This window comes from Uloborus diversus, chromosome 6, assembly GCF_026930045.1.
Source record: "Uloborus diversus isolate 005 chromosome 6, Udiv.v.3.1, whole genome shotgun sequence".
Classification (NCBI taxonomy): Eukaryota; Metazoa; Arthropoda; class Arachnida; order Araneae; family Uloboridae; genus Uloborus; species Uloborus diversus.
The window spans coordinates 89,925,623-90,069,801 of record NC_072736.1 but is presented as its reverse complement, the minus strand read 5'-3'; the positions used below and the strand labels follow the sequence as shown (position 1 = coordinate 90,069,801).

Below are 144,179 nucleotides of genomic sequence, written 5' to 3'. Positions count from 1 at the left end.
AGGGTTGCCAGGCTTGGCTGACATTGGCCAGTTTGGCTAATTTCAAACACACTTGGCTGAAAACAAATTCAAAAGCATTATTTAAGTCGACGTAAGGGTTTTTCTTTTTTAAGTGAAACTATTGCTTGACCGTCCTATTTTATTTTATTTTTTATTCTTTTTACACTTCAAATAGTTTAACATGTTTCTTAAATCACGCATCTAAATTTTATTTCGAAGAAACATATGTCTTGTGACTGTGTATGTTTTGTTAAGACAGTTATCATTTGTTGGAATGGTTTATGGATCATCGATTTTGATGGATAATATGCTGTATGTAGCATTTTCTGGCATAAAGTGACCAACTACACTAAAAGTACTTATTCAAAAAGAAAATCTCGATTGGGATAAAATCGTGAAACGCATCATAGTATGAAAGAAAGTATTCGGTTAAAAACCGATTTCACCACAGCAAAACTGGCTTCAAGGTCAAAATATTTTAATTACTGACAAGAAAATTGTATAGTGGAAACAAATGTAACAGATAGTTTAAAGCAAAATGTTGATTAATTACATTCAGAATCTTCTGTGTCTGGTACTTTAGTGTTATAAGAAGGTCGAGTGCTTTGTATTTCGTTAACATGAAGCTTTTCAAGTATATTTGGAAAAGTATTGAACCTTAAAAAACACGAGTTGAAAAAAAATAAATCTTTTAATGCCGAGCGAGACTCGGTCGTCCAGGTACTTAAATTTTAAATGAACATGAAACACCAGATGACCTCGTGGTGGCTGTTCCTAACCTTCCACCGCTGCCTTGTAAATATCAACTGGCTCATAAAATTCACTCTGATAAACACTAGATGGTTGCACCCTATTCATGAGACGCAGCAACATCAGTTTCACCTGCCGAAAATTCTTATTATTTAAATCCAAACTTATAACTGTCTGTTACTGGACCCTTGTCTGTTACTGGTGCCGTTACCTTAATGTGTCCCCCGTTTTTGAAGAAAAATAAATCTACAACTGCAGCTGATAACTTTATGATATTATGACACACTAGCATTCCCGTACCCGGCATTGCTCGGGTAGTGGAATTAGCTGGGGTTAACAGTGCTTGGTGCACCTAGTTTCGAAAATCCCCTGTAATAATAATTACTTATTTTAATATATAAAAATCTTCTGTGCGGACGTTTGTCACCATAAGGCTTTTAAACGGCTGGATCAATTTTGATCAAATTTTTTGTGTGCAAGCATGGTTTCGAAGCGCGATGGATCGAATCGGAAACGTTTTTGTTAATTAATTAATTAATTTGAACATTGGATGGTTATACCTCCCAAATGATTAATATTTATTTTAACCTATTGTTGAGCGAGAACTGAAATAAATATTTAACCTGTTGCCAAAGGACAATAAGAAAGCCAGTTCTGCTTTTTGGAATGAAATTTCCTACTGTGATATGTCAATTGCGAATAGATAAAACGTAGAGAGAGAATGAAGCCTTCCATTTCTTAAAAGCAACGATTTTAGGTCCCGTGATATATTTTAAAGTAAAGTACTGGATGGTTCACGCAAAACGTGTGTTCTGTCGTCGTAGTTGAACCATGTGACCGGATCGGTGCTTTAGGTTTTCTTAACCAAATGATCAGAAAGTACCGTACCTAGCAACATTTGTTTCTCGGCTCAAATCCATCTGAGTTTTGGCACCAATGTCATAAATACTTTAAGGATTATCTAATTAATCAGTGCATTATTAAAGGATAAAATGATGGAATTTAAAGCCGAAACAAATTTTATTTTCGTCCAGATAAATTACAACAGGGTAGTTCAGTACACAAAAGATCAGTGCAGTGGACGATCTTTATCTTTGGTGGAAAGAACAAATTAGGCAATATATGAAGTTTAAAAAGTTTTCGTTCAAAAGATCGGAGCGCTAATCGATCGGAGTTGGCTTCGCTCACTTATCGGCTGGATTACAGTAACGTGGTGGCTTGGCGACTTTGACTGTAAACAATAGAGTTGTGTGATCATTTGTTTACAATTTAAAGCTACTGTTAATGTAATTTATTGTATATTTTGTTTATTTGGCGAATTATTTCCAATTGCAAAGAGTTGCTTTTCGTTTTTAAAGAGTTTTTAGTCATTTTAGTTGAAGAAAGCGTTTATTTTACATCGTTAGGGGTGGGGGAGGGATGAGTGATTTTCGCTTATTCAGAGAACTGTTTTTACCTTTATCATTTTTAATACGATATCTTTTTCATTGTTTTCTTCTTTTTCATATGGGGGATGTTGCAACGGGATTTCCCGTTTGTTTTAGATGGGTAGTTAGTTTTTTACACTTAATATCTGAGGACGCTTTTTATCCTTTGAGTATGGCTGAAAGAACAAACCATCAAGTACGGGAGAAAAAATAGTTAATAAAACAACTTCTCAGTGGGCATTAGATAAATCAAGTTGTAATAAATATACGCATTCTGACACCAAGCAGCTTAAAACCTTTTCTTTTTACTTATTTTTTTCAACAAAACTACTTCAAACACTTGATAATTTATTGAAATTTTTTTACTTTTCAATTTACAAAGTTTGAACAGAACAACGTCTGTCGGGTCCTCTAGTTACCTATAATTTTTCCTAATTTTGGGAGGATCCCGGGGTCCCTGGACTCCTTATATATATGCCCTTGTCCGTAACCGATCTTTAACTGTTATTAACAATCCTTTTAAAGTATTGATTATCTTTGCAAACACAGACCATCCACATTTTATTGTTATATCTATGTTTAAGCAAGAACTTCTTTGTATATAACATTTTTAGTTTTTTTTCCTGGTGCTATAACATTGGCCGTGTGAAAAAAGTCTTCTCTTAAATCGATCCCTGCTACTTTTAATGTATGTCCTTGTGACTTATTAATGGTTATTGCAAAGCAAACTTTAACAGGAAACTGCACTCTTATAACTTCAAAAGGATAATCCGCCTGTGATGATGTTCTTAAAAACTACGTTTCTAGTTTTGAAAAAATAAAAGCAAAAGACAGAAATATTATGATTTGACTTGAGAAAAGCCTCGAAGAATCACGTGAGAAACAAAAACAATATCAAATTTATAGTTTGCTATCGACCAAAAGTTGAGATGAAGTACTGAATAATGATTTGAATGGAGGAAAGCCTTCGAAAATAAGGAAATTGAATTTCAATGATAGGTTTTAATTTCGCAGAAATTAAGAGGTTTTAATTAATTTCTCCTGAACTAATTGAGATTTCAGAAAATCCTTTCTTAGTGGTTACTTTCGTAATCATGCGGACATGCCTGCCAAATTTCAAGTCTGAAGCTTCAGCGGTTTCGGCTGTGCGTTGATATATATATATATATATATATATATATATATATATATATATATATATATATATATATATATATATATATATATATATATATATATATATATATATATATATATGTATATATATATGCATATATGTTATCTCAGGACATTGATTTTTATATATTAAGATTTGGTAAAACAGCTAGAGAGCAGATTTGAAGATAAGTTTTATGAATCGTTCGTCACTAAAACTTTAAAACATCTAGATGGCAGAAAAATACAATGTCTGACTGAGGGATACCAGACATTTTTTGAAACAGCTGTGAATTTGCACGAGAAAGTGGTTTGATTTCACAGATAAAAATCCCCTTTTTGTTTTAAGAACGATTGCACCGTTTAACTTATAGCGAAGGCAAGTAAAAAACTAATTAGCACCTGTTCCTATCAACGTTGATCTGTTTACTGAACTTCGTTCTATTGCTTACTTTATTCTTTGAGTTAGAGTTCCTCCAAAAATGTGCTCACCCATAAACATGTTATTGAGAGAAATCTTCCGAAAGTTATCAAAACATAGTTGTTTATCATCCTTTAAAAATACATAACCAGTAATTGCACTCAACCTCAAAAATACTCCCCCCCCCCTTTTCACTTCTCGAAGCCTGTCCCGTATTCACTGTTCTTAAATCTGGCAACCCTGGGTCTACGAGTCATTACAGAAGAACCAGTGTGGATTGCTCACGCGACTTAAAGCGGTACATCAAAGGCGAAGAAGCTCGGACATGAAAGTGGCGCATTGGCATATGTTTGAAATCTTGTAGCAAATACTTGTAATAACACTTCAAAGTTTGCCCTTTTTTAAAGGAAAACGATGGGGATTTTCACAATAAAAATAGCTTTCGAAGGATGAAATGGATGAAGTGAAAAAGAGGGACGCAATATTTTGGTTTTCAATGTCGAGACTGCTTGACATTTTATGTGATATAAAATAACGAAATCATTCAAATGTTATATTTTTGAAACTTCAATTGCATTCACTATAATGAAAAAAAAAGAAAAGAAAGAAGGAAGAAAAAAAAAAAAAAAAAAAACGTGAACATAAGCTTGAATAAATGTTTGAATCGGATTTATGTTTTTTAAAACGTGAAATAAGCTTGTAAAAGAGATAAAAATACGTTTGGTGTGTATCGTATCTAATTTTTTTATAAGCAACATCAATTTAGTTCAACCCTGAACACAGAATTTCAGTTTATGTGTACAATAAATAAACTGCACTAATAATCGCAGGGGTTTAGCTAAAAGGGGATTTGAGCGAAGATTCGTGCGAATAATTCATTCAAAGTTAAAAAAAAAAATCAAATTTTCAAATTTGTTGTTCTATGTAGTAAAGAAAAACTCTTCGTTCTCATAACTGCTAAATTCAATTTCGTCTATAGTTGGGGAAAACCTAACCTGGCAGAATTGTGCTGCCCTGTGCGCTAGGTGCTAATCACAGTATTACGACGCTGCTGGGTTAGGTTTGTCCCAACCATAGTAAATCATCTTGAATCAAATAATAATAATTATTGAAAAAGCAAACAAAAGTTATGACTAATGAAACTAAACTTAAATGTTAAATGAACTATTCATTTTTTAACTAATTAAAATGTATTCTAAATAAATTCAAGACGAAATATTAAGCCTGGAATTTTGCTTTTAAATAATCTTCCCCATTAATAAATAAATAATAATAATAATAAAATATATTGACACGAATCCATCTATAGGCGGGCAGTAAACGCAATCAGAAATAACCATCAGGGTGGGGCTGTTGGTCATAACTGACTTTATCTTAATATATAAAAATCTTCTGTGCGAACGTTTGTCACCATAAAGCTTTTAAACGGCTGTGCCGATTTTTAACAATTTTTTTGTGTGTAATTAAGCTGTGGCAAGCATGGTTTCGAAGCGCGATGGATCGAATCGGAAACGTTTTTGTTAATTAATTAATTAATTTAAACATTGGATGGTTATATTCAAACAAGGCGTAGTCTTGATGAAGTCACAAATGATGCACTTTGGCGCATCTGTCTAACGCGTTTTCATGTAATGATAATCAAGAAGCAAATTAAATGTTTCGCTCTACGCTTGCTCTCAACCATATCGTTGCCAGTACATGTGACTAATGAAGCAAATTGAATTTTGTGCTTTGTGAAGTGCATTTCATCATTTGTGATGTCATAGGCAGAAGCGTAAACAAGTAATGCCCCTATATATATGAGTCAGCGCTTCAGCTGAAGTTTAGCCATTTTGGATTGGAGGGTGTAAATAAGTGTCTTTTCTGGAGATTTATCGTATTTGATGATTGTTTACTGCTTAGCGTCACATGAATTTTTTGTTAAATAAATTATTATTGTTAGCCAATTGGGCAAAATACGAAACTTTGCTTTGGTAACCCTAGCTCCACAACATTGAAAAATCCGATCCAAAAAGGCTAAACTTAAGCTGATGCGTCGGCCTGACCTATATAGCGACTTTGTAAACAATGAAAGCGCTCCGATTAAAATATATTCTTTTAAATATTAAACTTAATCAAATTATTTAAAATTGGACAGATCCTATGGTTTTAAGCATGCTCTTTCAGGAAAAAATACTTTTAAAATTTCGGAAACGACCCCATGCTTTCTTGTGGTGATCTCAAAGAAATTTTAGAAATTTGCTGACATATGATAACCAACGCTGAGTTCAAATGAGAAATTGCCGTTTAAAGTCGAGTGCCTCCATGCATTTAATACGGATGTAACTTTTCAGAATTTTTAAAAATATTTTCTTTTCACAAATGATCATAAAATAATATATTTAGGCAAGGGTGTATCCTCCCCCCCCCCCAAGAGTAGGGGCGCAGCCCCTAAATATCGCGGAGCAACCCAATAAAAGTGAAAAATATCCCTTAAAACACTCCCACTAAAGATTCTAGAAGGAAGTGGAAGCCTTAATTAGCTGCTAAAGATACCAGCGTCTTGTTCAAAATTTTAATCAAGTTATCAATTAAAATCATACTATTATTTCACAACGATTTTTGGAAGACCCATCTACTGTGTTCTTTTTCAAAATTTATTTTCATAAAACCAGCTCGCAAATCTCAGAACTATATTATATCTTATGAACTAAGAACATTTTCTCTCTCTGCTGCCATTATTATTCCTGATTATGTTGGGGGGGGGAGGAATCGCGGGGCTTTCTCTTGGAAAGTTTTCGAAATTGAAACTTTAAAAACGCAGTTTTAGACGTTATTTGGTTGTTCTAAGGGGAGGAGAAAGTGCTGTCTGCACCATGACAACCTCCCTCCTGCGCGAGCATCCCTGATTTAGCTAAAATATGTGACAAAGAACAAAGAATTACTTGGTGAACGTAACTCAACTCTGATAAAAAATACAGATATGACTTCAGTGCTCAACACGGCAGAATGGCGATGACACAAATTCACTCCGCCGCACCTGTTGCAGTGACAAACGAGTGAGGTGTTCTTTTTCATCCATTTTCACCAAAAAGGAAACACTTTACATTTTTGACTAATTGGATTCCTTGGAAGCAGAATCCATTAAAAAAGTAAACATGAATCATGAGCGAGGTAAGTGCAGGAGGCACTCCACAGCTGCGGAAACTGACAAGCGTTTTCGTACTCTTTCTTGAAAAACGCAAGTAGATGTTTGTCACGTAACCTGAATTGAGTAATGGATGATATACTTGTTATTAAGATTTCATGAACAGTTTGTCACAAGAATATACATAGTTAGCTTTACACCAATGCTGCATTTAGAGAGGGGATTCATTTATAGGGGAGTGGTTACAACCCCATGCAAGAAAAAACAAAATTTATATTAATACCGCGTCAAGCAAAAAAAAAAAAAAAAAAAAAAAATTCTTTTCAAAAAAAGTATGCTTTCTATATGCGTTTGCCGCTCTACCAACACATCTACTTATCTACTATTTATCTATATATTTATATCTATATATCATCTACCTATCGATCCGTCAATTTTTTTTTCCATCGGTGAATTTTTTTCTATAATTGAAGATCGCTCAAAATTTCGTTTTGGTACTTCAATTTAGAAAAACTCTACCCCAAAAAAAGACACTAAAGAGTGTCTAAAATTTCTTTTTTGGAGCTTTAATTTAAAAAAAAAAAATCGGGGGAGATCCCCTGAACCACCTGATAATATCATCGTAGAGCATCTACGAAGGGCCCCGAATTTCTCCTCCCCTTAGCACAACCAAATATCGACTAAAACTGCGTTTTTAAAGTTTCAATTTCGGAAACTTTCCAAAGGAAAACCCCCGCGAACCCTACTCCTCCCCCCCCCCCGAACATAATCAGGAATAATAATGCCAGCAGAGGGAGAAAATGTTCTTAGAGTTCATAAGAAATAATATAGTTCTGAGATTCGCGAGCTGGTTTTATGAAAATAAATTTTGAAAAAGAATACAGCAGCTGGGACTTCCAAAAATCGTTGTGAAATAATTGTATGATTTTAATTTATAATTTGATTAAAGCTTTGAACAAGAAGCTGGTATCTCTAGCAGCTAATAAATGCTTCCACTTCCTTCTAGAATCTGGCTCTTTTCCTGTCTATCTGATCAGTGATCAACTATCGTGATCAGATGTCGTCTCATAATTAGCCTATGGTTTTTAATTCTTATGTGAAGACCATGTATTTAAGCATACAAACCAAATGTCAGCAACGAAAAAAATTATAAACACAGAGGAACCTCATTAGTCCGGACTAAAATGGCATTCAGGTCATCTGAATTAATTAAAGTATAAATTCGGCAAATTAACCTAAAATTCAGCCAAAGTGCATAAACGAACTACTGTACACAGCAAAAATTGTATGTTAAACCCAAGAAAATGAAATAAACAAGAAGTTCCGTCTAGAACTAAGCGAGCCTACTTTCCCGTATACCCATACTACTTTCTAGTACCTGATCAATATTCTCAAAAATAACTAAAATCGCAAATTGTTTCAAACACATTTTTTAATATCTTAACCTTATTTCTAAGAATAAACTATTCCTCACTCATATGTAAAAAAAAATAAATAAAAAAAATTTCTTAAACAGCTTTCAAAACGAAAAAAATAATAATTAAAATTAATAATCTCATTGAAATAAATACATCATATCAAAAAAAAAAAAAAAAAAAAAAAAAAAAAAAAAAAAAAAAACGTTTCTTTTTCCCCTGCTGCCAAAAATAATTTTTTTAATGAATTAATGCACTTCCCAAAATAAATAAAAACAATGAAATGTCAACTTAAAGAACTAATTTTCATAGTCAAAAAAAAAAAAAAAAAAAAAAAAATCGTCTGCGCATATCTTGATGTAGAAACATAAATGACTTCGAGTTTATCCGCCGAAAATTGAATACCTAAATTAAAACTTTAGAGTGAAAATAAAACAAGTCATATCAACAATTCGGAACTCCAGCGCTCGAATACGCTACCTTGCGGTGATTTACAAAACTGCAAATGAAACTAAAACATTGGCACGTTGCGTTCCACGTTTGTCTGTTGACGTAAACACAGGCAGTTTGTTCTGAGTATTTATTAACGCAATCGATGTGTCTTAGTTTGCTTTCAGCTACAGAAATTAATTCGTCCCTTAGTAGTATTCTCGAGCTTCTCAAAATAATGTTAGTTTTCATTATTTCCTTAATAATTGGTGAAAGCGAAAATTCTGGATTAACAAACTTGGATAACGTTATACAAGGTAAAAAATTTTATTGTTTTGTATGAATTTGTAAGAATATGGGAGGTTTTTTAATCTTAAATTAATTAAACTTACCATATTTTACAGCAGCATTTAGTTGGAATGGGCAGTATGCAAAATATTTTCCTGAATATATTATCGTAGAACAAAATGAATAACCGAGAAAGAATTTACTTTATTCCTTTTATTCTCAGCTGAAAGGTTTCGCCAAATTTGTTTAGGGTTATAGTTTTCGTATAGTGCGAGCAAAGTAGCCTTGGCGAGATTTCGCGGTTTTAGTTAAACCATTTTTAATTTTTATCATGAGTGGAATAAAATGGTAGTAAGATTACAGAATTCGATAAGTGAAAAGAAATAATGGTCAATCAACTGAAAAGAAAACTACCACCATATATCCGTGAGAATTTTGTTGATGATTTGCATAACATGACACAATTAAATCGTAACTCAGAAATTAGAAAAATCGAAACAGAAAATTTTTAAATTAACCGATTCGGGAATTCGAGAGAAATAACTCAGCTACAAATGCAAGACAAATAAGCGCTAGCCAAGCAAGGCAAAGAAGTATCATCTTCTTTCGATAACAATTTGTAATGTCATATTGAATTTTCTAGCATTAATTGTTAATCTTGTCAGGCCACAATTATTATTTAGTTTTATCAAGAATTGATAAATATCGAATTCAACATCGTGGAAATAGCTGCTTAGAACTACGAACTACGTAGTTTGCATTAATCTTTGACGTTTAGTAATGCTTCTTGAATTCTCATTTCTTTCTACGTGGGCCAGAATATCCACAAGACTTTGAAAATTAATTTAAAAAGAATAAAGCGAAAAAATCATACGTACGAACAAAAATCACAACACTTTTAGCATTTTCTTCGTTACCATGTGCGTTTATTTTAGTTTTTAATTCCGCCATTAGGCAGTGACTTCAGTGCCCCCTATAGTTCGTTGGAGTTGCGAATAAGTATTTAACAGTTAAAACCATAGCTGCGGAGTCGGAGTCGAAGTCAATCTCATTTTAGGATAAAGGAGTCGGAGTCGAATATCCAAGAATCGGAGTCAGTTATTTTCCCTCCGTGTATAAATTTTTGCCAAAGCTACGAAGTCAGAGTCGGAGTCCGATTAATTGTCGGGCACAGGAGTCGGAGTCAGGTGCCCCTAAATTCTCGGAGTCGGAGTCTGGAGGTTGGCGTCAAGAGCTATTTCCAACAAAATTTGTTTGAAGTAAATCCACCTTAAAGCACGGAATCTACATTGACTTTCAGTTTCCCCGTAGGCGCTAATGTTAAGGGATTTTAACTGTTCAAAATTGAACAGAAAATTGTTCAAATCAAAAAATATTTTATATACAAGTTTTCCATCAAAAGCTTTTTCCTACAAATTTTGTTTGAAGCAAATTCGCCTCACAGTTCGGAATTGCCTTGAATTTCCCCGAAGGCGCTAATGTTAAGTTTTTTTGAACTGTTCAAAATTGAACAAAAAACAGTTAAAATCAAAAAGTGAATTATGGGAATGAGGTGTCCCCGCCGAGATCTTTCGAACAAAAAAAAGTTTGTTCGAATTGGACTATTCATTCAAAAGTTAGTCGGGGGTGAGACAGACAGACCGACGACAAACCGACAGACATTTTCCCCCAATCTCAATACCCTACTTTCCAATTTCTAATTTTTCGGCATTTATTTAATTATTTTATTTATTTTTGACTTTTTTTTTGTTTTTCGCGATATTTTTAATATGCATTAAGCCTTCTTTTATGCTTTTTTCTTCTTTTTCTGACTTTTACTGGGAAAGTAGGCGAAAAACTGCATGAGAGAAAATTAAAAAATACAAAATACAACCTACAGAAATACAGTATTGCGCTAAATGTCCTATCATTCATACCATAGATGTAGTTAACTAGATGCACAACTGCATAGTTGGAAGCATTTACCGCGCATGCGATTTTTGGACTTCTGCCCGTCTAATAGTTCGTCTCGATTGCCCATGGAACCGGTTTCTAATTGCGGATCTAGTTAATATTACATACATGATTCATACAAAATTTACATGCATTTCCGATCCAAAAGTAATGCGCCTTCATTCATAAAGACAGACTTATTGAGCTGATCGGTATAACTGATTAATAGTTTTAAAAATAGGCACCTCCTGCAACAATGTACTTTTCTCCGCACGCACCCCACCTCTTAGCCGTAGGCCTTAGGTTCCACTGCCCGGGGGGTCCGCGTAGCGTGCCCCCCGCACGGCTGGGCGCGGCGGTCGATTGTCGTATCATGCTACGGACGCGCTTGGTGCTTATTGCGCCGGGGAAGGTTCCCGTGCTGGGCGTCAGCCCAGCTGGGAGTTTACCCCTTAATGTGTGGGTCTTGCTCACCGTGAGATACGGTATATCTCCCCGTACCTCGTTAGGCAACAATGTACTGCTGTAGGCGGCTTTTCCATGACTCAAAGGCATCCCTGAAGTCCTGTTCCGGGATATCTGCAAGGGTTGCCTTAACATGTGCTTGGATGTCCTCGATGGAGTTGAAACGTTTCCTTTTCAGCGCTGATTTTAATAGTGAAAACAAGAAGAAATCAGGAGGCCACCAGCACGGAATGTAGAAAGGCTAGGGTACCATGGTAGCGTAGACTCGGACCTTCTTCAGTAAGAGCTCTCGGCAGAAGTTTCGCGCAGACTTTCCATAAGTGCAACTTCTCCGTAACATTGCGTTGCACTGTTGCCTCCGATAAGTCCAGGGCTTTTGCTACTTGGTAGAGACTCAAACACCAGTCCGTGTTCAAAAATTCTCACACTCGTTGCAAATTCACATCAGTACGGGCCGAGGACGAGCGTCCAGTCTGGGGTTCGTCAGTCACCACTTCCCGGCCTTACGAAAGGCCTCTTGCCACTTTTCTACTTGCGAATGGGACAGACACTCAGTCCCAAACGCCCGTTGAAGCAATGCGAATGTTTGGATAGGAAACCGAAAGCAAAATTTGATCTCTTTTTCGTTGCTCTGACGAACTTTCCGTATCGCCGTGTCACGCACCATCGTACAGGGGTTACTGTTAAAGTTGATGGTGCCGCTCCGGAAGCTAAGAGACAACTACCCACACCATTGAGCTGCAGGGTGTGAATGCGTATGTATAACGTGAGGCTCATTACTTTTGGATCGGACCATGTAAAAATGTTTTTTCAGATTTTAACTTCATGGGAAAAATTAATTACTGTTCCCTCATTTCATAAGCGGCTCCTCTGGGGGGGGTGGTGAGAGGTGAGGGGGCCTTGCACCTCACTTTTCAGAGTTAAATTAGTGATTGATTGAAAAAAATGATTTTTTATAGGGTGGCTTGATAAATTTCACGAAAGTAAAAACAAAAAATTCCAAATAAATGAACTCTTCTAATCTTATTTCATAAGAATGGAACTTCTTTCCTTTAGAAGAGAGTCCGCGGTGACATCCGCCTCAATTTTTGATAACATAGTCTACATTTTTAGAGGTTATTAAATCAGTAATATTAAAAGCCATTATTGTAGTCAAATTTTACAAAAAAAAAAAAAGTTTAGGGATCACTCCCCTAATTCCTACTCTTCTTTTGATCCCCCACTTTTTTTGGCGCACCAGCCACCTATGAGCAGCGTAAATACTTCACAAACTCAGGAAGATGTTTTTTTAATTATTTTTACCCGACTGCGCGTGCGCGACGCAAAGGAGGGTAATGTGTTTATAAGTCTGTTCCTATGTGGCGTTCTGCAGGCTGAACGCCTTAGCCAATTCTGGTAATTCTTACGTCAGTCGATTTGTCTTAACCTTGGGAGTGTCACTAAACACATCACAGTAATAAAAATTCACCATATCAACAACCAGTTGCCATATTTTAACAGTTTGGGATCGGCGCACATTGGGTGTTGCACACTGTGTCGCACGCTACCTGCGTGCAACAAATGCAGGTAGTTTTCGCTGCCTAAATTTTTTTGTTTATTGGGGTCTCATTGGCCTAGTGGTCTATGCGATTGCTTCTCCCACTTGAGGCGGTGGGTCAAGACACCCTCGCTCCGGATGTACTTTCCCCTCTTTCTTATGTAAATTCTTTCATGTGTTCTTTATATGTATTCTGTACTGTAAAAAAAATATATATATATTGTTTAACGAAGGCAAGACACTTAGATTGTTGTCCTCATCAAAATAAATCTGCGGTATTAGCACCAAAAGAAAGTAAGTCTACTAATTCGATTTTCATCTCTAACATGTTGCATTTGTTTTTGTCTTGATTCAAGGGACTGAGTTTCACGACGTGTACTTTCTTGAGAGGCTTTTTTAATTTTGCAAGAAAGATTTGACTGACAACGTTTCCGATTTCGCGTCATCATGAGTTATACAGGCTGTTTATATAGCTGTGCTCTGGTTGACTTAAGTTCGCGCATTTTTGCCGAAGGTCAAGCACATGTAGCTTTAAGCCGAGTTAGGTCCCTAGAGGGACTAATTATGAGTAGTTTAGACCACCTCAAGTTACTTAATAAATCTCACGATAGAAACAAACTACCCCAATGAAATGACAAGGTTGCGAAATGTACCGTCTTATAATCATAATAACTAAGTCAATGAAAATTAACTAAAAAGTGTAAAATCAAAGATTATTAAATAAAAACAAAAATCCCGACTGCGTAAAAAACCAAAAAAAAAAAAAAAAAAAAACTGAAAAGAAAAATGTATAAGCCCAGTAGTTTAGAATGTTATTAAGTGCTACTGAATAATTACACCGTTGAAATAGTTTTATAACCGTACACGGATAAGACAAATCATAAATTCAAAAGCAGAATAGAAGGATCAACAGTCGAGGCCCATTCTTTTCTGGTTCGAAAAACTCTGTAAAATTTGAATGGGCGCCAACTGTTGATCCTTCTATTCTGTTTTTGAATTTATGATTTGTCTTATCTGTGTACGGATATAAAACTATTTCAACGGTGTAATTATTCAGTAGTACTTAATAACATTCTAAACTACTGGGTTTATACATTTTTCTTTTTAGTTTTTTGGTTTTTACGCAATCGGGTTTTTTGTTTTTATTTAATAATTCTTTATTTAAGTAACTAAAAGGGAAAAGGTAAACAAAATTTCACTTAAACATTTTAAGTAACTTCATTTTAAGTAATCTATACTAATATTATAAAGAGAGAGAGAGAGAGATCGGATTTTTGTGTATTTATATGCTCGAGGTAATCTCCGGAACCACGGTACCTATTAAAAAAAATTCCTTCACAATGTGAAAGGTGCATTTTTAACACGCTTTTATTAGCTTCACCTGTATGTATGTATGTATGTATGTATGTATCTTGTAACGGAATCTTGCAACTCAAATTTCGCTCACTTCCTGCGATGGGATTCTTTTGAAATTTGGCACGCGGACCTCAGACACGATGACAATGCAATATTCTATAATCAAATTAATTAATTAACTCTTTTAATTTTTAGTTTCCTCCAATTTTAATCAATATTTTGGCATAAATCTAGCAATGTGAAAAAGGAAAAATTTAAAAAAATGCATTAAAAAATGCTCGCAAAAATTATTTAAAAATATTAACAAAAACCTTTAATTTTTCGGCATCATGCAAAATTTGTTCCAATGTTCCAAGGTAATTAGAACATGAAATATAATTGTTTTTAACTAAGTTCATGCCAAAATTTAGGTGAGCCTTCAATTGGAAATTCATTGCTGATCAGACCATTGTTGAACAAAACTTTTATTCAAATTTTCAAAGTAATATTAAATATGATTTCCGCAAACATACATCGATGACTCACAGTAGCTTCCCATCGGGGTGCCCTTGTCTTAACTTTTAGATATTACCTCGCACTCGTTTTATAAATAATTTCGATAATTCTCCAATATAAGACTAAAAAACAGAAAAATAAATTAATAGTTTAAAAAACTAAAAAAGCACGCTTTCGTAGCGAAATGAACTAAAAAGTGAAAAATAATCTTTGGATGATAGTAGTTAACCAATCACTTAATTTTAATGTAATACAAAAAGCGTGGTGGGCTTCTTATCAGTTGTCTTGAATTTCTTCCATTTGTTCAAGCAAAAATGTAAATAGACAGCACCCCACGCTTTTTTGTATTACATTAAAATTAAGTGATTGGTCAACTACTATCATCCAAAGATTATTTTTCACTTTTCAGTTCATTTTGCTACGAAAGCGTGTTTTTTTAGTTTTTTAAACTATTATTTTATTACTGAGTGACATAGGCTATAAATTATGCATGTATGTATTTATACTATTTTTAAAAACTAATAAGTTCTCTTCGTTACCAGTTTATGTTTCGTACTGTTTTGTTCTTATATACGTAAAAAAGAACCTCGATTGCTTTGCATCCGTAATAACAAAATGGTTGAAGGTTCTCCTTTAAATTGAAGGTTGATGGATGGATATATGTGAAAGATAAAAATATCACGATGCCAGCAAAATAGAACCACCAAAACATTTTCCTGTATTTGGGGCTCCAGAAGATAGGGTTTGGCACATTCTATTAGCCTAGGACAATGAAAACCGTTTAGCGTCACATAATGTTTACGCTTCAAGATTTAATTAAATGAAATATACACGTGATTCGCTTCGAGAAAATAAGTTTTTGAATTCAAGTTTTGTAGATAGATGATAATAATGCGTGTTTTCCCGAAAGTTGTAATTTTGCATGCAGTTAAGTACATTTAGTTTAGAAAATTATTATACAAATACAACAATACAAATACAAATGTGCGACCAGCAACAGGTTCTTGGCCCAGCTAGGCTGGTTAAGTTTTAATTTATTAGTCCCCAGTGAAGATCAATGGCCCTCTTAAAGCTGTCCACCCTTTGCTCATTACCACCTCTTCCGGTAAGCTGTTCCAAGTGCCTACAATCCTACTAAAGTAGTAGTTTTTCCTTACTTCCAGGGTAATTATAACTGATAATATTAACTGAAAGAGTAATTGCGCCCAGTTACCGTACTTTCAAAGTTGAGAGTTAAAACAACAACGAACAAAAAACAGTGGATAGGAAAGAATTTAACAAAGAGGGGGGGGGAAAATAAAAATTATTTGCGGAACTCGATTCTTCATGATGACCGTATTTACGCATTTAAAACGATATAATAAACTAATATAGCTCACGAATATCCTATCAGAAGAAAATTGCAAAAAAAAAAAGTTGCATATGAAAAAAAAAGCAAGTTTACTGATGTTAACGAGTACAACATTTCAAAAGGTATCCCGAGCATGAAAAAGACTCACCTCTTAGTAGAATATACAATATTCATTCTAATAGCTAATCTGAATTCGGTCACATAAGAATTCATTTGAAATATTTTCGTGGTCCTGCATATTTAAAAAATCCGGCCAACCTATCAAGCAGCATATAAAGAACTCGGTCTTATAGACCGCGACGTATCTTGGAAAATAACCTTAGTTTATAGAAGTAACTTTCTAACTCCGCTCCTAAACTCAGATAATTGTCTACAACTATTTTAACTTTTATGTCAACTTTTAAACCCTATCGCTTTATGGCAAACATTAAAAAAAGATTTCTTCGACGACATATTGCAAGGAGATCGTCAACAGAAATACTTTGATTGTCGTTCAATGTCAAGCGATATAAAAATTAAAGGCACAATTTGTGAATGAAACGGACACTCAACAGGGACTTTTGTTTGCCACCGCCGCAGAGAATCAATGAAAAAATTCTATTGAAACATAATTGGTATATGAAAACCAGGAACGTAAATTAATGTTGATTAGCAAACCCGGTGGAACTGGAAAAAATTAATAAATTCAACACTATCAAAAATCAACCAACAGGCTTTTTCGATGTTTTTTTTTACGGAACTGCAGGGATTTTAATTAGATGTATAAAAACTGAGCATTTCAGGTTTAAACTACTTCGAATATCTCCTACAGAAAGACTTCATATTTTTAAAAAGAAAAAACGAGGAATTGGGAGAATTTCTTTAATAGGGTACTCTTCTGGAATTCTCTTCATGCTTCTAAAATTAAAGGCGATATCCTAATAATTTTATTGCCCAACTTTAATTTGTCTAATCTCTTCAATGTAGTTCAACCTCAATGCAATTCACTACGAAATAATATGATTTCGCGTATTCTTCTTACTACTAGCAGCAGATCATTTGGCTCACATTCCTTGCATCCCCATGGTCCCTGTATGTTTTCTTTTCCAATTTAAGCGATTACAATATCCAACGAAAATTTCTTATGCCATTACTATCATCAAACGTAAAACTATACGATACGTAGTGCAACGTTACAGACGGGAAGATTGTATTGTTCAGTGGGAATTATATGTTGGTCTCTCTTGATCTGGAAATGAGGTAAATCAGTTTGTTTCAAACTTTATAAAAGTAAAAGAAAAAAAAATTGTTTACGATAAATTTTCAAATTAAATATTACCTTTATAATATTTACAGTCTCTACCCGCACGGCTTTGCCCGTAGTGGAAAATTAAAAGGTCATTTGATTTGCCTGTATGTATACCATTAATGGATGATGAATTTCTCGCCAATTTGCTATGTTAAATGGCTCGCCCATGTTACGGTTCCACATTATGATAATTCCGTAATTTACGGAATTGCGTATTTCCACGTTGAGATAATTTGCTCGGTAAAATGTTCTTAAAATTGGAGTAGAAAAAGAACAAAATCGAATTTTCGAAAATTCGCTTCGAGGTGCACACCCCCATGCTACAAACTAACTTTGTGCCAAATTGCATGAAAATCGGCCGAACGGTCTAGGTGCTATGCGCGTCACAGAGATCCAGACATCCAGACAGACAGACAGAGATCCAGGTAGACTTTCAGCTTTATTATTAGTAAAGATTTACGATAGATAGGTTTTATTAATCCGAACTTGGTCGGGACGGGCCTCTAGTGTTTAATAAAGCTGTAATAATATGTTTTCAACAAAGATTTTGTCTAGAATTGTGAAGAAATATTTAGACTTTCTCAAGAATTTTAAGTATTGTATTTTGTGCATAATAAACGGCAGTGGCGGATACAAGGGGAGGGCCATGGGGGACATGGCTCCCCCAAAACCGTCAAAAACAGTATCCGTCACCATTGTGTTCAATCACTTCATGCATAAAATGTAAACGATTACAGTTTCTTATCAATTCATTAATTATTTTTGAAAGTAAATATTTGAACTACTTCGTTTCGTTCCTCATGAAATTGATTTGCAACGTTTATCCCCATTTAGGTGTCTTTTTCCTGGCCGATTTTGTGCTTTTTATTTACCGGCAAGCAGTTTCAGTAATTTTTCGTACCTAAAACTGTATTTTCATTCATGGGGTCTGGGGGAGGGAACATTCTTTAGCATGACCCTTCCTCGTAAAATCGTTTTCTGTATCCGCCCCTGAATAGCAGGGGAAAGAAGAGGATATTATCACGTGCGTATGAAAATCGAGTGTGAACGAAAATACTTAACATTCAACTAACTCCAGCTAATGGAAATCGCTTGCAATATCTGTATACATAGCTGCGCAATATGAAGTGACTAAACTAAGTTACAAAAAAAAGTATTGACATACCTGTTGACATGCACGATTTTCCCCGGTATGTATTGAAGAAAATCGGTTTGTGAAATCAATCAGTTGGTGATCAACGCAAATGAAGCCTTATGGGTTGGTCTATTGAATTTACGCTAGACAATGGAACAATGGAAGAAGCAGAAGGGATATTCTCCCTGAGTTTGAAAAAAGTTTCGAGTCCTAAAGTTAGTCAAAACATAAAAGTTTATTAATTTGAAAAAAAGGTTTTAGTAAAGCTCAGAGACAAGGAGCCTTATACAGGGCCGTCGCCAGGTACATTCGTTTGGGGGGGTGTTGAAAGTGATTAGGGGGTTCGGGGGCCCTCCCCGAAGGTTTTTCGAAATTAAAGTTTTAAAAACACAGTTTTAGGCTATTTAAGGATACTTTTGGGGAAAGGGTAGGCAGTGACGGATCTACATTTTTTTCCCGAGGCGGGGCAAATATCGAAACTGCCGCCTTTATCCATCTCTCAAGTTTTAAAATTGAGTTTCAACGAAAAAAACATAAAAATAGTGTGATTTTGCCGCCTCCTAAAAGTCGCCGCCCTTGGCAACCTAAGTCTCCTCCTCCCCTTAAATCCGGCACTGAGGGTAGGTATTTACAGATGTCCAGTGGACAGTGGCAGATTAGCTAGAGAAAACGGCAGTGAGGAATTACAAGGAATTTTGGAGGAGACATTCTGGGGAAATTCGAAAAAAAGAAAAAGAAAACGGACTTTATCCATATAAAATTTAACACATAAGAACATTTTCTGCTCAAAAAGTTTTGTAATATAATGGTGAATTAATTATGCTGTACATAATTTTTTTGGGGGGCGGAGGGGGGACCCTCATGGTAATCATTCGTTTTGATATCTCTGAGTACATTGATTCTGATTGAACATTTCCATGGCGCACAAATAGGGATTTTAAGTATACAAATCAGAGAAATTGCTTTGTGTGGGAGAAAGAGTTTGCAAAATGAGTTATATCATGCTAGTAATGTTAAGCTAGAAAAAGTGGTGTTCGGAGATTTCTGCCCCTGAAGATTCTAAAAATGAAACTTTAGACAGTCTTTGACGATGTTTAGGGGAGTTTAGGCTCAGGAAATTTTTCGAAACTGAAGACTTAAACAGGTGAAAGTAAGTCATGTTTGGTTCCGCAGGGGATCAGGGTCACTCCCTAGGCGATTTCGTGAAATTAAAGTTCCAGAAAGGCAATCATAGACCACTATTGGTGATATTAAGGAAAGGAGAGGGGAATGACATTTTTTAGTGTTGTGGGAAAAAAGTGGATTTCATAGACTCTCCCCGGAAATTTTCTGCGAATGATGTTCGAAAAATGTATTTTTACGCGATCTGCAATGATGTTTGGGGGCTGCCCCCCGGAAAAATTTTAAGGACTTAAGTCTTGAAAAAAAAAAATTCTCTAGACAACTTTGATGGATTTGGGTAGCTGCGTAGCCAGGGGAGGGGCCCAGCGCCCAGGGAGAAGGACCGAGGGCATAACGCTTCTAAGAGAGCCTATAACCTTGTTTTTCGGCTGTTAATTTCGAAAGATTTTCGGGGGCGAGCCCCCGATTCCCAAGCAGTTCCGTAATGTTTTCAAAAATGGTTTTCGGGTCTTAAGTTTTAAACATTTTTAGGTATGACCTTCCACTCCTCCCCCTCATCCAACTTAGCAAACCATAGCGTTTACAATGTTCTTAGCAGGTCAGCTCCCAAACACCATATTCAGAAATACTGAAGGAGAAAACATGTCAGCATTTCTATCCTCTAGTTAAGAATATAACTCATGCATGTTTTGAGGTTATTTATCACTATTTAAAATACCCAAACTTAACAAATAGGAGTGTATTGGTGTTTTAAACAACTATTAATTAATAATTAGCAGATATAAATAATTAGCATTATCTATAATGAGATCAATTTAGCAATTCAATGAAAAATAATTAATGTGATAATCTCCTTGAGGTAAGAACCTAAGAACCTGGGCCTCTTCCGAAATAGATTCTTTGCTACACCATACGATTTAAGAAAGGAGTATCGGCTAGTGTTTCCCCAAGCGTTATTTGAATTGTAGTTCTAAACATATAGTTTTAAACGTTAAACGACTATTGGTAATGTTAGGAGAAGGTGATACGAAGTGATTTCGATCGAAATTTTTTTGAAAATTCAGATCTTTAAAGTGCCATTGTAGGCCATTTGTGGTAAACGAGGTTCAGAAGCTCTCTCTTTCGACAACTTTCTGAAATTGAATGCCAAAGAACGAAGTTTCAGACGATCTTCGTTGATTTCATAGGACCCTCCTGCAGTAAGTTTCTAAAAACGCAACTTAGATTACATTTCATTACCATAAGATAAAAGGAAATGGTTAGGTTCTGCGATTCCTCCGTCCTCCCTCCTAAGCTACTTCCCTAAATCATTTTATTTATTAAAAGAAAAAAAGGTAGGAGATCCTCCTCCAGATTTTCTTTTTAAAAAACATTTTAGCTGTTTTAGTTTTTCACGACGAAATTTTCAATTTTCACTCTAATGTTTTTAATTGTTTAAAGTACAAAATTATGCAACCTTAAAAAATCTGTTAACATTTTGAACTTACAGACTAAGATAATTTAAAGCTTTTATATTTTAACTTGAGGAAGGGTTAAACGTTTAACATTTTGAATACAGGTGGAATTTTTTAGAGATACCTAATAAGATACCTTTTTTTTACTTTTTTTAAATATCAGAAATCCTGAATCTCTTGATAACTTTCATTTTACTTTAATTTTTTATAACTCATTTTTTAAACACTCATTAGAGTTACTGGTGTGAGTTTTCTAGACAAGATTTTGAATCTTTTCCTCTATTTGAAACATATTTACCTTATTTTTGCACGGGTGTGCCCTAGGAAGCTATCATGTTTAATTACCTATCGGTTTTTTTTAAACTTGAAACTTGTTATGCAATTCTATAACGCTCTGGCTATTCTTTTTCTCTATTGGTTGAAAAAATGTTTGAAACGTATTTCAGCTGTCTTTGGTTTGGTAAATGGTAACTTTAATGATGTTGTACATGTTTGAATGTTCCTAAATAATATTTTCAAATTGCATTTTCTTCTGAAATTTTAGAGCTAAAAAAAAAAAAAATCATTTGCCCCCCCCCCCCTTCTTTTTCTTTTCTTTTTTGAAACTTTTCACAAAAAATTTTTCATTCCAGCAACTTACTTAGAACTCTTATTTTTCAATATTTAACGGAAGATATATATTTATTTATGTAAATGGGGAAAGATTAAAATAATGCTTTGAAAATATTAGTTAAAATAGTCATACCTTTTCTGCTGCATTTCAATAAGCTTTTTTTTTTTCTCTCAAATTCAAGTAAAATGCTTTTTCAGATTTTTCCTTACTTGCCACAATGAGAATTATTGTTCATTCATCATGAGAATAAAGTTCAAAAACTTTAACTAGTCTTTTTTTTTCTTTTGAAATTCATAATGAATAAAATAGCTATGCAGGATAGTCACTCAAATCTTCTGCCAAACTCGGGAGCCGGACAAACTCAATGCACTTTTATCTCTTCAAGGCTCCAACGCCAATAACCTTCCTTTTCCTTCTTCAGGCAGAAAGTTCACACAGCAGGGGCCAGACAGACCGTCCTAAGCACACAACAACAGTTGATCCAACTCTTCTCTAATTTTCCCTCGAGCTCCTAGTTCCAGATTCCAGAGAAAGGTTTTTAACAGAAAAGACCCCTGAAGGTCTGACGTTTCTAATGTCACCCCTACACGCGATTACGCCACGCCGTCTCCACGACGGCATTTCTGAGTGTTACAATTGGCGGACAAATGTCTTGCTTTAGTTACACAATAAACTTGTGTGGTCGACAAATAGGCTAGGCATAACCCCTGCGAGTAGAATACTATTTCGGTTTTTACCCGTAAGCCTAGAAAAAGGGGAAACGGTGCTGAATGTGTATTCAGAAGTTCGTTTAAAAATCAAACACTTAAAAATACATACCAATGGGACTTTGTGTTGTAATAAAATCCTTCTCACTATTTTAATTTTTTTTTTAATCATTTCGGCACCCTATGCATTTCTCACTTTGCTGTGAATTTTTTTATTGATGATTCAATTTTATAAATGTGTCCACTGTGCACTATCCAAAGCTATCATGTTTCTTAATGTAGTTGTGTTTTTAAACTGAGACTTTCCGTGGGTTTCTATACAGTTTATTGAATAACTATTTTTGAAAAAAATATTTGAATCTTACATCTCGGCTGCTGACAGGTAATCTTAATGTGTGATACAGCTTCGCAGATATTTCTAAATAATATTTTAAGATTGAATTATCTTTTTAAAATTTACAATATAAACACTCATTAGAACTCATGATTTGCATTGTAAATTTGTTAAAATGAGAAAATGTAAAAGTGCACTTCCATTTATCCAAATGCACTTCCATTTAACTTTTATCAAAGATATAGTGAACTTTGAATTCACTCTAAGTAAAAATTGCTGATTGTAGCTGAAATTGCCGACTGAGTACAGGAAGGCGGCGCCCATGGGGAGGTCCCAGTGGCCTCCATAAAAGTCCTTATTCGGCCAAATTTGTCTGATTATTCGGCAAGTTTTAAGACATTATTGCATTTTTTAAAATTCCTGAATGTCCCTTCTCATGTGTGCATTGCATATCCGTATTTTATCATTCGGAAAATTGAGGATTTTCCCCAAGAATTTAAGTTTGGGGTGTACCTGGATATAGTGTCGGCAAAATAATACTTTGTTCAAGTAAATGTCGGTAAATTGAGAATACTGTACAATTAGCAGTCGGCGAATTGATTATGTCTTTCAGGTGGGCTTTGAGATGAATAGTCGTCAGTACGCAAAATATACATGTTTTTTGGTTTTTCCTTTTTCAATAAAAGGTGAAAACGTGCACATGGTCAAGCTACATACTACTTCACTCAAAGATTTAGAATACAGAATCAACTGAAAAAGAAAAAATGCCGACTCTAGCTGAATTTTCTGAGTGGACGCTTATTGTCTCGGCAAAATGAGCAGTCGCAAACTAAGCAATCGGCATAGTGTGAGCAATGTAAAACTGAATGAAAACGGAGACACCATTCATTATTTTCTCTTGCGCAAAGTATGAAAAGGTTAGATGTATAACTTTGTATGAATATGATAACTTTTTTTTTTTTTTTTAATTTCTGTCAATTAAAACTTTGAAATTCCGAAACATTGAAAATGCCGACTTATGAACTGATTTTGCCGACTGGATGAAATCACTGGGAGGGTGAGATACCCCCCTCACCCTCCCTATGGCGACGGTCCTGGCCTTATATTGCTAGAATGTATAGAAAGCAATAAACTCAAATTATTTTACTATCATGTATGCGAAAGTTTGTCTGTGTGGATGTATGGACGTTTGTTACTCATTCACGCAAAAACTACTGAATGGATTTTGATGAAACTTTACAATAATATAGCTTATGCATCAGAATAACACATAGGGTAGTTTTCGTCCCGTTATGGGGGGCAAAACCCCCTTAGGGGGGCAATAAAACACAATTTTCGTATAAATTCTCTACTATGGGGATGAAAAAATACTTGCACATATTTACATTATATGTCCATCGAAAGCTCTGATTTTTCTGATGAACATGGCACCTGTTCGAAATTTCTAAGTAGAGTAAAAAACGAGTTATAAGCTTTTTAGTTCCATGTTCGAAGGCTTTCCTCAACTCAATACAATATTTAGTGTATCATCTCAACTCCTTGTCGATAGCGAATATTGTTGTATTGTTGATTATCTTTGCTTTTCGTGACTGTTCAAGGGTTTTCTCAAGTCAAATCTTGAAGTAAGATTTTTACACAAGATTGGCAAATATTACATGGATTTGGCTGACTATTTTCCATTTTAATGCAACTTTGAAGCAATTAATGTTTTTTTTTATTTATTTGTGTTGACTGGGTATTTAATGGATCAGCAGGAATCTAGCTTAACGTTTTTTGTGGAATCATTTCAATAGCTAGGGCATAAGGCATTTTTTTCAACTGTCGCTGTTTTTGAAGCTAAAGACTATGCAATACTGTTTCTCAGTTTTCCCCATGTAACCAAATATCGCCATTTCCTTAATATTTCTTTCTTTAAATTTGTTAACACGTAAAATAATTCGCCAACTAAATTAAGCAAATCCATAAACAGCACAAAAACTTCCATTAATTTGTCTTTGCACACAATTTCAAACAATTGCCAAATTTGGCAATTTCAAACAATTGCCAAATTGTCAGTCATTTATTGGAAACATTTCGGGTGGCATCATTTTATAATCACCAGAAGTTTCTCTGTATTTGGCGACTATCTCTTCGATGAAAAATGGTAACACACAGTTTTACAAAGTAGGGAGGAGGAGCCTCATTTAAGGTATCCGAAAACGATTAATGCAAATTTAATAACATTTTAAATCGCAGTAAGGGATTACGGGCAGCTACACTTTTTGAAAGTTTGTACTTCAATAGCAATATAGAAAAGGTTTTAGACTATGTTTAAAAAAAAAAAAAAAAAAAAAAAAAAAAAAAAAAAAAAGATAAATCTTTTTAACCAAGTGAAGTTTAATTTTTTATTTTGGAAATTCCTCAAATTTGTATATTTTTAAATATCGTTTTTTCATTTCTAAAAGTACTATTTCGTTCTTCATACTTATTGCCATTTTACTTTTATGGGTAAGGAAGAAGCTCTATTTTTAATCACGTCAAAGCGGTGTGTTTTGAGTTATTTCTGTTACAGCAGAGAACGAATAAAAGTAGCGATTGTTTCTCATAATTATTACAGACCCAGGAAACGCCGGGAATTTTGGCTACGTACAATTATCTGGTGACTAAATAAAGTTATGAAATAGAGTCTGCCCCCTATCCCCAGTTACCGTCGAAGAAATATTTATTTTTCGACAGAAACGGCCGAATACATGCAAAACATTTTCTTAATAGCATCTTCTGTTCGGAATTAAAAATCATATCTTATGAATATAGATTAACCAAACATTTTACGCAGTTTCAATAAACTTGGCAAGTCTCTGCCAAATGTACGGTATTGTAGTCCTTTGGCGATAATTAATGGATTAGGATTTATTATTTTACATTTTAACGTTGCTTTTAATTGCAAGAAATATAAAATGAAACTAAACAAAATGACATTTTAAAATCTTATTTAATAGACAGAGTTATGATAACGTGTTCGGGACGAGTGTTCAAAAATTTTGGCGCTACAGCCATTACAGTAGTTGCATTGTTTTTTATCCTAAGAGACCTGTACTGATGAAGATTTTTGAAAATAATCATAACTGAGATCATCAGAGGGAAATGTTATTTGAAAACGCTGATAGAGACCATTCTAATAGATACTTTTGGGGATTTTCTCTTTGCGAGATGAGTAGTTTTTTGTACTGTTATCCTCATTTAAATGGGAACTTTAAAAAAAACTGATTTCAATGGTATTTTTACTCTGAGATTTTTCGTATTGTAATCTGGACCGTTTACGTTATTTAAAAACAGTTGATTTCCTTCTGGTGGGGATTTTAAAGGTTTGATGTTCTGACTCTAAAGGGACATTATTAGAATCAGGATTTGTAGTGATTGTTGACCCCATTTTGGGACGATTTCTACGGTAAGAAATCATACATTATACAATAATTTAGATTGCCAGTGTAGCTCTGGACATTATGTATTTGACGGAGATCGGAATTATTAGGGAACTGTTTCACTTTATTTAAGAATAGTTGTCCTCACTCGAATTGGATTTTTTGAGAATTACCCAAACTAACTTCTTTACAACTACTGAACGCTTTCGTGATTTATTTTTTGTGATTTTGGGGTGTCTTCCCAGTTTTCCCGACATTTCATTTACTCCCCTTCCCCCTGATTTTCAGTTTTAATCATACCTTTTGATACATTTAAGGGGGCAGGTAATTTGAAATGTCGGCGAAACTAGAGACAAAATTTTTTTTGGTAACTATTTGACCTCTGCCTGTAATAACCATTAACTTGAATCAATTGAAAAAAAAAAAAAACTACATCAATGTGAGCGAAGCCGTGTTTAAAAGCTAGTCTCTATATATTTTTTAAAATAGCACCTGCAGCCTTGAAATTTGGTACAAAATTACTTCGGATCCTAAAAGTTAGCACCATTTAGTTTTTTTTTTTTTTGAAATAATTATTTTAAATAAAATTTCACATAAACTGTCTTTTAAAGGGACTTCACACCCTTTCGCCCACCTTCTGTGTCATTCAAAAGATCTTTTTCTTTCTGCATATCAAATTAAGCTGGTTATATTTTTTTTTTCAATTAGAACAACTGATATAAGGGTTTCCTTAGCAAGCAATCTTGGCTAAATTCATATCAAGCCCAGTGCTGAAGCGCAAAAGAACTGGAAACCACGAATTTTAAAACGATTTTTGAGACGTAAAAAAAGACTGCTTTGCTATGACCAAGAACCCCTCAGCACCTATAGCTGTGAAATTAATGATAAGTTAGTACGGACACTGAAAAGAGAATGCTCTTCGAAGCGTTTTTGAGCAATCACATTGCTTATTGCTCTCACTTGACTGTCCTTGGTGTTACGCTGATTTTATTTTCCCCCGCCTCCCTCTGCAGCACCCAGCGTCGACCGGCTCCTCCCGATGCTGCTCCTCTAGAGAAAACCGTCTCCAAGTTGCGTCCATATCCTACACAAACACACGCATGCAAACATACACCTACAAACACACATACACACACATACACACACATACCCACACAAACACACACGCCTACATATACACACATACACACACCCACACTCATGCCTGTACACAGACACAAACACACGCCTACACACATACACACCCACACAAGCACACACGCCTACATATACACACTCGTGATTGCGAAAAACATAATTTGAATTCAAAATGTCAAAATTAAAATTATTGTTATTATTATTATTTGATATTTTTAATAATTTTGTTAAGGGTATTTTAATTTTCGTTCAGTTTGTTCTTCGGATGGATGCGGGATTTTCATTTTGCTCCATCATAATCAACTCAGCAGAATTTTCATTCTGTTCAAATTTTATCGAATATTTTAATCTGATTTTTCCTAGTAGCCGATTTAAGTTCTCGTGAACCAAATAAGATTGCGAAACAGTCTTCGGTGGTTAGTGAGCGCTAGAGTGCAGAGGCGGAGCCTCTAAGTCTTAAAATTAAAAATAAATTTAAAATGTTTCAATAGCTTAGCTCCGATAACATGCATTCCGATGGGGAAAGCTATACATGTTTATATAGTTAACACCAATGCTGCCCATTTAGCGGTTAATGGGGTTGTTTGTTTGGAATACGACCGTAGAAATCACTTCCTTTTCAAAAACAATTAGAACATTCTAAACTATCGCACGCTTTTGAGTCATCTTTTCATTTTCCGACATGGCGAACTAAAAAAAAAAAAAAACTATCCTCATCCTCATATATATAATAGCGAATGATCGAGTAACGCTCCTGGCGTTACCAACAATGAAACTCGCGCCAAAGCATAATAATTTGGTAATATTCTTTGTTAATGTTTGACATGCAGGCAAATGCGTTATTTATTAATTCTGATTCGATTAGGATTTCTTAAAACGTAATCGGCTCAGACATTTCAGAAGTTTTTCTGAAATTACACGGAGAAAAAAAATCCAAGTAGCTCTTTTTTTTAGATTCAATTATCATTATGTTTCAGTCTTTTGCATTTCAAAATAGTTCAAAAAGCATATTTCAACCTAAACTTCATTTACTTCCTAATTTGCTTGATTACTTAAAATTTATTTAGGTAGATTATGATTGAAACAAAGCATATTGTATATAAATCTTAACGCTTTAATATATAAACGACAAGAGAAAAAAAATAACTAAAGAAGTCCAAGAACACTTAGAGTAGGCATAAAATTTCGCTTATACCTGCACTTTTTTTGCATCAGCGCTAGACGATGCAGTCAAAGCCAGAAAAGAAAAAAGGTAAAATTATGAAAACAGAAAATATTCATGCAACTCAGTGCTTTTATTTAAAAAAAATTAATGCCAAATTTTTATCTTTCGAAGAACTCTTTTGATCCCAGTATAATAAAAAAAGTCTCATGTATGAATGGTGGAAGAATCAATAAACATTAATTTTTATAACAGTCTTCATTATTAAAATATGTTAAAAGAGAATTTTCATACCGAGGCTTTTATTTTTTTCTTTGATAAAAAAAAAAACTTGTATTTCTAAATGCATTAAATCAGGAGAAATAATGTCTACAATGGAAAACATATTGATTTTCTTAAAACTTAATCGTCCTGTTTCTATAGTTGTCACTGATACATTAGGTAAATAAATTACATAATTTATCACTTTTTTTCTAAATCTTTAAGCACAATATGCGTTGATCTTTTGATTTTTAAAGTTATGTAATGTACATCAGACTTATGATTCGTTTGTAGATACTGCAAAATATCTTCCATGTTTAAGAATGCGTAATTTTAATTTTATTTTTTTTATTTATCGCAGATAGCTATGATTATGAGGAAATTAATTTACAAGAATTTATTCTTGGTTATTTGTAATTAATAACGTCTGAACGATCACAGTAAATTATTTCTTTGATTATTTATACCAAGGTCCATTAATGTATTGTATTTTTTAAAAGCTTTTCAAACAATATTCTCCTATAAAAATTTCTACATGTGAGGAAATGAAATTTCAAGGTTTTAATCTTAATTATTCAATTAATTACGGCGAAATTAGGTACAAATATGAATATTAAACATTCATTAACTATTAATTCATAAAATCTTCATGATTTTCCTAAAATAAAATTGTTTTTCTTACAAATGGTGTTTAAACCAAATACACCCGGTTTAAACAAAAAAAATCTGGATAAGAAAAATTTTTTTTTTTTTTAATACTCGTGGAATTATTTTGTGGTAAAAACTAAAAGTGAAAGTTGATATTTTCTGCCAAATATTTTTCGCAAAAAAAAAAAAAAAAAAAAAAAAAAAAAAAAAAAAACATAGTTTCTTTGAATTTATATTTTCAAAATGGTCCCTTGTTCTGACTTCCTACCCCTGTCCCACTCTCCTTTGAACTCAGTTTTTGAGCACCGCCACTGATTTTCAAAACGCGGCGCCACTGACCAGTCATAATATGACGTGAGCCAAGTTTTTTGGCCATTTCCGTTCCATTCCATTCGTAGAAACAAAAAAAAACCAAAGAGTAGGTTTCTAGCGCAATTCGCGATCATGAAAAACATATTTTGAATTCAAGAAGTCGAAATTCAAAAGGATGCTGGATATTTCTTCTCTATTTCTCTTTTCTGTTTCTTTTTTGGTATTCTGATAAATTTGTACATTTATTTATGATTGTATATAACTACTCAATTCAAATAACACAAGTCGGAAGTTAAACAACGAAAGTGGATCAATATTTGATGTTAAAAATGTTACCGATCCTTGCTCTACGCTGAAAAGAAAAAGGTGGTTTTCACTACATTAACACTGCGCAGGCAGAAAAAAGACTTTTACAGAATTGCTAAGTTAGGGAGAATTTTCTGACATACACGGAAATTAACAACTAAATTGGGTACGAAGTCTGAGAACAGAAGCTAAACATTACGTGTATAGGAGAGAAGATAACACTAGCCTGCAAATTTAAGCTTTTTGAATATTGCCTAAAGTAAAAATAGCGCTTTTATGTTAGATCATTAAGCTGAATCAGAATTTCCAATCTTCTAACTTTTATTGTGTCAGAGTTTCTTGCAAAATCATTTTTCATGTGTTGAATAACTACGCGAATTTTATTACAAACGTATTTATAACCTGTCTTTTCACAGATAAAACGACATTTGATGCCCAAAACTTGCTGAATTTAGTTATTTGAGGAGTTGACTTTCAAAACGGATTATATCCAGTTTTATATTTTTTTGGCAAACGAAAAAAAGTTTTACGCACAAACAAACTGTTAGAATTTCAAATTTTTCACAATGTTTTGGTAGAATAACAAGTGACTATTGGCATAAGTCTAGGAATCTCTCCTCAATTTTATCAAACCTAAATTGCCACTTTTATTTTGGACATATTCCTTTTTAGTATAAAACAGTGGATATCATCACTTGTGAAAAAAAAACACGCATTTTCTTCAGAAACAAACTTTAAAATTGAAACAAAATGTTCAACATTTTTAAATGTTTTTTTTTACTCTACTTTATTCCTTCTTACTTACTTTATTCTTTCTATTGAACATTTTAAAAAAGGACTTTCAATCCAATTAAGTATGAAAGATGAAACCACCCAAGCCGATTTAAATAACAGCGTTGTATAGGTATTAATAGATCCTAATTTTTATCACAATTAATCACAATTTTTCAATTGATCACAATTTAATCATTAATTAATCACAATTTAATAGTTTTATCAATTATTTAATATTAATTTAATAATCACAGTTTAAGGTCGCGTTTGCTTAACTGATAACAGATTTTCACAAGGCGCAAGGTGCTGAGATCGCTTAATACGGACGGATATGATGCTTGATTGGAAATGCTCAGCCAGTGCCTCGCTCCGCTATTTTATTCGTGAACTACTTTTGAATTAGAAGGGCAAATTCAAATTTGGACACGTACCCTTTTGGTATGAAAGTGAATGAGTGAATACCGGCAAATAAGGGATAAGTTCCATCTTGCTGTAAAAGACCTGGCGAGAAATAAGGGGATGGATATACACCGTTTAGGTGGTAAAACCAATGTTTACGCATTTTTTAAAAGTAGATATAAACCACTTCGAGAGGAAAGAAATTCATGGGTCGATAGGGCTTACACTAGAGATTCTGGAGGGGGGGGGGACGTTTTTTTTCCAAAAGTGGATATAATCCATTTTGAAAGTAAACTCCTCATTTGTTCTCTTTGGACATACGGTAATTGATCTGCGGGGGATAGAAAATTAATTTAAGAGGAAGTTAATTTGATATAAAAAGAAAAAAGAAGAAAGAAAAAGAAAAATATTTTAGATAGTTTATTTTAACGACACAGTTAAGAGATATTAATGTCTAGAATTACTTAATGGCAAAGTAACATTTGAAGAATAATTTGTGACACTTACATTAATCTTTAAGAAGAAATGAGTCATTGACAGCGACTCTCCGGGAACATTTAAGACAAAATGAAAGTACCATTGTAGTGCTTCTAATAATTAATCACTGGATCAGGCAACAAAACAAAAAACAAAATGTTTTTCTTAGTTTAAAAGTTTCTGCGGGTAACAACGTTGCGTATAATATGTTTTTCAATTTTAACGTTAATTTCAAATAACAAAATTATCAATTTTTTTAAGATGAAAAGCCGGTATTTTGATTTCTAAGCGCTGTGAAAAATTAAAAAATCAATTGAAGAAAATAAACTTGACGATGTTACCTGAAGAAACTTCTAAAAAAATAAAATCAGTTTTTGTTTTTTGATTTTAGATGATCAAGTGATGAGTTATAAGAGGAACCGCAATAAAACATTTTTTTCCCTTTGGGACATCCACAGAGAGTGACTGTTAATGACTCATTTCTTCATAAAAGTTAACGAAAACTTCACAGAATAACTTTTTAATGTTATTTCTGTACCTCCGAGCCAGACTGACGTAAGTCTCATGCTCGCTATTTTACAGGAGAGAGAAAAAACGTTTGTCTGGTGGATGCAAAAGATGGGAAGCGTGCTCTTTTAACACTGGTAAGTAATTACAATGGCTTTTTATTTTCAGAATTACATCTATATGGGTTAATGCGGAATAGAGTTCTACATACAATGCACAAATAAACGGAAAATCGAAATTTTTAAACACTTACGTTTTTCTGGCTCTGAGGTACAGATTTTGCAATGTAGTAGTTGTAGAAATATATATATATATATATATATATATATATATATATATATATATATATATATATATATATATATATATATATATATATATATATATATATATACTGTATTGACACAACAAATACCGAAATTATTCTTTTCTGTATCGAATTCACTCTCCTCTCCCCATTTATAAAAGAAACGGTACGTGATAGGAACTTTGTGTCTACAAATTTGATTTAAGCACGCCAAAAATACCCCAAAAATATTTAAAATTCACGGGCAACAATTTCATCTCAGGATAAGGGATAGGAAATAAGCTTTTGATATATTTGAAAGTAAAGTATTGGTATTGGAAGAAATCAGGCTTCAACATGTTTCACGTAAAACGTGTCTTCCATTCGTCAAAGTTGAACCATGTGACTTGAGGCCTTTGCATCAGCCTTTAGTAAGTCAATGGTTGGACTTGCTCTCTCCAGTAACTAATTCCTGCTCTAAGGACACACGAAGTATTTTTTCCTGAGATGGCTTCACTAATCCAGTTACTCACTATATTTCATATCTCCCGCAGCGGTTGGAGGGGTTAAAATGGGGTAGGGTTTTAAAAGTGAACATTTTCGGTGAAAAAAAAAAAAAATTACAATTGATAAAAGTTCCTTAGAATGCCGTTTCTATTATTTTATTTATTTATTTTTGTACAAAAGAAGGGAGGGATGGGGGGGGGGGGGGCTGTTTCTTAAAAAATGTTTTCGTTCAATTTTGAAGGGTTTAAAGAAGCTTTACATTAGAATCTAGTAGAAATTTAAAGAGGTGTCAAATGCAGCCTCATCGTTCTGAATTTCATTGCAGATTCCCCCCCCCCCCCCCCCCCGCCAAAGTTAAGAAACAATCATTAAGTGTGTTAAAAAAAATTTTCCTCCAAAAAGCTTAGGACCTTCTTATGAGGAGCTTGTAACTAGTACTTTTCTTCGTCATACTAAAGAGACAGCAAATTTTGTCTTATCGTTATGAATTTCATTGCAGATTCCCCCCCCCCCCCCAAAAAAAAAAAAAAAATTAGAAACAAGAATATGAGTATGTTTCAATTTTGTTTCGCCTAAGTATTTAGGATCTTCCGATTTAAGCTAGTAACTAGAAGTTCCTTTTCTATTACCATTCTAAGCCATAAAGGGGCGCCAAATTCAGCCTTATCGTCCTGAATTTCATTGCAGATTGTTTATTCAAAGTTCAAAAACAAGCATTTAAGTGCGTTAAACATTTTTTTCGCCAAAAGCTTGGGATGTTCCTGTTTGAGCCCGTAACTGATACTTCCTTTTCCTTTGCCACGTCAAAGGAGCCCCCGTTTGTTTTCCTGATTAAAATAGAAAAAAGAAATAAGAAAGAAATATGGATATAGCCTTGAAAAGGGGAAGGGAGGAGGCAGTCAGAAACTAATGCTTTCTCACTTCTACGTCACCAATATGCCCTACAATTGCGTATTTAGAACCGCAGTTTCTTCTAAAATTTCAGGGAAGAGCCCCCCCCCCCTCCCAATATTATCTAAGATCGTCTGCAATTTTGCTTTCGGAATTTCTATTACTTAAAACTTCCAGAGGAGAAAACTGATCATCATCCATTTCACTAACGTCATCAAAGGTGGCCTACAACTGCATTTTTTAACAGTCAATTTCAAAAATATTCTGGAAGAAAGTCCTGACCCTGAACCCACACAAACATTTTCAAAGTTATTCTACAACTGCGTTTTTAAGATTTGCGTTACAAAAATGTTCTGGGTGAGAATTACCTAAAACGCCTAACTTTTCTTCTCCTAACATCTGGAAGATTGTCTAGAGTTGCATTTTGGCAACTTCAATTATCTAGAAACTGTCCGGGGGGGGGGGGGAGGGCCCTTAGACACCATCATTTCTTTGTTCCTAGTTTTAGCATACAATTGCGTTTTTAAGACTCCAATTTCAAAAATTTTCCGTGGAAAGTCTCCGAACCTTCTCTTTCCAAAGATTGTCTTTAGATTACCTTTTCAGAACTTAAATTTTGAAACTTTCCAGACGAGACTTTTGGATCTCATTCTTTCCCTGATGTCAGCAATGGCCTAAATTGCATTTTATGGACCTCAATTTTTAAAAACATTCTGGCAGATCCCCTGAGCCTCCTTTTTCTAACATTGTTAAAGGTCGTCTTTTTTTTTTTTTTTCGGAACTTCAGTTTCAAAGAAAAGAAGATTGTTTGCAAATTATTTTTTAAGACTTTGATTTTGTAAAATTTCTATGTCCTTCGCACCTACTTTCTTCCTAATTTAACTAAATCTTTTCTACCTGTATAACTAGGTTTTTAGAACTGTAATTCCGAAAAAAAAAAAAAAAAATGTCCTGAACGATTCTCCCGATTTCTGAACGAATATTACACTTGGACTAGGTTCATATTAACAATTCCCTTTCTCTCCATATATTTTGCAAACTTAATGATTTCTGCGATCATATTCTGATAAGGACTTTTCCCTAAAAACAAAAAGCTGGATTCGCTATACTACGTCGTGGAAAAAAAAAATGTAGGTCTTCAAAATCATACCCCCTAAAATCATACCCATTAAAAAAAAATCTTAAGAAATGCCCTGCTATGCAAGCCAAGAGCTCTACCTTTATCAATGTCTAGCTACGCCCCCCTTTTTTATTGCATCAGCCGCTTATGCGGAAGGAGCGACATATTCTGTTTTGCACGCGGGCGCTCTGATACCTAGTGGCGGGCCTGCAAAACAAAAAGGGATCTCTCTCTATAGCCACTGCATTCCTTCAAATAAAAAAAAAAAGACCTACAAATCTCTTGCCTGCAATTTTTGCCTGGGAAGAACAAAGAAAATGATAGTGTGGCAATTTCGAAGAAGATTTTAAAAGGCTATTTACCTTTGATGACTGTCATCAGTCTTTTGGAAAGTGACAATGAATGTTTGTATGCTGCTTTTGCTGGTTTGGAAGAAGATAAGATAATTTCTTCTTTTTGGATGGACCGCTACTGGGATGGCGTACAGCTGGTTGAACACTCCTCCAGTCGTCACCTCCCGGAGGTTCTCGTGTTCTGAACTAAGTTGAACGCGAGAGATTTTTTGATAAAATGTTTTAAGAAAATTTGTTATACTGTTTTTTTAAACTGTGTTTTTATCGGAAAAACTTCTGCTTATGGAGCAAGAGCTGAAAAACATGGTAGTGAACTCAAATCGTCGGGGATGGGGGGGGGGGGGGGGAATGGACCCATGTTCACACGTTCTTGATACGGGTGGAGAGGAAAACTCAAATTTCAATAGCAGAATTAAGTATAAATATGCATACCTGAATATTCTGTACTACTCAATAATTAAGGAAACACAACTTTTAAGAAAATGAAATATAAAAGGAACATTTAAGTAGTGCTGAACTGACAATAACTGACTTATTTGAAAAAATCTTTGATTAACGTTTTCCTAAAGGCAAAAATACGCATAAGGCAGTAGCGAAAATTTGGTATTACTTAAAAGCAAAGCCGATCCTAGGGTGTCGGCCGCCCGTGTGCAAAGACCTAATGTGCCGCTCCTGAAGAGCAATTTTCATTTTTTGACTAATACTTAACACCCACATAAATTTTTCTTCAAATTTCTGTATAAAGTTCTAAATGAAAAAAAAAACAGAAGGATGAGTTTATGTAAAAAGTTAGAAACTCCTTAGGTTCAATTTATATCTTTGAAGAAATTAATAGGTACCGAAATTTACTAGTCGTAAAATCGCATTTTAGTCTGTCTTTGGTGACATCAGAGGAAGGGGGGGGGGGGGGATCGTCTCCAGAAAATATACGAAATTGGCGTATGAAAAATAGCTGTAATTAATCTTTGGTTGTGTTTGGTTGCAAGGACAAAAGAGTCGGGAACATTCAAGGTCCATGGAGAAATTTTCAATATTGACGTCAAAAATTGCAATTTTAGGAAATTTTTCGAGACTTGAGGGAAAAGTAAGTTTGGAGTTCTTTCCTGAAATTCTTTCAAAATTGATGTCAAATTGCAGCTATTTTTTTGTGACCTTAGTTTAGGATGGATCGGCGCTCTTCCCGAAAATTTTCTGAAACAGTATTTTTAAACACTCAATTTCGGGTTATCTTTGTTGAAATTGCTAGAGGGAAGAAGATTCGGTCGTCTCCCATCAAAAGTTTTCGAAATTGAAGTTTAAAACTCAAATTTAGGCTGTCTTTGATGACGTTATGGGGTCTGGCATCTTTCCTCCGGTAATTTATCGGCACTATTATTTCAAAAACACATTTTTGGCTAGATTTGGTCACGATAGGGGAAACGGGAAAATATTTCGAACTGAAATATTTTTTGGAATTAAAATCAATTTTAGGTTATTTTTGTGAAGGAAGGATTTTGATGCTCTAAAAAGCACAATTTTGTGCTATCTTTAGTGACGTCAAGGATACCGGGAAGCTTCTGCGGATCTTTCTGAATATTTTTCGATATTAATATCTGAAAAATACAACTAAAGACTTTTCTCCACCTCACCTCGGCGATTGATGGGGGATTCCAGATGCCCTAGCGCCGTGAAAATTTACATAAGCCATCCGGAATTTTTTAGAAATGGAAGTCCCAAAACCGTATTTTAGGCATTGTTTGATAACGATGGGACAAAGAGCGAGCGGGGGTTCATTGTGCCCTCAAGAATTGTTTTTTGAAACTGATGTCAATTTCAGGCTAGTTTAGGCAGGAAGGGTTTGATGGCTGAACGGAACCGTCTAAAAATGAAATTTTGAGCTCTAGTGATTACGTTGGAGAAAAGGGGGATCCGGCGTATTTCCCCCAAAGTTCTTCGAAACTGATGATTGAAAAACGCAATTTTAGTTTGTTTTTGGAAACGTTAAGTGAGAGGGGGTGGGATTGGGGGCCTCTCTAGAGACGCTAGTTGAGACTATCTTTAGTAGTAATGTTAGGGAGTGGATTTCAGTGCCCTCTACCGCAAACATTTCGAAAAATGCCATTGAGCAATTTTTGATGACGTTAGGGAGGGCTGTCTCCAGAAAAGACATTTTGGAGCCATCATTTTTAGGCTATGTTTGATTACATTAAGGAAGAAAGGGTGAATAAGAGATTTAATTCGATCCTTAACATCGGTGGTTCAACCAGCTAAATTTTCCGAAATTAAAGTCCTAAAAACGCAGTTTGAAGACTTCTTTAGTCTCGTCAAGGCATTTTTTGGATCTTCGTTTTGGAACCACACTTAAAATTTGTAACCCGGGGCAAAGGCCCTGTGTCCTCCTACCTGGTCTGAAACCGGGCAGTTCATTCGTGTTTTTCATTAGAAAAAATTGCTGTAAAGGGGGAAAATTAAAAATTTTAGTTCGTTGATTATATATGTTTAACTCTCAGGGCAGTCGCAATTTTTCATTGTTTCTCCTCTGCAGTCTCCACGCATCCACTACTGCTGAACACAGAATTTGTTGTTTGAAATACTTGCGAGAGTATCCTATGAGCATAGTTTTTTTTACACAAAATATGTCTTCATTGTTTAGGGTCAATAAAAATTTGGGAGGATGGGTGAAGCATTAGTGGCCTTTAGAAGACACCTTTTCATGCTTCCGGGGGGGGAGGGGGGGATTTTCATGATTGCCCCTCCCCTGTATCCATGCCTGATTACCAGTTCTGTCACAAATTTTGCAATCAAATGGAGCATGTATGTAAAGAGTTGATATTAATGGATAATGGAGCAACACAATGCGCTTTACATTCCATTTTTCTTAATATGCTATGCTGTTGGAAAATTGGCAATTTCTTTGATAACTGAACATTTAAAATTCAGCACATTTATTCGACTTATTATATTGTCTTGTGAGAAATTATTGAGGAATTTTGCTTGATTAAAAGAACTATATGATGCGGCCTGCGGCCGCCCCTTGCTTTGGCCGCCCGTGTGCAGTGCACACTCTGCACACCTGCTAGGATCGACCCTGCTTAAAAGACACTTCAATATGCTACATAAAAAAAAGGGTACATTCCCTGATATTCATACACAAGGGTGCCCACCTGGGGGGGGGGGGGTCATGGCGCAGATTGCGCCATTAAAATTTTTAGGGGGATTGTTTAGAGGGGTATTTTTCTCATTTGGGGAGGGAGGAGCTCTTGCTTTTTTTTGGGAATGGAAGGATGTCTTCACGAAATTGAGGGTTTGCTCCCTTCCCCTTAGGAGGGTTGGGCACTAGGGTGGATGAAAAAACATTTTTTCCCCCTAATCAACTTTTAATAGCGCGGAAAAGTTGCGCATTGGCATCCTAATAACGGGTATAATAATTTAAGAAAAAGTATTGAAAAAATTTTAAATCGTGCAATAGCCCTCAAGTTGAGAAAAAGTAGAAAAAAACGGCAATTTTTAAAGATGTATATATTTTTTTCAAAAAATAATTTACTTCATTTCTAATAGCATAAAAAATACACTTCGTAGTTACCGAAATGTATACAAAAATCTTGGGGACACAATGTAGATCATTTGAATTCGTGCAGAAAGCCGTAAAACACCATTTTTAAAGTAAAATAAGTCATATCCCAAACAGCACAAATCGTCCCAAAATCGTAGAAGTAATGTAACATCACCGTGATCACATGTACCGAAATCCTCTTAAATTCGTAGAGAACTGGTTGATAAAATAGCAAAATGTCCACCCAGCACACCCAGACAGCACAGATCTTCCGATATTCGTTGTTATATCGTTGAACTGGTGCAAAACTCATGACATATCACAAACGGATATCGAAGCGATGTAGATTTCCTCACAGTTGGGCTTTTCCAAATATGGTTGACAAAAGTACGAAATTGGCACAGGTTTCAAAATAAATCCAAAATATGTTTGAAAGTTTACATTTATAGTATATAGCGTATCTCTAATTTTTGTAATCATTTTGACGAGTTTTTACATGTCTGAAAACTGTTTAATCTGCTCATGCGCAACAATTTCAGTTTAGAAAAAATGGCTATTTACTGATTATGTTTCCACGTTGTCAGCTGTCGGGTTGTGTATTGTTGCGAGCGTGAGTGTGTAAATGAATTAGCGATTTCTTGTATTAACGTGAAGTAAGTAATTGTCTTCTTTTTAAGTTTTTTTAAATTATGTTTTCTAAATTCAAGAAACAATGTTCTGATCGTCAAGAACGACGTAGAGATAGCTTTGAACTAAAAATTCTCATATTATCATTATTATTGTTATTATTATTATTTTGTTTTTTTGTTCAGATTATTACTGGAATAAAATTTGAATTGTGCATACAAAAGAAATTGTTTATTGTCTACTTAAATATGAACACAAAATAGGTTATCAATGATTCATAGATCACTGGCATGTTTCTGGAAGTCTTAAATCTTTAAAATTACTTTTTAAAACGCTAAAAATAGTTAACATTAGCCATTTTTTCTTAAATTATTTAAATAAAATGTACATATTTATTTATATTTGAAATTAATTTAAAAATTATTTCATTTTTCTTGTCTTTCTTAATTATTTTATTGAGTTATATTCCAAATTTGGATTTTATTCAAATGATTTTTTAAAAAATCTTAAGTATATTGCTGTTTTAAAAAGTTTGTCGGTAAAAAAGTTTTTAAGACTTTCAAAAAGTGTGCAAACAGTCTATAAATTATTGGTAATTAATTTACCAAGATGCAATTTATGTAAATATTTCGTGACACAAACACATGAGAAAATTGTTGATAAATCCTCAGAAACAGATTGTTAGTGCATCTAATATTAGTAGATAAATCCATTTAACCTCTAAAATCCGTTAAAAACTCCTCCAGAGCACAATATAACCAACATAGAAATATCGTTGATATTTTGTAAGCAGGGCCGATCCTAGGGTAACGGCCGCCCGTGTGCAGAGACCTAATGTGCCGCCCCTCAAGTGTAATTTGCGTATTTTGACTAATCTTAAACGTCTATATAAATCTTTCTTTAAATTTCTATGCCAAGTTCGAATTTAAAAAGGGGAGGGGAAACAGCAGAATGATCTTATAAAAAAGAAGAAATTTAGTATAGTAAGAAACTTTTTAGGTACAATTTGTATCTTTGAAGAAAGTAATAGATACCAAAATTTACTAGTCGTAAAAACGCATTTTATGGTCCTTCTTCGGTGATATCAGAGAAGGGACTGAGGAAGGGGAAGCGTGGAGGGGGAGGTGTCAGGGGAGGAGGACTGCTCCAAGAAAATTGTCGAAATTGGCGAATGAAAAATATTTTTAGTTAATCTTCAGTTGTGTTTGGTTGCAAGGACAAAAGAGTCAAGTATATTCAAGGTGCATGGTGAAATTTTCGAAACTGACGTCAAATATCGCAATTTTAGGAACTTTTTCGAGACGTTAGGTGAAAGTAAAGTTGCAGTTCTTTCCTAAAATTCTTTCAAAATTGAAATCAGTTTGAAGCTATTTTTTAAGACCGTAACTTAGGACAGATCGCCGTTCTTCACGAAAAATCACCGAAAGTGAAATTTTGTTAACGTTGCAAGAGGGAGGGAGATTCAATCGTCTCCCATCGAAAGATTTTGAAATATAAGTTTAAAACGCAAATTTAGGCCGTCTTTGGTGACGGTAGGGGATCTGGCGGCTATCCTCGGGTAATTTCTCGGCACTATTTTTTCAAAAAACCTCTTTTGGCTAGATTTGAAAACAATGGGGAAAACGTGAAAATATTCCGAACCAAAATATTTTTCGGAACTGAAATGCATTATAGGCTATTATTGGGAAGGAAGGGTTTTGGAGCTCTTTAAGCGGATATTTCTAAAATCTCAATTTTATATTATCTTTGGTGACGTTAACGAAACTGGGAAGCTTCTACGGATCTTTCAGATATTTTTCAACATTAATATCAGAAAAATATAACTATGGACTTTTGACCACCTCACCTCGACGATTGATGGATATGCCCTAGCACCGTAAAAAGTTACATAAGTCTGGCAGTTCTCCTCCTGAATTCTTTAGAAAAATAAGTCCCAAAATCGTATTTTAAGCATTGTTTGATAACGATGGGACGAAGAGCGGGCGGGGGTTTAGTGTGCCCTCACGAACTGTGCTTTTGAAACTGAAGTCAATTTCAGGCTAGCTTAGGCAGGAAGCTGTAGCTTCACGGAACCGTCTAAAAACGAAATTTTTAGGTATAGTGATTGCGTTGGAGAAAAGGGGATCCGGCGTCTTTCCCCAAAAGTTCTTGAAACTGATGTTTGAAAAACGCAATTTTAGTTTGTTTTTCAATACGTTAAGTGAGAGGGGGTGGAATTAGAGGCTTCTCTAAAGACGCTAATTGAGACTGTCTTTGATAGTAATGTTTGCGAATGGAATTCGGGGTCCTCCACCGCAAAAATTTCGAAAAATGTCAAAGCAATTTTATATGACTTCTGATGATAGGAAGGGCTGTCGTCTGAAAATACGTTTTGGATTTTGGAGCCAATATTTTTAGGCTATGTTTGATTAAGTTAAGGTGGAAGAGATGAATCAGAGATTTGAGTTTTTAAGATCGATGGTTCAACCAGCGAAATTTTCTGAAAGTAAAGTCCTAGAAACGCAATTTTAAGCCTTCTTTAGTTTCGTTAAGGAGGTCATGGCATTCTTTTGGATCTTTGTTTCGGAGTTACATTTAAATTTGCTTCTCGGGGCAAGGGCCCTGTCCTCCTACCTGATCTGAAACCGGGCAGTTCATTCAAGATTTTAATCAGAAAAATTGTCGTAAAGGGGGAAAAGTACAACATTTTAGTTCGTCGTTCATATATGTTACTCTCAAGGGAGTCGCAATTTTCCACTTTCTCTCCACGCATCCTCGATTGTTAAACACACAGTTTGTTACATAGTTTGTTGCTTGAAATGCTTGCGAGAGTATCTAATCAGTATACCTTTTTTAAAAAAATAATTTAAATAAAATATATCTTCATTGTTTAGGTATATAAAAGCTTGGGGGTTAAACATTAGTGGCCGCCCTCGGTGCTCCTTTTAGACGGCACCATTTCATGCTTCAGTACTGGGCCTTTCCCCTCCCCTGTATCCATGCCTGATTACCGGTTCTGTCACAAACTTTGCAACCAAATGAAGCCATGTTGTTAACAGGGCCGGACTAATACTCCGTCAGTCCGTGCCCCGGCACGGAGTAAAGATTTTTGAGGGGCGCAAAATTGCCAAATCAAAATATGAAAAATATTTGCAACTGAGCTGCTGAAAAAAAAAAACTAATTTCTCTGGAAAAAATACTGGCACCATCTACAAATGAAGAGGGCGCATCGCGATATCCCTTTATCTATTCTATAACCGTAGTCTGCACAAGTTTGAAGTAAAAGGTGTTAGTTCTTTTATACTAATTACAGAGATTTTAAAATCATTTTGTCATAAGTAGGATCAACACCAGCAGGGGCGCCTCGAACTTAAATTTTTAAGAGGAGAGAACTTTTCTGCCGAACGGAGCTCTAAACTTTGCAGAATGATAAATTATGGATATTCACACATGTGCTTACATCTTTAGTAAATAATTACATTTAGGCATTTTATTATTTCAACTAGTGGTACCCGCACGGCTTTGCCTGTAATAGAAAAATTAAAAGGTCTTTTGGTTCGCCTGTATATTTACAAATAATGTATGGTGAATTTTCTCGCCACTTGGCTTGCACCCATGTTACGGTTCCACGTTATAATTTAGTATCTCGCCAATTGGCTTGTGTCCATGTTACGGTTCCACGTTATAATAATTTCGAAATTTACTCGTCTATCTTATGATACAGTGAAACCTGTGTAAGTTGACCACTTGCGGTGCAATACTTTGGTGGTCAACTTAGACAGGTGGTCAACTTATAAAGGGGGTAATGATGATGATGATGATTTTTTTTTTTTTTTTTTTTGTAAGTCTTGCACCATGCATTCATTTTTTGCCTAATTGACACTTACTCTTTCTGTTCAACTCACTTTCATTGTTTAGCATTACTTTGAATCAATAATATAAAATGTTATTCGAATATTTTTAGAGATTATTTTCCCAGAATGATGTATAGTATGTTATGAAAATTTAAAATTTCAGTAAATTGATCAAAAAAAAAGTCTTATTGTTTATGAAAAGTTTATCATTTTATATTAATAGCTCCTAAAAAATTATAGTTAATCAAAAAAAAAATTTTTTTTTCGTTTAACAACAAAAGAAAAACAAGTTTGGAGAATAAAAGGGTTCTTAGTAGTTTTCCCATGTGGTTAAACTCAAAAGGAGGTTTAGTTATGCTGCTGTTTCATTAGTTGGTAAAATGCTGGTCTGGCATCAAAAATATTCTTGGAAAGCTATAAAAAAATAATAATTTGTTGAATAAAATTTTTAAAAATAAACCAAGTGGTCAACTTACAAAGGGTTTTTTACAATACTCCAAACCAAACTTGGGGTTCATTAGTGGTCAAGATAGACAGGTGGTCAAGATAGAGAGGTGGTCAAGTTACAGAGGTTTTCTTTCATTATATAAGATAGGACTAATTCCGTTCCTGACAAAAGCGGTCAACATAGACGGGTGGTCAACTTACAAAGGTGGTCAACTTTACAGGTTTTACTGTATTTTTGTTCTTAAAATTGGAATAGAAAAAGACCACATCGAATTTTCGAAAAATCGCTTTGAGGTGCACACCTCCATGCTACAAACTAACTTTGTGCCAAATTTCATGAAAATCGGCCGAATGGTCTAGGCGCTTTGCGCGTCACAGAGATCCAGACATCCAGACATCCTCCGGATATCCAGACAGAGAGACTTTCAGCTTTATTATTAGTAAAGATTATGTGTTCAAATTTTCAGAATCATCAGGCAAAATGTCCCGAATTATGAAATTTTTGGAAGATTACAGTGACTCCCCATCGGAAAACAAAATTTCGCGGTTTTTTTTTTTTTTGCAAACAGAAGCGAAAATTGAAAAATCCGACGTAAAAAGATTTTTTACAAGGTTTAAAAATTTTTATTATGACGGGGTTGCGAAAATTAAAGCCTCGCGAAAAAAATGCTCTTACAGTATTCAGTGCAATTTGGAAACTCATGGCACGCTTTAGACTAAAAAATGTATAAATTTATAAATAAACAAGATAGCGTCTGGGGTGCTGATGTTTTTCTGTTTCTGTTTTTCTTACTTTCATTTTTTTCTTACCATGAAAATCTCAAAGCTGAATGCTGAAAAATGTATATGCCGTTAAAATATGGTTCAAACAGATAAATCAAAGTAGAGAGAGATAGAGAGAAGTGAGATTTAAACGATTGATATGAAAAGTCGCACTAGAAGTTGTTAAATGGTTGAAGGGAAAAAACGAAGGTTAAAACAAGAACTCTGCAGGAGATTAATGAGACACGATATTTAAAATGAAACACAGTAGAAAAATGACCATAGTTATCACACAAAAGTCAAAAATAAAATAAAATAATAAATAAATAAAAACACCTCCGTCCAAATCAATAAAATATACTTCTGGGGCTGTGAGCGTTTGAATTCAAACATGTTAAAATGTAAGGTAAGGGTGAAAATTAAAAGTTTTAATATTTCCGGTTTTAGGACTGTATTCTGAAAGTGTTCCCAGGGTTAGGTGAAACCCTAGAACCCTAAAACCTGATCCCTATAACATCATCAAATGATTGTCTAAAGTTGTTTTCGAAACTTTAATTTTGAAAAATTTCCGAGGAAGTCTCCGCAAATCTTAGCCCTTACCCTAACGTCACCAAAGATTGCTTACAATTTGCGTAATTATAATTTCAATTTTGAAAAGTTTTCGCGGAAGTTTTTACAACCTTCCCTTTCCACCTTTAAAGGTCGACTTTTGTTTAAACGATTTCAATTTCGAAAAATTCCGAGGGGAGAGGCACTAAATTCTCCTCATCCTAACATCCCGAAGATCGTCTAAAACTGCGATTTTGGAAATTAAAACTTCTGACAATTTACTAATGAAGATTTCTCCAATCCCATTCCTTCTCTTACAATTACTTACAATTACGTATTTTGGACGAAAAATGTATGGGGGATGATCCCAGATCCCATTCCGTTCCCTTATTTTAACAAGTGTTGCCTGCCGACCGAGTGGTGTAATGGTTAGGCGTTGGCATCTTACGCCTGAAGACAAAGGTTCAAACCTGGCTTTAATCGATGGATTTTCAAGATGAATAAAATAGACAGTTCCCGGGTCGTATGATTTTGCGGCATGTGAAAGATCCTTCGATTATTCGTTTGGCTTGAAGTACTCTCGGGAAAATTAAATTCCCAGCTCAGTTTCGCATTGTAAGAGCCCAGGTACCTCCATCTGATACGGATGCTACATCGAGAGATCGTACTAGGTCTACATAAGTCAAAGCCTCTAACACATTCTCATTAGAAATAAATAAAAAAAGACAAAGATTGCTAAAAACTGCATTTTTTTGGGGGGGGGGGGGAATTTTCCTCTCTAGACGCTTTGACAACCTTTTCTTCCCTTCTCTTTTTCAAATTTTGTGTACAGAATTAAAATTTTGAATCGTTTAAAATTTTGTTTTGAGCCTCAAGTTCGAAAAATTCCAAACTAAGGTCCCCTTAACATTCCTTCTCTTCCATCATCAAATCATCAAAGATTGTCTAAAATAGCGTTTTCAGAGCTACTATTCAAAAAACTTTCCAGGGTGTAACCCCTAGACCCCCTATTTAGGCGCAAAATTTACCCGTGACGCAATGTTCACATTGCTTTTTTTTGAGCAATCACGAATTGCTTATTGTTTTCAGTTGACCGTTGAACGACGTCCCGTCCCTTGATTTTATTTTTCTATTATAATGCAGAAGTCCACGTGCCTCGGAATCGAATTATTTAGAAACGACCGTCGATTGTACAAAATCTTTTTTTCGCGGAAAAAGTATTCAGCACACAACATTCAGCACATAACAACCAGCCCCTGGCATTCATTTGAATTTTAAAGTCTTAAATTCTAATTTTTGTTGCGATAAGAGCCATTAGTAGAACCCAAGGAGTAGAGTCCTATCGCAATTCGTGATTGCAGAAAAACATAATCTGATTTCAAAATCTCAAAATTCAAACTGTTTTATTTATTTATTTGCACATAGAAAAAGGATTAGTAATATGCATGTAACACATAAGCATAATTCTATTAATTCCACATAGATAACACAAGTCCCCTGATTTGTGAGCTCTTAGCGCTTCGCGCCCCTACGCCACAGGCCCGGATTTCTATTCCCGGGTGGAGCATGGTTGAACTCAGCCGTTCATCCCTTCAGCGGGTCGATAAAATGAGTACCAAGTGCACTTGGGAACCAAACACTGGGGGTTCCGCGTTAGGCTGACCACCTAACCGGGTCGTATGCCTTGCAACCCAGAGCCCCTGGTCAGGAAAACTGAGTTGGGCACAGTAGGCCTCGGCCCTCATGGACTGTCGTGCCGCAGGATTTGGCTTTTTTACTCCCACTTAAGCCACAGACGTTAGATCTACTCTCTCTCTCTCTCTCAGATCGCTGTCTTATGAATGGAGAATATGAAGTCACCAGAATCAAATCTGTCAACCGATTTGAAAATTGTTATTTACAATTTACATTAATTGCCAAGTTACTTTGACACATTTTATGTGTTTGCCAAAAAATGTAAAAAAGATCATATGTTTTTTTCATTTGTTGGGGGGGGGGGGGGGGGGGGAGGGGGGGCTCTTTATACATGCAGTTCAAAAGGGGCGCAATTTTTCCCTTTTGCACGGAGTGGTTTAAAAGCTAAATCCGGCCCTGTTGTTAAGAGTAGATATTAATGGACAATGAACCAACACAATGTTCCCTAACATTCCAATTTTCTTAAACTATGCTATGCTGTCGGGAAATCGACACATCCCAGTAAGCAAAATATCTTGCCTCAGTATTGCTTAAAGGTTGACATGCAAGAAAAATCATCTTGCATTAATGCTGCCTCAATGTTGTTATGTTACTCCATTTATGCTGTCAACAGGCTGCCACAATATTGACTGACAAGGTGTATGCAGCATAATATCAGGAAAATATCAAGGTAGGCTGCTTTTGTAATATTGCATACGTATTGATATGACAGGATAATATCAAGATGTTGTCATGACAGCATGAAATCAAGGTCTAGGCAAGATGATCTTGCTTTTGTAATCTTGCATACGTATTGATATGACAGGATAATATCAAGATGTTGTCATGACAGCATGAAATCAAGGTCTAGGCAAGATGATCTTGCTTTTGTAATATTGCATACGTATTGATGTGACCAGAAAATGTCAGGATACATTGACATGACAGTATGAAATCAGCACGTTTGCAAGGTGTTTCATCTATTTATTAATTTGTATTATTTTCACTTTAAACTCGAGAATTAAATTTCATTCTTTAATTATTTCTGTTATTCTTCAAGATAGTTTTCTAGCCTAAGAATATTTCCTTAAAGCTGACATCCGATCGGAAATTCATATAAAGGTATTAATAGTACTCGCAATTTAGTTTAAAAAATGAAAGTTTCTTCGTTTTGCGTAATACTTGACTTATTTTTTAAATTCATGCTTCTAATTGTATTATAAAGACATAAAATGCCTAGTTAGGAATAATTGCGGAAGTTTTTATAACACATTTAAGACTAAAGAAAGCAAAATAATAAATAAGTAAATAAATACAATAAAAAACATTTCCAAATGGATGTCAGCATTGAAAATATCCCATGGACAAAACACATGAATTTATTTTAAAGAATAACATAAATAACCATTGAATAAAATTAATCTTACTCATGAGATTGAAGTGATAATACGAAATTCTGGGCTTCATGTTCTTTGTTTCAAAGTCTAGGGACGAAAAAAGTTATTTTCGGCCATTTCTAACATTGATTGCACATCGTCTGCGATATGACTTGTTTAGTACTATATTAATAAACAAATGCAGTTATCAGTCATTCATAAGTTATTCCTAAAACAATACTATTCCACACTAATAACTAAGCAACCAACTTAACGAAGCCTAAAGAACGCAACGCCAACGCCACGTGCAACTCCTCTGAACCGACTGAATCGTAGGTCGAAGTAGGAAGATGTGCCAGCAATGCGAGGGACACTAATTAGAAAGAACTGTGCGCATGCGCAGGTATCAACGAAGTTACACCTGTTCTATTGTGTACTAATTACCTTGACGGCGACAGCATGAAATCAATACATCTTGACGGCGTCCACATGTATGCAATGTTGTGTTTGTAAGGTAATATCAATATTGATATTTTAAGATGAATGCAATGTTGCATACGTGTTGTTATTGTAATATTGCTTTTTAATCTTTATGCAAGCTTTATGCAGTATGAAACACGTCAATATTGACACCGTCAGTATAATATCAAGATCTGTCAAGATTGATGCAAGAAATTTTGCTAGTAGGGATACTTTGACAATTGAACATTTAAAAATCAGCATATTTATTCTACTTATTATAAGTTATCTTGTGAGAAATTCTTGAGGAATTTTGTTTGATTATACGGACTATATGATGCGACCTGCGGCCGCCCCTTGCTTTGACCGCCCTTGTGCGGCGCACACTCTGCACACCTGCTACGATCGGCCCTGTTTGTAAGCATCCGAAAAACGTTGATAATTGCTCCCAAAAATGTTGAAAGTCATATCATATCTACAGCGATTTCACGTAAAATCGCTGTGCTGGGCGGACATTTTGCTGTTTTATCAACCAGTTCTCTACGAATTTAAGAGGATTTCGGTACATGCGATCACGTTGATGTTACATTACTTCTACGATTTTGGTACGATTTGTGTTGTTTGGGTGGGATTATTTCAAAAATTCTTCAGTTGACATAAAGCCATACTATTATACATCCGTTTTATTATGTTAAATACAGTTCTCTTATGATGAAATGACTGAGGACTCACTACGCGCAGACCCATCATTTAAAGTTTTTCCGGAAAGGGGGAGGGGATCAAAGGGTGGAAATTCAATGGAAGTTTCAACGGAAAGCAGCAAATCTCACGCCCACCCAAATGTAGATACATTTAGTTCTCAAAGACGTGGTGTGCGGGTGGGGGGGGGGAGGCAATGAATCACTTCCTGACCCTCTAAATGACGGGCCCAATCACGTGGCGGTGGCAGCAAGTCGAGTCCCACTTACCAGAGCCTACCCGAATCAACCAACCAATTTGGATGTCATTCATTATGCTGAAGTTCTTTAAATTCTGAATTCGTATCAAATGTTCTTTTGATCTGGTTGTTATTGAATTTGCACTCTTTGATCCCCCCCCCCCCGGAAAAATTAAAATGACGGGCCTGCAAGTGGTGAGTCCTCATTCATTTCAGCATAAGAGAAATGTGAACATTTTTCGGTAACTACAAAGTGTATTTTTTATACCATTAGGAATGAGGTATATTTTCTTTGAAAAAAAAATGCGTCTTTAAAAATTGCCGATTTTTTCTATTTTTTGTCGATTTGAGGGTTCTTGCACGATTTAAAAAATTGTTTATAAATTTTTTAATTATTTTTCCCTTTATTATATTATGCTTACGAAAAAAAAAGTGTTTTTCAGCCCACCCTAGTGGGCACCCCTGTCATATACAAAACAAAATAGTGGAAAAAAATGAAAATTTCGAAAAATGTAAAACTTTAAAATTTAAAACTTTTTATGCTTTGTATCGCTCATCGTTCATTTCATTGAACTCTGTGTCATGTGTACCACAGGTGATTTGTTGTTGCTCATTTCGCATGGAAACATAATCTATACCTTTTAAGCAATCACGATTGCTTATTGTTCTCATTTGACCGTTTTTGGTGTCCGTGCCTTTATCAACTTGGACCAGAAGCCTTTGCAGCACCACCGCCCACCGTCTTCTGCTGGCGGCGCAGCGCGGCTGCTCCGGTTTGGAGCTATCCGCTTCTCCTGGTCGGAGGCGCCCATGTCCTACACACATGCACGTTCACACACATACACACACGACTTCACACACATACGCTCACACACGCCTCATACACACAGGTCTACGCACACACACAACTATGCACAAGTAACCGCTCAGGAGGAGAGGCAGACTTGGGGGGGGGGGGGGACAGGAGCCGTTTCTAGAAACAATAACTCCCATGAGTAGGGTCCTGTCTCAGTTCGTGATTGCGAAAAACATAATTTGAATTAAAAATTTCAGAATTCGGTATTGAAGGAATTCTGTTTCCTTTAGCAGGTTATTTACAAATAAAGAACCATGACAAGTTTTGACTATTACATGTTAAAATTTCTGTTCGATTAATTTGATACAGTTTAAAGGAAACTTGTACATTTGATTTAAGCCTAGGAATGAAATTAAAACGATTTTATTTATTTTATTCTTTAGATGGCACCGGTATCAATTACAGTTAATGGCGACTTTTATTTACAGTTACTCAGTGTTTTGAGAGGAATGTAAATAGACTTTGAGATTGGGGTAAATTAGACATTTTTACATGTTAGAACAAAAATTTTGAGTTCTACAAAATGTATAGAATTTATATTTTAGTACTCTAGCAACATTAAGTGAAGTGTTTTTGATTTGAGTATTTTGTTAACTTGTTTTTCCTTCTGTCAGTAACAATGTTCGTGTTTCCTTCTTAGTATGCCATTGTTTTAACATTTTTTTTGAAGCTTAAAAGTTATTGTGCTAAGAAATTACTTGCACTTTTCTAAAAACTTTAACAACTAGTATTTCGTCCTTCGTAAGATTTTGTTATAAATTGCTGCTCGTTTTTTTTTTTTTTTTTTTTTTGCAAAGTTCACATTTACCTGAATATGTTCAATAAAGGACGTGTGCCTTACTTTACGTTAGTGACGTTTTGCCTAAACATTTAGAACTTATGAAGCAATATAGCTGCGAGTTATTTGAAATTTTGAAACATTTAAAAATTATCAATGATCCTAATGCAGCAACTGATGATAGAGAAAGCTGTTGTGCCGCATAACATTGCAAAGTATGTATGGGTGATTCTCCGAAAATCTCACTTTTTTTAATGACAAACTCATTGAAAATAAAAGGGCTTTAAGGGCAATTCCACGAAAAAGTGGACAGGACATGAGGGTTGAAATTTAAAAATTGTTTTATTGCTACAAGTAAAGTAATGCATTAAATTAAAGCTAATAACAAGAGGTTCATTGAAATTATGAAGAAAATTTTCATAAAAGTAACCTTTTTATTTATTTATTTTTTTTTTGAGCCTAAAGTTAACGTAATATAACAAACTTGTATTTAGGAAAAACATAGTATTTTCATTCGCCCATGATTACTATTTAAATCAGGAGAATTTTGTATTTGTGTGTGTATATTACTATTTGTAACATTTGTCTATCCTTTGGAACTCTTAATTTTTCATAACAAAATATTTAACAGGATTTTTAGTATAAATAAAGTAATAAGATCTCGCCTTCGCACCCGTCACAAAAAAGATGCTTAAGTTACCATAGCAAATGCATTCTTCCATTTAGAAACATGAAACTTTCTAATGTTTGCAAATCTGAATAGGTGTAAAATGTTTAAATTTGATCAAATTTTTATTATCTGGAAAATTTGATGTGTCGGATGTGACAAACGTTTGTGACTGGTTTGACAAAATCATTGGGACAGGTGTGACAGCATTTATAATAGCTTTTGAAAACTTTCTAAATGAAATAGAAGATTAAACCATTCCAGGGGTCGATCCAGGTTTTACTTTTTGGGTCCCCATTTTGTGAAAAGGCAAAATATTTTTGTGAAATTTCGTTATTTTTGTGAAAAAGCAAAATATTTTTGTGAATTTTCTTTATTTTTGTAAAAAAGACCTTCTCGTGATTTTTTTCTTGGAAAAGATTATATTAAAGCATTTTAAGCTGTCGTATCGTTATAGAAAAGCCTTAGACAGGTTTCAGGGGTGATTGCAAGTTCTTGAAGAATACCTGAAAGCTGTCAAGAGAAAATGCGCTGGGGGAGGAGGGAAGTAAGACCCTTAGCATTTTATTCGTAATTTGACACATACATTACATTTATTGCTTTTTACAAATATACATATGCAAGGCACACTTTCTTAAGGTGAAAGTCTCACAACAGATTTCCTGTTTGCCCCTCTCAAATACTTTAAGAGCAATGAAAATTGCACATGCTGCTGAACGTAATGATAACTCCTAATAAATACAATATGAACAGACTCAAAGATATCACATATTTCTTAACACATAAGTGAAATACTCATTAAAGATTCCATGTATGTGTTTGAAAAACTTAAAAGTAATTAAAACCCAAAATAATACTGCACCAGCATTCAGCGTTTAATTTTTTGACGTTCTTACAGAGTAGGTATTTCGTTTAAAACTTGGCAATTTAATGATGTTAATAAATATATAAGAAATTTTATTTGTTTGCCTCTTAACAAGGTACAGTAAACATCAAAAATGCGAAAAATTCGTTTACCATGGCCGATGTAAGGAAATCAAGATCTTCAAAACAAATAAAAATATAAAAACAGCATGTAAAATAATTTTATTTTAAGTAAAGTTATTTTAGAATTGGATTTTGAAACTCAACACAAATTAATACTAAATATATATTGCGTAATCAAAGTAAAATTTAAGATTTTCCTGAAAACAAGCTACCAATCACAAGTGTCCCTCTCCCGTCCCCCCTCTGACGCTCTCAAGCAAAAACACCTCACGCAGCAAGCAAAAAGATAAAATGGGGGAAGGTGGAAGAGGCTCCCGTGTAGATGCGTACACCTTTGCGTTTAAAAAATATTGTCTGCCTTTTTATAAATTTTTGTGAAGGGGCTGCTTTTACGACGCGGAATTTTGTGAATGGGGCCGCTTTTGCGATGAGGAATTTTGTGAATGGGGCCGCTTTTGCCATGCGGAATTTTGTGAAGGGGCCGCAAAGCGGCCCCAATTTGACGCTGGATCGACCCCTGCATTCTCTTTCTTAACAAATTAGCATTGTAGTTTTAAAAAAAAATCTGAAAATCTTATTACATAACAGATTTGAATTAGGTTGTATTTCAATAATTTTTTGGTTATTAAGTGAGTTACTTTTATTTAATTCTTCAAACATTTCAAAGGAGTAAAATAGCTTTAAAGGAAGTAAATAATCAGTTGCATATTTCTATAACTACTCTGTTTTTTGAAAATACTTCAGTCAAATTTTTTTCATGAGATATAAAGTAATATCTGAGATTTTGGAATTATACAACAAGTAAACTTTGCCCAAAATTATGGCACTGGTTCTCATAATGCAAGATAATGTCTCATTAACCAATTATCACATGTACAAGTTGTGCATTGTTAAAAGATTATAATACAACTTGCTCCCTTGTGGAAGTAAGTTACTGCATCATGACAAATATGCTACATGGGACATTTTAAAATGACTGATTTGAAAACGGAATTGTCTTAACCATGAAAAGTGAAAAAAATGTTCTGATTGCTGTTGAGCTCAATCAAAAATGTTGTATATAACAATCAAACTAATGCTTTTTTCAGGACAGGGGATTTTCAACTAACATGAGATTAGAATTTTTTTACCTTTTTGTATGGAATGCGACAGTAGTTCTATTTATGGAAGGCTGAATGTGGTCAACAATGTCGAATTGAGCTAAGTCAAATGAAACTGCTTTTCATTTATTTAATTATGCAGTAAAAATGACAAGAATTGATCTGTATATTGAAGCAAACTGTATATGAAGAAATGAAATTCAGAGAAGTGATAATTTTTGGGAAAGCAGTTCTGATAATGTTTAAGTGAACAAATTGCAAAGTTTACATTGTAAAATATTAGCTATCACTGAAATTCAAATGCTATATCTTACTCCCAGTCAAATTATACTAACATCTGATGTAGCTTTTATTTTTCTTTTCACTACTCACCAATCGCAATGTAGTATAGAGCACTACTTTATTAATATTATGTTACTGTTTTACATATTAATTTAATCCAAAACGATAGGGATATTGCAAATGTTCTAAATAACTTTTTTCCAGTGTGTTTAACGATAACTGTATCTCAACAGTTGACACTAACAAGACACAAGCTATTATACAGCTTGAGGATTTTGTATTTTCCAGGGAGGAGGTTTTATTTCATTTGAAAAAGATTAAAGCAACTAAAGCTCCGGGACCAGATAATATCTATCCAAAAATTTTAGTTGAATGTGCAGAGGAATTAGTGGATGTTATTTTGAATATTTTCAATGCTTCTTATAACTCGGGGACGGTGCCAGAGGACTGGAAGCTGGCTAACATAACGCCACTCTTCAAGAAGGGGTCTAAAGGTATTGCTGGGAATTATAGACCTGTAAGTTTGACTTCGGTGATTTGTAAGATTTTCGAAACTTTGATCAAAATTAAGATCATGATGTTCTTAGAGACTAATAGTCTGTTGACTAGTTTGCAGTATGGTTTCAGGAAAGGTTACTACTGTACTACTAATTTATTGCATTTCTACGACAAGGTTACCTCAGCTTTAGATAACAAAAAATGTGTGGATGTTGTTTATATTGATTTTCAAAAAGCTTTTGACAAGGTACCACATGTTGCTCTTCTCAGCAAGTTAGCTGACATTGGAATAGGAGGAAAAACTTTACTTTGGGTTAGAAATTGGCTTACTGGTAGGAAGCAAAGAGTAGTTGTGAGAGGAAATCATTCTAATTAGAGTGATGTTTTAAGTGGGGTTCCTCAGGGATCAGTTTTAGGGCCTCTTTTGTTTATTATATTTATGAATGACATCAATGAAAATATTTCTGGAAGCATGAATTGTTTTGCTGACGATGTAAAAGTTATGGGGATTGTCGAAAATGAAGAACAAGTAAAACAGCTGCAAGAGGATTTAGATCATATTACTAAGTGGGCAGATAAATGGGGTATGGCAGTTAATGTAGGGAAATGTCAAGTGCTACACTTAGGTCATGGAAATAAGCATATGAGATATCGTTTACAGGGTTCAGTCATAAATCAGGCAGAAAATGTTATGGATCTGGGTGTCTTTATAAATCAGGACTTCAAGTTTAGTCAACAGTGCAGTATTGTTAGTAACAAAGCCAACAAAATGCTTGGGTTCATCAATAGATCTATTTCAAACAAATCTAAGAAAGTTCTTCTGCCTTTATATAGGAGTTTAGTAAGACCTCATTTGGAGTATGCTGTTCAGTTTTGGTCGCCTTATCTGAAGAAAGATATTTTTGTATTGGAAAGGGTTCAAAGAAGGGTAATTAAATTAGTAAAGGGACTTTCAGATTTAGATTATGATGCCAGACTTAATAGGCTTGATATGTATATAGCCTGGAGCAAAGGAGGGTCAGAGGGGACATGATTCAGTTATTTAAATTTATCAAAATGAAAGAAGTAAATGGATTAAATTTTTGTGGGGAGAGCAGGACAAGGGGACATTGTTTTAAGCTATTTAAATCTCAGGCTAACTTGGAAATCAGGAAAAACTACTACTTTAGCAGGGTTGTGGGCACTTGGAATAGCTTACCGGAAGAGGCGGTAATGAGCAAGGGAGTGGATAGCTTTAAGAGGGCCATTGATCTTCATTGGGGACTAATTAATTGACTAGGACCAGCCTAGCTGGGCCCAGAGCCTGTTGCTGGTCGTCACATTTGTATTTGTATATATTAACTTTAAAAAGAAAAAAATAGTAAAGATATGCAACTAATATGGATGACCCTGTTTTTCCCCCATGAAAGATAATATTTAAAAAAAGAAATTGTAATGAACAAAAAAAGCTACACTTGACCTAAATTTGTTATTGGCCACTAAAAACCTGCTACACTAAATGTACACTAGAGTGGAACGAAAATGACCATAATTTTTTTTTCAATTTTTTTGGTTTGCTGTAGGGGGGAAAAGTTGTCATTTAAGTTTAAAAAGAAGCAGAAGAAATTTCATTGCTTTACTACAACATCTTTAGATGCGCAACAAACTTTTAAAGTTTGATAATAACCGAAATTTCCATTTAACAATGAAATTCTTTTTTATGCTCTCCTACTGTTATAACGTTACAAAATATGACAGTAAATACATTTTTTAAGCATTATATTAGGAAAAAAATACTAATTACAAAATAAAGTTAAAAAAAATCATAATCTTTACTAATAATAAAGCTGAAAGTCTGTCTGGAGATCTAGATCTCTGTAAGGATCTCTGTGACGTGCATAGCACCTAGACGGTTCGGCTGATTTTCATGAAATTTGGCACAAAGTTAGTTTGTACCATGGGGGTGTGCACCTCAAGCGATTTTTCGAAAATTCGATTTTGTTCTTTTTCTATTCCAATTTTAATCACATTTACCCGAGCAAAATTACAAGACGGGAGAGTAAATTACCAAGTTGTCATAACGTGGAACCATAACATGGGCAAGCCAATTGCCGAGAAATTCTTCTTACATTATTTGTAAATATACAAGCAAACCAAATGACCTTTGAATTTTTCTACTACGGGCAAAGCCGTGCGGGTATCACTAGTATACTACAAAAGACATTAACAATTCCATTTTTACCGTTTAAAGTATTCTTAATGATTGTAAATAAATGGTTAAACCTGTATGATGTTTGTGTCTACTTCTTTGACACATTAAAGTGTGTTATTTTTTGTACCAAATAACTCTTTCTTCCAAATAACTCTTGAATTAATTTTTCGTCTCCTGCGACTGAACCATACATTTTAAGAGCAGCTTAAGGGTTACAAGTTTCACTTTGAGGGATTCACTAGACAAATGTTTTACCAAGGGGTTTCAGTTATTTCATTTCAGGGGTCTGGCCAGAGGATATTTGGGTCCGTTAACGGACCCTTCACAAAAATCCGATCAACCAAAACGGACCTTTCACGAAATTCCGATCAAACAAAACGGACGTTTCACAAAATTCTGATAAACAAGATCGAATCTTTCACAAATTGTTTATTGAAAGCGCAAAAGCAAAATAACGCATATTTCTGTAGGGATCAGCTTATACTAAATCGGCTAATTTTGAAAAAAAAAAAAAAAAACTGCACTTTTGCGATGCTATGCTCCTGCAAGTGATAAGTAATTGCTACTGCCAAATAAATATAATGGTTGTTTGTTTTATCACAGCTAATTAGCAGCGGTGTTGTAAACTTTTCTGAAAAGGCATTGGTAAACACTTTTCTCCCCACTCATGATTTAAGAAACAATAATAATATATATCTGCGAAATGAACTTAGAACTGCAAAGAGATAGATAGTAAGGGTGGGGAAAAAATATGATCTCTTCAGATAGGGTTACCAACTTCAAAATTATCACCACTTAGCGTTAGGCGTTGAACCTTTATAATGACTTCATTAGAAAATATTCTTATCATTTTACCAGCTTGTCAATATTTGCGTTTTTGGGGTTCGGTGCGGTGCGATGTTTAATTGTTATTTTGGGAGAAAATTATATGGGTTTTGATTTTTCGATGCTAACAAGGATGATTAACTTTAAATAAACTCTTTTAATTACCTTTTTTTTTTCTTTAGATGTCTACATTTTGAAAAATGCAATCTTTTAACATCTGATATGAGAATCATATTTTGTTCTTTTTTCAAGCTAACTTCGCTTTATTAGGATGCAAATAAATGAAAAGTCTCTTTATTTCTGTTGGAACTCTCATTTCAAGTTTTTAAAGCAAAATTTCATTTTCTGTTATGAGTCAAAAATTAAAATGCTGAATAGATGTTTTTTTTTTTGTGTCAACTGTGTCCACAGATATTAATGAAATGTTTATCATAGGACCCTAAAATGCAATTTTAAAATAATTTTATCAAAAATATTTCTTTTACAAGCCGTTTTTATACTTTTGATACCTTCACTTTGAGGATTGCGATCTCTTTGCATCCGCTATGAGAATCCGATTTTTTGCATTTTTAATGTTTATTACGCTTTGTTAAGAGGTAAACAATTAAAATATCTTTTTATTTTTGTTAAAATCACGAAATTTATAATTTTTAAACAAAATTCTGTGCTTTTTAAGAGTGTCTTGGGTGAAAAAGTTAAATACTGAACCCTATGCTGAATTTTATTTTATTTATTTATTTTTTGTTAGTTATTTTAAGTACTGTACAGAAATATTTCTAGTATAATTTAACATAATGTAGAATGGTAGATAAATATTGATACTTGAGAGTGCGATGCCCCCCCTCCCCCGCCAAATATCAGATAAACACTCCAGAATGATTTTTTCGACATAGAAGAGTAAAACGCTCAACTTTAAGTTTAATTGATGCAGTTTGTGCCATCTCTAAATTCTAAAATTTCGTTTTAACAAAAAAAAAATTTTTTTTGCAAAAATATTTGATTTTTCACAAAATTAATTCATTTTTCACAAAATTATTTGATTTTTCACAAAAAACGGACCCTGTGAAAAATCCTGGACAGACCCCTGCATTTTCACCCCATGAGATTAAATCGATGTAATCTTTGGCAGCAAAAATTATTTGTTGAACTTTAAGCTTCTTAACCCAGCCTCTACTTTGTGTTCTTGCATTCAACACACGTCGTAATCCAAGTTCTCTTACATTTCTACGCTCTTTGCATAACATAGCCAAATGGAAATTTTCTGTTTCATCAAAATACCCATTTCTTTATATAACCCGGTCTATAATGTTCTTCAAAATATGAGAGAGATATCGTGAATTTAAGATACGGTCAAATAAATGTTTAGAGCCGTAAGTACGAGAAGGTTTTCACTTTATGTTAAACCACACAGGAGCATACGCATTGCTCACTTGATCCGTACAAGAAATGGATCCTTTCTTGAAAATGTATGAATGAATAGTTATTACTATTAATATATTTTAGTATTATTATTTGTTTCAAACAATTTTAGCAAAATGCCACGCCCATATAAAGGAAACTATACTTTACTACATTTTAACAATGTACTGAGTCACAGTCTTGAGATTTTCAGTCGGATTTTTAGTTGCCACGTACAATCAAAATATACGGTTTACAAATGTAAGTAATCTGGAGTGGGGAAATTTTCCCAGGTTCCTTGAAGATAAATCTAGTGAGTAAGTCCCACTTGATAAGTGACACACATATCCAATACATATTTGGGATCGGTACTTATGTCCTGTATGTTCTCAAAAAGAAGGTTATTTTCAATAGGTGAGGAAGTAACCACAGAAAGATTAGAACAGGTTTCTAGCTGTTGGCCTATTTTGTCTTTAAATTCGTTTGATTCTTTTGTTTTATCATCTAAGAATCCATTAGGCTTCTATTCCTGTTGTCTCAAAGAAGTTCTTGACCAAATGTAATTTATTCTGGAAACTAAAAAGTCATATATATTTCACTTACAAATGGTCTTTTCCAGTCGCACTTTTTAGGCCGTGTCTAATAAAACAGTAGCATTTCATTACATCTTCGTAAGTAGGTAGTAAAACTTCATTGAAATCGCTAGATAATCCAAAAATAGGACATTCTGACGTTTATCTCATCTGCACTTGTTTAGAATGAGCCATTGCAACTCACAACAATGAAATATGTTACCACCTAACGAAATTTTACGTTACTCACTAACTCAACTCGACAAAAAAATTGCCACCTGATCTGAGCTTGGCCCCACTCACACAAATCACTGCTGATCAGCCCCGCCCCATTTAAACGTCCGCTGCTGCAATGACTCAAGCTCCCAGATGCCAGTGCATTCGGCAAAAAGTGCGTTTTTGTGAAACTTACTTTGCTCTTGCGGCACCTCAAGACATAATCCGAACAACAAAAAGAAGTTATTGTGCGACCTGTTGAGCATAAAAATTGCTTTTTGACAGCATTTGAAGCATAAAGATAAATTTGAAATTTTTAAAAAAAAAATTAAAATGTAGCAAAAATTGCAATTTTGCAAAACTTTATGCTCTTTGCGGCACCTCAAGACGTGCTGCAATATTTTTCATATTTTTTTTACATCTTGTTTGCATGAAAAGGCAACTTTTCCGCACTACAGCAAATTGAAAATCATAAACTTTTTTCTTCGTTCCACCCTAATGTACACCCAGTACTAGCTTTTTTTTCTTATGAAATATAATTTATATTTGCTATTTTCAAGTTTGTCATGTGTACTGATCACTATTCTTTTTGAATATCGTTGGTTCAAAGAAATTTTATTCAATTAAGCGGGAAAGTTTTCTTTACCTTTCTAAATTGACAACATTTGTCTTAAAACGTAATAATGATAAATCAATAGCTACATGAAGAAAATGTAAAATGTTATTGGCAAAAAGATTTTGGACTAAATTAATAAACAACAAAGTAATTAATAATTGGTATCTAATAATGATGAAATGTATATTACAAGTGCGTATGAAAAATATAAAAAGGAACTTACAACTTGAGTTATAAAATCTGTTTTGGTATCTTTTTTTTCAGTATTTTTCTGAAAAATCCCATAACAGTGACTTGCTTGCTCAAGGTCTTTTGTGAACATATTTCTGACTCCCTTTTCCCCCTCCTCATCTACTGTGTTTTACAATTCATATTTGTCAATTTATTATAGTCTAAAATGTGTATATTTCTTTGTGTTTTTTAATTTACTGTTTTTTTTTTGTGTGTGTGTGTGTAAAATATAGCAAAAACAAAAGAAATTTCACAGAACATTAGAAATATTACTTTGTATTTTTATGTTAATTATTATTGTTACTTAAATTATTTTTTATTTTTTCAAACATTTCTCAGCAAAAATGTTTGCTAAAGTTGATCAATATTATTCGATTATCTGGGGAAATTATTCAAATTAAGCGAAGATCTTCAACGTTGCGTCTATGGGGGGAAATATTCGGTTTTGATAGGTTTTATTGATATAAGTGGGGTATTTGTTTATCCATTACCGTATTAACTGTGGCTGATAGTACTTTGAATTAAGTTGCTAAACAGATTGAAATAATATCTTTTACACTTTAAAGTGTGTATAATTTAATACTGAAAAAGCAATTTTTTTGTGAGCTCCTTAATTTTTACGATGTCTAAAGAATTAATTGGGGCAGAAGAGTTCCTAGTTAAACTATGTCAAAGTAAAGCTTTTAATGCAGAAATTTGTGACCTTAGTAAAAGTAAGGTTATTTCTTAAATTGAAATTCTTAAATGGGCTTTTTGTTGAGAAGAAACTTTTATGTGTTGGTGGTAGGTTCAGAAATTCAAATCTTTAATTTTGTGAAAAACATCCTGTGGTTTTACCTGATAAATCTAAATTAATGTGACTAATTGTTGAGTATTGCCAAATAAAGCGTTTTCATGTAGGTCTCCAATCTTTGCTTTGATTTGTTAGTCATAAATTTGGCCTATTAATGATAGGTCTTCCTGCCGTCATATTGTGAATAGTTGTGTAACATGTTTTAAGAGTCAAGCCCTTACAGCGGAACAAATTATTGAAGACCTACCCCAGAACAAGTGTCCAATTTTTAAGGTATCGTTCATATCGCAAGCTGAAAAGTTTAAAAAATTTTATATGATCATAACCAGGGTAGGGACAGAACACGGAAAGGTCAGGGAACTTTATTGATTCGGGAAAATCAATTAAATGAAAAAAAGTTTTTGATGTGCAAAATTAAGTACCGTAATTTTCTGTGCATTATCTGCCAATTATCATTTTTTTTAACAGTTCCTGTCACCATCGTGATAACCAATGCTTAAAAGTAATAAGTATTTCGTGCAGCTTAACTTTTTGCTAATACAAAGGGCTTGCAAAAAGTTAAGCCTCGTGAAAATAAGTACTGTTACACTACTACAAATTTTATTTGTAAAATTAAAATTATTTTGCACATTTGAGAAAAAGATTCGGACATGCCACCTGAGGGATAGTCTGGATATTCAAAGTTTTTCCTTGGGGAAAAAAATAATGAGTTATATTTTTCATATGTATGAATGTGCATTGGGAAAATTATTTCTATGAATTAAAAAAGCAAACAAACTTTCTGATCAAGCAGATTTTGTGCATTTTGTTGTTAAGATTTTTGAGAATTATCCATTGGTTATCTAACCATATATCTGTTTCTAGGAACTCGATTACTGTGGCAGTTGTTTGTGGCTCATTTGCATAAAATCACATTGAGGTACTTGTTCAGCAAAAATTAAGCCTTTTGTTTGAAAGATTAAAATCAGTGTTAGAAAAAAAAATGGACTAGTAAACGTATCACAGCGCTTTAGGTACAAAATGCCTCTGCGAATTTCTACCTGCCATCTGTTTTTAGAACTAAACAAGATTTTTATACATAAGATGACAATGTTTTTGCCTTGTTGTTTTTCAAAATATGGCTGAACGTAGGGGAAACTCGTGCCACTCTCTTGGATTCTGGGTTCGTTTTTTCAGTTTTCGTATTGGCGTTTATATTGTAAAAGAAAAAAAAAATTCACTGGCAAAACAACTTGTAATGAATTAAAGAGCACAAAGTTACCTTCAAAACTGTATTTTTTTTGCAGCTGAAAGAGGTGTGGAGATACTTAATTTCAAAGTGCTGATTTTTTGGAAAAGTGACTGTCTTCCGCACTTTTCTTCATTTTCTAGTCTCTGCAAAAGCATCACTTTTCGTTTTAACTCAAACTCTGGATCAATGTTCATGAACTTCAAAATTTAATATCTCTAGCCTATAACAGCTGCAATAAAATTAAAAATATATTTTTAAAGGTAGTTTTGTATTCTTTAATTCATCATAAATGGTTTACCTACAAATAAATAGTTTTTGCAACGATATGAAATAGAAACTGAAAAAACGCACCTAAAATCTAAGAAGGGGGGGGGGAGGATTTCTCTTATGTCCAGCTGTATTTTGTCAAACAAGAAGGCGAAAACATATTCATCTTATCATACTCATGTATAAGAATTGTATTTTGTTCAGAAAGCAGATGGAGGTAGAAATTTGAGGAGGGATTTTGTACTTCAGGGGTTGTGATACATTTATTAGTTCTTTTTTTTTTGACAAACGCTGATTTTTATTTTTCAAACAAATGCTTTTATTTCTGCCGAATTTGAATCCCAATATGATTTACTGCAATATCATTTGAAAGTTTGTTAGGTGGTGGACTAGTTCTTAGTAGATTTGACCGGTTGTAGCTCAAACGATTGTTTTCTAAAATGCCGTTTTTGCAGATTTTGGCGGCAGTTCAAATTTTTGAACTTTGAATGTTTCAAAGCTGAAAAATCTCAAAGCTGTCCCTCGCTGAAAAATATAACTATCTTGATGGAAAAAGTCATTTTATGGGATTTTGTCTGATCTTTTCAAATATGTACTACTTATTTTGTGCCTAGATTTCCCAGGAGTTTTAGCGATCGGTCTTAACCTGAGAAATTTGTGTTTTAGCTCATTTTTCTTCTATCTACCGTAACTCAACTGTGGTTGCAAATTGAACACGATAATGAGTGGTTCTATACTTCACTTGGGCTCTTCTAACACCCCCTTTCATTTTGCAGATTAGGTTGAATTCACCCTGTATAATGTCTTGTCATCTTAGATTTAATTTGCTTTTACTTAATTAATTCGAAACAGAAAATTCTAATTTTGTAGGTTAGCTTCCAATATAACAGCTCAGCTCCAATGATGTTGTTCTTGAAGAATGGACGATAAAAGAGTTGCTGATTACTTTGTAGTGGCTGGGCTCCAAGATAATGCTTCTCCTCTAGATGAATTTTCACGAGATGGAAATGTTCCCAAAACTACACATTCTTCAGTTCCAATCACAGATGTTACTGTCATAATAAGAAGCTTAGGCGAAGTAGTTCCTAAAGGTTATGTCTGTATAGAACATACTCCAACAGGTTTGAATGCTGACCTTAATCATGGGAGTATACGGAGTCCCAATATATATTTTTGCTACAAGCGCGGAAGAGAAAAGCCTCCTTTGGTGGATATTGGGTAAGTGGTCATTTTCTTTTCAATTGTTACTAAAAAGTTAACTCAACATTTGCAATAAGTTACCTCCCTATAGCCTGAAATAAATAAAATACATCGCCAGCTCAGTCATTCCATCCAAGGATTGCAGTTTCGTGCTAATTTGAAATTGCAGTCCTCAGATGGAATGACTGAGCTGACCTTGTATTTTATGTATTTCTATATTTTGAGTTTCATTCAAGCAACAATTCTGACATGCTTGTTTTTTTTTTTCTTTCTGAAAAGACTCCTATTATTACTACTACTACTATTATTATTTTTAGTTTGTCAAAGAGATCTTATTTATATTTTTCTTAAAAGCTTTTGATGTAGATTAATATTAAGATAGTAGTGTTAAAAATGAGACGAGAGTAGTTGTATTTTGCAACGAAATACTTGATTTTGATGTTCAAATCTGTAAATCTAGGTGCTGTGCCAAATTTGACACCTAAAATTTTGAATCATAGTGAACATTTTCTTTCCCAACTCATTACAGTTGTGACCAGTGATTGCAGGGAAAGCCTAGAAGGAGACATTTAATTCAATTTTTGTAATTTTTTAAAACCTGCTTGTTCTATCTCTACTTAATGTATATTTTATGACCTTGTGTAAGTTTCATTCGTTTAGAAATGGCACCTATATTTTCCATTTTGGTGTATAAAAAAACATATCTTGAGCGTCATCATAACATGAGGGGCATCCCGATAAGAGGTGTCGGGAGGTCACAGTAACCTGCCAATAATGTCCTTAATATTCAGCAAATAGTGCCTGGTGTTTGGCAAATTTGAAGACAGAAGTACAATATTGCAATTTTTATTATAATGCTAAATGTTTCTCGTAGTTAGGTGCTAGTATGTGAGCAATGAGCCCTCATGCTCCTATTTTATATTTCTCAGGGCCCAAAACTGGCTGATTTTACTACTGTTTTTTGGTACGTTCACGTAAATCATAATTAAGAATTGGTACTATCCCGAAAATCAAGAATTGAGCTCAGCAGTTTCATAGAACTATATTTGAATTCGGCTCAGTTACAAAAACAATATTAAAAAAACGGAAGTTTTGCTAAAATCCACATTAAAAAAAAAGAAAATGTTTCTTTGTTTAAGATATTTTTTACCCATCAAGTAAAATGCTTAGCTGATTTATATGAACAATTGCAATTGCTTAATGAATGACTTTTTGTAGTATTTTAACTCATTTTTAGCGTTTTTTTTTTTTTTTCCAAAGTGCATGTTTATGCAATTTTGTCATAATCTTTTAACATCTGTTTAGTGAGGGTGGGGGCAGTTTTTCCCACATTGTACGAAGTACAAAGCCTATTGAGCTGTAGTACAATGGTATTTTTAATGACACTTAGATTTTAGCTCCCCCATCCCCCTTCCGGGAAAAAAGAAGAAAAAAACCCCCCTTTTTCTTGCTAAAATTAAGTTGACTATGAGTCAGAGGTTGAATTACTATCATCAATAGTCCAAGTCAATTTTTGAAAATGAGAATCAATTTAGCAAGTTGTGAGATCAAAATCCATAAGTTTCCAAGTGTTAATCACACAAATTAAGGAAAAGAAACTTATGTCATAAATAATACGAGACTCACTATTTCTGTATGATTTTATCTAATCTGTTTATTTATGCTTACAGGGTTTTGTTTGAAGGAAAGGAGAAGGTTATGGCCGACAGTGAAGTGGTCTTGACCACGCTTCAAGGTCGTTCGGCCAATGTAAATAATAGTGGTTCAAAGACCTATATTACATATCGTCGCGCAACTGAAAATGCACCTTGCAATCAATTGGTAGTAACAGATATATGTATTATTATAGCAAATAAGGTAAAACTTTTCTTTTTTTAAAATTTACTTAAAAAGCACCAATTACATGTTAAAATGCCTATGTAACTTCATATCTTTCTGCCTTTCTTTCATCTATATGAAGTCAGTATGATGTATTATGTCTCTCTTTCATCACAGCAATGAAACCTTTAAACAACAATTGCTCATGGAGTCCAGCTATTACTGGTCATCACTTAGAATTGGCAGTCATTCAGAAATGCAGATATTATTTGGAATATTCATTGGATATTAATGCAGAAGCATTATTTGGATTATTAAAAGCATGCTCTGCAATTGATGTTTACAATAACCAACTGATGTGATCAAATATTATATTATGGAATAATTTGACTAGAATTTAGCTGTTACTTATAAATTTTTGGAAGTTCAGTTGAATTTCTAAGAGTAATTTACATTCTGACTTACTTAGTCTGTTATCAACTATCTTTTAAAACCTTCTGAAACTTTTTCATTTGGAGAAAAATTAAATTAAAAATAAGAAAAATTAAATAAAAATTTCGTATCTTTCATGTCTTTTATATAAATATTCATTTTGCTTGTAACTTTAATTATCTAGGGAATACATATTTTGAATTTAAATTAAAAGTGGATGTGTAAGGAATGGACACTCTCCTCATGTTTGTAATTTTACAATATTCATAATTAAAATTCAACTTTCATTGATTGTTTTGATAATTCTCTGGAGGTTATATTATCCTGTATTATTATAAATAACCTTGATCAATGAGTAATAAATATGCAAAATTTTGTTGACAGATAATTATTTTTGTACTCAGGGATGAAAATCTTCCACAGATCAGCAATTTTCCACTTTTTGTATTTTTTCTTTTGTTTCCAGTTTTTAGGTTTTAAAAACCGATTTTCAAAGACGGCATATATTGGTCGCGTCATTGGTGAGACAACATGAAACGATAAAGGGAGATATCAGAGCTGTTGGCTAAACGATTACATGACAACATGATTTCGTTTGCGATACAAAAAGTGGGAATCATCATAGTGCTGTGTACATACGATATCGTCTTATTGCCGCGAAATCGATATAGGAAAATATCGATCTTAAATAATAGTGGTACAGTATCGTTTACGTCATCAGTACCAGAGATGAAAATCTTCGGCGGATTCGCGATTTTCTTTTTCTTTTTTTTGTATTTTTTCCATTTCCTGGCCGAAGTGATCGATCTCCCCCTCTCCCCTCCCGCACCATGATTTTTGCTGAATCACATGTTTTTTCTAGGTAGAAAGAAGGGAGGAACTTAGTTTTCTGAGTGGGGAGAGGGAGACGTGAGAATGATGTAGCAATCGTCAGCATTTATGCATTTACGAAATCTGATTGCATCCACTTCCGTAACATTCGCTCATTTCTGTCTGCTATGCCATCCTACCATTCAGACCTTTACAACTTTTTGTAGAGTATTATTTTCAACCCTTCTTGTATTTTATTTTTTTGCTGAAGACTTGTATGCTTATTGTTTTGCCAGGCCCAATGCACAGTCACTTTCAAGGGATCACGAAAATGCCCCCTCACCTCCCTTCTTCCCCGATCCACCCATCAGGATTTTTGCTGAGGCAATCGTTCTATCTTGGGTAGAAAGAAGGAAGTAACTCGCTGTTGATGGGGAAATACTGTAGAGTGACTGTGCAATCCTTAGATGTAGCTTTTGAAATCTGATTGCATCTGCTTCTTTAACACTCTCTCATTTTTATCTGTATGCCATTCTACTGCTTAGACATTTATACCTTTTTGTAGACTATTATTTTCAACTCATCTTACATATATATATACACTGGTGTGCAAAAATTAAGGACGAAGTCGAAAAATTAGCATATCAGCTGAACGAAGAGGCAGAGCAGACAGAAAGACCAATCAGGAGATTAAGTAAGGTGATGTACGGTAGCACATGCGCAGATATGCAGGCAGACGTAATGGGGGAGTGTCTGAGTAGTATAAAGCATGTTGGACGGGACCCATTATTGTAACGAGATTCTTCTTCCATATGTGCGTCTTTTTAGAGGTGCTATGGGTCCGCAGTTCCTTTTCATGGACAATAATGCACCATGTCATCGCACAGTAGCTGCCGAACAGCTCTTAGAGAGTGAGGATATTGAATGTATGGATTGGCCGGCACGATCTCCGGATCTCAATCCCATCGAGCATGTATGGGATTTTCTAGGCAGACGCTTGGCAGCTCGTTACCACCAGTAACGATTCGGGAGCTTCGATTGGCGCTGCAAGACGAATAAGCAGCAATGCCTCAACAACTCATTGACACCCTCATTCTCAGCATGGGCAGACGCTGTGAAACCTCCCTAGCAGTCGGGGGAGATCATATCCCCTACTAAAGACCGGATGTTTCTTGCTGGACACCCATCACAGGGATGTTTCGGCCTTCAGTCGCATTGCGCTCCATGCTACTTTTTCAATAAAGCTTCTTTTTATCCCTCTGATTTCTCTTTTAGTAAGTGTTGCTTACATTACAAATGTCCTTACGTATTGGGGATCTTACGGTATTAAATGTGTTGATTTGGAAGGTTTTTGTACAAAGTTATATTGAAAAAACCGTCTCATCCTTAATTTTTGCATACCAGTGTATATATATATATATATATATATATATATATTTCCCCCCCCCCCACGCCCATTCAAGCCAACATCATTTGTCAGATTTAGTTTTGTCGCTTACCAGAGATGTAGCTCTTAAAGACTTTATTGAATTCTAATTTATTTTAATTATATTGTGCTATTTTATTATGATATGCATGCAAATGTAGGTAGGAAATTAACGATGCATATACTCTCCAGGCATGACATAGTGGTTAAAGCTGTTTTATTAATCTTAAAGTAATTATTTTTATGATAATGCTTAAAATGACCATCTAAGCTCAGAAAGTTTTAAATTGGTTTTAGTTTTTTTAAAATTGATTTTTATACAATATACCCAGCTGCTCTAGAAAATTTCAAAATACTTCTCAAAATCACCATGAGTGCTCCTCAAATTGTTTCTCCAAGGTTGGCAACACTGATAATGTCATTTTGTAATTATGGTGACTAATGATTCAGCTTGTATTGAGTGTTTAATTATATGTAAGTTTTATAGCATTTGACGTCACTTATAAAGTTTTAACTTCATCTAATTTGTGGGCTGTGGGAAATTGAAAATGATAAAAGAATTGAAATATCTGTTAAAATCTTAAATAAATGCAAGCTTTTTTTATATACTAGCATTTTTTCAAGTAAAAAAGAATAAAACAATTTTTTTCTATTGATATTTAAAAGGCAGCTTAATATCAATATATATGTCTAGTTTCGCGTAATATTTAAAAAAAAATCCAAATGATAAGCCGCGCAATTTTTCCTCTTTTTTTTTGACTTTGAGCTATTTTTATCCCTGTGTACTATATTTGGATCATCTTGTCAGTTTTCCTCTTTTTTACATTTTGGCTGCTTTCAACCCGGATGTAGCCAAATTTGATTTTTATTTTCTGCAGTGATTTTTTAAAATTTTCTTTGCAAATGTAAGTTTCTGATCTATTGGTTACTTTAAATTTAGAACATTGTCAGAGTTTAATTTAGAACACTGTTTAGAACTCTTTAAAGTTTTAATGTAGTTTTTTTTAAATTTTCTGTTATATTAAAGCATATTTTTTACACCAAATGTAGGGTGAAAATCCTCCTCATGCCTTTTGTAAGATTGATAAGAATTTAAATAAAGGAGTGGTGAGTTTTACTTTTAACAAGACCTTGTTTTAGAATTTTTTTTGAAATTTTAATCAAATTCTGTTTTCATTTATTACATGGGTCTATTATTAATTCATTTTCAGTTGGGCAGTGATGTTTACTTGTGTTATAAAAAGTCGATGAACAGGCCCGATCTTCTGTGTTATAAACCAGGTAATTTTTCTGCTGTTTTCATAATTTTAGAATACTCCAATATATATTTTAGTCAAAGTTTTAGATGTTCAGTATTATAATGTTCATATAAATTACATTCTTGTGTAATTTTGTGTTTAACAAACTAAGACCAAAATACAAACAACCATTTGATGTTTGAAAAAAATTAATTTACAGTTTTAAATTTAATGGTTTATCAGTATTATAACTCTTAAAATTACAGATAGCAATGAAAATTGCAGACATGCATTTTCCCAGTGGCAGAAACACCACAACACAAGTGGCAACATCGGACAGGGATGGCGACATCATCACAGACAAGGAAACCCTATCGCATTGCGGACAGCTCTGTCCATGCTAAAAAAAGTTGTCCGTAGAAAAAGAAATGGTTATCTGCAGGGAAAAAAAAGCTGTCCGCAAATGTCGGACATTTGCATGGACTGCTGACACGGAAGAGAACGATCGCACATGTGATCCTTCTTTTCTTTGGGTGATCATGTATAAACCAAAACAAAATGATCTTTTTCAAAATGTTTACTGGCAAAGCAAATCTGAAATCAAAATAACGCATATTTCTGTGTACATAAAAAAAAAAGTCAGCTCACTTTTGTGATGCAAGCGATAAATAAACTAACTCGGTGAATAATTTTGCTTGTTTGTTTTATATCATTAACAGTAGTGTTGTTGTTAAGTTCTCTGAAAATGCAATGTGATAGCTTTAAATAGGGTTACCAGCTTTAAAATTATAGCCATTTAGGATCTGATCCTTTAATCATCCTTTTTTTTTTTCACAACTCCGAATTTTTGGTGAATATATCAGTGATATTAATAATATTCAGCATGCAGACCTGTTAAATGGTAATTCTAAAATTATTTTACTTTAGTAACTTGTTTATTTACCGTTTTTATACTTTAATGCTTTCATTTTGAAAAATGCAATCTGTGCATCCAATATAAGAATCGAATTTTTACTCTTTTTTTTCAAGCTAACTTCGCTTTATATAGAGGCAAATAAATGAAAAGTCTATTAAAACCATCATTTCAAGATTTTAAAACAAAATTCCGTTTTTGTTTATGAATCAAAAATTTAAATGCTGAATTGATGGTTTAATTATAGTTTTGCTGCAATAGTGTTGATAGATATTAATGATATGTTTATCATAGGCTTCTAAAATACAATTCTAAAAAATTTTTTTAAATTCTTTTATGAGCCGTTTTTATACTTTTGGAGCCCTCACTTTGAGAATTGCAATCTCTTTGCATCCACTTTAAGAATCAGATTTTTCGAATATTGGATGTTTAATACGCTTTGTTAAGAGGTAAACAAATAAACTCTCCTTTTATTTCTGTTGAAATCACGAAATTTAGAAGTTTTAAACGAAATTTGGAGAGTTTCAATGAGTTAAATGCTCAACCACTGCTTGAATTTAAATTTTTTTGTTTTAATTAATTAAATTATGTGTGTATAAATTTTCCCATTAACATTTGCAGCATAATTCAGTATAATGTGGAATGGTGTATAGGTATTAATAAACTTAAGGGGTTCCCATCTTCCAGAGAGCAATGCCGCTGAGCCCATGAAAACCTTCAAGAATGATATTATCAACAGAAATAAGAAAAAGTATCACAAAAACACCTTCTTTAAAATTTTGTTTCACCCCCCTCCCCCGCTCTCCCCACAAAATTATTTGATTTTTCACAAAGTGAATAGGTTTTGCACGAGAAAAAAAGGACCCTGAAAAAAATCCTGGACAGACCCCTGTTCAATAGCCAACGCCTGTTTGCAAATGTTAGGTGCCCACCAAGGACAGGGGGCGGAGGGTCATCAGAATGCATCATTGAAACTTTTAGGTGGAGGGGGAAGTCAATTAGAGAAAGATTTTAATCTTTTTGGGGTGGGGGTCTCGTTCTTGAGAGGGGAGTGCTTCACTTAATTTAGGGAGGTGCGCCATCATCTTTGGGGGTGGGGTGGCTCGGAAATTTGCAGACAGATTATGAAGTTCGAAAATTTTGTCGCAGACAGCTACAAATCTTTCTGCCACTGGGTGCATTTTGAGGTCAGACAAACCACTTTCCAAAAAAAAAAAAAAAAAAACTGACAATCTACTTTAATTGGATGTCTTTTCATTCACAACCTCATTTTTAACATTGAAAAGGCGGTGCCTGCTAAACCCCAAAAACATGCCTGCAATTCCCTTTGCTATTTATGCCAGAGGATATTTAAAATACAGTAGAACTCAAATTATCTCAACTTCTAATATCCAAATTGAATTGCTTTCAGAATTTCAGATTAAAAAAAACTAAGCCTGAAACATATTGCAATTAGCAAAATAATGATTGTCTTCATGCCATTCCTTCCCCAAAGGTAGTCAAGCAGTTTACTTTGACCGAGAGCTTTGGAAAGTTGTGACTTTCATTTAAATTTTGATTTTAATAAAAAATTACATGCTGTACTAAACTACAGCAATTGTAAGTATGCTTAACATGTGAAAATGCTTTTTCATTTGATTAATTAAAAGCCAGTTTTCTTTAAAAGTAGTTTTTTTTCTTCCATTTTCAACATGCATACAGTAATAATTTAAATAAGTCCTTTTTTCTGAAAAAAAAAAAAAAAAAACTAATTATAGTAGACTTGTTTTACGCGGGGGTTACGTTCCACGGAAATGCTGCGTAAATCGAAACCGTGTAAATTGAGACCTAATACTATTGTTAAAATAGGGGTTTGGTTCTGTAGGTAAAAAAACTACTTCATTTTAGTGATGACTAATTGTATAATAAGTTTAATGTGTACTTATATCGACTTTAATGCACAAAGAAAACATAAATTAATTTCGTGTTCTGTTATAAAGTGTGTGTATAAAGAGGAGCTGGCTATTGATAGTCTTTTGGCAGTCATTAAGAGTTTCTCTCCTGTAATTCTTTGCAGAGCATTAACGCATCCATGATCACTTGCGTCATTTCCATGATATAAATCTTCTTTCACTAACAAATCAGAAAGATCATTTCTATTGTCTAGGAATGGCTTAAAATTTTCAATGTTAACGTTTTTGGTTGTGCGTCAGTGATGTCGGTATCCTCGTTGTTTTGGCCTCCTTTGTCACTCCTAAAAGCTCTTCTTCCAGTGAGTTCTGAACTATGTGAGTTTTATAACTTTACTTCTGGAAAGAGCTCTGAAACCAATTGCATGAAATGTCTCCAGTGGACCAAGCTTGATTATTAGCATGCCAAAATGCAGTTGATTACGCATAATCTCCAATCTTTAGGAGCTTGAATTTTGAAAGAAGCGAAAATTTTATCTGTTTATATTGCCCCATGCGCTTAAAACCGAAACTCATCCACGTAAAATAAAATAAAGGTGTCAAATCTTAAATGGCGTGTAATTGAAACCGCGTAAAAGGAGGGTCTACTGTATTCAAATTTTTGCTTGTCTGAAGGGGAGTCTGGTCCCAATTGATTCAAATAATTGGAGTTCTACTGTAATTAGGAGCCTATGCCGATTGGGGGAGAGATTTTAACTGATGTTGAGAAAGTTCATGTTGATTTACTGTTGAGTTGTTTAGTTCTATATATATATATTTTGTTTATTTTGTAAAATAGTCTCTTTTTTCTAATAAAATGAAATTGAAATGATGCATAATGCACATTTGATCTGAAAATGTGTTTTATATAGGTATACTTGGAAGATTTCCCCTTGATGATTATGAATCATTTCCTCTTCCGCCCTCTGTGCCATTATTTTGTTTGCCTATGGGTGCAACTATAGAATGTTGGCCAAAGAAAGCTCAACAGCCAAAACCAGTGTTTTCCACATTTGTGTTAACATCTTATTCAGCAGAAAAGGTTCAATTTCAAAAATTTCATTTTTTAAATTGAATAAAGTCTGAAACATTATTTCAATGAAATTATAATAATTGTGCATGAAATATTTTTTAATGCAGTAAGACCTGTCTATATTGGGTGCTTATGTTTTTAATAAAACATGCCCAATATATATAGACGTGTCGAACTTGAGAAAGATTTCAATCCTTTTGAAGAGATGTTTTTGCATTTAAAATATAATTGCGTGAAAATAATTAAGTGTTACAAATATCTAAGTAATTGGAGAATAATTATTAAATAAATAAAAACAGAAGTTGTTAAATGAATAAAAGCAGTTTATACCTAGTTTTAAAGAAAAGGCAGTGCAAAGAAAAAATTAAACAAATAAGGAATTAAATCTTAGTTACTCTGCTCTTTCTTCTCGTATAAATTTCTATATTTGTTTTGGAACCACAATATTTTAGGCAAGTACCATTGCTATTATCAGAGAAAGACAGTAAGATTCTCTCAATTCCTTTGGGAGACTCTCAAATTTTGATGCCTTCTCCATCACTTCCTAATAAAGGAAATGTTGAATTTTCATCAGGGTATTGAAAGTCCCCTGAAAAGGGATCTTTCAGCTGTTGAAATTTTGTGAAAAGTCCCTATAGTAAAACGATAAAAATCGCAAAACGGAAATATTTTCATGCACGAGTATGAAAATAGTATCAAGCATATTATTTTTTGTCTTGACATTTTCTTAGCTTACTGAAATAAGATATGTGTATTCTTTTTTGGTTCTGTCTCCTTTTTCATTTGAAATATTTTTAAAATAATAATAAGAAATAGTGTCTTATTCTACATGAAAATTTTAAAATTTAGCTATATTATAAATACATTTGTTGATCAAATGTAGTGGCTCTATTAAAAGAAAATAAATAAATAAATATAAATGTATACTGTATTATTGTTTTCACATCAAATTTTTAATTTTTACTCTTTACTGTGACTTTCTATTTGTATGTTTATACTTTTGTTAATGTGCTTTATCTTAAAACCTAACCCGATAGATAATTTTGTTTGATTATGCTCTTTTTTAGCCTACTTTCCCAGTAAAAGTCAGAAAAAGAAGAAAAAAGCATGAAAGAAGGCTTAATGCATCTTAAAAATATCGCGAAAAAAAAAAAAAAAAAAAGCAAGGCAAAAATAAATAGAACAATTAAATAAATATCGAAAAATTAAAAATTGGAAAGCAGGGTATTGAGATGGGGAAAAATGTTTGTCGATCTGCCTGTCTGTCCCCCCCTAATAACTTCCGAATGAATAGTCCAATTCGAACAAACTTTTTTTTGTTCGAAAGATCTCGGCGAGGAAACCTCCTCATTCCCATATTTCACTTTTTGATTTGAACTATTTTTTGTTCAATTTTGAACAGTTCAAAAAATTTAACATTAGCGCCTACAGGGAAATTCAAGGCAATTACGAACTGTGAGGCAAATTTGCTTCAAACAAACTTTGTAGGAAAAAACTTTTGATGAAAAACTTGTATATAAAATATCTTTTTGATTTGAACAATTCTCCGTTCAATTTTGAACAGTTCAAATCCCTTAACATTAGCGCCTACGGGGAAACTGAAAGTCAATGTAGATTCCGTACTTGAAGGCGGATTTACTTCAAACAAATTTTGTTGGAAATAGCTCTTGACGCCAAACTCCAGACTTCAACTCCGAGAATTTAGGGGCACTTGACTCCGACTCCAACTCCTGTGCCCGACAATTAATCGGACTCCGACTCCCCGACTTCGACTCTGACTTCGTAGCTTTGGCAAAAATTTATACACGAAGTACAGATTCTTAGATATTCGACTCCGACTTCTTTACCCCAAAATGAGATTGACTCCGACTCCGCAGCCATTATTTTAACTGTGAAATAAAGTCATTTATGTTTCTACATAAAGTTATGCGCAGACGATTTTTTTTTGACAATGAAAATTATTTTTTAAGTTGACATTTTATTGTTTTTATTTATTTTGGTAAGTGCATTAATTGATTTAAAAATTGTTTTTGGCAACAGGGAAAAAGAAACGTTTTTTTTTTGATATGAAGTTTTTATTTTAATGAGCTTATTAATTTTATTTATTATTTTTTCATTTTGAAAGCTGTTAAAGATGTTTTTAAGGGAAAAAAGTATTAGCTGCTTTGTTTAAAAGTTGCTATTTTATTTGTTCAGTTTTTTTTTTTTTTACGCATCTAATTTTTTTTAGATGAGTGAGGAATATTTTATTCCTAGAAATCAGCTTAAAGTATTTTAAAAATATGTTTGAAAACATTTGCGATTTTAGCTATTTTTGAGAACATTGATCAGGTACTAGAAAGTAGTATGGGTATACGGGAAAGTAGGCTCGTCTAGTTCTAGACAGAACTTCTTGTTGAAAATTTAATACGCCATCCCTTCGTACATATTCAACTATGTTAAATGTAATAAATTATGGGATGACGTATGTGAAAATTTACAAACAACCCACATGGGTAACATTCAATTTTGATACATACAGAAGAAAATAGTTTTGTTCAAAAAGAAATCTATTATGCTCTAAACTAATTTGAAAGGTTTTCAGACTGAAACTTCGCCTTTGTACCATACTTAACATTTAATACTTTTTTAGGTGTATGGTGCAGCTGTAACATTTTATGAGCCATTCAATGAAATAAAACTGAATGGAGTGATGCGGAAGCACCTAAAATATGAAAATGACGAACAGAAGAAAGTTAGGTGCTTGCAAACAAACAAATCTATTTGTTTGCTTTCAAGATGGCCATTTTTTGACACATTTGAAAAATTTCTTCGCTACTTGCACCGGATGTCCATTACAGGTCCTCACCGAGTTCCTCTTGAGAGGTAGGTAATTGTCTAGACATAAGGTTTGGCATCACCCTGTACGTCTAGTATTTTACAGTTTTTGTTCTTCAATATACCTTTTCAATTTTCAATTTATATTTTTCCTTTTCTGACAAACACATTTGTACTTATCACATTTAAATTAATTAATTTTTGTTGATTGAATCAAGTTTGAAATAAATTACTACCTGGGGTCGATTCAGATGTAAATTGGGTCTGCCTTGGGGCCACTTTCTCAAAACTTCATATCTTAAAATTAGACCTTTAACAAAATTAAATATTTAAAAACAATTATTTCAATTGTCTGAATGCAAAACATCAGTACACCAGTAAAAAAAAAAAAAAAAAAAAACTTCCAGTGTCCAAGTTATGTTTTTTAAGCCAAAAAGATTTCAGACTAGATTTGTGATAGCTTAACACGCCGTATACAATATGACAGGACCTTTTCACAAAACATTAATACGTAAAAAAAGAATGGCCAAAAAATAGCCCCCCCCCCTTTTTTTTACAAGAAGAAAAATAAAGTCCATAAATTGTTTTTTTTTTCTTTTCACAACATGCAAACATAAACTAAAAACATGGATCAACTTCTGGCTACAGAAAAAAGAGTAAGGTTTAAGCTGGAAAGACATGTCCACTAGGTTAAAAAATGAAATAAATAAATAAATAAATAAATAATTTTTAATGACTTTTAATATTTTAATTTAAAAAGATTTTCATTTAACTGTTTTTAAAACCTAGTATAATTTCATTTTAAATATTTCAAACATTTGAACTCAGCTAAAGTTATTAAAAAAAAATCTTTTTGATGTGGAGTTTCAGTGGTTATTGAAAAATAATCTGATATAATACTGACCTAATTGAAGCAAAAATAAAATTGAACTAGGGACACAAATACATGAAATACACCACCAGCTCAGTAATTTCCAGCCGAGGACATTTACAGTCCTCGGCAGTGGAAATGACTGAGCTGGCAGTGTATTTCATGTATTTTTGCTTTAGCCCTGGCTATTGGGCGGCAATTTACTAAATAGGGAGACAAATTTTAACTTTTTGACATTTTGACCCTCAGAGCACACGGAATTTTCTTGAAAATTTTAAATTTTTGATCAAACTAGATATAAAAAGAAATTTTATTATTTGCTTCCTCACAAAGCGGTGTAAACCATCTAAAAAAGAAAATAGATTCTCAAATAGGATGCAAGGAAATAGCAATTTTTAAAATGAGGGCCTCAAAACTATAAAAACCTCAAATAAAGGAATTTATAAAAGTTAACTAAATTTAGAAGGACATTTTAACAGGTCTGCATGAGAAATATAACTAACACTTATTAGTATATTCATTGAAAATTCAGAGTAAGTCAAAGGTTTTTTGATGTAGGGAGAAATAAAAGCATAAAAAAAAAAGTTCGGTTATCAACACGCGAAAAAAATCTGGAACTCCAGTGCATAACTGGAGCGCAATCACTCCTGCACTTAGCCGAATTAAATTAATTGAAATGCTGAAAATGAATCTTATGTTACAATTATACCCCCTTCCATCTCCTATTAATTTTACATTTTCTTAATGCATTTAATTAGGAATGTTTAAAAACGTTTTTTTTTGACTGTTTGCATGTTGCAATAGACAAGAGTTGTTGTCTGTTTAGTTTAGCTTCAAAAGTTCAAATCTCATAATATTCTCCCTAACAAATGTTAAAACATCTTATCATAAAAGCAAAAATATTGCTGAGCTGGCAAAATGTGCGGAATATTTTCTAATTAAGTCGCTACAAAAGTCTTAACACAAGACACTACTGGAGGATAACTTAAAAGCTGGAAACCCCATCTCAAGTGATCATTTTTGCAGTTCCAAGTTCAAATCTCTGACTTGTGCTCTTATTTGAATATTTTTTTTGTTCAAATCATGAGCAGGGAGAAAAGTGTTATGCAGGATTTTCAAGAGGCTCGGTGATTCCATTTTCAGATAAATCTGAAAAGCAGCAGCTGAGCCATTTAGTTTTTGTTTTGACTGGAATAAAACAAACAAGTAAAATTACAGAAATAAAACTACTAACTTGAACTTTAATTTCTTTTTAAAGAATTAAACTACATGAGTAAGAAGCACTATATTTGGCAGCATTTATGATTTATCGTTTACACAAGCACCACAAAGTGCCGACGGTTTTAGTTGCAGAATTTGCAGGTCAGATAGATCTGCATATGAGCTGATCCTCCCTAATTTAATTAATGTACGGAAATCTAAGTTATTTTTTTTCAGATTTTCTCCTTCAATAAATAATTTATAAACTGTCGGTTTTGGTTGATCGGATTTTTGTGAAGGGTTGTCAGATTTCTGTGAAGGGTTTTGTTAACCCGGTTGTAGTCAAGACTCTTCATATTACTCTAGTGCTTGTGTTTGGGTCTTTTCTCCGCCCTAGCGATTGGTGAGACGAAAAAGAATTTTAAATTATTTCTTTTAGCGTTTGCTTCAACTAATAGAATGGACACCATTTACTATGCAAGAGCAATTACTATGTAATGAAGAACAATATTTATAGCGTACACAGAAAGAAAGTAACTATCAGAGACCTGACTAGGTTGTCCTGCTGTTGGTCTAAATGACCGACATACATTTCTGAAAGCTATGCAACCTTAAAATACCGAAGATTTTGTGTGAGGGTTGAGGAGTTACAACGAGTCAGCTACACAGATGGGCCCCAAGGGAAGGTGGGATAGAGTGAAACATATGACAACAGGCGGGGAATAGACCAATACGTGACTACTTAAGGGTTAACGGAGACAAATTTCCTCTGGGCAGACCCCTGCAGATGGTTTGGCATTTTGCACTCTTTGCTTTTTATACCATTCAACTTTTAACGTCAAGAGGTGAGCCTGTTTAAGCCAATTTGGTAAAAAAAATTATTTCCCCCAACACCTATAGCTGTGAACATATCTACCTTATCTGTCTGTTTATCTATTTATATGTCTATTTATCTCTGTATCCTTCTATCTTTCTATTTATGTCTTCTGTTAGTTTCAAGAAAACTTTTTCGAAATTTATCCATCAATGTACATCTATCTCTTTATCTATTTATCTCCATATTTATGCATCTACTCTATAACAGTGAAAATCTTAGTCTGTTTCAACATTGTTGTGCCACTCATGATCAACTCACAACAGTGTATATTTCCCTCTAACTTGAACTGAATTCCGTTGAAAATTTAACCGATACAGGCTTTTAACAATTAGAAAGCAGTTAAACTGAGTTTTGTTTTTAATAACAATACATTAACCCAACAATTAATTCAGCCCCCATTGGATAAAATTCACTAAAAATAATATAAAACCACGAAAAACTTTTTAAAAATTTACTTTGTCAGAAATAGGGCACCAAATTGCGCATCGCCTGCAGAAACTACATCTGTATATCAAATTTCATGTTTCTAGGTCTTACTTTTATCTCGAAATGTGTGCCAACATACAGACAAGCATCTAATTTTATTATGTGTATTGATTGAATAAAGCAAAGATAAAAACCCTGTATATTAACTTATATATAATAAATCAATGTACCATTAAAGAAGCTCTTAAGTGTCTGTCATCATGAGAAAGTAAATTTTAAACTACCACAGCCGCTGCTTTGATTTTTTTATGATAAATTGTTATAATAAAAAAAGAATGAAAAATTAAAACTGATTATTTATTTATTTACTTTTTTGCTTTCTAGGATTGTATCTCATTTTATGCTAGAAGTTCCTTTTCCTTCTGTACAGAGACCTAGGATTTTAATTCAGGTATAGTTTTTGCTGCTTTGAAATAGACTAACTGAAAAATAAAATCAATATAATAGTTACATGAAAATTTCAGGAGAAGGGGGAGGAGTCATAGCTTGTATAAAATGTAAACATTAATTTTTTTTTTTTGCTATAATGTTATTCATATTGTTATTACTAATGTGTCGCTTAATTCATCATACAGTGAAACTTCTCTGGAGTAAATGTTTATTGTTCTAAGAAAAATTGACCTGTTAAAAGGAATGGTTGCTAAGAAAAATCAGCATTGGATTAACAAACAATTTAATAAGAATTTTACTGTTTATTATGAGTAAAAAATACTTAAAAGAATTGTTTATGCTTTCATTGTTTTGCTTATTGAAACAATTACATACTTTGAAAGGAAAAATATTAAATAAACCCTAAAGTTTGCAAAATTTCAAATTGTTTTTATTTCTATTCCGCCCGCCCCCCCCCCCCAACTTTTTTGAACTTTCTTCTTTTCCAAATTTGTTTTCCTGTTATAAAATAAAACAAAACAAAAACAAATGAATTTCCCAAGATGCTCTTTATACTTGTATGATCTAGTTTATTGGCTTAGAAGTCGACTGGTCTGTCATTGCAGTTTGGATTTGCTGACTGGCATAATGAGACATGTTGAATCAATCCCTGAAAGGCATAAAATGTTCTAAGCCCTTTATTCAAAAATAAATAAATAAGAAAAAAATAATAAAATAAAATAAAATAAAAATTAAATAAATAAATAACTGTTATTAATTCATATATAAAGAGGAAGAAGCAAAAAATGATTCTGTTATGTAAAATTAGTCACTTGCAGAGGGTTGTCTGGTCCCTCTTTGGCAAATCTTTTTACTTGTGGCTTTTTTTTGCTCAATTTATTATTTGAGCTCAAAATCATTCAATTTGAGCTCTATTTTAATTTTTCAAGCAGATACAGTCAAATCTCGATAACTCAAAGCTTATAACTCGAATATTCCTTTATCTGAAAGATTTCATCAAATCCGCAACTCTTGAGACTGTTGTGAAAACTTCCCATTACTCGAACGATTTAGCTGGTCTCTTGGGACTTCGAGTTATCAAGAGTTTACTATACACTAGAATAAATTTGTTCCAACGGACTCACTAATTAATCTGTCTTCATAGGCAGTGGTGGATTCTGAAATGCGTTGAGGGGGGGGGGGGCTATGATTTTTTTAGCCTCACACTTTCAAGCTTAATTCAATGCCTTAACTAGTAGGGTTCAATAAAGAGACAATGAAGAGTATAGCTATTTAGCATAGTTTCTGCCTTTTGTGTGACCAAATTTAAACTGATAAAGAGGTAGAAAATTGCAATCACCACATGAATGCGAAAAAACTCTAGTCAAGTAATTTTGTGTAGGGCAAGGCAGTTTTATTTTGCGAGTCTCTGAACCCACTAACTCCTCCCCTGAATGCGAAAAAGCTCTAGTCAAGTCATTTTGTGTAATGCAAGGCAGTTTTATTTTGCGAGGCTCTGAACCCACTAACTCCTCCCCTGGATCCTCAGGAGGCAATGTATTGCCAAGGATTAACATCGAGTAGATAAGAGAAACCATCAGTGCTTTGGGAAATTAATTGTTGATGGTTTAGTTATTGATAGAAGTGGCTGCTGATAGAAGTTTTACTGTTCTTACATGTGTTTTTCCTTGATTGATTGATTTATTTTTTCAGCTTTCAGACTACACTATCACTCTAGCTACCCCTGGAGATACTCAGTTGCCTCTAACGTAAGAATTTCAAGTTTTACTAATTTGTTTTGCCAGCTTTATTGTTTATACATTGGCAATTTTTCTTATACAGTTGGCTCTCTGTTTAACGACGCTCTATTTAATGACTTTCTCTATTTAACGACAGCTTTTCACGGTCCCAGATGGTCCACTACAATGTTAAAAGCATTCTATTTAAGGACGCTTTCTACTTAACGATAATTTTTCGTGGTCCCTTGAAAGTCGTTAAACAGAGTCAACTGTAGTTATTTTTTTTCCTGTATTATTATTCCTTTAGTTGAATCTGAAACATATGCATGTTTAAAATGTATTTACGTAATAGATTTCTTTACTCATGTTTATTTTACAGGGGTGCATCATTTATTCAATTTTTAAAGAATCTTGGGCCAGATAATTGTTTGAAAATTCTACTATTTGCGCTTACTGAACAAAAAATTTTATTTCATTCATTGCGTCCAGATGTTTTAACGAGTGTTGCAGAAGCTGTTGTTATGGTATTAAATTTTCTTTTTCACTTTTTAAAATTTTGTATATTGTTTAAAAATTTGCAAGTTTTTCATTTTAATATGTACTATTTGAGTTTTTTTTTTTAAATATTTGAGCATTTTAAAACAATTTTTATGTTCCTCTTTTTTTTCTTTTCATTAAATTTTATTAACTGTAAAAAGATTTACTACTTGTTACTAAACATTTGTTCTCTTTCTATTGTTTTGTTTATTTAAAGGAGTACATTTTTTTCCCCACAAAGCTGTCTTTTTTTAACATAATTTATGAGATGTCACTTGAACATAAACTAATTTTTGTGGTCGAAAAGTTTATATCAGTTAGTTCATAAACCCACTAAAATTTTTGTTCAAAATCTGTTATTTCAGTTAAGTATTATTATTTTAGCCCCCCCCCCCCCCCTGCATTATACACAGTATGTTTGATAAGATTAAAAAAAAAAAAGTTTAGCAACTGTTTATTTTATCGTGGATTATCATCATATGCTTGAAAATTACCTTCAACTTTTCTCTGTTATATAGACTACTTAAAAAACGGTGTAGGTATCAGAAGCTAATTAATTGTTTGAAAAAAATATGGCCTACAATTTTCTGCAAATTGAACATAGTATATTTGTTGCTATCATTATTGTTGAAAGTATTTAAGTGTTTCCGGTTGAGTTAGTAAATATTGCCTACAAAATAACCTTAGAAACAAGGTATAGTGGTCAACATATAAAGGCATTACTGCAGTTGAATACTCAAATGCTGGGAAAATTTTGCAGTTCAAAATTTAAGATAAAATAACTGAGATTTTTCAAACGTGAAGAAAAGTGAACTGTATTGAAATCAATGACAAACTTCTTTCAATTAAGATTTTGCATTCCTTGTAGTTATTTCGAAGTGACTTGATGCATGTAATAAATTTCAAAACAAAGGGCAGCTGCAAGTCTACAATATTGTTGTAGTTTTGCAATGTTTTCCTAGAATAGAAAACAAGTTTTATTCCAGAAAAAAATTATTTGCATGCCGCTTTGGATGAACCTCATAAGTTCTCCATCAAACTCAAAGGTGCATACTCCCTCCAAAGGCCATAGTTCACCCCACTCAAATGTTGTGGAGTAACCCTCCCCAGAATGGGAGCCCCCCTCCTCATAATCAAATTACACCCCCTCCCCTCCATGTAAAAATTCCAATGGCACAATCTGTGACATGAACCCCCCTGGTGGGCACTCTTGTCAAACTGTTTAATCGTAAATATTCCATAACCAGATTTTTATGAGGGAAGTGTTATGACATCAATCCAAAGTGGAATGCTGATTTTTTTCTGGAATAGAACCCTTAGGGAGCTTTTGCTTCTGCTTGCGAAAAATTAGATTTATAAATTTGGATTATCGGTCCAGAAGCTTCGTAATATGTTATTTTTATTGAAAAATTTGTTGGAAAAATAAAATTACTGGTCATGTTTATATGAATTTGGTTTTATCAATGCATAATAAACACTGTATATTATTTGGACATGTTGGTAAAAAAATAATTGATATTCAATTGTAATAGTGCTTCTTTTCTTTGTAGTTAATATTTCCTTTCCATTGGCAATGTCCATACATACCTCTTTGTCCTCTTGGATTGTCAGATGTTTTGTGTGCACCTGTGCCATTTTTAGTTGGTATGTTAACATGTTATGAAATTGTAATTAAGTGGCATTTCAGATCTGATATCATACGCTATGTTTTAAATCTATGTCGTTTGCTTGAACTGGGATTATGTTTTAAATTTTTTTTGTATGCATTAAAAATGTTTGAAATATGTTCAAAAAACTTCTTAACAGGTTCTTGACATATTATGATAGCCTTACATCTTAATCTTCAACTGTTCATGCGTTTTCTCACACTTAAAATTGCAGAACTTTTAGCTCTTAAGAAAAAATATGTAATATTTTAATTATTTGGTATATATTTCTAAATTCATGACTTACATGGAGAATGGTCTGACATATAGCTAACAAAACACAAAGCAGTGTGCATTTAATTAGAGTTTTCCAGCTATTTTTGTTTAAACTTCATCATTGCTCTTCATTTCATCTCTGACTGTTCTGATAATGTTATGGCTGTAATGTACAATAATGAACAAAAATTGGAAATATCACAGTGAAACCATATAACCTTGACTATGGCATCCATCTTTGGCATTCAGAGTTGTTTGCAGTCTCTTTGAATAAAAAGAAATCCTATATTGTTTGCACGAGAATCATGTACTATTTTCCTGAAGAACATTTGCAAGTTATATTTTGGCTCTACCACCAAAAGTCTGTTCAAAAGATAAGATTCTAAATCAATAAAAACTCAAAAATTTAGCATGTAAACAAAATCCTTTATAGTTGGGTAAACCTAACCTGTCAGCATCCTAATGCTATAATTACTGCGTAGCCTTCACATTTCTGTCCACCCAGCCGTGCGGGGGGCCCGCTACGCGTACTCCCCCCCGGGCGGTGGAACCTAAGGCCTACGGCTAAGAGGTGGGGTGCGTGCGGAGAAAAGTTAGGTTTGCCCCAACTCTAGTTAGGAGAATATTTAAGTAAATAGCGGCTGTCCATATATACAGTGGCTCCCAAAAGTGTTCGTACGCCTTGAAATTTTGTAGTAAAACCAAAATAACGCAAAACTGAATTTGAATATGAAGTTCAATTTTTTTTCACACCATTCCTATGCTATTCTGTATAAAACCCAGTAGTTTTTTCAAAATATTTCCAGATTTTATTTTTGAAATTTGTCAAAAAACGAAGACAAAGAGAAAAAATACGCCACAAAAGTCATCGTACACTGAAATATTTTCAAATAAATTCATAATTAAAATTATCATATGTGTTTTTCTTATTATTTTTGCATTGTAATGACACTGTAAAGTCATTTGCCGTAAATTTTTTGTCTATTTATTCCCTAATAATCTGCTTATTATTTTTAAACAGTATGTATGCGTAGAAAACAACAAACACGATTCGAAATTTGATTTTTTTCCCTCACAGTAGCCATAAATTTGTTTGAAATGTCTCTAAATTAGGTAATTTATACCATTCTATAGTGAAGTGCTTGATAAAATGCTTTAAAGACAAGAATCGGATCGAAAACAAGGTAAGAAAAGGTCAACTGGCAAAGTTAACAAAGCGTGATCGGAGGTTTACAGTTAAAAAAATTATGAAAAATACACATTTGAGTGCTGAAAAAGTTTCTGCAGAATTGAATGAAACATTTTACGTTTAATTTTCACCTAAAATTGCTCGCCAAGTTCTCTGATTAGCTGGATTAAAAAGGGACCTCTTCCCGCAGAAATTTTCTTTTTCGTGCGAAAAACAGTAAGCTTACGCTTTCCGTCGTAATATCAATGATAAATAAGCTCAAAACGTTTTGGAACAACGTCTTACTTTTAGATGAAAACAAATTCAACATTTTGGGTTAAATTGTTGTATAATTGTAAATAGAAGAAAAAATGAGGAATTTAATCTTAAGAACTTAGTTGAATCAGTTAATCAGAACGGTGAAGGTGTTCTTGTGTGATTGTGCATTATAGCATCAGGACTTGGAAATTTGGAATTTTTTGATGAAATAATGAATCATACTGTTTGTTTAAATATTTTAAAAAACAATTTTAAACTATTAGCCCAAAATTTGGTAATCGGAAACAACTTGTTTTTTATCAAGATAACGAGAAGAAGCACACGTTTGCGTTTGGTGCCTCAAAAATTGTCCTTAAACTTAGAAATATCTCCTCAATCGCCAGATTTAAACTTAATGGAACATATTTGGAGATATCTGTTATCTAGATTACGAAAATATACCATTGAAACGAAAAGCGAACTAGAAACATTAAGACTCGAAGTGCGGCTGAACACTTACTCAGAAATTGCACAGAAAAAGAAAGAAAAAACAATGAAATCTATTAACAGACGTTTAAAAACTGTTGTTGATACTGCATGATATTCTACTAAATAATAACTTTGTAAAAAGTTAGATTATTTACTAATTTTTTGACATTTTTTCAAAGTGTACAAAGACTTTTGTGAGATAAAATTTCCGGCACTTTTTGGTTTTTGATTTTTTTAAAATTATGTTTTAATGTTTTATTAAAAATTGTCATGTTGTTTTGTTAAAAACATATCATAGATCTTATAATAAAATACCTATTTTGAAATATTAATTCTAACCAATGGATAATGGCCTATTTCATTGAAAGTCGTAGGTGTACGAACACTTTTGGGAGCCACTGTAAATGATGTCACATATTTTTCAATAAATTTGACACATCTCTCTTTTTTGTCCCAAATTGTCGCACTTCACCTCCCCCTTTCCCCTGGTCACATGTTACACTGTTTTACATAAACAGGTTGGTATAAAAAAAATTTGTCATCCTTATTTTTATTCCCTCTCTCCTCCCTGTTGCAACTCGCAGTTTCACAAGCCCCCTCAAAGCGGGACATTGTTGGATCCATGTAGAAAATGAACAAAACTGATTTATCTGTGCTATCCTGTTCTATTACAAATGAAAACATTTTTTTCTTCCTAAACTGCTATTTATTCTGTTATGTTAAAATTTCTTTAGGCAAAAAAATAAATAAAAATAAAATAAATAACAAAAAATATATATATATAAATATAAATAATATTAATAATGAGCTGAGCATGAGTAAAACATAAATTGTCAAAGATTATTCTTAAATGCTGTTTCAAGGCTACAATAAAGGTTCTTCATCAGTGCGAAAGCATTTTTCAGCATTCAAAATGCTGTTGACATAGTTGCCTATGAGAAGACCTTGCTATATAAGATAGGGGTTCTCAAACTCTGTGCCCTGGCACCCTGGGGTGCCATAAGAGGAGGCAAGGGGTGCCGCTTTGCGTCCATGATGTTAATATATGTGTACATAAAGGCAGAGTAGGGTGCCTTGAGAAAATACTATTCCTTCAAAGGGTGCTGCAAATCGGAAAAGTTTGAGAACCCCTGGTATAAGACAATGTATTTGTATACTGTAAAAATGTAAATAGTTTTCATAGGCGCAACATATACAACTCAACAATATTCAGTATTGAAGAATAAATTTTCTACCCCATGAAAAGTAATTTCCATATTATGTAGCTAAATTTCCTGTATTTTTGCTTGTTCCATGTGGCTTGTTTTGCTGCATTTACATAGACAAACAGGTAACACTTTGTGGAGATTTATCATTTCCATATTAGTTTTTTCATTAATCAGTCTTATAAAATTGTTATAATTCGCTCAAACCTGTTTTTGTGCAGCGATTAGGGACTGCATCAAAATATCTTCTTAAAAAAATTTCCAAAATCTCTGAAGTAGTTATAAAATACAGTTTTTACAACACAATTTTTTTTTCTTATGCAGTGGATAGGGACTGCTTAAAAAAAGTCTCATGTAGAAAATAACTCATAACCTTAGAATATAAGAACTGCTTCTTTAAACAAGTTCAAGACACGGCAGCTAGTTTGAATGTTGCTAAACCTTTTATGGTCTGATTTAAATACACCTGCAAACATTTTAAAAATTTTTATTTACACATGTACATATTTTACCCATAGAAAATGTTTTTTTTTCAAAACATGAAACCATTATCCTTCATAATCTATGTGCAAACGTTCATGTGGTAAACTGATTCAAAATCACTTTCGTCACTTGAAGATACTTTCCTGAACTTGTTTTATAGATAACTTCGTGAATTACGTCTCAATTTGGTTGACATTTTCATATACTGCCCCCCCCCCCCCCCCACCACCAAAAGAAAAGATCGCACAGAAACAGATTTGAGTATTGTAATGATTGATATTTTATTTAAAAACTTTGAATTAAGAGTAAATGATAAAATAGGAATTTTATTCACTAGATTATGCTATTATTGCAGTGCAGATGCTACAGATGTTTTCTCTTCCAAAAATGTATCCAGTTCCTTGGCCAAAAACACAGCTTGAACTCTGCAACACCACACAGTAAAATTAGTCCCATCAAATTTCACTACACCGAACACTTCTTTTTCCTTAACATTACTGTTACTTGAAGAAGCCATATTTCACTAGTGCAAATAATCTCGTGAATAATAAAATCCAAAACTCAACAGCTGAAATCCCTCTTGTCAAAAATCTCATGAACCACGCTCTGCTGTTTAGAATATTAAATGATTATCATGCTGTTGATCGAAAACACATTTATTAATGTAGAACAAACTGTAACACACAAACAATGACAATATATGAAACACTTAAGAACCAAAGCAGAGTAAGCACATAGACTATTTATAGTTTATTTCAGGATTAGTAAATCAACCAATTAAGATGCATATAATGTAAGCCAACCAATGCAAGATAAATAAATAAAATACAGACAAAAGAAAAAGGATTAACTCAAGAAAATTTAAGGCCTGTGAGAGAGCTTCAGCTAAGTTTTGACCAATAGCAAAACAATATTTAACCAAGTTCGCTCTTACCAATTGCAGTGCAATTGTAGATATTTCAACACTATCTGAACTTTTGAGAAAGTGTCCAGTTTATGGAGAACTGTGCTTTGGATTGTAAGTTTAAAAATCTTTTTACAGCATAAAAATATCTATCCTTGCTTGAGTTTTTAAATTGTAACTCTGAATGTAAATACAGTCTTCCAAATGCTCTTCCTCTCATTTTTTCAGTATCATTTATTCAAAACAGGAATTTATGAAGAATAAGAGGAGCAAAATCATATTGTCATTTAGTGATTGAATGGTGTTACTCATTTCTAAATTATGATTGTCAAAATAAATTGTCAATTTTTTTGTTGTTCTTCTGTATCATTATATTAAAGATACTGTAAAAAAAGTTTAGTCTACATACCAAATTGTATTTCAGGTGTGGATTCTCGGTACTTTGATTTATTCGATCCACCACTAGATGTTACATGTGTAGATTTAGACACTAATACAATATTTATGTAAGTATAATCAAAAGTTGCATTGCTTGTTTTTCAAAAGGAAGCATGTCATGTTTGTTTTTAGGATATAAATAAATGGTAAATTTTATGTACTTTTTTAGCTCAGAAGAAAAGAAGTATCTAAATGTCAAACTGTTTCCAAAAGTAAGCATTCCTTTAAGTAGCTATATTTTTAAGATTAACATAATTGTCTATGAAATGAAAAGACAGTTAAAGTAAATTGAAATTACTAGAAAAGAATGATCATAGATGAAAATTAATTAATTTGTATTTTCTTTTGTTCAGGAATTAATTTTTGAAATGCTAAACAACCAAGATTTATAAAGTAAGAAATAAACTCAAAAAGCACAAATTGAAGATTAGTCTTTCTTTTGCTTTTATCAGATGTCTTTTCATCCATAAGCTCATTACTTATTGCATTGAAAAAAGCGTTCCTTGTAAGGCAGAAACATGTGTGTGCTGTAATCTACAATTTGTATTTTTTGACGTTGTTATTTCTTACTTTACTTTTCAGCACAAACGTATTTCTTTATCTTAACCAAGATTTATGTTCACATTTAATCTAAACAAAAAATCAAATGTTCATTTTCCAGGCTTCTTGGTTTTAAAAACTACTAAAAAGTAAAACTTTGCTAATGTTTTCATCATTTTTGGAATTATCATAAATGTTCTAGAAATGTTAATGTAAAAAAGAATTGTGAGATGTCATATGCTTTTACGTGAAAAATGATGTTTATGAATTTAACTAATTTTTGCCTGTTATTTTCTTTTCTTTCTAATGTATTTTCATAAAAATATTATTAAACTACTGCATAATTTAAGTTGATTTGAGGCAAAATTTTCATGTTCACACATACTCATATGCATAAATATAAGTATATTTATTTTACATTTATGTATATATTACAAATGTTTGTTAAAAATATTAAGTATTAGCAACTTTCTGCATTTTTTGCATACTTTTTTTCTGTTATACATATTTAAGCATACAATTTGAGAATTCTCAAATCAAATTGAAAATGTCTCACTTAAACTGTCTGTGTGCTATCATAGAATAGAAGTTTGTATGTTTGTATAAGAATTTTGCGTAATCAAAATTTATAACGCATTTTACGCCTCGACAGTTGACAAAATTGAAAGCTTTAAAATATTTAAAGACTTGCATTACACCCAAACCTGTTTTTATGCGGTCTTCTTTGTGCAAATTTTTTGTGTGCGGTATATGAAAATTTCAATCTGATTGGGACTCAATTGATGAAATTATTTTTAAAACGAGAGCAAGTTTAGAATCTTCAAGTAACGACATAAGCACACCGATGGGAACTTACTCTACTCTCACAAGAAACTCCTTATTCGGGAAATTTTGTCTGACTGGGCAAAATTATCATCATTTGGTTTACCTTGATTTGTTTTAAAGATAAGCAATTCCTAGTTATTTTGTAAGTTTTTGGGTTATTTTCTATGTGAGACATTTTACGCTGCCTCTATCTACCGCATAAAAACAGAATTTTTTAACTGTATTGCGAAAACTTTTTTCAGCTACTCATGAAGTTTGGGTGTACTGAAAATTAGATGCACATAGCTATTTGATTTAAGATATTTGTTGTGTTGAGGAAATTTTAAAAATACATTTTTAAAATCTATATTAATATTGTGAAAGACCCAGTCACCCCTTAATTGCCCCAAAAAGTACTTCAGGAGCAAAAACACTAAAATTTAATCTGAAAAAAAAAAGAAAAAGTTGAACTTTTCTGGTTTTTGCTCAAAGTGTTCTAATTAGTCAGTAAGTTGATATTAATGACTTTCTTAGTTTGGGAGTGGGTTCATACTTTAAATCCCTTCCCTTCACAGTTCTGCTTTTTCAATATATGTTTTTATTTTTGTAGCTTATCTTGTTGCTCAGTTGTAAAATATCTCAAATTCTAGATTTGAATTTTGAAAAAAATCTGCTAACAATAAATTATTTACTGGTATTAACTACATTAACTTCATGCAGCTACTTTTTTTCCAAATTGTATTCAATGTATAGCTTTCAAAATTAAATGTATCTCTCTGTTCTATCTCTGAGAAGGAATGGTTTTTGATAATTGTAGTTATTGTGTTTAATTTATTATTTGCTACATGCATCATATTTTTCTACAAATTTACTCTTTGTATCTTTCAGAGACCAATCAGAATTTTACGCAATACACTTCAGTCACTCTATGAAAAATTGGGTTCTGTTCGAAATAATGTCTCAAACTCTCTTATTCTTGCAAGCAATTCAGCTTTAATAGATTTCGATTTTAAGGCAAAGAAAAGGGAGGTAAACAATGTCAACTTTTTACTTGTTGTTTTAGCATTTAACCTTGATTATTTTCTCAAAATTTGTAACTAAATTTGAAAAGCTGTAGAAATTGAATTAAAACATTTCTGATGTTGTGCAGGAAGAGCCAGTGCCTGAATACAACGTTAGACAAGTCTTAACTGAAAAAATATTTTCTTAAAACCAATAACAGTGCAGTAAGTAGCCTTGTGTTTCAAGGCAACTATTTGAATTTAAATTGCATATAATTTTACTTTTAAAAAAAGCTGTAATCAGGCACTATAAATCCAACCAATCATGCTCAGTAAAATTACAAGACATAAGTACTTATCAAACTATCAAAGTATTTTGAAGTTAACCTTCTAATCTTCCTCCATACACTAAAGTATTTAATTAATCAATTTCTTAATACTTGTGTAATTTTTAAATTGTATATTATGATATTTTTGCTAAAAAACGTTTTACAGTTTCATAACAATAATAAAATATTTTTTAGCGACAACTTGAAACTGAAATACAAGAAGCCTTTTTACGTTTTATGGCATCTATTTTGAAAGGGTACAGAAGTTATCTATTGCCAATTACAAAAGCTCCAACTATTGGGACTACAGATGCAAGCTCCTTATTTGATCTGAATGGTATATTAATAGTAGAAATTTTATTACTTAAATTCAACATAATATGAAAATAAGTTTTATACACATTATTTCTAGAAATGTATAAGACAACAATTTTTCAAATCAGAAATTTTTATTGCTAACATCTTTTTCTGCAAAAAATAAATAAATAAATAAATAAAAAATAAATAAATAAAAAAAAATAAAGGCACAAATTTAATAATGAAAGAACTAATGTCATCATGAAATAGCAATGAGTGCTGTTTTTCCATTTGTTAAAATATATTTCCTTAAGTGTTTTTGCTAGCTATTGCATTTCCTTTCTGTGCTTTCAATGTATTTGGAAAATAGATATTACAATTCTATTTGATTTTTTTAGGTTTTCTGAGAAGTCGTGATAAAACTTACAGTAGGTTTTTCTCTATGATGATGAAAACTCAAATGTTCATTCGTTTCATCGAAGAACGTTCATTTGTATCTGATAAAGATGCTAGTTTAGCCTTTTTTGATGAGTGCAGTGAAAAAATAGATTCTTCTGAAAGTCATGACGTTAGGTTTCTTGAAATTGACGAATCACATATGAGTGATAGAACTGTGTTTGTTGCCCCTCCAGAGCCCATAGGTTTGCCTGTAGGGTTGGAATATAGGTATAAGCAATTTGGGACTCTAAAGCCTCAGTTATTTCATAAATCTCCTGCCAAGTCGCTTTTGAACTTAATTGCTCAAGCTAGTCCAATGCCAAGCAGCCCCATGGCTAGAAGAACCAAACAAGAAATCAGAAGTGCCCAAAAGGTATGATAATGTCTGTATGAATATGTGTGTATGCGTGTTTTTTTTTTTTTTTTTTTTTGTTATTTGTGATATGTTTTATCATTGATGAATAAAATGTTTGCATCAAAGAAAGGTTTGTTGCTGATTAATTGTTAGCAGAAAAGGAAAATGTTTTAACAAATAATACATGACATTTACCCCCCCCCCCCACACCTTTTTTTTTCTTTATTTGTTTATGTTCTGTATTTATTTTTAATTTTTGTTCAGTCTCTTATTTGATTTGACTGTTTTTAATAAATGATCAATGTATATCAAATACATTTTCTAAATATTTGTATGTGTTGTCTTTTCTTTTTTCCTGTGTTAAGAGTGTCCCTTTTTAGGAAAAAAAATCCCTTTACCCAATAGATGGCGCAAAATGTTGCACCCTGGTTGTGACGAAAGCATCATGCTTGTTGTACGTTTTAGCCGCAAACTAGTTTTACAACTGACAGGATTTACGCGACATCCAGAAAAGGGGACTTCTGAACCGGAATTTGTGTGGAAGGGGGATGGAGATATTGTTCTTCAGAGGAGTCAGTGAGGAATGTCTTTCATTGTTCGAAACACACCCCTCATGTGCCTTCAGGCATTGACAGCGGGAAGGAATCTGAAAAGCAAACAAAACCGCTGCAGAGAAATGAGATGAGAGCATTTTTGCTTCGATTTGAAGTTAAGATCAGAAATGATTTCGTTATACCAAGGGTGCATCTTTTTAACCGCGGAAACTTCGGTAAATTTATCGCAACGTAATTTAGAAATGTCTTCTTTTTGGCTATTAAATCTACTAATAAAAGTTGTCAATCTAATGTAGTTTTTTTTTTTTTTGAAATATTACTCTTTAAAAGCTTTGTTTCCTTCATACTGCATTTATAGAAATTGCCAAATAGTAATAGAAAAGACTGGAAAGTTTGTTAAATCAGACTTGGACAGTTTAAAAGAAAATTGTCTTTGAAAGGTCACATTTTTTAATCTTTACGAGGAATTTTACCTTTTGCTCTTGACAAAGGTCCACAAAAATTACTGTGGATTTACAGAGAAAACTTGGCGGTACGAATCTTTTAAAATTTTGAAGAAGAAAACATAGTTTTTTATGGCATTTAACAGGGCCCAGTCGTGCAAAGAGGGGGAGGAACAGCTCCCCCCCCCCCCGAGATCGATCTTAGTTTTCGCCCAACTTGGAAAGTGGATCAGTATTTCGTTTTGGTTTGCCTATCGATGCCTATCAAGTTTTTCTTTATTGCAAGGGTAGTGATGGGGCAGGTCACAATTTATGACGATATTAGGCTTCAGAAACTGAGAGCCTTTTCTCTCTTGGGACGTGCAGGGTCGACGAGAGCCCTGGTCTGCCTAGCCAGAAGTAATACCACAAATCCCGAAAACTATCAGAACTGTTTTTAAGGGGGGGGAGGAACGTAGTTCATAGGATGCTTGTTTTAATCGAGAATTTATTGATGTGTTACCATTTTTTTTCTGAACAGGTCACAACGCTGTTTGCTCGATACAGTTTATTTTCTTTAGGTTCTCTTCTCGTGGAAAACGGACTTGTTAAAAAATATACGAATTTTGTATTAACATATCCAATCATTTACGAATTTTGTATTAACATATCCAATCATTTAAGACATTTTTAAACACCATTCAAACTGTTTCAGACCATTCTTAAAAATATATTACCGTTTCTTGCATAAACAGCTGAATTTTTACCGTATTTTTAGAAAAACAGCAGTATTCAAACGATGCACAATATCAATTATCAATGGGAGAGAGAGACATGAAAAAAAAAAACAGTACGGTACATACAGTATGCAGTAATAATAAAGCACTACACTGTAATAGAACTATACAGTATTGCTGTGCTATCTTCGATCAGTGGCGGATTTACATTCTTTTCAAGGGGGTAGCGGTTGAAAAACGTGAAAGCCATATTCCTCCCCTCAACCCTTCTATATAGGGGGGAGGGAATCGATTACCCCCTTTTAGCCTGTATTTTAAATTCCCTATCGCCCCTCACAAACTTATCGCCCCCCTCAAGAGTTGAATCTCCCTTTTGGGGGCTATCACTCCCAGGGTTAGAAACCACTGTTCTAAGTCATAGCAAAATGTATCATCATACCAGTATAGTGTAGTCCATGGAAGAAAAAGGTTGGAAGATACATATAGAAATATAAAAATTATTAATGTTCAAAAAAGGGGGGAGGGGCGAGCTTCGGTTTCAAATTAAAAAGTGGGTAATGCTATCCATCTTTGACTACACTGTCTCAACTTAATTTAAAGCAAATTTGTGGAATGTACTTGATTGAAATTAATAGCGAAAGCTAGTAATTCCTTTAATTCTATATTATTGGTTTTCGAAAATGACAGTTACGGAGGGGGCGGTCGTCCCAACCACCCCCCTGGTAAATCCGCCACTGCCTTCGAACCATTTTTTAGAGTTTCAAGCGTGCAAGAATTCGTTATCTTGTCGCAAAAAATTTCACTTTTTCCTTCTATCTTCACAAACTTAACATGAAACAGCGTGCTTTGGTGCAGAATATTTCATCACCTTTCATATTTAGAATTTAAAATATTAAAAGAAAATTGTGGAGTTGTTATTTATACACACTAACAAAACGATGTTTCGACTAGTGCTGGGTGGGAACTAGAGCAGTTAGTGATGCTAAAAGGATGAAAGTATACTCACGAAACTAATATTTAGTAGTAAATAGATAAGCCGTCACTTTGCGCCACGATTCCTTTCCAAAAGTTTTCGTGTTGTGGGTGAGAAATTAGCGTTAGCTCTAACATTCGTTACTCGAGAAAAACTCGCATTATAGGCATTTGGCGTAAGTTGAATCGCTTTGGAGCGGAAGCCGACTGTATATGAGAGATATAAATGTTCAATTTTGATTGGGGAAAATGTAAATTTATCTTACATTTCACGACAGTATATTTTTGAGTATTATAGTTTAAAGTTGGTTGTATTCAAAACGTTGATCAGAATAAAACATACGTCTTGTTTTGCCACTATGACTTGAGCAGAAAACAGATAACCAAGTTAGAAAAGTTACTTATTGGATTTAGTTCAAGCACTTCTCTGCTTCCCAAACGTGATGAAATATAACTAAATACTGTTTTTTTTTTCTTTTGTTTTAGCAAGATTAGTGAACTCCCCCCTACCTTCGATGATGAGTAGTCATTTGATTGCCATCATTTTTATTTGGAGGAGAATGGAATATATACTATGACTAAGAGCATTCTTCTGAAGGGCTAGAGAGGTGAAAACTTTAAAAAGCAGGAAAATATGTAGCAAAAAGGGAGATCCAATGTGGTATTCCCCCAAAAATATTTTAAAAATCAATAAAACGATCTATCTTTCCTGGATTTCGTTTCAAAGTTTATTTCATGTCCGTCATTTGGAAAATCAGGGGGAGGAGGGGCCATTGGAACCCCCTGGATTTTAGAAATATAAAAAAAAATAGTCTTTTTGTTCGTATTTTTTGTTTGTTCCTTTAAATATTAGGCAAATGTTTGGATAAGTAGCCTCTCCCCCGGAATTTTTCCGGAATTGAAGTCTCCAAAACGTATTTTAATCAAATTTTAGTGATTGGGGAGGGGGGGGGGGAGAAATGATTGGGGGTAATATGAAGGAAACTTTGGAAATTTAAGTTTCAGAAATAGAATAGTAGATTATCTTTGATGGCAAGGCAAAACGATCGGAGACCCTCACCCTGAATTTTTTTTAAATTTAAATTCTGAAAAGGAATGTTTGTATGGTCTTTAATTATGCAAAAGGAATAGAAGGCACTCCTGTAAAATTTTTCCGAAACAGAAAGCTTAAAAATCCATTTCTTTGCTATTTTTAGGGACTGGGATAGGGTTCTAGGAACTTCTCGAAATATTTCCAAAATTAAGTCCTGAAAACGCAATTACATGACATCTTTCAGGATGAGGGTTGGGTTTAAGAGACTGTCTCACAAAAAAATTCGATATTGAAGTTCCAAAAACAAACTTTCAGACAATTTTAGATAATGTTATAGGGAGGTTTTTTCGACTCTTTCGCGGCAATTTGTAGGGATGCAAGTCCGTGAACCAAAATGTAATAATGCTGAGGGATCATCAGGCTCTTTAAATTCGCCACTACGCTCAAGTATTGATGCTTCTCTAAAATGATTCAATTTTCCTCTACATATTTTAGTTTTTAAACTGTTTAATGATATGTTTTTGAATGTGTTCCATTATAAGAAATTCTTCGCGACTCCCTTGGAAGTCACAACATGCTGGTTGGGAACCGCTGATCTGGAGCATTAGTAATTAACCAAGCTAGTCAATTAATGGTTAAAATATTTTTTTCTCAATAAAAGTTGTACTATACACATTCATATCTTTAGCATAAAAATGTTTGTAATTACTTTGGTATAAAGAAAAAAGCTTTAAAACTAACATTTAACTATGTCATTACTACAGGTAGATCGTGTTTGTCAATTACTGGCGTTGAAGGCATTTTAGATCAATGCATGTAATCGACCAACCTTCAATAACAAACAGCATAAATGGATAGTTATTAAATGCATTTTTTTCCCTTCACTTAGAATAAGCATTGACCAGCATATCTCAGTTAATGAACCTGTAAAATTAAATTTAACCTAGAAAAAGGCGATTCAACATTTTATCTGATAACAATTTGCACCAGTAAGAAAAGTGACTTCCTTGAAAACTTCTAGATGTCTCTGTAAGTATATCGTACGTAACCTTCATAATGTCCAATCAAAACCTTTGTTACAAGTTAGTTCAACTTACCGGCTGATGGTCAGTAACTCGCGGATCACACTATAATACTTCTTGTGCAATTTAAATAAACGCTTATCAATATAATGTTTACTTAATCTGTTACTTTTCCAAGTCTAAAACTTTAAAGTATAAAATTGAGATGAAGATTTACTTAATCCATTTGCACAAATTTGACATTTTTATGCTTGTATTTGCAATTTATTCCCAGAATTTTAAGCTTTGTCTTAAAATTTTGATATATTCAAATATAAAAACCATTAAACGTTACATAATATCGAAGTACCTACTTTCTAAAAAAGTTTCATGTCTACAAGGTAATGATTTGAGCCTATTACGCGTACGCACACAATATGTAAAAATCTTTATTTTTCAAGTTCAAATTTTTTTTTTTTGAAATTTCATACATTATCATACATAATACTTTGCTCTTTGTTATAAAAGGCAAATATATGCACAAAAATGTCACACCTGCGCAAATGGATTGAGCAAGGTTTTTTATTAAATAAGAACTATTTTCAGATCATCTTTGTCCTTTGTTAACATTAGAAAATATTAATTACTTCTTGAAAAATAGTTAAAATCATTGTTGAAATAAAATATCACAAAATTTTAATGATCTCTGTTGCGTCAGTTTAGAAAGATATTCATTGGGGATTAGGAAAGATTCTGTGGCGAGCACTCGTAGGCCAACCCTCCACTTCTTGTTCACCCACCTGTTTCTAACAACACGGAAAATACACACGGGGACGTCCTCCCTCCCCCCTTTCTCTTTCCTCGACTACAATCACTGCCGCCTCGAGCACAAGCTACAAGCACTGACATCCGATACCACTGGCCATCAATTCAGGCACACGCATGGAAAGCCTCACTTTTTCACAAAAATCTAGTTCCATCTGCAAAACTAACTGATGGCGATATTTGTCCGGCGGGATCCCCACGCGATCACGTACAATTGGTTTTAGAGAAAAAAAAAAATCTAGACTGATTTATGAAAAATATGAAGTAATGAAACTTGTTATAGAAAGTTTATGGTCCATATGGAATCATTTATTAGCATAAAAATGAGAAAAAAGCCGAGCTATTAATAAAATAGACCTTAATTTCACGTATCCTTACTTATTCGAGTTTTTGACGCCATCTATTATCACTTTAGGCAACTATAAGATTAGTGGACAGAATCGAGTAAGTTTCAGAACATGTGAGCATTGAAAATTTTTTTAATGATATTTACAAAATATTTCAATTGCAGTGCGTCTACATTGTTTCTATGGTTCAGAGAAAAAAATCTCAAATCTCTGTGTTTAGATGATTTTTCATGAATGTGTGTAAGAGAAATATTTCATATTTGACAAAAAGTACTTTTTAATATCATTTTGTGATAAATGTAGGTAACTCAGCAGCAATTTACTTCATGCACGTTGTTCTTTACACATTCATCTGATATAGTAAAAAGTTTCATTGCAATCCGGCGATTAGATTTTTTTTGTCGCTGTTTCCAAAGAGTCAAGTTTAGCATGTTTTTCTACCGGAACAGCCTTAATCCCAGTGATAGAAATATGTTAGGTCACAGTTTAAGACTAAAAATTTTGATTTGATGCCTAAATTTGGCGCCTAAAGTTTTAGATTGCATCAAAGCTTTTCTTTCCTGCCTTATTGGGGGTTTAGACCCTCTATTGATGTGAAAAATATATTCCTTTAAGCAGTTTTCAAAGACTCCATTTTTTTTTTCATTGTAAAAATGTATTTTCTTCTGTAAATTTTAGTTTTTAAAGAAAATATACTTCTAGCATTATGTAGCATTTCTATTTACTAAGGATGCCTTGGATGTGTATATATTTGATTCATTGAAAAGATACCTAGATTGTTAATTTTAATACTGAAAAACTTATCCTAGGCATGATTGATAATGTCTAAATCAAAGTCCTTCTTTCTAACATCTATTGACCCTTTATGTGTGCTTACTCCTCTTTTCCCAGTGCTGCTTTTTAAAAGTGGCATTTTTAATGCTTCTTTCTCCAAATCTTGTACACTATGTTTTATGGTCTCAGAAAATGTGGAGCATCACTTAAAATATTTTTTATATAGCAGTGCCTAGCTATTTTCCTTTGAAATTTAATTTTTTTAAATTCATCGTATCATTATTATTATTTCTGTGAATTTTCGATTAGTAATTTCTTAAATAAAATCATATTTGTAACATCTTTTGTTGCTAATGTTTAATTAAAATGGAGAGGACTTAGTCATTTAATCAAACTATAGTATGTACATTTCATAAGTTTTTGAATCTGCATTTCGTTAGTTTAATAAGAGAGGATAATGTCTTAAATTTGTAAAAATATTTATTTTTGATAATGATGTTTTAAAAATATGCCATAGTTCCATCTTTTGTCATTATGTCTTTTTTGAGTAAAACTGCCAATTCAAAAGTATTGATAATCTGTGCAAAATATTTCAAGTTTACAATGTTAAAATTTATTTCAAAACTTTACCTTTTCAGATTGCAAGAAAACATTCTGAGACTCCTGTCATGTGGGCAAAGTAGGTTCTATTTGGATCGATAATTTCGTGTTACTGTTTTTTCAAGTTAGTTAAAAACTCAAACTCTTGTTTTATATTTTAGGTGCCTAGTTGGTTATTGCTTCAGTTTATGGTTTATTCATTTGCCGTCATACGTAAAAATTGCAAGTTCTAAAAGCAATGCTTTAAGGATGGCATTTGATGTCTTAGTTCGTATGCAAGAATATAAAATCAGTCAGCCCGATGAAGTATGTATGCTTTTTTTTCCACTTAAATTTGAATTTGAATCTTATTTCATTGTACTAATTTTGCATTGCCTTGTAAAAAGTTAGTACCTGCACAATCATATTGAAGTTAAGAATTTTGAGTAGTGCGCATCTAGCTAAATAATTTTTGTTTGATCAGTCATAGCCAAGAAGTAACAAGTCACAACTGCATGATATCTGTACTGGTAGACAAGTAATTTATTGCTGGCCAAAAATCTCCTTAAAATCCTTATAATAAACTTGGTTAAAGAACTGCAGTCCTTTAATTGACTAATGTCAAACATACTCAACCTTCCCCTATGTGAGATAAGTTGAGCAAAGGTATGGAGTGAATTGAACTAGAAAACAAGCCGTGTAATGACCTGAATGTTTATTCCTCACGTAATAAGAAACTTCTATTTGGCAATCAACTTTTTATTTATAATCTCTTAGTGACAAAATGGTGACACTGAAGCTATTTTTTTTTTAAATAAAAATAATGCATGGATATAAGTGTAATCTATGCAGAGAGAAATCTTTTCTAACAATTAATTTGTGGAGTAGACTCTGTCCTTCTACTTAAATTGTACTTTTCAGTAATGTAATGATCGATGAGGTTAAAACAAAAAATAAATAAAAAAAGATATAAGAAACTAATCATCCTTGTCGCTATTGCGATTGAGGCAGTGAGAAGCAAAGGGATGTAAGTGGACTTTTTATAATTTCATGTAAAATGCGTTCAAAGTTCAGATCCTAGATAAATTTTCATTGATGTCTTTTTATAAATCATGCTGTATATCAGCACCCACTAGAGCTACAAGTACCATCTTTTGCCCTAAAACAGAGGAGTGGTTCTCTTACCATTTGTAATGATTATCTCCAAATTTTTAATTTTATCAGTACATACCTTTGGTTCTCACTGCCTCAATTATTAATGCAGACATCAGTAGGATTAGCATTTGCCACACATTTTGTATGTGCAAGTTCTTACAAACTTGCCATTAGATTTATTCTGAGTAAACTCTCAGAATAAGTTTTACAGTAAGCCGAAAAATTTTAGTAGTTTTCATTACTTTCCTCATTTGATTGGAGAACATTTTTAATAACATTTCTCGTCTTTTATTAAATTAGTATTTTGCTTTTGTTTATCAGCTTTATGAGTCATTTTTATACTCAACACCAACGCATTGAACCTCAATATTTACAGTAGGATTCACCAATAGAGACACAGACCGTAGGCTGGCTGAGTGTCTATTTTATATAGCTTGAATGTTCATTCGCTGCCTGTATGTTGCTTATTTTGCATTGCTTGAATGTTTTTCTTACGCAGTTCAGGCCATGTAAAATAAACAACAATAGAGTGAAGGAGGAAGCCTTCATTTGCACAAGATTAGACGGTTTGCTCCTTTGTCTTGACTCTGTTTTTCTAGTAAATAGCATACTATAGTCATGATTTCAAGAAAAAATCATTTTCTATACTATATTTTAGATTAATTTTGATTATAACTTCAAAGTAATTACTTTTTCACGTTTTTAGTTTAGTTGCTCAATTCTTTTTTTATATCGTATTATCCGCCGATTATACAAAGCTTTTTTTTCTTCAGGGGATCTTTAGGATCTGTGCATTATAGGCCACCCTCGGATAATACGCAGGAAAATAGGTTGATGCATAGTCATGGTCACACAAAATAGAGGATCATTGCAACAATTCTCAACTTTTTCCTAGTGCACGAAAATATTCCTATCTCCCAGTCTCCAAAACATTAGTTTCTTTTGTATCATTGAAGCAGATACAAATTCTGAGAATATAACTGTTTAGAATCAAACAAAAGGCACTTTTCCTTTGCTTAGTTCCCACCAAATGTCTTGAAATTCTTCACCTGCTTGCAGTGACGTAACTAGAAAAATAGTTTTACGGAGGCACATTGAAAAAAAAAAAAGGTTAGAAATTAGGGTCTGGACGATTCTTGGGGTCAGTGCAAGTTAGTTATAACATGCACTGATGTTATAACTAACTTGATTTTTCTGTGTGTAGAGGGGGGGGGGCAGGAAACTTTTGCCCGGGTGTCGTCAGCTCTTCGGACACCCCTGCTCCTGTGATGCAATTTTTTTTCTGAAGTATGTGTCAGAATAGTAGCTTTGTTCTTTCTTTTGATGACTAAATGTCTTTCTTGCCTTCGGTTATTGTGGGACAACTTCAGGAGAAAATCCATGAGATCAGGCCTACAAAACAGTTCTGGCAAGGAATTCTGACTCATTCTTGAAGACAGCTGCTGAAAATATTCACTGTCCTCATAATTTTTTTTTTCATCTTCTATTTTTTTAGCACAGTATTTTTCATAATGTACTCAAAATACGTTGCATAACACTAGCACATTTAAACTACCTAGATGCAGATATGAGTTAGTATTATTGCAATAGCATTTTAAATGAAACACAATAAATTTTTTTGTAATTCATCGTGTTTTTGGCCTTTAATGTGGCTAATGCCAGGTTCTGCCTGAAGCCAATGTTTGATTGTTGAGCAACAGTAAATACATTCACATTTTTTTCTGTTAACAGTTATCTTCATTATTGCATTTTACAGATCCTATTTGATTCATTTCCCTTTAAGGCAAGTCTTTTTTTTTCTTGCAGCGTAAAGAATATGATTTATTAATTTTCAGCAGGAATAGTATTTAAAAGAATATTAGATTTAATTTTAGACACTGGGGATTCAATGGACCGTCTGAGAGGATGCAGATTTCAAAAATTCAGCCTTGCGAGCCTTGTCAGGACAGAAATCGGGCAATTTCTAAAACTCCGCTTGAGATAGCATTGAACTTTATCCTTTCTTTATTGATTATATTGGCTTCTCGTTGAGGTCAGCGGTGGAAGTGGTAGCACTATAAGGTTCAGTGACATATATTATAGTTAGCTTAGAAGGATATTTTTTCACCCAGAGAGATTCCAGATGCAAACACTGGGTTACAAATATTGGCAAGAAACCATTGTCGCTAAAAATGCCTGCATTAACTTAACTAAGATGCACATTTTTTTGAAAACCATTCATGATGATGTGCATGCTGCAATGATGTGTATACTGTCTGAGTTGATGACTGTATCTGTAAAAATTTATTACATCATTGATTATTACTACCTAAATATTTCTCAAACAACTATTGTCTTTTCTTTACTAATAATAAAGCTGAAAGTCTCTCTGTCTGGATGTTCAGAGGATGCCTGGACGTCTGTAGGGATCTCTGTGACGCGCATAGCGCCTAGACCGTTCGGCCGATTTTCATGAAATTTGGCACAATGTTAGTATGTAGCATGGGGGTGTGCACCTCGAAGCGATTTTTCAAAAATTCGATGTGGTTCTTTTTACATTCCAATTTTAAGAAGAAAAATATCATAAGATGGACGAGTAAATTACAAATTATCATAACGTTGAACCGTAACATGGGCACAAGCCAATTGGCGAGATACAAAATTATCATAATGTGGAACCGTAACATGGGTACAAGCCAATTGGCGAAAAAATTCAGCATACATTATTTGTAAATATACAGGCGAACCAAAAGACCTTTTAATTTTTCAATTACGGGCAAAACCTTGCGGGTACCACTAGTCCTTCATATTTGAGACAAAAGTATGGACATGAAAAAACTATTTGAATAAAAACAAATAGTTCTGTAAAAAGTGTAATATTTTTGTTAGCTGTCTGAATTTTGATTCTTTTATTTTATTTCAGGTGTGTTATAGAGTAATGATGTTATTATGTGGGTTATATAGTCAGCCCACACTTGCTGTTAAAGTTCTTTTTGAGATGAAAAGTCATAATATTCAGCCTAATGCTATAACATATGGTTATTACAATAAGGTAAATATTACTTTTTGATACCAAGTATCTCATTTTGAATAGTAACTGATTAGTTTGTTAAAAAAAAAAAGAAAATCAACCAGGTCTTTAGATTATAACCTTTATTTACTATTACATCTTAGGCAAATATGCCATTCATCAACTTTTATTAAGTAATGCTATTTGTAAAAACTGATTTAAATTTGATCCAAAGGAACATTTGAATTATAACCGTCAAAAGGGATTTTTTTATTAGTATGAATTTAAATTTGTCTTTAAATTAAAAATTTTATTTATTTATTTAATATGTCCTCCACACGTATTTCAGGAAACATGATGGAGAATGGGGTAATTGCATAGGATAAATTACTTATTTCTCCCTTAATATGGCCATTATTTTTTTCATTGATGCTTAAATTAATTCTTTTCTTTGAGATTTATCTAAAAATGATTGATTTTTTACTTTGTTATATTTCAAGATTTTTTTTTACTTTAGAAAAACCTACATTGGACAAAATTACTTCATAAATCAGATGGAGTAGTACCATACAACCATAGACAACATAAAAGTTGAAAATCATTTTGAGAAATAAATTATTAGCTATGCAGAAAATGTTGGGAGGGGGGGGGGGGACAATATTTTACTGAAGAAATTATTTTTCAATTATTCATACAAAAATTTTGAATGAAATTTTCTGCAAATTGCAAGCACAACAGCACACCAAAACATAAATTATTTATTTTTTCCAATTCCTTCCCACATTACACATTTGAACTCACTTTGCTTCCTACTTAGATTCATTTTCATGCTTTAAAGGCTGTATGCATTTATCCTTGCCTCCTATCAGATTATAGAGATGAGCTAACCACTGTTAGTTGAAGTCATTTAAAGACGACTTATTTAATGAGTTTTTGTAATGTTTACCCCTTAACATCTTGCAAAACTGAATTTATAAGCAGATTGACGTTATAACCAATTCACTCACATTTTTCAATAAGTAAACATGTATATACAGTGAAGCCTGCGTAAATTGATGACTTGTGTTGCAATACTTTGGTGGTCAACTTAGATACATGGTCAACGTATAGAGAATATGTATGATATAGGATTGATTCTGTATCTGGTAAAAGCTATCAATTTATACAGGTTTTACTGTAGCATTATAGTTCTTTGTAAAATTTAATATGTTCAAAAATATTTGTTTATTAGGTTGCAATTTTTTTAATTAATGGAAGCAATTAGAAATTGTACACTTCTGCTTGTGTGGCCTTTTCACTTTTCAGTACCATTTTTGTTAACATAATTTTATATTGCATTCTTTGTTTTTTTTTGTTACCTTAGTGAGAAATGACCCCTATCCACTGTTATATGATTATGTACTATAAAAAAATTCTTGGAGTAGAACGTATATGGTACTGCAATCACTCAAAGAAAGTCAGACAAAAGGGACCATGTAAGCATTTATGGTATTAGGTCATGTGTCTGATAATCCTTTACAAATAATTCCAATTCAATGAGACGGAACTTTAGAAAAGTGACCTTATACGTAGGTGTCCTTATATCAAAATCTGGCTGTATTTGTGCTCTTTTTTAATTTTTGTTTTGTAATATTAGCTTTTTTTTTTTTTTTTTGAAATTATTCTTAGTTGTAATCATATTATTTACAAATGTTATACAATTAATTAATACAATTAATTGACAATTTTATTATTTTGCTGATAATATTTAACTTGTTATGACACATAGGCAGTATTAGAAAGCAAGTGGCCTGCAGCTGATGCCAGTAGCACTTTAATGTGGAACCGTTTGAGAAACGTCATTATAGGAATAGCCCAATTTCGCCAAGGATTGAAAAATAAAGCCCGACGTTCCATATCCTTATGCTCTGAAGCCGACTTAGATCGTTTAAGTAGAACAAGTACAGAAAGTAGTAATCCTGAAGAGGTGGCATTAGTCAGGATCAGTAATCCAACAGATTTTGTTCCAGAACTTATTAAACTTGCTGATGATCAAAGCAATTTGGGTGATTATTGTTTCAATTAACTTTGTACACATGCAGTAAAGATTGTATAATAGTTTTATTGTTATTGAGAAAATATTTAGATATCATTAACTATTTGTATCAGAAAAAAATAATCTTAAGTATTACTGAGATATTTGATTTCATAATCTTTTTATTTAATCAGTTCCAAAGGAACATATACGTGTTCTAAATTACAAATAGTTCAAAATGTACCATGTATTAATTCGTGATGCATTTTTTGCAATCAATAGAAATTTCCTTCTTCAAACTTGATTAAAATAAAGTTAATGAAGTGATAAATGTCTGGTGACACATTGACTTGTTTACTTTATTCTGATCTATCACTTTAGATATCTTTGTTTCTAAAAAATCATCATTCTGCTCAGAACATTAGGAATTATGATTTCTTTCAGTTTAGTTTTGTTTTTTAAGTTTCATTTTCATATCTTAGATGGTCTTTCTGACCGGGGATACAGCTCCATGAACCACGTTGATGGAATTAAACCGTCACCAAATTTAGAAACAGAGTTCACAGAAAACCATAAGTCTGGTGAAGAAACCATGGAGGTGCCTTCTAGCACAGATTCCTGTCATCAACCTGGTTAGTGTTATACATTTAAAAAAGAAACCTTATTTTAAACTTGAGAAAACAAAATTTCTAATGGATTATTGTTATTTTTTTAAGTGTAGTTTCTGTACACACTATATAGCAGAGGTTCCCAAACTTTTCTTATTTGTGGCACCCTTTGAAGAATTAGAATTTTTTCTAGGCACTTTAGTCTATCCCTTATATATGTAAAGCAGTATCTGCACAGCGATGCCCATGCTAAGAATTTGAAGGAAGTTTGTTGAATAAAAAAGTCCCCCCTCCCCCATTTAAAATGTTTCGCTAAATAAACAATCTATGCAAATAAAAGAATATATGTGTATGTTCCTTATACAAATCCAGAGTTTACGTCGGATCTAAACCAAGTTTGGGAGGGAGGCACTTGGGCACCCAAAGTAGGAACTTAGGGGGGTTTTCAAATGCCAAAAAAGAACCGAGCCGCTCAAATTTTAATTTTAAAGCCCAAAAATGGCATTAAATGCCTCTTTCTACCCGAAATAATTATCCGACCACTTTGATTTTGGTGCCACTCGAAAGCCCGGGAAAAACACCGAAAAGGTTCATTTCCATGCAATTGCATAACTTACAATTAAAAAAAAGGGGGGGGGGGGGGGCTGTAGACAAACTGGAAAAAAAATTCAAAAGCACTGTTAGGCCTAATGGAACTATTTTCATATCTGAAAACTATCGTCAGCCCGATCTCATTTTAAGTTAGCGTTCAGAAAGTTGCCAATTTTTTTTCCTTGGCTTTGACTAAATAAAATTTTGTTTTTGTTTTGAGGTAAAAATGTCTCCTTTTGATTATTATTTGGCAATTTGTCTTCTTTCTTTTTTTTTAGAATTTTAGGTACAGTAGAAGACCGTTATAACGCACACCTTGGGACCAGAGCTTTTGCGTTATACAGGTTTTTGCGTTATATAGATCATTTCACAGATTTTGAAACTAATATTCAGAATATATCTATATATATTAGCACTTCAGAATGAGTTTTATCTGCAATGAGTATTAAAGCATCAATATTACAATTAATTTTTCACAAATAAATACGTCTCACAATCAAAAGAAAGTGCATTATGTTGCACTTCTGCTAGCTTCATGGTTTGCATAACAGCTGCATTTTCAAGAGCCATCTGATATTTTCTTTTTACTGTGAACACTAATTTTCATTTTAAAAATTTGAATTAAGATGGAAAGATAAAAAAGTGTTTCAAAATTTAATTTTCCTAACAATTTTTATGTTTGCAAGACAAAACAGAGGGAGTTTTTTAACTTCAAAACCTATTGTTTACTTCTGAAAAGTTGTTCGGTTTATAGGGCATTGCGTTATTTAGGTTGGTGTTATAACGGTCTTCTACTGTATTACATTTAGTTTATTCAGGCATTTTTGATTTGGATTTTTTTTAAGAATGATTATTTTGACGGGAAATTTTAAACTAATTTTTTTCTCTAATTGTAGCCTGATTGTTGAACATCATCACTTGACATAACTTTTATTTTCAAGGTAGATCGTGCAAAGCCGATCAATGCAGTTGTACTATAATAAAAACATTATAAAGAACAATCATAATTGAATAATGCGACAAATCAACTTATTTACTTAGATAAGTAACTATCTCCAGCTACAAGAACAAAAAGAAACTTTGAAGAAATAAGGAAAACAAAACCTAATAAAAAAAATCCTACAAAATCAAATTCAATCAAACCCTACAAATATTCATGTAGAAAATTATGTACATGAATATATATAAAAAAAAAAGTGTTCAAAATGCAATTTGCTGACCACAACTTCCACAATAGCATAGCCTTTTAACTGTGTGGCAAGGTTCCTTGCAGCTATTGACACTGTTGGTCAGCGCTGCAGAGTGAACTCAATGAGTTAACTTATGCCATCTATTAGGAATTCATAGAACTAAACGTACCCACCATCTATTAGAAATTCATTGAGCAAAATATTTAATTACACATTTAATTTGCAATTACAAATATTTCAATCATTCTGATTTAAAAAAAAAAAGCCTATAGCCTTTCTCAATAAATGGACTATTCAACAAAAAAAAAAAAAAAATTTCAATTTGAACCAGTAGTTCCTGAGATTAGAATGTTCAAACAAAGAAACAAACTCTTCAGCTTTATACTATTAGTATAGATAGATATTGATACCGTGGGCAATTTGCCGCACCCCTTGCCTTTCCTTGGGGCAGCCTAGAGTGCTGCAGCCCCCAGTTTGGGAACCTTTGTTACATTAGATTGGTGCTGTTTTTTTTTTTAAATAGTTTTACTGAATTTAATTTTAAAAATAGTTATCTTTCTAAACTGCTCCAAATATAGGAAAATGAAAAGGATCACCAAATAGAAAACATTTCATAAAAATGAGATGCTCACTGCATAATCTCAAAATACAAAGTTGTTATTGATAAAAAGAAATTCATGACAAAACTAGTTACTCTTGCTCAAGCGTAAGTTTTGCCCAAACACATTCTTGGTTGTATTGTGCTAACCGAAAGGGATCTCTTTTGAACTTACATTTTACAGACTTTTGAATTTTTAGTGTTTTTGATGTTATACGTATTATTTAATTTTATTGTCTTTTAAAATTTACTTTTGGATATTCTTGTGTATTTTCAAATACTGCTATTTTACTGATCCATGTCCACAAGTTTGTATTTAAACTAGGGATTTAAGAAAAAAAAATTAAAATTAAAAATTAAAAAAATATATAGCATTTTTATAAATCAAACTTTGTCTTGTACTCTAAAAAAACCTCAATTTTGTCTATCTTCTCCTAGACTGCAACAGCTTTTGCTTACAGTTAGGCTGATTAAAAATTTTTTAAAACTTTTAAATCTTATTTAAGATAGTTCTAATATTTTCTTGTTATTTGCAGATACATAGAATATTGAATGGACTTCAGAATAGAGTCAAACATTTTTTTTTCTTTAAGGAAAGTTAGTTTTTTCTGAAGCTGCCATTAAATATTTAGTTTTTGATCAATAAATAATAAGAATCCATTGCACAGGCTAATTAATAATCAAGGTTTTGCACAAATCATTAGTGATTGAATACAAAATCATAATATTTGAAATATTCCAAACTTTGTTCTCTTGTGGAGGTAAGCAATGAAGTTAATTTAAAAAAAATATTCAGTTTTATTACTGATTTTTAAAAACATATTTTCTTTTCTTTTTTGAAGGTAAGAAATGCACCGTTGCAAGATGTTTAAAATTCAAAGAAATAGACTTTTCGGAATCTGATAGCTTTCGATCTCGTGTTCATAGCATCGTCAAAAGTTCTGCCACCAGCATGGGTAGTCTTTCACAACTTCATGAATGTGCAGGTAATTAATTTTTAGTTTGTGAACTTACCTTTTGAATTGTTTATAAATTGTTTGATATTACACATGAACTTCACTGTTTTTGTAAGTGATCAATAATTGTACAATGAACTGATTTGATGCTCAATTTGAGAATTGAAGTTGTTGAATCAAACATTTTTATTACTAAGAATCTCAACTTTCTCTAAGGGAAAATTATTTTTGCCTTCACATTTATGGTAATTGTGATTTCCATGAGTTTGAAAGCACTTGAACTTCCTAAGGTATTTGGGGCTTCCAGAAGTCCTCAAAAATTGTATGTAGTCTTTGCTTGCAATGAGCTATCTTCTGCTGTATTTTCAAATCCTAAGGCACTCAGAATGTTCTCTAAATATTTAACTAAAATATATACGAATTGTTAATAGAATGAAAGTATTCACTTTTGTGGTTTTTGGCCTCATCAGTTTTTTTCTTGAGTCACCCAACCGAGCATTTAATGCTGAAATGAGTTGTTTATATTTTGGGGGAAATATCAAATTAATTTATATAATGTTTGGTAATTTTTTCCCACTGTAAAATTTTTCTCATGCATTTAAAAGATTTAAGGGGAGTTGGTACCCTGTATACGTACCTTTTTCTCAAAACATTTTAATAATAGAAACTTACAATTTTTAGTCTTTTCAAGTTATATCTAAGAGTCGATTGAAGTGAAATTTTAAGGAAACTTCGGTGATTTCATAATTTATAACATTTTAGCCACTAGTCACTTTTTAAATGGAAAAAAAAAGAAACATTTTCACCATAAAAATAGCTCTTTTGGGAAAAGTAAGACCTAAAGAAATCATTTCACTTCAGTACAATTGTGAACATATAAATAAACAGTGGTGAAAATTTCAAAGTAATATGTAAAGTAGTGACATGAGTTTTTAAAATTTCCTTTTTGAGAGACTTGAAAGTTAAATTGTATGCACATTTTAATGCATTTCTGTCTTATTTACTATTTATGTACTATTAATTTTAATCAGTGGTTGGAAAAACTACATTTTTTTTTGTAGCGTACTATAACTACAACTACTTTATGAAAAATGTAGTTAACTACAACTACTTTTTTCAAAATGTAGCAACTACAAACTACTTTTGAAATGTAGTCGCTACTTCGCTACTTTTTAAAAAATAAATAAATGAAAACATACACATACACACCTTTTGAGGATTGAACGAAAAGAATTCAAAATATGGTTTAGACTAATAAATTGGCTTATTTGAACATGAAATTTTACTAAGAATTATTTATTCTTTCCTTCCTTTAATTAGCCAATTTGTCATTCGAAGGATTTTTTACGATTTTTATGAATACAGTGAACCCTGTGTAAGTTGGCCACTCGCGGTGCACTACTTTAGTGGTCAACTTAAACAGGTGACCAACTTACAAAGGTGGTCAACTTCAGGTTTTACTGTATTCGCTTTAGGAAAGGATTAAAAGTTGAAAGAATTCAACCTTCAAATTTTTAATCCATTCCTAACAGTGAATATTTAATCCAAGAAGTGCAACTTGGCTACTTGAAAATGTAAGTAGATGCAGTCATAATTTAATTTAAATTTTACTCATACATACACATTCATAACATTGATTTTAGATGATGAAAAACATTTTTTAAACAAATTTTAACTATTATTATAGGAGTTAATCTTATAGAGAACTTATATTTTTTGAACTATTAATTGGTTTTGATCATCAAGTTAGTGGTCCGGAACTGGACACTATCTACCACCTTATGCCACTGATAAAATGAAATAAAAGCATTTTTCAATTTTACCGAAAGCCTCAAAAACTAAATTTTTAATAATCGACTTTTATTAGGTTAATGTATCAACACACTCAATCAGTTAAAAAAAAAAAGAAATAGAAAAATATGAAAAACGGTACTAGTATTTATAATCGAACATTAATAAATATCCGAAATATGAAATAAAAGCTTACTTCTCTTCAATGTACAATTTTAAATTACAGTGAACTCGCGCGGCAACGCGATTCGGTTTATGCAGAGTTTTCCTCGAGAAACGAATTTCGGAATTAACGCGAATTCCTCACCCGCAACACACTTAATATTAGTTTCGTGAATAAACGTTCCCTTTAGCAATCGCTGAAAGCGGAAGTTCCCCACACCGTACTAGTCGAAGCATCGCTTTGTCAGTGTACAAGTCGCTCCGCTTCTTTTTCATTCTAAATATGAAGTTGATGATACATCATTTCCCATAAGTTAATCTGAAGTTCAAAAATTGAGGGAAAAATAGAAAGTTTCTGACAACTAAACAAATGTAAAGATTTTCGATATGCTAGAACAACTAAAGAGTGTGTAGAATATAATTACTGTGTCCACTGTACAGTACTATTGTAATGTTGCATTTTATTATAGCTACATACTATATGTACCGTACTGTTTCAATTTATGTCATTCTCCTCCATTGAGTTTCTGCATCCTAATAGTGCTTTTATTCAATAACACAGCTTATTATTATTATTTATTTATTTTAATACAGTAAGATTTCAGTTCTCTATATTTAAATTTGGTAATATGAAATTAAGAAATGGGTCGAAACAGTTTGAGGGATGTTTTTAAATGTCAAAAATTACAGGTATGTTCATGGAAAATCGTATAGATACTTTTTTGAGCCCCCTCCCCCACCCCTCTCTCAGAAAACGCAAACGCGGTACTAAATTGGCAGTTATCGCTTTTTTTTAATTTCTAAGCCATGCTCTTTTCAAGGCGAATATTTGGGAAATGTGAAAATTTCGATGCCAAACAAACTAATGGCGTCATAGATGGAACGAATGGCACCAAAAGAATATGTCTGAGGTCAGCTGGAATTTTTCAGAGTCTTACAAATTTGATTGGTGCAAGTTATACTTGCGTAAAACTTGCACCCGTCAGATTCGGTTGAAACCTCTTTTTTTCTTCTTTTCTTTCTTTCTTTCTTTTTTTTTTTGAAAATTTATTTAAAAGTAGTTTTTAGAAATCGCTATAAACTACTTTTTTTTGTATCGAACTACTCGCTGCTCTACTTTTTTAAGAAAGTAGTGCGCTACACTACAAACTACTAAAAAATGTAGCTACTACAGTAGCGTCGCTACTTGTAGCGCTCTACTTCCAACCACTGATTTTAATGTCTATCAAAACATGAATTCAGTGCTTGAAAGCTCTTGATTTGAATATATAAAAGCTGAAGAAAAACATTTCTTTAAGGTAAAAGGGTATCAACTTTCTGTTAAGTAGTTTTGATGAAAATATATGTTTTTTTTTATAATTCCAGGCTTAAAACAATAAACATATATGGTCTGGAGCAAAAGATTGTAAGATCTAGTTTCTTAAATTTCTTTAAATATAGACTAAAATTTGATAGATGGCTACAATGCTCATATGACTGCACTAGGAGCCATTGTTTTAAACTTCTTAAATACCAAGTTAATCTTGAAATTAGGGAAAAAAATTTCTTCAACAGCATTGTAGGCATTTGGAATAGTTGGCTAAGAGCTGCTATTACTTGCAATGAGGGGAGGGGGAGATAGTTCTCTCCCCCATTGCAAGTAACAACAGCGTTTGGTAACAATATGTATACATGAATTGCAGAGCTGAAACCTAAACATTTACTTACCTAGTGCTAGTAACATTAATTGGGTTATTAGTTAAACATTTTTTTTTGTACCAATATATTTTCTTAGTTGTAATTTAAAAAATGTTTTATTGTAGTTGACAGTAGTGCTGGCATTCTTATGACTAGCAGGACATCAAGCATAGATGAAGCAGGTGATGAATCAAATAGCCGTAGACGTCATAGGAGTGCTGGTGATTGTAATTGTCGTACCTCAAGGAGTTACCAGCTGTGTAATAAAAGCTTATGTGATAGTCCCTGTGAAAATGAATCAAATATACCTTTTTTACGTTCGCATAGTTTTGGAAACGATGCACAAATTATACGAAAAATTAGAAATTCAAAAGAGGACAATGAACCTCTAGCTAAATGGATCGACTCTCCTCTAAAAAAAGGCCTTTTTGACAAAAAGCGAGATGAGAAGGAAAAGAGTATGAAAAGTTTTGGACTTACTCGCTGTGATGAAGAGCCAGAAACCGAACAAGATCTTATTATTTTCTCTTTTGACAGACCTAAATCTCCCAATATTCCAATAGAGAAACAAAGAAAAATATCTGAAGAATCCAAACATAGTGCCGTATCTAGTCTGTCATCGGATGATTCTGCTGGTATCATCGAAGAAAAAAATGTAAACGAGGAATCAGAAACTTCATCACAGGATTTTCTTTCATCAACATTTACTCCTCTAAAAGAAGCATGGCAAAATTGGGATTTTTCAAGCAGTGCTTTGCCTCGAGTTGCATCCAACATTACAACTACATTCGGGAATGTTTATCGTGAGTCTTTTAGGAGAAAGCAAGGTAATAAGGTATCTAGGAGCTCAACATTTCACAGTGGTGCTAGAAATTCCATACCAAAAATGAAGCAACGCAAAGAAAGTTTGGGAGATTTGGGTGCAAATGAAAATTTATCGATGTCTAGGTCCTCAACACTTCCAATGTCTCCACGATTGTCACAGCCTTCCAGCAATGAAAGATCGGACTCTCCACTGAGATCTTTTCCTGTTAGTTCCTCTGCTTTTGGTATTTCACGATTAACCTCCAAACATTCAGAAGTTCTCTTTGACAGCTTGAAATCCGCTGTTACTTCGGTGTCGTCAAAATTGAATGAAATCAAGAGTTCCTTGTCTGCATCAAACACACCCACTAAAAGTGAGTGAATTTTTTTGGTTAATTATTTTTTTTGCCTTCAAAAGTTTACTTTATATTCAGAAATGCCCTTCCCCCAGAGCAAGGGTGCTCCCCTACCAAATACAAAAAAGATCCCCCAAATCAGGAGCCTCTCTAAAAAGAGAAAAATACCCCTTAAAACTTCCACCTAAAAACAATGTTGCAGTTTGCGTTTCCCCCCCCCCCCACCCCGTGTTGGTAGACCTGTTTAGTTAACCAAGTTCAAATGTCTAATAAGCAGAAATTTTGTTTTGAGTGTATAAAGTTAATTTATGATGTTAATTATTGTTTTACGAGAAAATTTCTTACTCTGTATAGAATGAACCGTAAACGTCATTTAAGTTTTAGTTATTCATGCTGTTTATGACATAAATAGTTAATTTTAATGTAAACTTTTTTAACTGCTGCCTTTTAATATTGTAAATGCTCTTTTTATATGCATTGTATCTTTGGCTTCAATTTTTGCATTGCACCAAATTAAAACTTTTTTTTTACAATATGTTTCACTTGAAAATGCAATTTTAACACTTAGAATCTGATGCTATAAGATTTTTGGTTGGTCTCCTGAAAGCTGTATAAATATTTGCCAGTACAAATTGATTTCCTTTTCCTGCTCATGAGTTCAATGCAGGGGCGGCAAATAGGGGGGTCAAGAGAAGGCGGTCGCACCCCCAAATTTTTTGAGAAAATGGGTGAACTTAATTTATGTAAGTCGGAAATGAATGTTCATAAAAAAAAATCTCGCTGGTTCTCAGTAACTATTTGATGAAACTCAATACTTTCCCAGACTAAAAAAAGTGTTTTTCGTATTTGTACGATGACTTAGAAATTCATGAAGTATTTTTCGGCTTTTTCTGAACATATAATACTGATAGAGAACCATGGTTAATTTAACTAAAGAAGACATTTCCTCATATAAGCTAAATATTCATATTTGTGTGCCCAGCGTAACGATGGCATGTTCAATATGAGAGGCTCGTGCAAAGTGGTGTGGATGCATGGTTTTCACAAGAAAATTTCTTGATATTTTACATTCACATTTATGCTCATTTTAAGTGTATAATTATTTAATGAGTGTTCATCGCTTTCTTCTGCTAGAAACACGTTTCAGCTGCTCAGTGCATTATATGCTTTCATAGCAGCTCTTAAAAATGCATGTGATTATTGAATAATAATAACAAAAAAAAAACATATCAACAAATAACTTTTATGGGGACCTATAATTATGCAATCTCGAAGTGGCACAAGATTGTCTTCAAGAGTTAAAACCATAAAAACATTTCTCTATAACTTCAAAGCAGTGATTTAATGACTGGAAAAATTATTGCAGAACGACTCTTTCAATGGTGAAAAAGCTCATGCCCTTTAGCATGTATGACTTCGTTTGAATTTTTATTTAATTTGTTTGTATTGAGGAAAGTTTTTGAAAAATGCTTTACTCTATCAAAACATCTTCAATCGGCTACCCTTAATTTTTGGACTATTCAAGCCACAGTTCAATATACAATTGATCTGTGCACCATACTACCACAGTTCAATCTACAATTGAAACTGAAAACAGATTTTACACAGATATATATTTCAATCAATCATGAAACATTTCAAAAAAATTCTTCCTCTGAGCCAATTTTTAAAAGGCGCAAAAAAAAAAAAAAAAAAAATCACATGATGATGTGAAGTCAAATACTGTTTTTTTTTATAAATATTTTGTAGAAAGTAATAGATCAGTTTTGAATGAAATTAACACAAGATTTGATGATAATTATTTTTCTGTATGGTTGGTTTCTATATATTATCTGGATTGGATTTTGAAAACGAAAAATAAAATGATTCAATTATGAGTAAAATTTTTAGCATGATGCAGGAAAATTACAAGCCATCTACTGAAAGACCGTTATTACATCCAGAGACTACAATTTCGTCCTTGTTATGGACTCATCAGTCTGGAATAGCGATTAACAGAGCAGGAGGCATATGACATCTCATTGAAGCTGAGAGCGCCGACGAGACTAAATTATTTGATGAGTAAAAACTAAGCCCCTCACAATTTTTGAATTTGCCTGGGTGATTTTGAAGAGCAAGATATAAAAAGTGTTTTCATACATAACTTTGTTACTTTAATTAATTTTTAACTATTCCAAGCAGCTCAGCTAGTAGGGAAAGTTTTTTTTTTAATGTTTTAGGAGGTTAGAGAATTATTTTCGAAGCACAATGGGAAAAAAAAAACATTTCTATTTAGCTGTACTGGCAAAACAGCACGACACTGGGCACTGATAGCTGCTTTCCCAAATTCCAAAAGTCATGCATTAAAACTTTCCCAAAAGGTATAAAAACTTTAGTATTGAGATGTTTTGTATGATAACATATTAGAAAGTGAATCAAAGTTTTAATTGTTTCCAAACACTAATTTTTATTCATATTAAACCGATTTTATAACCACTTCCTGTTAGCTAATGTGTGTTTCTGACCACACTGTGTAATACATATTTAAGAAACTCAACCCCCCAAATGAAATGCTGAAATGCCGCCCCTGGTTCAATGTTGGGAGTAAAGACAAAACCATATCTCAAAAAGCTAAGTACTCAATGAACTATAAATTATGAGGAAAACAATGAAGATTTGTTCCCTTTCTTTTTTTTAAAGAAGAGCAAGGGGGGGGGGGAGTTTGAATGTACAGCATTACAAATTCTTACCTAAATAAATTAAAGGCAATGCAACCAAACAAAAATTGTAGATTATATTATTATTTTTCTATTAATTTTTATTATATTAAATTATTTATTTACTTTATTATTCATTTTTTAAATCACATTATCCTGTGAATATAGTATTGGGAGATACAATTTTTACAAACATTGTGTTATTTTTTTTCCACAGAACCTAGAATTATATTTTCATTTACAGCTTATAATGCTATTACATTTGAAATATTCAAGTGAGTTTAGTAATAATTCAATGTAGTCATTCGTTTAGTGCCTGGTTTGTCTTTTTCTAAGAAATGAATTTGTTCTTTTGGCAGGTCCTTATTCCAGTCAGCACAATGTTGCTGATCAGTTGGTAATTTATGATGAGCTTGATTCAGGTGGACTTACAGCTGATGGTCACCGAATTAGTTTAGATTTTTCAAGTCTCAGCAGCTCAACTTTTGGCTTTGATAGTAGTTTGAAAGAGAAAATTTACGGAAAATCAGAGCATAAAAATAGCCTGCCACATGTTGGTAAGTTGTTGAGATATTCTGCCTTTTTTTCTTTTTTGTTTTTATCTTGAAATATAATTTATATAAGGGTTGCCCGAATGAAAAGTGGACAAGTGCAATAACATCAGAATGAATGATTCAATTAGAGCATCACTGCACAAGTATATAAAGGGGGGTATGAGGTATGCATCTCAAATGCCGTTCAGCAGTTAAACTTGTTTGCAGTAGAGAAAACTGTACAAAAGGAAAGTCATGCTATCCATAGATGCGTCCAGATCGGAAAATACGGTAGTACAGTTAAGGGCAGCGAACGACATCAGATCTGCCGAGACCGGGCCAAGCAAACATCGCTATCACCAATGATTTCATTGCCTTTGTTAATGAAATGATCCGAGCTAATCATAAGATTAAGAGACCCGTGAATTCAGTGACGAACTCAACCTGAGTAAAGGAACGGTTCACACTATCATCCACAAAGATCATCCCAGGAAACTCAGAGGACCCTAAACAAGTTTTTTGTTGGGGAAGTTTTGGAGCACCCCCCTATAGTCCGAACTGGTCCACCTGTGACTTCCACATCTTTGGACCAGAGCATTACAGGGGAAACATTTCCATTCGGACGATGAAGTGAAGGAAGCAAAGCAGGACTTCCTCAGGAATCAGCCCCAATCTTTCTACAGTGAAGGCATCGACCTGCTGCTGCAACGCTGGGACCTGTGCTTCAACGCTCCACGACGACAATCGCCCATGACGATTTCTTTTCATTTACATTAAAAGTATCACTTTTATTCAACTTGTTCACTTTTCATTTGGGCAACCTTTATATAAAAATTATAAGTTAATTTATAGAGCAAAATAACTTTTCTTAGCAAATGTTTACTTTATGTTAAGTTTGTGGATCATTCATTATATCCATAGATCTTGCTACTGAAGGAATGTTACATATTTTAAAAATATCATTTTAAGAAATTTTTATTTTTGTTTTCTTGCTTTTTTTTGTGCATCTACTATTTGATCTACTAACTTTTGCAATTCAGTAGAGACGCTCCTAAATTTTAATGTCTTCTCCTAAACTCCCTAATAATTACAAAAACAAACTTCTCATTCTTTAAATCAAAAGTCAGGAAATTCCTTGAAAACAAAGTTTCTTGTAAAGAAAAAAAAAATCAATAAAATTATAAAATAATTTAATGTGATTTGTTTTTGTGTACAAGTTGTTTCTATTAGAAACTGAGACTTTATAAAGTGAAATGTTCAACACTTTTTTACTGGCAGTACCTAAGCATTAGAAAAAAAATCATTTTAATTTTATTCTTCATACTTATTTTTGTTAATCCCTTCTGTATAAAATAAGTGTATGCACATACACTTTTAACACCTTTACAAGTGTATTTCAGGCATTGAAATTTGAAAATAGATGAAAAAAATTTTATGAAGCGCTATTCTCACTTAGTGTTTTAGATGAAAATTTTTCATCGTAGAAAATGGGGGAAAAAAAAAGCAATATGAAATGTAAAAATATTCAAACCATTGAAAAAAATGTTCAAAATATGTAATAGTAACTCGAAAAAATACTGAATTGTCCCTTATGGTACAGGATTTTAAAATTTAGCATGTATTTGTTATTTAATGTTACTTTTGTTTATATGTTGCAGGTAGTGCACCAGTATTTTCTTCTCAAGTATATGAGATGTTTGAAATGAATAAATCGGTTCAAACTGATAATGCATCCTCTCACAAAACTGCAATTGAAATTACAATGACTACTTGCTCACGCTGCATGGCATGTTCATCCTTATTGTATGATGAAGAAATTATGGAAGGCTGGAGTGCAGATGATTCAAATTTAAATACTCGGTAAGTTTGATGGAGTAAATTTTTGCATGGTAAGGTAGATTGTTGATAAGAGAAATTATACTGCAGCAGTTGATTATATTCACTGTTAAATTTTTTTTTATTACAACAGTTGTATAGATTTTTTTTCTGAACGTAATTTTTGTATTCTGAAAATATAAAACTGAACTGGTCATATTTTTATACTGATGTGAATTTGGTTTGGGTATGTAGTTAGTTTACCACAACACTACTAATAATTTCTTGAAATATTCCTTTAATTTATGGCATGTACACAATATTTATCATCTAAAAATTGTGATGAATGTAATGTTTATTGAATTTATTAGGAAAGTTTTATTTTTCTGAAAACTGATTAAGTATTGATGGAAAAAACTTCTATTTTTGTTTCCTTAATCAGTATATTTTCTTATTTTTCATTTATTTTTCTTTTATAATTTTGACAGCTTGGACTTTCTTCTAGTTTTAACTTTTCAAGAAATGACAGTGGAAACATTTGGAGCAGGAATGGGGGGGGGGGGGGAATTTTAAAGTAAATAAACATTGATGTGTGTTTTCTATTTTTTTTTTTAAGTTTTTCATTCAGTTTTTTTTTCTCTATCTTTTAAAGATTTAGGATACTTTCTTTGTGCCTGTATTTTTTTTTTTTTTTTGTTATCAGGAGTTTTTATCCAAAAATAAATAATTTGTCATATTTCTATTTATTTTAGGTGCACCTTTTGTAAAGCAAAGCTCGTACCACTATTAAGTATAACAATGAAAGTAAGCAACAAGTTTTTAATCCATGTTGAATATGCTATGCTTTTGAATGCAGATTAAAGCAACTTCATACTGAGAAAAATTAATGATTTTTTCTCTTCACTTTTATAGGATTTAAGGTGGGAAAGCTCTTCTGAAAATTGTCTAAGCCCAGCCCAGTCAACCGAGAGTATTCAGAGTGCCCCCTCTAGTACTCGTAATTACACATTTGATTCTGATTTGAGCCGTCCAAAACTTCTGCCTGACAAAGATGCTCACATTAATAGAAGTACTGATTCAAATCATAATACATTTATTCTTTTTGAAGAAAGTCCAGAAAATGTAAGTATTTAAAAATATATAATGCTTAATGAATGAATGTTGAAAATATTTATGCTATTTTCCTTGCTTTGATTTCTGTTTGGAACAGTCAAGTAAAGCATTTGTACCAAATGTATTTTGTTCTTGGAAAATGACCAAAATGTTGACACCTGTCAATTATAGATTTCAAAACTCAAAGTCTCGGAAATCAATGTTATGTACGTTCAAGCAACATTTCTGGTTCCTAAGGCCAACAATAGTTTCTACTTATTTTTGCTACATGCATCATTATAATTTAATTAATTCCTTTATTTAAAACATCAGCACATAATTATAAATAGTTAACTAAGCTATTTTACTTTCCTCAGAAGTATTGTTCCTGCACCAGATATTATACTAGTTTCTTTCAGCAAACCAATTGGAGTTAAATGTTCAAAATTATTTTGTATAATGTTTGAAATTTTGACAAGAGCTTCCTAATTTTGTTTTAAGTTGCAATTCTTTGAAATATCTGTTATTGTGAGGTTTATTGTACAAATGATTAATGAGCTGTTTTTCTTATTTGATATCAGAGTATTGCTTGTTTACTCAAATAAATCAGATTTTTAGTATGCGATAAAATAACTCCTGGAAGCTTGCATTTTTATGCAATTAATCAAGTTTACCATGGAATTGCAGGATTCCTGCAATTTTTTCTGAAATCCCACTCAATGAAAATCCTTTTTTCGAGCTGTTCCAGCTGTTCACGAATTAGTGGACAAACAATTTGAACCTCAAAAAATAAATTGACCTTGAAGCGTGCCAAAGGCATTAAGCAATTTTTTAAATTATTTTCATGGAAATCAAAAGCCTTTTTGAACTAATTATTTTTAAAAAATGTTGCTTACATTTATTAATGTATTTTTAGCAAGACTGCATGCTGGACACAGCATAAAAATAAAGTTTGTCGCGGGAGAAAAAGTTTTCCCCACCTGTTCCTCATGCAATTTACATCCAACTACCCCCAAACACATTCTTAGTTGTATAGGGTTGACAAAGAAGGAACTTTTCTCTACAAACTTTTTCAATCTGTATAATGTTTTTGATGTTATGTAATTTTAGAAATTATATTATTATTATTATTTTATTTTTTATTTATTTATTTATTTATTTATTTATTGTGTGTGTGTTTTTTTTTTTTTTTTTTTTTTGTGTGTGTTTGGAGTTTAGATTTTCTGTGTTTTTTTATTCTTGTAGCTGTACTTTAGCTTCTCCACGGATCCATGTCCATGTTTTATGTCTTGAACAAATGGGATAATAATTAAAGAAAAATGTATTTAGGATTATTAGCTTCAAAAAAATTGCAAAAACAAAATATGGTTTAGCACTCTGAGTTGCCATAAAAAGTGGCCACTATTTCAAGAGTGGCTATTAATGAAATTGTTATTACCTGTCACTGTTGGCTAAGGAATTTCTTCAGTATTGTCTTTGTGTTCGGAGTAACATAAAATTCTTTATTGCAAAATGTCAAAAAAGCATTTGTATTTATCACCCCTTCTCCCAAAGCTTTAGAGTTGCTACAGCAAGTTACAACAAAAAAAAATGACGTCTCTATGAAACTACATTGCGGCAGCTATGAGTGAATTTTCTGTTGCACTTTTCATTGTTAATTTCAATGAAAATATATATTTATATATTTTTAAAATTTTAATTTTAGGAAGAATTGCCTGTGAAAAGTACGAATTCTAAAGTTGAAGAAAATAATCTTAAGAACGCTTTAGAAGATACAAAAGAAACTTCACATTCTCAGATTTCTGTTTCTAGCTCTTTAGATGAAAATGAAAATCCGTCTTCTACTAACCCAGCCAAGTTTTCTAGACAGAGTCAGTTGTCTTATTCTTCTGGTAGTGATATTAGAAGGTTTTCAGCCACGTTGACTGAAATTGATCCAATCACAGTGCCTTATCTAAGTCCATTAGTTCTGAGAAAAGAAGTTGAAAATGTTCTAGAGCATGAAGGTGATAACTGCATGACAAAAGCCGACTTTGTTGACCAGCACCCTATTATATATTGGAATTTAGTAAGTGGGAACATATATCATATTTTTATTTTCTAAAATTTAATGTTCATAGCCATGAAAACAGCCTAGTCCACAAGAAAGTAAAGTAGTGACTACCAGCAACAGGCCCAGAGACTGTTGCTGGTTGTTACTTTTGTATTTGTTATGCTTTAGCATTGGCAAAGGTTATTCATAAAAATTACCCAAAAGTTTAAGACTTATAAAGGGGAAAATACAAGGAGAGTATCATGGGGGTCATGAACCCTCTAAAACTTCAACAATATTATCCATTCCTTATTATTGTTTGTGATCATAATTTTATAATTGCATACAAGATGGATGGAATTTATTAATAAAACTTTTTCCCGACTTGCTGTCCTATTCTTGGCCGATTCAGTGCTTTTCATCGACACCCAAAATACTCCAGATATTTTTTTGTACCCAAAACTTTATATTTTCCAGCATAACCCCCCTTATAATGTAAGTCTTTACCTGCCCCTGGATGTATATTTATAAAAGTTTTGATTGCCACTACATAAAAATCCTTTTATGTTACTTTTTCAAAAGTAATATTTTTCTGTTATCTTTTCCAGTAAATAATTTCAATAAAATTCAGCACTTAATTAATATTGGGTAATTTTGCTCCAATTTTAAAGAAACCTATGTATATATTTTTATAGATATGGTTTTTCAAGCGTATTAATGCTTCAAGTCATCTTCCTAGTCTAATTTTAACTGCAGAATCTGTTACCAAAGGAAAACAGGTAATGCTGAGACATTTGTATTTTTCATTGTTGGCTTTAAAAAATCTTTCCAGTTCCTTATAAGTTGTATTCCTTTTTCTAGATTCCTTCTATGTGGCAAAAAGCTGATAGTAGAAATATTATGATTCATTGTGTTTGGGACAATCTAAAATTGCATGAAGATATGGGACAGCCATTTTATTTGCTATGGGCTCAGCAAGAAAGTGGTAAGTTTGCATGTTTTGTTCGATAATATGTTGTACTTTTACAAAAGAGAACTGATGGAGTCAGCCCTGTTTAATGCTATGTATATAAGTGCAGTTGCACTTAAGTGTATCTTTTTTCAGCATTGTTTAAACATAAGTTGTTTTTATAGCACATATCAAAACATAGATGCAATGCCTGCAGGGAAAACTTTTATTATTTAAAAAAATAATAATAATAATTCTTGAAAAAGGAACATTTTTAAACAAGAGTTAATTTTATGTTAATGTAAAGTTCTGTGCTTTCTTTTTAGTTGCTTATTTTAAAATTTCTCCTTTGTACTCTTTATAAGAGCAATAGCCCTGATGTTAAAAATTAAGTTTTTGTTCTTCAAAGAAGACAAGTTGTGAAATGGGTTTAAATTAATGATATTCGACATGGCGTGGGGCCGTAATTAGAAGAGACCGAAAGTGGGTTCATTGAATGTAATCACTAGCCGCATTTACATGGACAGTTGAGATCCTGCAAACAAGCTGCTTTTCACCGCTTTCCGTTTATTTACCAGAGAAATGTGGATTTTTTCTTCCTTTTGGAGTAAATGCGGAGTTTTTACCCAGAATTCATTACGTAAAACAAGTTTGTCTACATGCTGAGTATAGCAGCTAAGGATGCTGGGTAAAAACCACTTTCTTTTAGTACAATGGACAACCTCTTTTTACATGTAAACGGGAAATTTTTCCAACCAGTTTTTTTTTTTTTTTTTTCAGAACCGGAGCGGGGGTTTGTGAGGTACAAAAGGTAGTTATGAACTAGGCTACTGTGTGTTCAATGTCCAGAAAGTGGTCACCTAATATGTTTAAATATTCTTTCATTACTGGGAGTACATGCACACAGAAATTGAAAATTTGTATGCATGTGAAGCTTGCAGTTTTCTTTTCTCCTCGGAGTTGTTGTGTTAAATATTTTAATGATTGTATCTGCATAAAAACTTTTAAGAAAGTAGTTTTAAATGTTTTTTTTTTCTTTTTGAAAGAAATTAAGTATAGATCTCATTTAATTTTTCTCGTCTAAAAACTTTTTTTAAACAGCTACATTCAAGTTTTGATGTATGTGTGTTGTTTTTTTTTTTTTTTTTGCACTCCTTTTACTTTGAATATAAATTTCACTGCATACATAGCATTTTTACTGTTGAACACATATTTAAAATTAAAAAGACAAAGGTGATGAAAATATCTTTTTTTACTTATGCATTACAGCATTCATCAATGGTAGAAGAAATAAATTATAAGTTTGATCACAAATTCAACATTGAAAATGTCTTCTTAAATGTTTTTATAAAAAGTTGTACATTATTTTATGCTTCTTAATTTTAAAGGGGAAGTGTCTTCTCTTGTAACTGCCCTTGTGACTGATGAAAGAAAAGCATCTAAAAAGTAAACAAGATTTTCAGTGATTTCTTAATTATACTATGTTACCATAAAATTTTTATTTTTCAGCACAATACATGCAATTAAGTTTTGAAATAAAATGCTCAAAATGACAATAATAATAAGAGCAATAATAGCAATAATTAACTTGGAAAAAAAAAGCAAAGCATGGATTTTATGCAAGAAATTTATTATTATTATTATTTTCATTTTATGTGTTAAATATTGCAAAATTTGAATTCCTTAACTCACATATGAGGAATACCTTTATATACCGCCATGGCTTTTTCTTCGTTACATTTTCTAAAATTTAAGTAAAATTAGTTATTTTTTAAAACTTTGGTATGTAAACTTACTCAACAGTTAATAATTTATTTCCAAAAATTAATAATAGTGCCCTCTTGAAAAAAAAAAAAAAGAAAACATTTAAAATTTTAAAAAGTTTTAAGTCTTAAGGCTTTTAAGTTTTTGCACATATTTCAAAAATGTTTTTAACTAGATGATCACAATAACTAACTCCAAAAATCTGTGTATGCATTTGCTTATATATTTCTTGGTAAATATTCTATGGTCAATTTTGCTAAAAGCCATACCAATTCTGTAATAAATTTTCTTAATAAAGATGTACTGTTTTCCAAAACTTTTAGTCAATTATAAAATCTTATCTGATGCTTGTTAAATATGTTATACTGACTGTAAAAAGTATCACTTCCAAACTGTATTTTCAGTATAAAAAAGAAAAAAAACTTGGTTTCATTTACATTGAAACACATAAAAAGTAATCATTGAGAAAATGACCTTTAAGTTTTGCTTTAGATTACTGAGCACACATATCTTGAAAACACTCACAACTTTTTTGAACATTTGAGCTGCAGCAATGACATTTTTTGTATATTCAATAAGTTACCACCCTATAGCCAGGGCTAAGGCAGAAATACATGAAATACACCGCCAGCTCAGTCAATTCCAGCCGAGGACTGCAGTTTCGTGCTTATTAGCACTCATCAGCCCGGCATAGGACTAACTGAGCTGGAAGTGGAAAACCTCTTAAGGAAGCCAAGAGTGCCAAACAAACTGGTAGCTAACATAGAATTAGCACTGACCAGACGAGTGACCGAAACAATGGTTCGGTTCAACTTGTATGTTTGAAATGGTGTGATGTGTTAAGCAATAAAAAAAAAAATCAATAGTTTGGTCGTTTTTTAAAAAATGATGTGAGCCCTTAATGCGCTGTTTTAATAATGCAATTTACTGTTTATTTAATGTATGTTTATAAAGGTGACAATGTGTCTTTCTTTGTACCCAATGGCCAGAAGGCCCTACACTTCCATCAGTCCTAAAACTTGGCACAAAATCCTCATGACACTTATGAGCTTCCTCATAGTTTCCAATAATTGCACACTGTCTTCAGAAAATTTTATTTTAATCCATTATCACCCCTGATTATCCTCATATATATATATAATAGCGAATTCACTGATTGAGTAAGGCTTCTGACGTCACAAACAATGGAACGGGTGCCATAGCATGATCAATTTGATAATGATTTTTGGTAATGTTTGACATGCAGTGAAATGCTTGATTTTGACAAGGCTGAACTGGATCCAGTAACATAACTGTTTTACTGGTAAGACTGTCATTTAAGGGGAATTAAGAAACAAAAAAGTAGTCAACAATGAATGCTATCTACTGGATTTTAGGGTTCATCCCCTAGAGTTAGGGTTAAATTTTCAGCTATCAAAGTACAGTAAAACCTGTGAAGTTGACTACCCTTGTAAGTTGACCGCTTTTTTCAGGCACGGAATTAGCTCTTATCATATAAATCAACCTTTGTAAGTTGACCACCTGTTTAAATTGACCCCTAAAGTAGTGCACCGCAAGTGATCAACTTACACAGGTTTCACTGTATCACCAAACAGGCAATTGCTTCGTTGAAATGTGGAAGCAATTGTCACCCGGCAGACCTTGATTTTTATATGTTGTAGATATTCATATGAATAACCCTTATTTAACGTTGGACTCAATTGTATTCAAAGTTTCAATTGACTAATTGAATTAGTTAAGGAAAAATTCCTTAAAAATATTTGAGTCTGAAAAATATTTCATCATCATTCATATTAATAATAGAATGTTTTGTGGTATCAAATAATTCATTCTGGTAGCTGTGCTTGCTGTTCAGAAAAAAAAAAAATCTTTCTTCATTTTCTGTCAAAGTCAAGTACACACAAAGTTCTAAGATAGCTATAAGCTATTTGTATATTGAAATGTCCTTTAGAAGGACATTTTCTGCAAATTTATATTTTGGCAGAAAATTGTTTCATTAACAAATTTGATCTCATAGCTCTTGCTAGTAAATTTGTTCTATGAGACCTTATTAACCTTTAAATTTAAGCTTTTTATTTATTCAGAAACAGGTCTTATCTGTAGTTTATTATATAAATCATGTAATTTATCACATAGTTAGGTGGAGTTTATGATGTTTATCATACTATTTGACATTCCTCAAAATTCGTGACATTTCTATTGCTTTTGTGTCCTGTTCAGTATAGATTTGAAAGTTTGAAACATATGTTACTGAATTTATTGAAAAAGTTATCCTTATGCATATATAATTTCTTTTTAGTGTTGTGAAGCATGTTTTAGCTCGTCTTCAGTGCAATGATTTGCGCTCACCAATTACTATTCTCATGAATGAGCGAAGAAAAGGCCCACCTCGAAAACACCATCACAGTATTTACAGAGAAATATTATTTCTGTCCTTTGTTACGATTGGTAGAGAGAATATTGATAATTGTAAGTATTTTACAAACTGCAGAATTTTGGAATTAAGTGATTATACTATTTTTACTTTATTTCTTTTGTTATTTTTTGTTCATGAATTTTTCGACCAATGAAAAATATATCTCGAAGAAAACTTATGAATAGCTTCAGTTACTTATTTTTTGCTGATAATTCTACCATCAACAGGAATGACTTTGCCATATAGGGGTCAGTTTTCAAATGTTTTGTATCATTTCTGAAGTGAAAATCTTTCATTCAATACAGATCTTCTATCTAATTGAAAAAAAAAAAAAAAAGCTGTCAAGCTTCAGATATAGTACAAATGAACTCTTCAGAAGTAGGCAAAGTCTCCCTGCATATAGCAAGTCACTGCAGTTTATGGTACAGTAGCCCCTCGTTATATCAAGACTCGTTATATCCCTCATTCAGATATATCGCTCTTTTCTTGTCTCCCGAAATATTAAAGCCTAAAATAAGAAAGAAAAAAAAACGTTGTTTTAAGTTTCAAACCATTTCTGAAAACATATGGTATTGCTCAGAGAAGGTCTCTTTCATATTTATTTTGTCAATGAACAAAAGGAAGCTATTCTTCTGAATTCGCTAGAAAAGCAGCAGCAATTCCTGTCATCCAAATGTGAACTACATCGAAACCATTAGAAAATCATGTCAAAAAGAACAAATGCTAATTTACGTGTGTATTGAACTTTTAACTTTTTTAATGACCTCCATTATATCCCGCTTTCAAATATATCTCTCTTTTTCTTCGTCCCCCGAAAAGCGCGACATAACAAGGGGTTATTGTATTAACTATAAAGTGCTTGTAAAAGTTCAGTAGGAAATATTGAGAATTCTATTGAAGATTTAAACATTCATTTTCAACGGGTGAAGAGAATGATGTCTCTAAAATTAGTCCCTGTAAAAACTAATACATAAATGAAAATATTTGGAATATAATAGAATCAAGTAACGTGGCTTCTCTAGTGCAAAACTTATGGCATAAAACCAAACAAAATTTGATACACATATGTGCCCCTACGTGAATTGATGCCCTTTAGTTTTCAATGCTAATTTCCCAAATGGGGGGAGGGAGGGAGGATCTATTTACCTTGCAAGAAAAAAAAATCTGCATACAAATCTCAACAATTCTTGTCAAATAACTTTTACGTTATGTTATTTTTAGAGGGGAGTAGTGAGAAAAAGTGTCAGCCCTTTGATTTTCTTTCCTCAAAAACTCAATTTTATAATTTATTGGTCTTTCAAATAACCCTTTTTTTTTGCTTGAATCTAGGTGTTAAGACAAATAATCATTATAGTTAATCACTGTGGTCGATCTTTATTATTCCATAGGAGAATCCTGACCATTTTTATGCTTTGTACATTTGTAAAACTTACAAACACTAAAACCCCAATTTTACGTTCCTCATTGGGCTGGGTTAAAACCATAAAATTCGAAAAATACATAGAAATAAAAAATCAAATAGAAAAAAGTAAAATTTGCTAGGATGACTCTTTCAAAAGGCATAATATCTATGTTTTATGAAAACAACATTATTATAGATATCATTTTGGATCATTTTACAGATTTAGTTGCGAAACCTGGAGTTTAAGTTGAAAATAGTCCATAATAGCAAACTGCTTTTTAGTCGTTGAGTTCAAAATAAATGCAGCTCCTTCGAGGGTTGAAATACTTTGCAAGTTTTTTTTTTCTTGTCTTTGTGAAATAGAAAATACTCTTTCGCTATTTGTAAGCTCTCCACTGAAATATTAAAAGAAGTAATATTGAATAATATTGAAAGAAGGCTCTGCTTCCAGCCCTTTTTCATCTTCATTGGCGGACCAAAAGTACAGTAGAATTTTTGTTTTCATAGATTAACTTTCAGCAACCTAGATTATCTTTAAAAAAGCACAAATGAAACATTCCTTTTTTAGACCACTTCTTTTCCTTTTTTACTTCCCAGGAAAAACGTAAAATGCAGGGCATTCATAAAAAATAAAATTACAATCCTGATTAAATTAACATCATTAGTGTATAGAAAAACTGGGGACATAAAATCAGGGTTTCACTTTAACCATGTTGATTACCAATTTTTTCTCTCTCTTTGCAGTACATTTTGATCTGGAGTATAGAAAAGCTTTTGCTCAGCTAACGAACAAAGAATTATCACAGCTGCATGTAAACGATAAGCCTCCTGCAGAAGGAGCCGTGTTTTGTCGCAACTATTTTAAAGATTTAGAGTTGAAAGTCAGATAAGTTCTTGTGGCTCCAAGATTGAAGTTATTATATTTTTCTTCAAGACTGAAATCATTAAAGTTCACGTTTCTCCCGACTGTTAATTCATGCATTTTCCCCTTTATTGAGACTGCTGTAAATACTTTTTATGTTTATGTGAAAAATATTTAAAAGTGTTCAAAGTATATTTATCATGTTTTTATTTGAGCATGTTGTATCTATAGAATTTATTTTATTAAGTGTTTATTTTTTTCCGTAACATAAGAGAAGCATGTTTCTCTTTTTTAAAACATAATGGAATCAAGGTAAATAATTGCTTTCAATTCTCAACCAAGTAGTTTTATCTATAAATATTGCAAATGATAAGTGAGAGCTTGGAAACTTTTCATGCAAAAGTATGTTATTTGTTAATGTTAGCTGATGTCAAATTGTAATTTGTATAGCATTTTATATTGTTATTCATGGGTTATAAAGTTTATGTAATGATTTGTTTTTATCTTTCTGAAATTTTGATTCAGAATATTTTAAATCAAAGGAAATAAATCATAATTTTAATAAATTATATCTGTTAATCAAATTTTTGAGTATCCAGTCGTATGTCAGCTGTATGCCAATTTCTATCAAAAGTTCAATAAGTATCAATAGTACAAGAAAGTCTTAGCGATCTTTAAATTTCACATTAGTCACAACTCCCTTAGAAATTCTTTTCAAAGAATAATCTTAGTACTATATAGAATTTTACTAAAATTCAAAAAAATCTAAAAAAGCCTGAAAATATTTAAATAAAGGTGTGACTTGTTTAGTGATTCTCTCCACTTTGTAAACCAATGACCATTTCAGTTGGTGGTCATATTTGAAACTGCTTTAAAAAATTTTTTTTATCTGATCGGAGTATCTTTTTTCTATTTGGAGTATGCAATTCATGCTCAACTTCATATACAGTAAACTCCCGATTATTCGCAGATTAGGGTGGAACGGTAACCACAGATAAGCAAAACCATGGATAATCCAAATTATAGGTAAGAAACGATACTGGTGTATACAATAGCTAAAAAGTAGGAATAAAACTCACACATACATTTAATTTACAGCTAAAAACAATAACACTGATTGTAAAAAATATATGTAAAAGCTAAAAACAAACAAAAACATAATCATGAGTTACCGCCGTTTAAGAAAAAAAATTGTGATAAGACCTGCCGATAATCCGAACCGTGGATAATCCGATCGCCGATAATCGGCAGTTTACTGTAATCACAAAAGCCTTACATTATGTGTTATAAATCCAACTATTTAAAAATCTAATAAAAGCTCTCTGTTGCAATCTATATTGTAAATTTGTTTTTTAAAGTATTCATTGAAATATAATGGATTTATTAAATTTTTGAAATTGTATTTAAAAATTCCTTAACTGTACCCACAATTACTATGCCATGCTAGTATCCTCCATGTGTTAGGTGCTGCTTTCATTAAAATGTAATGAAACTGCCTTTGCAACACAGAAATGTATTTGAATTATTTGCACTCAAGCACTTTCTGAAGTGATGTCGTTTTTACTTTGTTGCATGGTTATGTGACATTGGAAAAGTGCCAAGCATTGAAAGGAAAAAAGAAAAAAGGCAGCAATTCTAAGTTCTTTTAAACCCAATGGACAAGTCGAACATCAAAGTCTTTAAAAAAAAAAGTTATTTTAGTGTAGGTGTATAGGTTCACTTACATGCACACGTAATTCATTTACTGTTTGTTTTAATTTTAATCTTACTCATTTGTTAGGCAGCTTTGTTGAGCTCGTATTACCCCCAAAAAAAATTGGAAAAATATGGTCATAAAACGTTAATTGTAGTAGATATGAAATCATGATTGATGCAAAAAAGGTATATAGCTACCAAGCAAAGCATACCTCAAAATAAATTTTTAGCTATGAGGGGTATCTCTTAAAAACATTATTTGGCAGTTTGAATAATTACATTAGTACTGTCTGACCACATTTGACATGGAATTGGCATTGGCTAGCAGCCAAATAAAACAATTCTGAATGGGAGGGGGGAAGGGATTGCTAGTGTTTCATTCATTTAAACGTGACGCTGCTTAATTTAGTGAGTAAGACTCTTCTGTAACTGCAAACTAGCACCCCTACAAGATAATAGATGTGTCCATTTCCACCTGTAAAGCAGATGTTCACATTTCTATCTCATTAATGCGGTGGTCAAACAGTTAATGATACATAAATGTAAAAAAAAAAAAAATCCAGAAAAAATTAAAATGTCTTTGTTACTTCAGAAAGCAATATAAAGAATGGAAATTTAAAATATGATTTCAATTTTTGTCTAGTATTACTGTAAAATCCCTGTAATAGTAACCCTTTAGAAATAAAGTTCAATCTCCCACGACAGTTGCAACCCCTTTTTTCATAGTATTTTCTATGGGCTAGATAACTGTTAATTCTTTAAAAACAGTAAATACAACAAAATCAGAAATGTTGCATATTTATTTGAGAAAAGTAAGCATGAGGGAGGAGATACTTTAATCTGCTTTGATTCACTAGTAATTCGTTACTAGAGTAAAATTTTCATGTAATTATGTTTTAGTTTTTCCATTTTCTATTTATTTAAGCTGACATTGTATAATTATAACCAAAAACATTGTCATCAAAAATTATTATTTTTTAAAGCTCTTGATCAACTCAAGGGATTCCCTTGCAGAATATTTCTCTAGCATAATCAATTTATTATTTGACTCATTTGTATTGATTAACACATAGATCATACATTTGAAAAATAATACAGATGCATTGGAAGACATTGCATTGGATTGGAGATGCATTGGAAACAAATTGAGTACGGTAGAAATTCAAAAATCCAAACGCAGTCCTATCAAGTTTTAATAAACTCAAAAGAATTTCATAGCTCTTTCAGCCGAAAATCAGCGAGCCTTTTAAATGAGGTCAAGTCAGTTTTTCCTTTACTGAAATTAGTCAACTTTTTTTGTCTGAGATTGATGTATTTTTCAGAAATGTATTCAATATTCTTTAATTACTATATAATAGTTCCTTGCATGGTACATATGGTACCTGTAAGTATTTTTTATTTTTCTTTATTTTCAGTAACAATGTGAGTTTTCTTTAAAAAAATTTAATTACCTATTACAGCATCATATACTGTATTGTATGTTATGTGCATACATATTGTATAACCACTTTATTTCATTGAATGACTTACAATTTCCCTAAACGGTATTTTCTAGGTTATTTAAAAAAATCCGAACAATTGGAAAGTCTAAACTACCTATGGTCTCAATTAGTTTGGATGACGTTTTACAGTACATAGTAATATTATATCCTTGTGATTCTTGTCTTAGTTTGATTGATTAATTATTTTAAAGTTTTAAAATTACACTTCAGATTTTGATAAATAAAAATTTGGCAACACTGACTACTTTGTTCAGGTTAGTTCCTAAAAATTGCTTTTCTCTTGACAAAAGCTTTATTGAGAAAATTTAAATATGTGTGATATTGCTATTTATTTTATTCATTTTATGTGTTAAAGTTTGTTATCCATTTAAACAAAAAAAGTTATGTATTTATGTTGAAATGTGTTAGAAGTATATGGAGGATACACACTACCATTTGAAAGAGGGGAGGAGTCAAGCTGAAAAATGACCCCCACCCCTCCCCATAAACAAACCTATGGTTTTGGGTACCAAACATTTCTGAAATTGCTTGGAAGTCAATAAAAAGTACCAAACTGGCCAGGAATTAGGCACTTAGTATGTCATAAATGTTACAAATTAGGTTCATAATCAATGAAAATAAGTAAATTTCAAAGGTTTACTTGTTAAAAATAATTAATGCATGAAAAGATAATTGAAATCATTTACATTTTATTTCTAAAGTGTTTAAACACAATATGGATGGATAATATTGTCAACGGTTTGGTTTGGGGGGGACATGACTCTCCCTTTGTATCCACTCCCCAGTAATGAAGCTAGTTAATGGAATTTTATTGGCAATCTGAATTAAGAATGCTTAAAATCAAGAAATAAAATTCAGTCTGGTCTTGAATGATATAGAGGTCTTAGAGAGTGAAATGTCTTTGCAATCCAACTGCAACTTGCAAAAGCGTTAAGGCATATTTTATCTTATACAAACTTTATAATCCAACGCATTGTACCACAGAAATATGCCAATCTAAATAACTACTGCCATCTAATGACACTTGTTGCAGAAGCTTGATTTGGAATATACATCAGCTTTCCTAATTCACTTTTCCCTATTTGTTTATGTAATTTCAGAGATTAATATTTATATCTTTGTGTACATGCAAGTTCTTTTTATAGTTTTACTGACCAGATGAGTGTATGCTAAAAATAACTAACTTAAAAATTAAAAAAAAAAAAAAAAGAAACAAGATTTTAAACTGTCTATCTCGAATGTCGAGGGTTCAGAAAAAAAAATTAGGGACAGGTTTTGAGATATGGAGGTTTTGATTTTTGCATTTAAATCTAGTGACTGAGTTGTTTAAGCAATATATGTGTTCAGTGAACTGAAAAAAAAACAGACCCTCATTTTACGCTGGTTTATTTTACGCAGTTAACTTATACACCTTGTATAAGTATCAAAGTTTTATAAAAGTAATTTTAGGCTATATGTTGAGACTTTAGAAAAGAGGGTAGGCGTTTTCTACAGGAAAATTTTTAGAATTTAAAGTCCTAAATATGTACTTTTTGGCTGTGTTTCCTATGTTAGAGAAAAAGACAGGGTTCGGGGTTCTACCCAGGAATTTTTAAACATTGAGGTCTAAAACCCTATTTCTAAGCTATTTTTTGTGTTTTCAGGAAAAGAGATAAAAAAATTCGAGAGCTCTCCCTCCAAAAAACATTTTGAAGCTATCTTTCACGCATTAGACTGGTGGTAGGAGAGGTTCCCAACCCAAATTATTTGAAACTGAATAAGCTAAAAAACAATTTTAGTCTATGTTTTTCCAAGTTGAGAGACCAAACCAAATGTCAAAAAAAGGAATTTGCTTACCTCCCATAAGGATTAGACTAACATGTGATCTAACATTGTCGGATAGATTTTCTACTCTCAAAAGCTTGAAAACAGAAATACCTGTTACTTCTTTTGAAATAGAGAACTTTTGTAATGAATGAGAAATAAAAGTAAACTCTGCAACATATAAAGCCACCCCTGTGATGAGGAATAATTTATTTCATGAACAATATTTTTCACCTTTCCCTCCCTTTCTTACTCTCATCACGATTTTCCTGAAAATAAAAGAATTAAAAAAAAGCCTTTGTTTCACTAGTGTAGGTGTTCAAGAAACTCTCTTAAAATCCAGTGTTAACTCTTTCTTATAACAACAATCCGAAAGCTTCATTGATTTCTTCCTCCTGGAGCTAACTTCTAGAGTCTAAAAAAACATTGGTCCCATGACTGTCCACTGCCGCCCCTCAGAAAAAAACAAGAAATTTATCAAGAAAGATATTTGAAAGTGTTTGAAAGAAAGCAGAAAGTTTTGTATAAAAGTAATTTTAATGTGGTAGTGACACTAAAGTCGTACTGTTCGAATATTTTCTTTTTGCTTGCAGTAACAGATTAAAACCATAATTTTCTTATTTGAAAAAGATGTTTGTTTTTTCCATATCAAAAGGATCAATTTGCTGCCCCGCGAAAAATGCCGCCAGGTGCGGAATGCCCCCTCTGCCCCTCCCTAGCTATGCCACTCACTACATGTCCAGTTTGTCAACTTGAAGTGACACGTTTCATCTCTCCCTCCATTTGTGGGCCAGACAGTGTTTGCACCTTGCTTTCACTCTGTCCCTCCCCTCCCCCTCTCCCCGACTGAGGCTGGGTTGGTATTATCCTCCATTATTTCTTGTTTTAGGGCTGGCTGCTGCCTACTTTTTGTTCTGTAACTCTGTTGGTTTTGAACGTCTGATCACTCCCTACCAACCATGTTTCAAAAGCATTTTACACTTATTTTTCTGAGGCTAAATGTCCGTTGTCAAATGGTCCAAGGCACACAATAAAAAGGCATTGATAGGAGGTAAGGCACGTGATTTACATGGTATGTTACCCCCCCCCCTCCCCCCCCCCAAAAAAAAAAAATTCATGGGGAAGAATTTCACACATTTTACTCATGACCTCGGACCGTCTGAGGGTTAAACTGAAAAGAAAACAAGGTTGCACTTCAAATTACTGTAGCAGCAAATTTTGAACTTCCAGAAATAGAAGTTTTTACGTATGAAGTATTCAAGAAAAGCAGGCATAAAAGCATGAGAAACTAATTGAGATTGCTGGGAAATTGAAAAAAATTTAAGACATGCAGTTTTTTGAGATGGGTTCGACTGTATAATTATTTTAATAAAAAAAAATTGGCATCTTAAAAAAATTATTAAATTTCTTGAATTTCCTCCTCTTTAAAAAAATATTTTTTGCATTTCTGTACCTCAAAGCCAGACTAATGTAAGTCACACTCTTACTACTTTGCAGGAGATCAGAAAAAAAAGTTTGGTTTGGATGCATGCAAGCGTTGGGACTAGCATGCTTTCAACACTGATACATAATTCAATTTTTTTATTCAATCAAATGATAATGGCTCAATGCGGAATAAGGTTCTATATGTATATAATTCAGAAATTACCTAAAAATTGATTTTTCTAGTTAAAAGTTAAACTAAAAGTAGACGTAGAAAGTAGTTCATGCATCTTAGAAAGACCAACCAATATTTGTTTAATACATCTTTTTTTTTTGTCTAATAGGTTCAGTAATGGTCTTAAAACATAGCACTTAAAAAAAGAAATTGCGAATCAGTTACCTTGGGTGATTACATTTTATTTGTTTATTAATTATTATTTTTTTACTATTCCAGCAAGAAATAAATTTCTTACCTTAATTATGATTAACATTGCACTAGAAAATTGCCCGCCAAGGTATGATGGGTGAAAATTGCTATTACTTTGAACGAAGCAATTGCCTGTTCCGTGATACTTTTATAGTTGAAATTGTAACCCTAACTCCAGTGGATTAACCCTAAACTCCAGTAGATAGCGTACATTGTTGACCACTTTTTCGTTTCTTCATTCTCCTAAAATGAATCTCGCCAGTAAAATGGTTTAGTGACTGGATCCAGTTCAGACTTATCAAAATTAGGCATTTTCTGGGATGTCAAACATTACCAAAAAATATCAAATTATCATGCTATGGCGAGAGATTCATTGTTGATGATGTCCAGAGTGTTACTTTATCAGTAGACTGGCTGTTATATATATATATATATATATATATATATATATATATATATATATATATATATATATATATATAAGTATTTTTTGTTGAATTTATAGTGCAAATGATGCTTGACTTTGTGTGAATGATAAAACTTGTTTTAAAGCTAGAATATTTGATACAATATGCAAAAGTTCAAATTTATTGAAAATGACTATTTTATTTAGCATTCAACTTAAAATCTGTAGCATATTTCAATTTTTTTGGCATAAATCCTTTTCTGCATCCTTGTTACTTTTTAATCCTTTACTACAGTAAAAGACCGTTATAACGCAATTCTCTATAAACTGCACTACTTTTCAGAAGTAAACAATAAGTTTTGAATTTTTAAAAAATCCCCCTGTTTTGCTTTGCAAAAATAAAAATTGTTAGGCAAATTAAATTTTGAAAGTTTTTCATGCTTCTATCTTATTTCAAAGCTTTTAAATTGAAAATAGTATAATTTAGTACTTATAGTAAACAGAAAATACCAGATGGCTCTTGAAAATGCAGCTGTTATGCAAACCATGAAACTAGCAGAAGTGCAGGGTTTTGATTGTGAAACATATTTATTTGTGAATAACTAATTGTAATATTGGTGCTTTAATACTCATTGCAGATAAAACTCATTCTGAAGTGCTAATATATAGATATATTCTGAATATTTGTTTCAAAATTAGTGAAATGATCTATATAACGCAAAAACCTGTTTAATGCAAAAGCTCTGGCATAGGCGGATTTAGGCCGAAAGTTTTGGGGGTGCAACAATAACGGGATCTGGAGGGGGGGGGGGTATTCCCGGAATAACAAGGCAGTGGCGAAATCAGAAAGAAATTTTAGGTCGGAACGCACTTTTAAGTCTAAAAAACGCGATGCAAACCATATTTAGTAATATTAGGGGATTGGCAATTCTTAGCATTTCAAACTGCACAAAATCTTCAACGAAAGTCGATGTTGTTGGAAGCAATGGGTGAATCCAGCTTCTGGTTTGGAAGGGCATTCACGCCCCAGAAAAAAATTGCAATAGTAGTTTGTAAAACGCAGTTTTACAGTTCTTGGTGATATTTTAGGGGCAAGAAAGGTACGTGGGGCTCCAAGGCTTTTTGTAGAAATTTAAATCTTATAAATGTGATTATAGTCCATATTTATAGTTTGGGTTAGGAATGATACTTATGGATTGTCTCCAATCGATTTTTTGAAAAACAGATAGAAATACGTCCCCCCTCCCCCCACAAACTACCTCTTTAATTTTTCATAATTGAAGTTCCAAAAACACTATGGTGAACAAGTTTTGATGCTGTTACCGGACGAGGTGTTCTGGAGCTCTCCCCTGGAAAATTTTCGAAATTGAAGTCCTAAAAATGAAGTTCTTATGCAATACTCCATGGTATTAAAAAAAGGATTCTCCCACTAAATATTACGAAATAGTAGTTTTCAAAACCAAAATATTAACAATCTTTTGATAATATTAGAGAAAGGGGGTCGGAGGCCATTGTTCGAATATTTTCCAAAATTAAAATCTTAAACACATGTGTAAGACCATATTTGGTAACGTTAGGGACACTGCAGTTTTTCAAAACTGAAGCTCCAAAAAGGCAATAGGCAATTTTAAATAATTTTCAATGCTTTTAGGTGATTAGAGGATCTTTCTTGGAAATTTTGCGAAAGTGAAGCCCAACAAACGAAATTTGAGATGCTCTGTATTAACTTTGGCTGCAGAGAGGCTTCAGGGAAGAAAAATTTTGAGGACAACTGGAAAAAATGAAAACGAAATAGAAAAAATGAAAACGAAATTTAAAAAAAAAAGGAAAAAAAAGGGAGGAGATATGAAAGAAAGAGGATTGTGCGAGGAAAGGGGGGAGAGCACACAATTCGTTTTAAGATTTTTTCCCCAACATTCTTTTTTTTTTCTTCAAGTAACTGCGTTTTCCCAAAATAAGATCTTTTCTTCCATTCAATAATAAAGAATATTTTTTTAAAAACATCATTTCAGCATTTTGTGGGGAGGGTCACCGGTCTTGTGCCCCCTCCCCCTGGATGCAGCATGGCAGGCAGAGCTTGATTACTGAACAGGCCAACTAGGCCGTGGCCTAGGTCCCTCAAATGGCTAAAATTGTTTCAGCAAATGGCTAAAGTTATGAAGTTTAAATACAGGGGGCCCCCAAAATGTATTTGACCTAGGGCCCCTCGATGTCTTAATCGGGCCCTGACTGCAGCAAAATGTCCAAGAGTCCTCCTTCGAACATTTTTGAAAATTTACCTTAAAAATGTTGGTTTTTAGTTGATTTCGGAATAGATTTCATTTGATAAATATTGTTGCAACAGTCATGTTTTTTTTTTTTGGACTTTATTAGCCGTAGTTGTTTCAAAATAGAAGAATTGGTATTGATATACGAATTAATACCCAATTACAGAATAGGCAATTATTCTAGTATAAAATAACACAACACTGAAGAATAAATTGTTTGAGAAGTTTCTTTATTTGCATGAAATTATTTATTAGGTTTTTTTCCCAAATGGATAAAATTACTTTAATTCTTAATATGAAAACACAGTTATGTTTTTCTTGCACTAGTGAAGTGTGGTGATACACTGGATTCAAGTAAATTTACTAGTATAGCAGCTATGAATTTTTTTCCCCCAACTGCTCTTCTGGGTGAAATATACTAAATCTTTTTTTTTTTTTTTTTTGAAAATCTAACCAAAATTTTGGGGGTGCGGTGCACCCCCTGGCACCCCCGTAAATCCGCCTATGAGCTCTGGTTCCAAGGTGTGCATTATAATGGTTTTCTACTGTATTATTGTTATTATTTATTTATTTTGTAGTCTATATTCCTCTCTTTGGTCTTCTTTATTAATATGCAAGTTCAGCATTTGCAATTTTTTAGAAATTCTGCCTCATGATTGTAACAGACAATCATGAAATTACATGGTAGAGAATCATAAAATGCTGAAATAATAATAACAATTACCTTATCAAACTAGGCTTAATTAGTTTGTTCACTAATTCAACAATAAAGATTCACCAAAATTTAATTTACATTTTTTATCCTTTTATGAAAGATCTACTTTGGTGCCCTTGATTTTTTAAAGAAATTCCTTTATTATTTTCTTAACATTTAATCTCTGTACTGTTAATAGAAAATTTTAGTGAAAAAATTATTTCTAATTATCAGAGCATTTTTTCACGCAATATCGGACTTATAAACCGAGTATCAAAAAACCTAAAATATGCTTCACTTCAATGTTCTATTAGTTAAGTCTCAATGAAAGTCTAAAACGTCATTTTAAAGTCTCCTGAAAGGTATTTTATGAAGAATTTCACGTGTATATATTTTTAGGAGGTGTTGTGAATAAAAATTAACACAATTTACTGCTCTTAATCCACAGCCTGTGATTTTAATAGCCAAATGTTATAAAAAGTAATGTATTATTTTATGGAAAAATAGTGATTTTACATATGCAGCTTAAAAATTTAGTGTTAATAACTTATACTTGACTGTGATTTTTTTGTCATTTTATTGTTCTTTAGCATTTAAAATCATTCAACTAATTTTTAATGACTGTATTCATCTTCCTGTCTTGTCTGTCAGAACAAGAAATTCTGTAACATTTCCGGTGTAAAAATTGTTCAAATAAATTGATCATATAATTATGAGACAATTTTCATCTCTTGTGTGAGTAATTTGAGTTTTGTTTAATGTTTATCTCATTCTAAATGAAAAGTGATAGAGCAGGAGCTTGTTAATGCCAGACCCATATGTCATGGTATCAAGGCCCAAAATTTTTCTGCGTAGGCACATCACAGCAGATAAAAAAGATTTGCTATTATTTAAGCTGAGTTACACTGACTTTGACAGGAAACAGGTATCGAAAGTTGCATCAAAAACTGAGTCATTCTGGATCAAGTGACCTCGTCCTCTCCACCCTACCATCTCTGATTTGAGCAAAATTTTATGCAGGTGCAGACATGCCTGTAAAACTAACCTATACAAATTTTCAGCTTCCAGGACCCAAATCTTGAGGATCAATAAAAAAGGGCTCCAAAATGGAGGATAAGCTTTGTCAAACGAATTGTCATGTTCAGTCAGGTCCCCCATTGGAGGCCATTTTGGAGCTCACTTTTTTTCTTTCTTTTTTGGCTATCCTAGACCCTTATGATTTGTGTCTTGGAAGCTGAAAATTTGCATAGGTTAGTTTTGAAGACATGTCTGCACCTTTCTAAAATGTCCGCCAAATCGGAGATGACTGGATAGGGACCACCAGGTCACGTGACATGGAATGAATCTATGATATTTAGTTTTTGCAGCAATTTTACGCACCTTTGCTACCTATTTTTTGCCAAAGCCAGCGTGACTCAGCTTAAATACTAGCGAACCTTTCTTACCTGCTGTGATGTCCTTGCGCGGAAAATTTTTGGGTCTGGCACTCATGGACTCTTGGACTATGGTGTTCAAAGGATTTTTAATTTTTTTTTCATTGTGTTGAAGCTAACACTTAGACCAGCAGTTCCCGAAGTGTTTTCAGCAGAACCCTTGGGTTTCGCCGAAGAATGAGAAGGGTTCTGCCACAATTTTCGTAAATTTATCATCTTCCATGTTAATTTCAGAAAAAGAGAAACTTGCAGGGATAAAAAATGCAGTTTAAATTGAAGTAGTAGGCATCATTTTATCATCGTTATCCCAGAATTAAAGAAAAAAACTCTGATTTAAAGAAAGTTCTTGATGAAGCTTCAGAGGTAGCTAATTTTTTCAAGACTTGTTGCCTCCAGTCAACACTATTGAGCAAGATTTATGAAGAGAAGTGTAATCATCACAAATAGGGATTGCAATACCAGACCAAAAATTCAATACCAGTATCCGGTATTTTTAAAACGTAATACCGGTATTAGAAATTTCTTAGAAAATGATCGAAAACTTATTGTTTCGTTGCCACACTTCATAATTTTGTGCAAAAAGTGTATTTATTAATCAAAGGTATTGTAAACAAATATAAAATGAAGGAATAAATGTTGTAATTAAAAATCAACACTAGTTAAAAAACCTAATGCATCTATTGAATTGTCTCTAAGCTTAGAGTATGACTTTTCTGCAGTAATACTCTTTCTGAATTCACGCTGGTTGCTGGTACTGTTAACAATGCCTCCTCTAATTGCTTCCTTTCTCTTCACATAATTCTTTGTCTTAGTCCTTTATCTTCAAATAATTTAGTCTCCTGCATGTTATTTTTTGGATAAATTCTTTTGTGTGTGTGTGTGTGTGTGTGTGTGTGTGTCAGTTTCTTTTGAATTGTATGTGTTATTTTTATTATTGTTATTATTTTTTGTTTATTTATTTATTTATTTTTGGATTTATTGCTTGTTGTAATTTCTCTTCAAGGGACGATACTTTTCCAATATTAATATCATCCTCAACGATTTTCTCTTGATCAGGATGCTTTATTGGCAATTTGATATGAAATTTAGGATGAATTTAACTAAATTTCATGTTAGTTTATTTTAATCGTTTTCGTTTTATTTTCAAAACTCTTTAATAATAATTATGCAAAAAAAAAAGACAATATGTTCAAGTTGATTGTGCCTTACCTCTATAGTAATTTTAAAAGCACTATACAATTTCTAAATACTATCTTTCCAAGTATAAAGCTAAATCACGAGACAGGAGAGCAAACCGATACCGGTGTTGTTATTCTAACAATAAAAAAGTTTTTGCCAAAATTCAGTACAATAAACAAATAAAGTATTACTGTAATTGATGGTTGGAACAAATTATTTATATGCAAATTAATTCTAAATTAACTCTTGGAAAATAACTTTCACAAAAGGGAAAGTGAGTGATC

The 144,179-nt window shown here is 32.8% G+C and overlaps 1 protein-coding gene across 1 annotated transcript; it reads left to right on the top strand.

Moving 5' to 3' along the window:
* The first annotated feature begins 63,965 nt into the window (after positions 1 to 63,965).
* On the top strand, positions 63,966 to 136,540 carry LOC129224648 (C-myc promoter-binding protein-like). The gene is made up of 32 exons (XM_054859131.1): positions 63,966 to 64,264; positions 65,917 to 66,103; positions 69,783 to 69,839; positions 69,944 to 70,013; positions 73,684 to 73,853; positions 76,477 to 76,709; positions 80,420 to 80,486; positions 82,178 to 82,233; positions 82,583 to 82,727; positions 84,291 to 84,384; positions 89,594 to 89,675; positions 89,777 to 89,819; positions 91,840 to 91,980; positions 92,477 to 92,618; positions 92,977 to 93,389; positions 100,675 to 100,715; positions 100,798 to 100,942; positions 104,673 to 104,801; positions 106,528 to 106,804; positions 107,256 to 107,405; positions 110,603 to 110,746; positions 114,472 to 115,524; positions 118,562 to 118,759; positions 120,394 to 120,595; positions 121,303 to 121,354; positions 121,463 to 121,672; positions 123,348 to 123,710; positions 124,370 to 124,453; positions 124,536 to 124,659; positions 126,012 to 126,069; positions 128,687 to 128,856; positions 130,950 to 136,540. Exons 1-32 carry the CDS (start codon positions 63,966 to 63,968, stop codon positions 131,093 to 131,095), a joined length of 5,745 nt encoding a protein of 1,914 aa, XP_054715106.1. The 3' UTR covers positions 131,096 to 136,540.
* The last annotated feature ends 7,639 nt before the right edge of the window (positions 136,541 to 144,179 follow it).

Bases quoted from the DNA above. Each gene is read 5' to 3' on its own strand.
- LOC129224648 (XM_054859131.1), top strand. From the start codon at position 63,966: ATGGACGATAAAAGAGTTGCTGATTACTTTGTAGTGGCTGGGCTCCAA. The intron at 70,014-73,683 runs GTAATTTTTCTG...TGTTTTATATAG, and splicing joins TCTTCTGTGTTATAAACCAG to GTATACTTGGAAGATTTCCC. The intron at 106,805-107,255 runs GTGATTATTGTT...TTCATATCTTAG, and splicing joins TGATGATCAAAGCAATTTGG to ATGGTCTTTCTGACCGGGGA.